Raw genomic sequence first — 144,179 nt, 5'->3', positions numbered from 1 at the left:
CAGCAGGCACGTGAATTCACGGAAGGGGAATGATGCCTGACTTGCGGCGCTGTTTAGTGCAATAAGGGCGCCGCTATCGACGAAGCTGGCGCTACGTTGTATTGCGGCGGCTCCTGCAGATTACAACTCATGTGTGATGAAACGTGACACATTCCTCTAAACCAACGAAGATGTATCTGATGTACTCCATTCCCCTGTCGCATCTTGGGTGTAAAATCGATACTTACGTTTCATAACTAAGTTGACGATAGGTGTTTGTGAGACACTGCGATCCCCTTTGTATACATGTGGTTGACAGATGTGCTGTTTACAGAGTTAGTGGCGGCATGACTTGTAATTTCACATGTCGGGCGCTGCTGCTATACGTTTATGTTTCCTTGTAAGATCATTTTATATAGGACTGATGTCTCCTGAATATGGGCTCAAAAAAAAAATGGTTCAAATGGTTCTGAGCACTGTGGGACTCAACTGCTGAGGTCATTAGTCCCCTAGAACTTAGAACTAGTTAAACCTAACTAACCTAAGGACATCACACACATCCATGCCCGAGGCAGGATTCGAACCTGCGACCGTAGCGGTCTCGCGGTTCCAGACTGCAGCGCCAGAACCGCGCGGCCACTTCGGCCGGCAATATGGGCTCCATGACACATTTTTTGATTTGACAATTTGCTCTCCTGCTCTCGTAGACTCTGTCGACTGGGAAGTGACAGACGACCTCGACTCAAATGACCACATTTCTATTACTGTCCGCCTTTTACAATGAGTCTATTCTGAGGGAACACCATCCAAGTGGCTGTTATTCAAGGTGAACTTGACGCTTTATAACCAGCTTGCTGTGCTTGAGCACAGCGACAGAGTCCACGGCGGAGGTTCGAGTCCTCCCTCGGGCATCGGTATGTGTGTTTGTCCTTAGGATAATTTAGGTTAAGTAGTGTGTAAGCTTAGGGACTGATGACCTTAGCAGTTAAGTCCCATAAGATTTATTTAAAAAAAAAGAAAAGAAAAGAGTCCACGACTGATGTAATCCACGCTGCCGCTGATGCATCTATACCTAAATTGTCAGTCCGTCACAACCTGTTGTGGTGGAATGATCAGAGTCGTTGCGCTGTACGCGACAGGCGGGCAGCGCTGCACAGGTTCTGGCATAGTCCAACTGCAGAGAACCTTCGAGCCTTTTTCTTAGTGAGAACCAAAGCCCGACACACGCTGATGGAGAGCAAGAAGCAATCATAGCGCGAGTTTCTGAAGTCCATAAATCGGTCAACTTCCGCCACTGCAGTATGGGAATCTGTAAGGAAGATATTTGGGAAAAGGATGTCCTGTCCATTAATCAATTAATCAAAATGACAGTCACAGTCCCATTATTTATTTTGTTGCCAACCGGTTTCAACCCACGATGGGGTCATCTTCAGGGCAATTTACACCATTTGGTCGCTCGCTGGAGTCGTCACCCTGCCTGTGCACGGTTGGTAACTATGGTATAGTGTAAACTGCCCTGAAGATGACCCCATCGTGGGTTGAAACCGGTTGACAACAAAATAAATAATGCGATTTTGACTGTCATTTTGATTAATTGATTATAAGTAAACCAATCGCTGCTATCTCCACGCAACTATGTTGTCTAAAAATTCCTGTCCATTAGTTGTCATAAAGGACAATGGAGTCATGAAAGAAATGCCTGCCGATATCACTAACACCATGGCGCGGTACTTTCACGATGTAATATCGTCCATTAGTCCAGTTTTAGGTTTCCACGCCTGTCGCGAAGTTGGGGAGAGGAGACGTCTTGCTTTCACCTGCAAGAATGATGAGGCCTATAACCTCTCGTTCTCCATGTGAGAATTGGGCACAGCATTAGCTGCAGCCCGCGAGGCAGCTTCCGGGCCAGACTTTGTAAATTATGGTATGTTATGGCACCTTAACGCTGCATCCAAAGATATCTTACTTGCTTTCTTTAATAAGTTATGGAGAGATGGAGAATATCCTTACCCCTTGGAGGGAATCAGTAATGGTCCCCATTCTTAAACCAGGGAAGGATTGCACACTCCCAGACAGCTATTGGAATGTCGCTCTTGCAAGCTGTGTAGGAATGAAATAAGAGTGGGTGATCAACTCCCGCCTAGTCTGGACTCTGGAATTTCGAAATCTCCTCAGTCGTTTCCAGTGTGAATTTAGAAGATATCATTTCATTCTTAATAACCTCACCCTACTAGAGGCGGCTATACAGGAGGCGTTCCTACGGAAACAGCATTTAATGTCCATATTTTTGACACTGAAAAGACATACGACGCTACATGGAGACACAATATACTTTATTAGCAACATGAATGGGGCTTTCGTGGCGGCCTTCCCATTCTGCTGCCCCCTGAAGGTCTGGGAGTTAGAATAGGCCTGAGGTACTCCTGCCTGTCGTACGAGGCGACTAGAAGGAGTGTCACATGTTTCGGCCTTTATGTGATGGTCCCTCCTGGGTACGTTTTCCTCCATCCTCTGTGCAGTATCGCTTTCTGCGCTGTCGACGATAATGGACTTACTGGGTCGTTTGCGCCTGATATCCAGCACGGTAGCCAGTTCGCTGTGGCGCGGCCACCATGTAGCCGGTTCGTTGTAGCCCCCTAACGCACAGGGATCGCTCTGCTGATGCCTACGTATGCAGAGAGCATCATTCGCCTTGCTTGCCAGTTTGCAGGATTCTCCAGAAGGAGAGAAAAATAATGGAATACAAGACCGTGGAACGACTGACCTACACTGAGGCTAAGAGAAAATATATGAGGCTACATCCTGTGCACATGACGTCAGCCTACGCCGCCGCTACGACAGCGGTTCTACCATCTTGTGTTCCGCCACGTACAGTTGGCTCTCAGAGCCGTCAGACTCCACCTGCCCCCTTGATGGTGGGGGGCACTTCCCTCCCTCCTCCTGCAAATTCTACTACATGAGCAACAACCCCCTCCCCACCCAACCATCGGGGTCGTCAGTCCCCACTTCTCAGCTGGAGAAGCGTAAGTCTTCTTCGGCTCCTCTCGCCAGGAAGGGATCTCTTGTGTCATTCCCTTCCCAGGTTCCTACCAGTGGCAAAGCTGACACCTTCCAGTGGCTGAAGCATCCATAGGTAGCTGGTCGTAGGGCTTCACGTTCTTCTTAGTCCCTGAGACTGAATCACTGAAGCCCTCCCAGCTGGAGAAACCCAAGGAGCAAGGAGAGAAACCTAAAAAGAAAAAGATCCCCTAGAATAAAGGCACTGCGGTGACACCCACGCCACCACTACCTACAAGCTCTGTGTCTGAGGATGAGGTGGAGATTCTGGCGTCCACTGAGGACCTAGATGTCGTTGGGCCCTCAGACACAATGGATGTAGATCGCATAGGTACCCATCTGGTAGCAGTAGATGACCCTGAGGCGTAGACTGCCTCATTGTTTCATACCTTCTCAATCTCACGATCACGTAACGCTCCAATGGAATTGCGGCAGTTTTTTCCACCACCTGGCTGAGCTACAGCAACTGTTAAGCTTTACACCTGCTTTCAGCACTGCCCTCAGGAAATCTGGATCCCAGCAATGTGGGCCCCTGCCCTCCACGGCTATAAGGGATATTGCAGGAACCGTAGAGACTATAATACAGTGTCAGGTGCAGTTTGTGTTTATGTCCTGAACTCTGTATTTAATGAATCTGTGCACCTTCAAACCCCTCTTGAGGCTGTGGCTGTCAGGGTAAGGACAACGCAGGACATAACTGTCTGCGATGTATATCTTCCTTCAGATGGTGCAGTACCCCTGAAGATATTGGCTGCACATTGATCAACTCCCTGAACCTTTCCCACTTTTGGGAGATTTTAACGCGCATAACCACTTGTGGGATGGCGTCAAGCATACTGGCTGAGGTAGGCATGTCGAATTTTACTGTCACAACTCGACCTCTGCCTCTTAAATACAGGTGCCCCCACACATTTCAGTGTCGCACATGGCACATATTCGGCCATTGATATCTCGGTTTGCAGTCCTGGCCTTCTCCCATCTATCTGCTGGAGAGCACATGACGACCTGTGTGGTAGTGACCACTTCCCCATCTTCCTGTCACTGCCCCGGCGTCATGCCCACGGACGCCTACCCAGATGGGCTTTAAACAAGGCAGACTGGGAAACCTTCACCTCTACTGTCACCGCTGAATCTGCCCCACATCGTGCCATAGTCATTGTCGTTGAGCAAGTCACTACAAATATCGTTTCTTTGGCGGAAAACGCGATCCCTCGTTCTTTCGGGGGCCCCCGGCGAAAGACAGTCCCTTCGCGGTCGCCGGAGGTAGCTGAGGTAATTAAAGAGCGTCACAATCTCTACAGCGACCCTTCGCTAGAGCATCTAATAGCCTTTAAGTAGCTCCATGCCCGCGTTCGCCAGCTTATAAAACGACAGAAACAGGAGTGTTGGGAGAGGTACGTGTCGACCTTTGGGTGTCATACATCAGCTTCCAAAGTCTAGACGAATATCAGGTGTCTGTTTGGGTAACAGACCCAAACAGATGTCCCTGGCATTAACATCAATGGAGTCTTATCTACCGATGCACTATGCTCGAGCCTCTGTGTTGGAGAACTACCCCCCAACCTTTCGTCCCCTCAAACAGCGGATGGAAAGGAAAGTCCTCTCGTTCACTACATACCACAGTCAACCCTATAACGTCCCATTTACAGAGTAAGAGCTCCTCAACAGCCTTGCACATTGCCGCAACACAGTTCCTGGGCCAGATCGGATCCACAGTCAGATGATTAAACATCTCTTGTCTGACTGCAAGCGACATCTCCTTGTCACCTTCTACCAGATCTGGTGCGATGATGTCTTTCCATTGCAATGGCGGGAGAGCACCACAATTTTGGTTCTCAGACACAGTCAAAAACCGCTTGATGTTGATAGCTACTGGCCCATCAGCCTCACCAATTTTCTTTGCGAGCTGCTGGAATGTATGGTGTGTCAGCGGTTGGGTTGGGTCCTGGAGCCACGTGGCCTACTGGCTCCATATCAGGGCAGCCCCCGCCACGGTCGTTCTACCACTGATAAGCTTGTGTCCCTCGACTCTGCCATCCAAACAGCCTTTTCCAGATGCCAACATCTGATTGCCGTCTTTTTCGATTTACGAAAAGCATATGATACGACCTGGCGGCATCATATCCTTGCCATATTTTATGATTGGAGTCTTCGAGGCCCACTCCATGTTTTTATCCAAAATTTCCTGCCACTTCGTGCTTCCTGTGTCCAAGTTGGTGCCTCCAGTAGTTCGCCCATATACAGGAGAATGGGGTCCCGCAGGGCTCTGTACTGAGTTTATCTCTATTTTTAGTGGCCATTGATGGTCTAGCAACAGCTGTAGGGCCGTCCATCTCACCTTCTCCGCATGCAGACGCCTTCTGCATTTCGTACTGCTGCAGCAGTTATGGTGTTGCTGAGCAGCGCCTACAGGGAGCCGTCCACAAGGCGCAATGTGGGCTCTAGCCCACGGTTCCAGTTTTCGGTCGCAAAGTCGTGTATTATGCACATCTGCCGGCGTCGTACCATTCATCCAGAACCAGAACTTTACTTTAATGATGACCCACTCACTGTAGTGGAGACATATCTATTCTTAGGACTGGTTTTCGATGCCCGATTGGTTTGCCTAGTTTACCTTCGTTAGCTTAAGCGGAAGTGCTGGCAGCACCTCAGTGGCCTCAGCTGCCTGAGCAACACAAACTGGGGTGCAGATTGCTCTACGCTGCTGCAGCTCTACAGAGCCCTTGTTCAATTCCGCCTTGACTATGGGAGTCTGATTTATGGTTCGGCGGCACCCTCAATGTTGAATTTACTCAACCCAGTGCACCACTGTGGTGTTGCCTAGCAAGGGGAGCTCTTAGAACGAGTCTGGTGACCAGTGTCCTGGTGGATGCCAGAGTACCTACATTAAACGTTAGGCGTGCACAACTGCTCGCCAGTTATGTTGCACACCTTCATAGTTCTCCTGCACATCCGAATTACCATCTCCTTTTCCTAACCAAGGCGGTTTACCTCCCTCATTGGCGGCCCAGGTCAGGGCTTACGATTGCAGTTCGCGTCCGGTACCTTCTGTCTTAACTGGAGTCCTTCTCATTACCAGCTCTTCTCGAAGTCCATTCAAGTACACCTCCATGGTGTACACCTGGGCCGCAGATTCGTCTGGACCTTTTAGATGGCCCTAAGGACTCAGTTATCCCTGCAGCTCTCCACTATCACTTCCTCTCGATTCTCATGTACTGGGGCCATGAACTGGTCACGTACGCTTTGTGTATGTTCATGGAGGACATATTGGACAGCACTCCTTGCCAGATGGCTGCATTGTTTTCACTGCAGAGCTGGCGGCCATATCTCTTGTTTCGCCGGCCGAAGTGGCCGTGCGGTTAAAGGCGCTGCAGTCTGGAACCGCGAGACCGCTACGGTCGCAGGTTCGAATCCTGCCTCGGGCATGGATGTTTGTGATGTCCTTAGGTTAGTTAGGTTTAACTAGTTCTAAGTTCTAGGGGACTAATGACCTCAGCAGTTGAGTCCCATAGTGCTCAGAGCCATTTGAACCATTTTTTATCTCTTGTTTTGAGCACATCCGCTCATGCCCTGTGTGTCATTTCTCCTGTGTACTGACTCCTTGAGCAGCCTACAAGCTATCGACAAGTGCTACCCTCGCCATCTCTTGGTAGCGTCCATTCAGGAGTCCATCTATGCCCTGGAACAGCCCCGTCGTTCCGTGGTGTTTGTGGGGAGCCCAGTACACATCTGAATCCCAGGCAACGAACTTAGTGACAGGCTGGCCAAACAGGCTTCTTGGTATCCGCTTCTGGAGATGGGCATCTCGAAACTGACCTGCGTTCTGTCTTACGCCACAGGGTTCTTCAGCTTTGGGAGATGGAATGGTATAACAGTACGCACAACAAACTGCGTGTCGTTAAGGAGACTAGGAATGTGTTGAAGTCTTCCACGCGGTCCTCTCGCAGGAATCAGTTGTCGTCTGCCGGCTCCGCATTGGCCATACGTGGCTAACGGATGGTTACCTCCTCCATCGCGAAGACCCACCTAGGTGTCGCCGTGGCTCACAACTGACGGTCGTCCATCTCCCGCTGGACTGCCCACTTTTAGCCGCTCTGTGGCGGACTTTAAACTTTTCCAGCACCCTACCTTCGGTGTTGGGTGACAATACCTCAACAGCAGCTTTAGTTTTGCGTTTTATTCGTGAGGATGGGTTTTATCATTTGATCTAAGTTTTAGCGTGTGTTCTTTGTCCCTCTGTGTCCTCCACCCTAGTGCTTTTAGGGTGGAGGTTTTAATGTGTTGCAGAGTGGCTGGTTTCTCCCTTTTATTCTCATGGTCAGCCCGCCATGGTAATCTGATCTCTTGCTTTGATCTCTTCTACATGTTTCTTGCGTTTCTCTGTGGTTTTCTTGTCCGATTTTGTCCATTTTAGTGTTTGTTGCCCTTCTGTCATTCTTGTGGTTTTCTCCTTTCTTCCAGCTGTGTTTTGTATGTCTTGATTATTATACAACAACCCTTGTGGAATTATTTTAATAGGAACGATGGACCGATGACCTAGCAGTTTGGTCCCTCCCTCCATATTTTAAACCAACCAACCAACCAACCAACCTGTGCAGTTCTCATTATTTGTGGATGATTTTTCTATTTTCTGTTCCACTTCTAGTCCCACATCTTCCTCTCGTAAGTTACAGTTAACAATTAAGCGACTAGAAGAATGGTCTGCTCGAACAGGCTTTAATTTTTCACCAGAGAAAACAGTATTTATTGATTTTAATCGTGATCGCTCTCTTTTTACTCCTCCGTAACTATTGCTGTGGGATAATGTTTTACATTTTAAGGAAACAGTATGGCGAACAGTGGGAAGAATAGGAGGGGGGGGGGGTGAGTATAAAAATATAATATATAATGGAAACTGATCAATAATTGCTGATTCAATAATAAAAATAATCAGAAAGAAATCGGAAGGTACACACATCATGAGTGAACTGTAGCTGGCACTAATATCAACAGACCTTTGAAGTAAATACATATCTGGATTAACATTCGTAAATTTACACACTTCTTTTTCCTGTTACCGCTATTGTGCATAGAGATTGGTACGACAGTACTGGTTCCGGGTCGCCCCTCCTCTGCTCTCGCAAATTCCTCTTGTCAGCTTCGATCCTCTTGGTGCAGTATTCTAAGCGCGGGCGAAATGACGAACAGATGTGTTTATTAATAGATTCCGTCTCCCTAATAACTTTTATAACACTTCTTTAATGTGCGGTTAGAATACACAGTTTCTGAACAATGTTAATGCGGCAGAAGTCTTCATACGTCTGCCCGCTACCACTTACGGAGACAAACAAGTGAAGATACAGATATTAATGAATTGAAGGGCGTATCTCTACTGGTTTTGTTCGTATGGCAAGATTATCGCTGGAACAAAAAACTGATTATTTATATATACATATATTATATGTATAAAAAGAAAGGAACGAGAGGAATAATAATAATAATAATGATATGATCCATTTCAATTACCCTCCACTGTGCACTGACGTCATACGGAGGTGCCCAGTGTCTGGGCTTATTCCCCTTTTTGAGGGTTGATAACCCTGGCAGGTATGGGCATAGCCTTTATTTTTCGGCCATTGGAGTTATTCTATATGTTTATCGGTTTGTATGGGCATGTCAGCTTCCCTTAACACATACATACATAAGTTTTCTTTCGTAACAAAGTGCTTGTTGTAACCGCATAGTTTCGTTACTGTCAGTCAATATGGTGTTTAGCTTGCGAAGCATGCGTGCGCAGCTCGACGTCTGTTACTGTCCCAACTCGCATTTACATGTTTAATACAAATTCAGACTGTCTGTGTTGAGCTTTCATAGTAGCCTTCACTGCACAAATACGTGAAGCTCCTGACCAGTGGCGTGATTCTTTGTGAAATCTTCGATGCGGTGACAACTGGTTTCCATATCAACTGCCCGAGGAATTTATTTCATCTCCCTTATTCAGTGGGGACACCAGCCGAGCATCCGACGTCTGTCGACAAATTGCCGCTTTTACGACGTAGTCGAGCACAGAAAATTCACGTTTTTACAACTTTGTTGAGCACAGAAAATTCATATTACACAACATATTGTCATCTTTAGTTTATCACGCGCACACCCAAGTATCTCACACGCACACTTAACACTTTGCAGGCAGGTTTCGTATGTTTTTGCGCTTTGTTTTTGAGCGTCTTTCATCCCGTTGCATTACACAAAGTTTCTGTAGTGTCCTTTCCACATACTATATATATATATATATATATATATATATATATATATATATATAAAATGTAATTACAAAAATAAACATATCCTCTTCATTTGCTGACATGCCATTATTCGTTGCTTATATACATTATAGTCTGACTGTCATTTGGTTTTAGTACATTTTGTTAAATTATAATTTCGTTACGTTGTTCAGTTCCATTTATATGAGTACACTTTTTATTCTCATTTGATTTCACATTGTTTACATAACATTCATACAATAATAGATTCTGTTTTCCTTTATGACATAAACTGACTTACATTTTATTCCAATTGTGAGAAACTTCTTGTCGGAGAATATTTATCAATTTCAAAGAATTAAAGAAGTAAACAATAGTCGCTACAATAGATTCTACGCGCTGCTCAATTAACTACGCGTGGCCTCGCCTCTCTAGTATTCTCCAGAAAGGATCTACACACTACAGGGTTGAGGAAATTTCACGGAAAGGCACTTATGTGCTCAGTTATGTCTCGTTACTGGTCTCAGCTGTGATCCAAAGAACAAAATATTTTGTTGTTTATAAACAAAACTTAAATCCGACGATACCAATCGTATCAAATACTTATTCAGTGTTCAAAGTGCAGCTCAGTATTTACTTATTATGTTCATTGTATGAAGGATAACCATTTCATGAGCTGAGGTATACAGAGTTGTATCATCAGTACTATATGTTATGTACAAGAACCCTAAAACAGTGTCTACGTAAGTAATAAACCTGCAATAAAAGTTCGACGTAAACCAGGTGTTTGACGCTTTCATGGGTAGTCGAAGTTCACAGTAGTTATCATTTACACATTTGACACATAAGAAAAAACACAAACAAAAATTTTCCTTATCAACTAACAACATAAATTATGGAATATGATTTTCCAGCATCCTAAATCTAATATTATTATACATGTATACAATTTAGAGGGTATACAGGTCTTCTTCAATATATAAACGTTCTCGAGTCTTTGTGTGGGTAAAGGCCTTATGTCTTTACCTGTGTTCGTGTGAACCAATCTGTATGCTCCTGGGTAGGGGATTTTAGTAATTATGTATGGTCCGGTGTACAGTAGTTGCTACTTACGGTTCAGTTTTCCAACTTTTGTGGATTTGGGATGCGTTCTAGGTAACACCTTTTATCCTATACAAAATTGTGTTGTACATTTCAGTTTTCTGTCGTAAATTCCTTTCCTGTATTTAGCCCAGGTTTCAGGTTGATTAATGCTTGTCATATTTTATCATCTAGTGATAATTCCGGTATCGGTATCTTGGGCAGAGGTTTTTCCCACTCATCTACTTGTTTGCAATGAAACATCAACTCATTTAGTGTAAATCCAGTTGATGTATGGGGAAGGTTGTTAACAACTTGTAAGAAAAGTGACATATTCAATCCACTTGGATGTTTACGAGATATATAGGTCCTCATAAACCTGTTGAATTCCTTAAACACCCTTACTATGGGGGAAGGTTCAGGATTAAATTTTGATACTAAAATGCATTTGATTTGGTTGGAATCTACAAATTCTTTCCATTTACAACCAACAAAATATAAGGCATTATCTGTTAATATGACTTCTGGTTTTCCTACTCTTGCAAAATAATCATCTTTAATTCGTCTTATAGTTGAACTGGCTGTAACGTTCTGCGCAGCATACAGTTTTACGTATTTTATGAAAATATCATACAGGCCTACTGTATGTTTAACTCCTCCGTTACCTCTGAGGTAGGGTCCAGCCACATCTAACGATACATTTTCTAGAGGTTTCTTAGCCCCAATGGGAAGTAGTTCTACACGTTTGGAGATGTTAGAATGTTTTGCTTTCTGGCAAACAATACAATTTACTACCACCTGTAGTACTCTTCGTCCAAAGTTGGGGAAATAACAATATTTACCTATTTTATCAGTGCATTTTGCAGTGCCATAATGGCCCCAAGTACTGTGACTGTATGAGATAAAATCATCCACATATTCCTCTGGAAAACACAGGCGCCATTGTTCTAGTTCGGCATGATTCCTATGGAACAGAACACCTTTGTGAATAGTGTAAAACCTTTTTAATATTTAATCACCGTTATGAGTAAGTTTTGCTCTTACCTCACTCCAGCGTGTGTCTTCCTGCTGTAATTGTTCCATGTTGTCATAGTACGATCGGAGTGTTTTGTCCTCCATTAACATAGCTCTTATTTCACCTTCCTGCTCTAAAAGATCGCTGAATTCCTCTAAGCCTTGTGATAGTCGAGAAAGAGCATCAGCTATTGTTTTTTGATTTCCTTTTATGTATACTATTTAAAAATCGAATTCTTGAAGACACATACACCATCTGGTTATCCGTCAGCGTAGCAATTTGCAAGTTAACAAAAACGATAGGGACTGATGGTCACAGTATACTTTTGTGAGTTTATCGCAAAGGAAATATTTAATGTTTTTAAAGGACCAAATTACAGCCAAACCCTCCAACTCCGTAACTAAATATGAACGTTCAGCTTCGGATAAGGTGCGACTGGCGAAGCTAATTACTTTAGGGATGAGATTTCCCTATTATTCTATTATTTGAAAAAAGCATTCACTCAGACCCTGAGAAGACGCATCGGTGCATAATCAAAAATCTTTCTTCATGTCTGGTTGAGATAAAATATTAGCATTTAATAAGGCTTGTTCGATGTTCTCGAAATCGGCTTGACATTGCTTGTCCTATAACCGAGGTCTGTTTTTCCGGAGAAAATTGAGTAAAGCATCACTGTTAATAAGTTGATTGGGGATGAATTTCCTGAAAATTGACACTAGGCCTAAGTATGTCTTTAATTGTCTCTTGTTCTGAGGAACAGAGCAGTTCCTAATGGCATCAAGCTTTTTTTAGGATCAGGCAGTATGCTTTCCGAAGAGATTATGTGTCCTAAAAATTTTACCCTTTCTTGTCAGAAATTAGATTTCTTGAGATTTGTTATTACTCCATATTCGGAAAAGCGGCTCAATTCTTGTTCATTTAATCTTAAATGCTCTACCCAAGTGGGTGTAGCGACTAAAAGGTCGTCCACGTATACTGTTACTGTTGTGGATTGGCAGGAGAGCCAACCCAGGAATACTAGAGGAAGCCGAAAGGCACGTGTTTTAGCTCACGCAGGCTGGCGTGAGGTCTGGAACAGGACAAAGAAATTAGAACTTAGAAAAAAGGGACGTAGCTGGTGGAATACTTAACTTTAATCCATTAATGGTGAACGTCGCTCTTGACGATACATTAATCACAAGATCAATAGCAACTGATAATGGCGCCTTGCTAGGTCGTAGCTGAAGGCTATGCTAACTATCGTCTCGGCAAATGACAGCGTATTTTGTCAGTGAACCATCGCTAGCAAGGTCGGCTGTACAACCGGGGCGAGTGCTAGGAAGTCTCTCTAGACCTGCCGTGTGGCGGCGCTCGGTCTGCAATCACTGATAGTGGCGACACGCGGGTCCGACGTATACTACCGGACCGCGGCCGATTTAAAGGCTACCACCTAGCAAGTGTGGTGTCTGGCGGTGACACCACAGTTACCTTACTCAAAAGTGCCGGAGCACTCTGTCAAGTGGAGAGATCAATACATCTGCACTAACGTTCAATTCAAAAGGTAATCGCAGTGGTTAGGACACTGGAGGGAGGACGACAGTTCAATCCCGCGTCCGGCCATCCTGATTTAGGATTTTTGTAATTTCCCTAAATCGCTTTCGGGAAATGGCGGAATGGTTCCTTTGACAGGACACGGCCGACTTCCTTCCCCATCCTTCCCTAATCCGATGAGACCGATGACCTTGCTGTTTGGTCTCTTCCCCCAAAGCAACACAACCCCAAACGGTAATACTTGAAATTCGAAGCTTCTGCCCACACATACGAAGGCGGTATACTTCCGACTTTCTTCATGTAGATTTATTTGCCAATATGAAGACCGGAGGTTGATTATAGTAAGAAATTTAGCATTATGGATTTCCATAAGCTGTTCCTCTAAACTGTCTGGACGTGTTCGGAGTGGTACAATAATCTTGTTAATGTTACGTGTGTCGAGGACTAAGAGCGCCTTGCCATCTGGCTTACTCACGCTCAAAACAGGACTACAATAAGCGGAAAATGATGGTTGTATTATGCACCATTCAAGCATCCTGTTAATCTCTTTCCTTACTGCTTCCGTCTTTGTCCATGATATAGGGTATGAGGTAGAACAAGAAGAGGTAGAACAAGAAGTTTCGTGAGGATACACTTCCATTTTGTACATAAATTCCTTAATGATTTCTGGTCTTTTTTCAAATACTTGTATATAAGCAAGAATAAGTTCCCTAAGTTCCGCTTTCTGTTCTTGAGACAAGCACTTTGAGTCACTTAGCTTTGTGCTTATTGTGCCGACGTTTACTGCTTCTGCTGACGACTGCTCGTTATTGTATGTGTGACAAACATAACTATGGGATTTACCAATTGAACTTCAAAGTCGTGAGTAACTTCAGTTTTACATCTGCTAGTACTTCCCCTGATTAGGTCTATTACAAATAATTGGTTATTTACAGTGAAATGATATTGGCCTTTTCCTATATCAGTTTGTACTTCATATGTCCTAAATGTATCCATTCCGATTAAACGTCCGCAGCTCGTGGTCGTGCGGTAGCGCTCTCGCTCCCCACGCCCGGGTTCCCGGGTTCGATTCCCGGCGGGGTCAGAGATTTTCTCTGCCTCGTGATGACTGGGTGTTGTGTGCTGTCCTTAGGTTAGTTAGGTTTAAGTAGTTCTAAGTTCTAGGGGACTGATGACCATAGATGTTAAGTCCCATACTGCTCAGAGCCATTTGAACCATTCTGATTAAATAATCAACTATTAATTTCTCTACTGTCGAAAATTGCATTATACAGAAAACTACCCTAATTGTATGGGAATTAAGGCTTGTGTCTTGACTCCTTTCGATTTCTGACTAGTGGCAGATTGTACCTTGCAATGTTGCACCAGCAGTGTTGGTATACTCCCACGTTTCTTCAACTCTTGAAAGAGTCCCTGTGACATCAAATTAGTCATATCACCTGTGTCAAGCACAATGGGTACAGCAAGGTCAAATATTTTGGATTTAATATTAGTTTGTACCTTGTCCTCTGTCAAGTTTTTCTGCGTAACCTCATTACCTTGATACGTCATCTGGCACATCACTACCACGATCGTTTTGTATAAAGCAAGTGTCGATGAAGCTCGTGCTCCCACTCTCCTCCAAGGTCACAGAACGGGGGCCTACCGTGACCGGTTCAAGTTTTCCGACGTCGCGGTGGCATCGGTCTCTGAGTTATGCTAACTTCCATTATGTGGACTGTTGGTGTTTATTACGCCAGTTAGTATTCTGTGAGGCACTCGACTGAAATTCTCTTTGCCTCTGCGCGTTATTCGGCATATGTGTGTTGCTTTGCTGCTCGAACTCGTTGTCTGTGGATTATTCGGTTGTCTGTTGTTGTATCTGCGTTTCCCAAGCATCGCCTGATTATTGCCGGTAGCTTGTGTTGTACATATTGTACTGGCTGGCCACACGCTACTCGCCCATTATAGTTGTTTTTGACAAATTATTGCCTATTTGTTTTATATTCGCCTTTGAATTTGTGGAGCCGGCCGGTGTGGCCAAGCGGTTCTAGGCGCTTCAGTCTGGAACCGCGTGACCGCTACGGTCGCAGGTTCGAATCCTGCCTCGGGCATGGATGTGTGTGATGTCCTTCGGTTAGTTAGGTTTAAGTAGTTCTAAGCTCTAGGGGACTGATGGCCTCAGATGTTAAGTCCAATAGTGGTCAGAGCCATTTGCACCATTTTTTGAATTTGAGGCTTTCTCCATTGCCATTGTGATTATCGTTACCATTTCTATAGGTCTGTGTGGGGTAAGGTTGCCATTAATGTTGTACTACGAATCCATTGTTTACTTGTTGGTCTGTAAATCTTCGTGGCGCTATCGGCGTATATAATAAACATGAGATGTACTGGTCTCTCTTCGTATATCAGATCTATTGAGTCCAGTACAGTTATAAAGTATTCGGTGCCGTGTTCCAGGATGATGATGAGTTTCTCCCTAATTTTGGCCGGAAGACGGCGCTTTAAAATTTTCAGCATGTCTACTTGAGATACTGGGTTTGTCCAGTATCTGGTTTTATTCAAATATTTTTCAAAATAGCACCTTAAGCTTCCATACTCGCTACTGAACGGAGCTGGGTTGAATACTTCGCGTCTTAGCCTCTCTTGTACGGCCTCAGATCAATACTTGTCCAGAAGTGCTCTCTAAAACTGTTCATAATAGTGGTAAGTTCCGCCATGTCCGTAGCCCACAGCAGAACGTCACCCTGTGCGTATCCAACAACAAATCTAATTTTTCTGGGCTTCGGTCCAGGCACGACGTAAAACATTCCGAAATGCTCTTATAAAGAAAACAGGGCTGTTCCTTTTCCCGTCAGAGGTAAATATCGGAAATTGCCGATGCCTAAGTAATCCATCTGCAAGTAATGTTGACAAACACGCCGCGCTGTCAGCGACAGGCGTGTTTATGTTATAGTCCGTGAGACGAGTGATTGGTACTGACAGTTCCGGCGGGCAGACGGCGCTGTTGCCGAACGTGGCTCGCAGCACGCGGCGCCCTGTCTGCTACACGCATTCTCTAGCAGCAGAAATGAAAGCGAGACAAAATACAAGTCGTATTGGTACGCGTGAATTTATTTAAAGTTGATGCTTGAAATATACTAACTCGAAAACTGATAAGAGCTATTTAGTACAAGTATCTAAGATGCTGAAACATAATAAAGTTATTTGTTAAACTTCACAACTGAAATGAAAACTATTTTCGCAAGTTGTTGAACATTAGCAGTTTTGGTTTCCATTGTTAAGTATTAGCATTATTAATTTGTTCTACTACAAGCTACAGAATAATTGGTCAGTGTATTAAGAGTTATAATCTGAAGAAAGTACAATATGATGATCTGGTTGTAGATCGATAGCAAACTCCCTCCTTACATTCCTGAATACGTTGTAGTTATTGTAATGGAAAACAACCACTCACATCACTGTCAGAATCTGATTTGACATTGTCTTCCTCAGCACTACTCGAACTATCACTGCTCTCTCCCAGATGTATAATTAAATTTTCGATGCATTCTTCCACAACCCCTTCGGTTTTGGCCGCCTCTCTGATGGCACTTGCAGTGCTGTTTACAATTTTAGCCCACGTCTCGCTTGTCACTTTATTGATAGCTGCTGGAAGGAGAGTTTCCACTTCAGAGATCGTGAATTTTTTATTGTTTGCAGCAATGTAATTTTTTATCTGCGCCCACACTCCTTCAATTGCATTGAAGTGACAGTAATATGGAGGAAGCCGAACGATTTCATGCCCGTGCCTTTTAGCAATCTCGTCAATTAACGAGCAGTTCCGCCTTCCTTAAATCTTCTCTGAAATCTACTTTTCGACGTTTCAACCACTGAATATCGTCTTCTTTTGTTGCCAAGGTTGGTGCCTTATCGTGAACAACGGAATGATAAGGCGCATTGTCCATAACAATCACTGATGGACTTGTCAGACTCGTCATAAGCGATGTCTCGAACCATTCTTGAAATACTACACTGTTCATTTCTTCATGGTAATCTCCCGTCTTTTTTGACCGAAACATTTTCAAGCAGTTTGGCACAAAACCTTTCGATGTTCCTGCATGTAAGATAATAATACGCCCTCCTTTGCCAACAGGCACTGCCATTGTCCCCTCGGGCGTTCCATCATTCCAGCCTCTACGTAAAGAATGGCTGGCATTGACCCAAGTTTCATCTAACCACACTATACTTTCGAATTCCACACCCATGATCCTGCGCAGAAATCTGCACCGCCATGCAACTACATCTGTCCTTTCCATTAATATTTTGCGTCCGTTAAACAGTGAATAGCTGAAGCCTATGTCTTTCAACACTGTACGCAATGAAAATTTGCTCCCTTTAAAAGGATCGTCTTTCTGAAGCGACACCAGTAATTTAGATAGAGTGGGATGTTCCCTTCTCTTATAATAGCTGTATATATGACGACGAATAGCGTCTTTCTGAAAATCGTCCAAAGCTGTCACCTGCTTATTTCTCGGTCGCTTCTTTCCTGGTGTGTGCAGCTTTGTTGTGCCACTCCCGTCACAATCTACACTATACTGTTCTTTCCCTATCTTTACAACAGTGTTCTTACTTATTTTCAATGCTGCTGCAGTTCTCTTCACAACCTGAACAACAGGAATTAAGGGCCCACCTTTGTCCTTTTCTTTCTCAAAGTAATCCCTCACAGAGCACACGAATTCATGGGCCTGGGTGTGTAGCACACTTTTCTTCCTCCGTTTCACTTCTTGTGTTGGGCTGGTACTACCCGCCGCACTAGACATTGTTTACAACGAAAACGAAATAAACTGCGAATTCAACTTCAGACAAACGACGAAGGACCGCACCGCCTGCACGCGAGACACTGGTAAGTTTCATAAGCGCGCGCGACCGGGTTTCAGAGCGGCAACGTGGCCCTTGCTACCCGCTCAAAGTCAGGCCGTCATTGGCTGCCTGCCTGCGGTCGCTAGGCAACGGAAAGACGCTACCGAGCTGTCAATACCAAAGACTCGTCTCCCAGACTATAGATTGTGGCGTAGCGTATGGCAACTGCGCTTGCTCGACAGGTGCAACTGCCGGCAAGTGTAGACTGTGCAAACTCCGCTATTTTCCTTCAACGGGCTAGCCCCGTATTGTGGGTAACCAGTGAAAGTATCTAACTTCTCTAAAAACATGGGTTTGTTTTCTATCGTATGTTGTTTTGAAATGTCAGTAGTCTTACCAACATTGCCTCGTAACCTTTCCTCTACTTCCTTTAAACCCGAATCTATTTTCGATAGAAGTTGGCTTTCTTTCTCTTTTAGAGCTTCTTCTACAGTATCTACACAAATTTTGCACTCTGAAGCTACCTTTTCAGCAAGGGTACTACCCTTATCAAACATCCCGGCTTCAGCTTTTTCTGTTATTTCCTTTACATCTGCTCGTAATTTATCTCTTTGTTTTCTGGCAAATTCTGACTCTAATCTTAACTGGTCTACTCCTAGACTCAACTTGTGTATTTCTGTAGTTAGATATTTGCGTACGTCTTGCAGCTCGCTGAGTGCGTTCGTCACATTTTTTACCGATGCAGCCACTTGGGACTACGTCTCCTTAATTTGGGAATATGCTTCACTAAGGTTTTGTAACTCACCTGCAAGTTGTTCCTGTTTATAGTCTCCGGATGTTACTTTTTCCGTTAGCGTATTTATGCTGCGGACATTTCGGTAATTATTTCTTGTTTTAGTTGTTTACCGAGCTCTGTCAACTTCTCGGATAATTCGTCAGATAATTCAGTGCGTATAGTTTTGCTCACCTTACTGAACTGTGACTAATACTATTCTTGAAATCGTTAAATGCCTGATTTTTCTGTGTTAACTGTTGTGTTTTTAGTTGCATCAGTTGTGTCAAATTGTGTGTCTCGCTAGTATTTGCATTGCTTTAATGAACTGTTTCCTGTTCTTGCGTTCACGACGTCGTGAGCAAATAATCAAAGGAACTTTCGCTGTCGTGCGCTTCAGTTTCATTATTTGAAAAAATGTTTCCCGGTGAGAACTGAGGAACTGTCTCATCGATCGTCATAAAAGTGATATCATGATTAGTTATATTGCCAGTGTCACAATTTTTTAATAGTTAGACGCCGACCTGGTTGTTTTGGTAGCCATCAGCCAGTTCACGAGTTGTCGCGTTACTTTCAACTGTTGCCAAGTTCGGACATGCGAAATCTTGGCATATTGCGTTCTGTAATGAGTTTTCAACAATGGCCATTTCCTTTGACTCCGTTGTGAACAGTGTTTAACAGAACTATGAAAAAAAATTTTCAAACACGAAATTTTGTTTGTATCGGTACTTTTCAATTAAAGCAGTTTTATGTGCGCATTCATTAATGAACCTGGTTATTCTCTGACATAGTCTTAGTGACACAGTCTTAGTGAATTTGAATGAATTATTTTGCACTTTAATGTTGACTTTACACAAATTTTCGTGTTTCCTAAAGAAATGGACTTTCCGTGAAGGATATTAATTGGAAGGAAGGAAAAGATATTATTTAATGCGAGAGAGACGGATCCAAGCTGGCCGTATAAGCATACAGTGTAGCAGCTTCCTACCTTAACCGCTGAAATCAGCATTACCGGCGCGTCTCGCTTATAGGCAGAATTTGATTTTAGTTTGCTCCTTCAAGATTTTATTGGACCCAATCTCACGGACATGCAACAAATGTCTAATTAGTTTATTGTAACGATAAAATGGATCATTAATTTCAAAAAAAAATTTATCTCTACAATTGAAAGGTCAGTTTATATTCCGCTCGGCGCAGTCCTTTAAACAGTCGCCATTGAATAGTGGCAAGAATAGGGGGACGAGGATAAAAATATAATATGTAATGGAAACTGATTAATAATTGCTACTTGAATAATTAAAATAATCAGAAAGAAATTGGAAGGTACACATATCCTGAGTGAACTTTAATATCAACAGACCTTTGAAGTCAATACATTTCTAGATTAACAATCGTAAATTTACGTCCTTCTTTTTCCTGTTATCGCTACTGTGCATAGAGAGTGGTACGAGAATACTGGTTCCGGATAGCCCCTCCTCTGCTCTCCCAAATTCCTCTTGTCTGCTTCGATGCTCTTGATGCAGGATTCCAAGCGTGGGCGAAATGATGACCAGATGTGTTTATTAATAAATTTCGTCTCCCTAATAACTTTTATAACACTTCTTTAATGTGCAGTTAAAATACACATTTTTTTAACAATGTTAATGCGGCGGAACTCATTATACGTCCGCCCGCTACCACTTATAGAGACAAAGACGTGAAGATACACAAGTTAATCAATTGAAGAGCAGATCTCTAATTGTTTTGTTTGTATGGCAAGATTATCGCTGATACAAAATAACTTATTATATAGATATATATAGCCGAGCGGTCTGACGCGCTGCAGTCATGGACTGTGCGGCTGGTCCCGGCGGAGGTTCGAGTCAGCCTCGGGCATGGGCGTGTGTGTTTGTCCTTAGGATAATTTAGCTTAAGTAGTGTGTAAGTTTAGGGACTGATGACCTTAGCAGTTAAGTCCCATAAGATTTCGCATACATTTGAACACACACACACACACACACACACACATATATATATATATATATATATATATATATATATATATATATATATATATATATATATATATGGCTGTGTGCGCCGCCTTAGAGGCGGGTGTCCTTGAACGGGACTTAGCCGCTGAGCGAGGCTGCTGGGAGCCGCGGGCCCTAGTATTACTAGGCCCGCGGCGGGATAAAATCAAACTTGTGTGAATGAGTTGCGCAACATCCGGCCGGTGATAAGCAGCGGTGGGGACTGGGCGCGCTTCCTGTTTCTGCGTCAGTGGACTGCAGGCAGCAGCACGCAGCACACAGCCATGCCGTACCGCCGTAGGAGATACTCTAGGAGGAGCAGAATGCCTGTTTACAAGACTGTTTTAAGTTTTGACGAGACACCAAACCCAACGTCTCAACAGGAGATATTAGCTGGGCCAATAACATTTGTTGGCTGTAAGATTACGTTTTCTTGTACTACAAATGAAGTAGTCACAGGCAATTCATGGATGTCTATTGCTTTGGTGAGAGGTAGTGACAAGCCTTTACAAGGATTGGAGGCTTACTATGACAGAGACATTATCTGTTATAAAACATTTGCAATTGGTGTTGTTGGAGACAGAAATTATCGTTTTGACGAGACACCAAACCCAACGTCTCAACAGGAGATATTGGCTGGGCCAATAACATTTGTTGGCTGTAAGATTACGTTTTCTTGTACTATATATATATATATATAGATAAAGAAAAGAACGAGAGGAAAAAATTATAATAATATCTAGAATGAAATTTTCACTCTACAGCGGAGTGTGCGCTGATATGAAACTTCCTGGCAGGTTAAAACTGTGTGCCGGACCGAGACTCGAACTCGGGACCTTTGCCTTTCGCGGGCAAGTACTCTACCAACTGAGCTACCCGGGTAGCTCAGTTGGTAGAGCACTTGCCCGTGAAAGGCAAAGGTCCCGAGTTCGAGCCTCGGTCCGGCACACAGTTTTAACCTGCCAGGAAGTTTTGTAATAATATGATCCATTTCAGTGGTTTTTAAGTATCTTATTTGATAGCTAATTCACTTGGCTGCCACATCTCAAGGAGCTCAAAACACCAGCCCTTAAAGTGCTGGATGTCATGAATTGCTTGACTGGGAAGAACTGCGGTGCAGATAGCTCCTGCTTTCTCCAGTTCTGTAAGTGTTTTGTGCGATTGCGTCTTGATTATGGTTGTATTATGGTTGTACAGTCTATGGCTCGGTACGACCAACATACACAAAGACGCTGGACTCCTTACACTACGAGGGCATCAGATTGGCCACAGCAGCGTACAGGACGAGCCCTATACCGATCTTGTGTGCAGAGGCAGGGGAGCCACCATTAACTACTCGGCGGCGGTTCCTTGTGGCTAAACAGGTGCCTAAGATCCGGTCGTTTCCGACCTCGCTGGCTTTCCCTGCAGCTATTAACATCTGCGAATCCTTAGAACGATTCTATCGCACTTGTCTACGAGGGACGAAACCATTCGGTATACGGGCAAAGCAGCTTTTGTTGGACGTGGGAATATCTCCGCCAAACATACAGAGGGAGGGTTGGTGCGAAGCTCCGCCCTGGTTGTTATTGAAACCTAGAATGATTTTAAATTTGACAGAGCGCAACAAATTGCTCACTCCAGACTATGTTTTTAAAGATAAATTTCTTAGCATTTTAATTGATTACCAGGACTCTAACGTGGTATACACAGATCTGTCCAAAGAAGGAGATGCTGTCGGATGTTCTGTCATTTTTCCTGCCTCTGTCTTCAGATTCCGTCTGCCTTGTGCATTTACTATCTTTGACACCGAACTTTATGCGATTTTTAAAGCTGTGGGTCAGACGAAACGTGAATTCCTCATGTTCTCTGACTCGCTTAGTGCGTTGTAGACAATCCAGTCTATGCACCAAGCCGATAGAACTGTCCAAAACATACACGACGCCATTCCTCCACTTGCACAGACAAAGAAAGGAGGTCTCATTCTGCTGGGTACCAGGACGCGTGGGTATCCATGGGAATGAGTTGATCGATGCCGCAACCAAGGAGGCACGTAACTGACTGCCCGATCCTTCTGCACGCTGCGCTGTCATTGCTGCGAAGGTCTGTCATGTGTCGTTGGGAGGAAGAGTGGCTGGGCATAACAGAAAATAGGTTGCGATCAATAAAAGCGACTGTGAGGTCATTGCGCACCTCCTTCCGGACTCTTAGGATTGATGAAGTCTGTTTAACACGACTCTGGATAGGACACAGCCCCCTGACCCATGGTTTCCTTTTCAGATGTGAAGAACCGCCAGTTAGCGATGCATGTCGTGTGCTGATTACGGTTCGCCTCATTTTAATCGACTATATTTTCTATAATGCCAAGAGGGTTCCAGCTGGTCTTCCGGCAGGCCTTCCCTCAATATTAGGTGATAATGAGCTGAATGTGGCATGTGTTACGAGCCTGTGTTCTGTCTTCACCTCTACCTAAGCTCTTAGGTCGACGCTTTTAGTATGTTAGAGAACGACTATTTTTATGATCCGCTGATCTTATTTTCTGGACTTCTCTGTTAGTGGCTGTCCAGATCAAATACCATTGTTTGTAATGGTCTGCCTTGACTCGCTTGCTCCACTGTACCGTTCAGAGGAGTCGTGTGTGTTCATGTAAAAAAAGAGTACAAGGGAGCATATGTGGTACTATGTTGTATATTAAGTTACCCTCGTTTCGTGTGCTATAGCCCCATTCGCCTCACGCAGTCAGTGCTAATGATCACGATATTGAGCGATCTCCAAATGCAGCAGCAGAAACAACATGTCTCTTATTTAGTGATGAAGCCACATTTACCAACCATGGCCAGGTAAACAACGAAAACATGCGCTACTGGTCTGTTGATGGTCCCCATTGGCTTTCTCAGGTGGAATGTCAGTGCCCATGGAGTGTAAACGTGTGGTGCGGGGTAGTAAACCATCAGTTCATAGTTTCATTTTTTATAGACAGAACACTGATCGTGCACAGGTACCACAGCCTCCTAACCCTTTCCCTGTACTTTATGCCTGTAGACTTGTTTCTGTGGGAAAAGCTGAAAGACGCTGTCTAAAAGACAATACCAACGACACCCAGTGATTTGCAACAATGAATTACTGCAACCTGCTCAAACCTCTCCGCTGAAATGCGCCATGTGCACCAGTCGTCCATACCATACTGGAAGGACATATTGCCACTGCCAGTGGCCATTTTGAACACAACATGTGATGATCAGTTGTCTAGTTGCTGGTCAGTTCTTTAGTGTGTACTACCACAGGTATTGGACAAGTGGTAGTATGGGGACTTTTCAGAATATATCTCATGAAACAATCATACTAGAATCCTGCAACAAACACTACTGACATTCTTATTTATCCTAATTTTAGTCTGCTAATGCCAATAGACATTGTTCCATTTAAAAATGTGAATGTTTGCACAAAAAATGGACTTCCTAAGTAGTATTACAATCTGTTTAATGGCTAACAATATGGGGTACCTGACTACCAATTCTTTCTGTGAAAACCACACATCAATAGCACTTTCCACTTCCAAAATATTTGCAGTGAAAGTGTTTTTGATTCACCCTGGATAAATATGTATAGAAAGACGATCACTGGGAACTATGTTAAATGATATGTTAATATATATTTTTATGTAAAATTATATCAATTCCGTTTCTGAATATTTGTATTTATTGTGCTCCAATTTTTTCATTTCATCCATTAACTTGTGGTGCCATGTAAAGTCTATACACAGCATGTTCAACACTTTCCTTAAGTATATATATATTTATTTATATCTGTGCCACTACAACAGTGTTAATTGTTAATGTTGTTTTACATGTATCAATTTATGGTTTGTAATACACGTCTCTTATTTAACTTTTAACTGGCTGGGTGGCCATTAGCTCCCCGAGGGCGAATAAATAAATAAATGATCTCAGACAGAATAAAAAACAGGTAATATAATTTTTTTTTCCTACCTACCTGGCAGGAGGGACTAGACTTTTGGTCAGGTGAATACAGGGTTATAAATACAAAATCAAGTAGGGGTAATGCAGGAGTAGGTTTAATAATTAATAAAAAATAGGAGTGTTGGCAAGCTACAACAAACAGCATAGTGAACGCATTATTGTGGCCAAGATAGACATGAAGCCAACGCCTACTACAGTAGTACAAGTTTATATGCCAACTAGCTCTGCAGATGATGAAGAAATTCATGAAATGTATGATGAGATAAAAGAAATTATTCAGGTAGTGAAGGGAGACGAAAATTTAATAGTCATGGGTGACTGGAATTCGACAGTAGGAAAAGGAAGAGAAGGAAACGTAGTAGGTGAATATGGATTCGGGCTTAAAAATGAAAGAGGAAGCCGCCTGGTAGAATTTTTTTACAGAGCATAACTTAATCATAGCTAATACTTGGTTCAAGAATCATGAAAGAAGGTTGTATACATGGAAGAACCCTGGAGATACTAGAAGGTATCAGATAGATTATATAATGGTAAGACAGAGATTTAGGAACCAGGTATTAAATTGTAAGACATTTCCAGGGGCAGATGTGGACTCTGACCACAATCTATTGGTTATGTACTGTAGATTAAAACTGAAGAAACTGCAAAAAGGTGGGAATTTAAGGAGATGGGACCTGGATAAACTGACTAAACCAGAGGTTGTACAGAGTTTCAGGGAGAGCATAAGGGAACAATTGACAGGAATGGGGGAAAGAAATACAGTAGAAGAAGAATGGGTAGCTTTGAGGGATGAAGTAGTGAAGGCAGCAGAGGATCAAGTAGGTAAAAAGACGAGGGCTAGTAGAAATCCTTGGGTAACAGAAGAAATACTGAATTTAATTGATGAAAGGAGAAAATATAAAAAATGCAGTAAATGAAGCAGGCAAAAAGGAATACAAACGTCTCAAAAATGATATCGACAGGAAGTGCAAAATAGCCAATCAGGGATGGCTAGAGGACAAATGTAAGGATGTAGAGGCTGATTTCACTGGGGGTAAGATAGATACTGCCTACAGGAAAATTAAAGAGACCTTTGGAGAAAAGAGAACCACTTGCATGAATATCAAGAGCTCAGATGGAAACCTAGTTCTAAGCAAAGAAGGGAAAGCAGAAAGGTGGAAGAAGTATATAGAGGGTCTAACAAAGTGTGATTTACTTGAGGGCAGTATTATGTAAATGGAAGAGGATGTAGATGAATATGAAATGGGAGATATGATACTGCGTGAAGAGTTTGACAGAGCACTGAAAGACCTGAGTCGAAACAAGGCCCCGGGAGTAGACAACATTCCATTAGAACTACTGACAGCCTTGGGAGAGCCAGTCCTGACAAAACTCTACCATCTGGTGAGCAAGATGTATGAGACCGACGACTAACCGTCAGATTTCAAGAAGAATATAATAATTCCAATCACAAAGAAAGCAGGCATTGACAGATGTGAAAATTACGGAACTATCAATTTAATAAGTCACAGCTGCAAAGTACTAACGCGAATTCTTTACAGACGAATGGAAAAACTGGTAGATGCCGACCTCAGGGAAGATCAGTTTGGATGCCTTAGAAATGTTGGAACACGTGAGGCAATACTGACCCTACAATTTATCTTAGAAGAAAGATTAAGGAAAGGCAAACCTATGTTTCTAGCATTTGTAGACTAAGAGAAAGCTTTTGACAATGTTGACTGGAATAGTCTCTTTCAAATTCTGAAGGTGACAGGGGTAAAATACAGGGAGCGAAAGGCCATTTACAATTTGTACAGAAAGCAGATGGCAGGCATAAGAGTTGAGGGGCATGAAAGGGAAGCAGTGGTTGGGAAGGGAGTGAGACAGGGTTGTAGCCTATCCCCGATGTTATTGAATCTGTATATTGAGCAAGCAGTATAGGAAACAAAAGAAAAATTCTGAGTAGGTATTAAAATCCATGGAGAAGAAATAGAAACTTTGAGGTTCGCCGATGACATTGTAATTCTGTCAGAGACAGCAAAGGACTTGGAAGAGCAGTTGAACGGAATGGACAGTGTCTTTAAGGGAGGAAATAGATGAACATCAACAAAAGCAAAACGAGGATAATGGAATGTAGTCGAATTAAGTCGGGTGATTCTGAGGGAATTAGATTAGGAGACACTTAAAGTAGTAAAGGAGTTTTGCTATTTGGGGAGCAAAATAACTGATGATGGTCGAAGTAGAGAGGATATAAAATGTAGACTGGCAATGGCAAGGAAAGCGTTTCTGAAGAAGAGAAATTTGTTAACATCGAGTATTGATTTTACGTGTATGGAAGTGAAACATGGACGATAAATAGTTTAGACAAGAAGAGAATAGAAGCTTTCGAAATGTGATGCTACAGAAGAATGCTGAAGATTAGATGGGTAGATCACATAACTAATGAGGAGGTATTGAATAGAATTGGTGAGAAGACGAGTTTGTGGCACAACTTGACTAGAAGAAGGGATCGGTTGGTAGGACATGTTCTGAGACATCGAGGGATCACCAATTTAGTATTGCAGGGCAGCGTGGAGGATAAAAATCGTAGAGGGTGACCAAGAGATGAATACACCAAGCAGATTCAGAAGGATGTAGGCTGCAGCACATACTGGGAGGTGACGAAGCTTGCACAGGATAGAGAAGCATGGAGAGCTGCATCAAACCAGTCTCAGGACTGAAGACTACAACAACAACAACAACATAGATTCTTTGATCTGTCAGTTCCATGTTTACATTATATGATACTTATCTTACATGTGATCAGAAATTACCACTGTACGATTTGACTGCATTAGCATACATGATAATCTGTGTACTATGAGGTAGGATGAAATTCATAACCTATCATATTAACATTTATATTGTTGTAACTGGGTTCTAGGTATAAATACGGTTCTTAGCTTTCTAGATGCACATCAAGCTGAATATCCTAAAATTTATAACTGGCACGTATGCCACTGCTATACAGATACATGATGTAAGTAGACTTGCGTTTCTGCTATTATGTGTACAGTTGTCAGGCTGTAGAAATTAATGTACATAGAGTTGTCTGTCACTCTGTATCAGACTCCACTGATGATGGGTATACACCCAAATACTGATTTGGCATGTAAATATTTCAAATGCAGCTCATGATGTTCAGAACAAATCGTTTAATAAACAGTAAGAGCCGCCTTTCATTATCTAATGAAGTCTAATTCAGAGAACAGTATTTCAGATGGTAGTTTAATAGTTGCATCAATTTATTTCGTTAAAGCACATAAAGTGTAAACCAGAGTATATGACTTTAAAATAATGCACATTCTGTGGTTGTGCATTAGCCAAAGATAAGTGAAATGCAAACTAATAACAAGCATAGGCACTGACAGACGTTGGCTTATACTGGTTACCTCTTTTTCCGAACTCCCGACAGCAGGATGAAGGTAAATTCAGCAGGATATAAAGACAGTGCAGAACCTAACTTTGATTCAGAATAAAAATCATTTGTATATTGTTTTATTTTGACATTGCCAATTAGAACATTTATAATAAATCATTGCAAATTCATACATTGAAGGTGCATTGGGTTGAACAATTTCGTCAAACACTGATACTGATATACATATTCCAGCTACAAGCGAGTGACATACTGCGTACATTCGCTCAGCTGCTGATGCAAATTGACACATTACATGAATTTAGTGCATGAAAGATGAGCATTCACGAAGATATCATGTAGTACATGTAAAAGAATACTGTTAGATACACAAAAAATACATAAATGCAAAGACCAAAATACATGAAGAAACAATAACATATGGAAGAAGACCGTTAGCCAGCATTCCAAGAAAAAAATTGCACTTTTTCTTGTCTTACAACATTACTTTCACAGTGATTAGATCAAACATCTATCGATAATCTATGACAATAAAAGCAAAATAGTTTGCTGAGGTTATGAAAAGCCACAGGTACCACGACAGCTAAAGATAAACTTCCTGAAATAAGTGTACAGTCACCTGGAGCTTCCACACCATTATCATACTCACTTTCTTGGACTGGTACTTCGGCAAGAATTACATGATTTCATACAAATCACATTATAGCTACAAAGTAAAGTGAAAATAATCTAATTATGAGAAAAATACTGCCAGTGTCATGCTTCAGAAATATTGTGTCGTAACTAGTTCATGTTGCTGTTGAACGAAAGGGTCAAAATTTCGCTATATTGATGACTCCAGACAACTTTCTTTCTTCAAAAGAATTGAAACACATTGGTCATTAAAATAATTGTATAACTACAGCTAATTTTCTCACAAAAAAATTAATATTTCAGAGTGGACCACAGCAGGATCAAAGCGCATTTTTTTTAGTTTCATACAAGGAATTAAACTTCCTAATTTCATAATTATCATGTCTGGTCTAGTTCCTTCGAAATGGTAATATCTGACAAGCTACTAGGAAACTTGGAATTATTACATATGGTGATGACAGAAAGGATTGTTCTTTCTTTGAGACTGATCGCAGTAGACAGTAGACGCACATCCCTGTGCAAAGACAAAGCACAAAAACGCCAGACGAAAACTGAAACAGACTAATTGTTCTGTCAGTTATGAGCCTCCAGCAGCTTTAATGTCATACAAAATTTAACGTTCCCACCAACAGATTTACCAGCATGTGAACAGTGCACAGACTGATGTATACCATCGACTGTTAACACTGATGATCTGCGCTTAAATGAACTTTTTTTTGTTCTGAATGAAGCCAAGTGACAAACTACAGTAAGGACAGAAAACTTTGACAGCGTAGATTACCACTAAAAGCTAGCATGAAATATGGCTTACTTCATAAGTTCCACAAATCACTGTACACATTTTTGTTGGTTACAGCATAAATGAACACAGCACTTACCCTTACGAAGAAACAGAAATATAGACTATGACTGTAGCAGGTTACTTGGCAGCCACTCAGCTAACTTTGCAATCACAGACACAAATCTTAATCAGTACAGGCACAGAGCAAGTCTTAACAGAATGAGGAAGTCAGTCTGAGCTGACCAAGGATGGTGATTAGTGCCTGGTCTGCAGCAAGTTAAACTACTTGCTTGTAGAAAGTGACATTGCTATTGAAGAAGTCTAATAGCTGAATGGATGGATTAAGTGATTCTGAATACAAAACAACTCATTTCTATTAATCTGGTGACCACCAGCTCTTCTTTATTAAAATAATTTGGTCCTTTGTTTTTGGTGTAGTTAATTTGAATTCCCAAGCCTAGACAAATGCTACGCATGTTCTATGTTAATTCGACCGTCCACAGACGAAATATTTGTATAAAATTGTTCTGCCTCCCTAATCGGAGACGAAAGTTTATAAACGGACATATTCCATGTCTCGATGTGGCAAAATCAAAACTCCCAAGAACAGGAGTTGGTTAGCGCTGATGACATCCTTCGGCGCTGCTGACCAGTGGGGTTGAGACTGCTGCTGCTGCTGCTACAACAGGTTGCAGCAGTCACCGCCTCCCCCTCCCCTACGATTATCACGCTTGCGTTGGCTGCTGTCATCGTTGTAGTTGGTGGTGCTCGACCAGTTCGCGTTGTCAGCAGTTCCTGACAACAGAAGAACAGATGTTGAAGTGCTGCTACTTAGATGTGCACTGGAGCCACTCATTAAAACTGGAAACTTTTCACTACAACAAGCTTCAAACGTCTAATTATGCATAGAATGGATACAGGGTGGTTATAATTAGACTGTCGCCTCCTGAGAGGGCTGCTGAGCCATGGCACTTGAATCGATATATTGCTCGCGGGCTGGTTCGCGATCTTGGGTAGAATTCAGCTGGCCATGATTTGGGAGTAGTTCGAGAGAGGGCGCGAGGTAGTACAGTCAACAAGAGTAAAAAAGGGCGAATATGGGTCAAAATCGTGTACTCGCAATTTTTGTACAGTGGTAGGACGAGTGTCATGAACAACATACTGAAAATCTCACTTTGGGGGCAAGGGGGGTGGCGTTTCAAGATCACTTCATGTTTTTCTTTAATATTTCGAAAACAGCAACTTCTATCGAAAATATTTCCTAGTACAAAATTAAACTACATTAAATTATCTACAAGAAAGGCCTTACCCATTTTTTCCTAGGACTAATAGGACTAATAGTTTCTACATTGCAGGGAATGGAAAAATCGCATAATATTGAAATTTGTCATTTAATGGTACAAATTAATGTTTACAGTTAAATGAAGTATTAAGACTAAATATTAACCATCCAGTAGTCACGTGAATTTCTGCTACATTATTGGTTGTGTGGGTGTCACCCACCACTGTTTACAACGTTATTTTAACAACTAAGAAAACAAAATTGAATATATAAATCCATAATTCAATTTATTACTCAAATCGACACATGAATATGCTATATGTATCATAATATCCACAAATAACCTATTTTAATGAAAACAGACAATAATGAACTTACATTGCAGTAAAAATGAATAAGAAGTGTAGTTACTGAACCTTTATACGAGCTCAGTAATACAACAATTAAATCAGTATTCCGAAAATTACTTTTTGACACATATATTATATCAGTCCACAATGTCCAAACATTTGAAACAAACACCCTTCAACTGATCAGGGCATGTCCATTTATCACACCTAACATACCATTTCCTGATTTATTTACCCCATGCCCGACCAAACTCGTAACACCTTCCTCTTTTGCCCTTTCTTTCCTCTTGTGGCTTTTGTTTTTGGTTTTTCTTTTACTTTAGGGCGCAAAAAACCACTGGAGTCATACACGCCCAAGTCAAGACTATAGAATATGAAGACAGTGAGTAGTTGAAAAATGACTGTACGTCGGTCCCACTGACATAAATAGAAGACAGCTAAAAATAGGCTTGTGGAAAAGGGCTAACAAAAGACACCATACGGAAACGGAGGATCAAGACTAAAAATTAAATGGCCCTCGCCATATTTCTGTGGCGGATAAAAAGTAAAACGTGGTTGACAGCCCGCGCGAAATTTGCTAAAACGGCTGATAACTCAGACGGCAAACCCAAGCGGGAACGTAAACGGTTAAAAAATGGGTAGTCCACCAGGAAGTGGCGGACGGTTAAAACTTGGGCGCTATGTGTACAAAGTTGCGCTGTAGCGCCACTTATCAAATGACAATGGCTAAAAAGGCAGCGGCCAATATGCAGCCTACTTAAAATGACTTCCTCATGGCGGGAGGGCCGAGAGGAGGTCGTAGTAGCCACTGGGAGAGGCTTAATAAGCCAGAGTTTATTCCCGTGAAGCGAGGACCATTGGCAATGCCAAAGGGACACCACCTCCTGACAGATGGCAACACAGAGATCGTTAGAGGGAATATAGGAACTCGTGGGCTGAGGTAAGTGGACTACAGACTTGGCAGCAACGTCAGCAGCGTCGTTTCCTGGCAGACTGACATGACCACCCACAGAAAAATCACACAGGCTCCACCAAGAGTGAGCAAGTGCAATTTTCCTGGACCCGCTGCACTAAGGGATGGGCGATGTACAGCGCACATAGTCTATGAAGGGCACTGAATGAGTCTGAGCAGAGGACACAATGGAAAAGTCTGTGTCGCCAGATGTACTCCGTGGCCTGATACAGGGCGAAGAACTCACTGTAGATAATGAGCAGCGTGCTGGAAGCCAATATAGAAAGACACGGGTGCCAACGACGAAGGCACACCCGAACCCATGTCAGTATGAGAGCCATCAGTGTATGCAAAGGTACTGTCGCGAAGTTCCATGTGAAGGTCATGAAACTGAAGGCGATAGACTGAGGCTGGAGTGGTGTCCTTGGGAAGCGAATGAAGGCCAAGGTTAACATGGGCCGCTCCACGAAGCCAAGGTGATGAAGGGTTCACACCCACCAGGAAAGGTGCAGGTAGTGTGAAGTTAAGCTGCTGTAACAAGTGTCGAAAACGGGCTCCAAGAGGTAACAGAGAAGCGGGACGCACCCGATACTGGCTATCAAAGGAATCATCAAAGAAGGAGGCATAGGATGGGTGGCCATGCATGGCAGACAAACAGCATGTATACCTGCTGAGAAGAAAGCCACAGCAGTAGGAGAGTGGTTGTTCAGTAGCTTCAGCAAACAGACTATCAACCGGGCTAGTGTAAAAGGTGCCCATGGCCAAACAGATGCCATGATGGTGGTAGTGTTGATGGATGGATGGATGGATATGGTGTTATGGGCGCTCAACAGTGTAGTCTTTAGCGCCCGAACGGAAACAACAACGGACGAGTGCCACTAAAATGCAGCAAGTGCAAAAATAAGACTAAAATTAAAGGTGACAGTCTACATAGGCAAAATGAAACACATAGCACATGTTTGGAACAGGCCTATTACAAGAATAAAAAGGAGTGGTCAGCCACTCGGCAACACACTAAAAATTCCAACCTAAAATTTTAGGCTGAAGCCCAGAAACATCACAGTACCTTAAAACTTTCTTGACACTCGCCTCGTCATCGGCTAAAATCGAGGGCAGATCCCCACTAATATTAACTTCCGCCCTGACAGAACGATATAAATCACACTCAACTAAAATGTGGCGTACAGTGATTCGTACGCCACAGGCATCACACAGCGGAGGTTCCTCTCGCCGTAGTAAAAACTTATGCGCAAGAGGACAGTGCCCTATGCGAAGACGTATAAGGGTCACTTCGTCACGCCTAGGTGACCGGCAGGAGGAACACCAAGGCTGGATGGTGGGTTTCACCAACCGCAGCTTATTTTCCCTCACCGCCAGCCATTCCTCCTCCCACAATTGCATATACTTCCGCCGCAGCACAGAAACGACGCCTTGCAAAGGAATGGAACATTGTGTCACCTCCGGTAATCTGCAGGCGTCCTTGGCAGCTCTATCAGCTTGTTCATTTCCCCGTATGCCCACATGCCCTGGCACCCAGCAAAAGGACACTTGCTTGCGCTGTCGTTGGAGGATGTACAGTTGGTCGTAAATCAGCTGTTCCAACTTCTCCGCTGGGTACAGGTTCTGCAGTGACTGTAATGCGCTCAGTGAGTCAGAGCAAAGTAGGAAGTGTTTGCCCTGAGTAAACCGTATCTGCTCCAATGCCTTCAGGACCGCGTGAAGTTCTGCGGAAAAAACAGTGTATTCCTGGGGAAGGCGAATCCTGATGACACGGTCGGGGAACACGACTGAGCAGCCAAGAAAATCCCCCTGTTGGGATCCATCAGTGTAGACCACTGTAAAATCATGATGCCTATCTAAAATGTTAAAAAACTAAGATTTGAAAGTAAAATCTGATGTACTGTCTTTCTTAAAATTTGCCAAATCTAAAATCAGTGTGGGCCTCTGGAGGAGCCAAGATGGATATCTGTTCCAACCTCGACGTGAAACATTAAAACCGGCCACAACCATCTCTAAAATGCAATCCTTTGCACGAATCCCATAGGGCCTTGTTGCTCGTTGCCGGTTGCGAAAAAGCCTTTCCAGTGGAGGCCGAGCAACAGTGTGGTATGCAGATGTGTACGGTGTGGATAATGTTTGATAGGCCTGGCGCACCATTAGTAGACGCCGCCGGAGGTGAAGTGGCGGTTCACCTGCCTCTGCACAGAGGCTCGGTATGGGGCTCGTTCTGAACGCCCCAGTGGCCAACCGAATCCCCTCATGGTGCACCACATCCAGTGGTTGTTCAGCAGCTTCAGCAAACAGACTCTCAACCAGGCTAGTGTAAAAGGTGCCCATGGCCAAACAGATGCCATGATGGTGGTAGTGTTGAGACAGTGTAAGATGGATGGACGTGCAGACACATAAACAAAGCACCCATAGTCGAGTTTCGAATTGACAAGGGACCGGTACAAACGGAGGAAGGTGGTTCGATCGGCACCCAATGAAGTACCATTGAGGACACGTAGGACATTGAGGAACTGCGTACAGTGGGCTGCCAGGTAAGACACATGGGAGCACCAAGAGAGTTTCCTGTCGAGTATGAACCCCAGGAATTTTTTAGTTTCAACGAGTGGAAGGGCAACGGCACAAGATGTAAAGATGGTGCGAGAAACCAATTACGTCGCCAGAAATTCATACAGACGGTTTTGTCAGTGGAAAAGCGAAAGCCATTGTCGGTGCCCCAGGAGTGAAGACGATCAATACATCGCTGAAGACGCCGCTCAGTGAGACAGGTCCGTGGAGAACTGCAATAGATGGCAAAATTGTCAACAAAAAGGGAGCTGGAGATGCCCAGCGGGAGATAGGTTGTTATAGGGTTTATGGTGATAGCAAAGAGGACGACGCTCAGGACGGAACCCTGACGTTCACCGTTTTCCTGGATAAAGGTGTCCGACAAGGCAGAACCCACGCGCACCTTGAAAACTCGGTCTTTTAAAAATGCCTGAAGGAAACACGGCAGGCGCCCACAGAAGCCCCCCGTGTAAAGAGTATGGAGGATACCAGTTCTCCAGCAGGTGTTGTAGGCTTTCTCCAAATCGAAAACATGGCTACAGTCTGGGATTTCCGCAGGAAACCATTCATGACATGGGTGGAAAAAGTAACGAGATGGCCAACTGCAGAACGCTGCACGCGACATCCACACTGTGCATTCGTCAGTAAATTGCGAGACTCGAGCCACCATACCAGCTGGGCATGAATCATACGTTCCATCATCTTGCAAACGCAGCTGGTAAAAGAGATGGGGCGGTAGCTAGAAGGAACGTTTTAATCCTTACCGGGCTTAGGTATGGGTATGACAGTGGATTGTCCGGGAAATGTGACCTCTGTCCAGATGTGGTTGTATTTATTAAACAGAAAGTGCTTGCCCACAAGAGAAAGATGCTGCAACATTTGAATGTGGATGGCGTCTGGCCCTGGGGCGGAGGATTGGGATGGACTGAGAGCATGATCTAGCTCCCTCATAGTAAAGGCGGCATTGTAGCACTCACGATTCAGAGAAGAGAAGGGTATAGCCTGAGCCTCCTCCACTCGTTTCCGATGGAGGAAGACAGGGCGATAGTGGGAAGAGCTCGAAACTTCCGCAAAATGTCGGCCCAATGTGTTGGAGATAGCAGTAGGGTACACGACGACTCTGCTACTGTCAGGCCGGAAATTGGCGAACGGATCTTGGTCCCATAGAGCTGTCAGAGGTTGATCCATACGACAGAGGAAGGGGTGGAACTGTTAAAAAAACTAGTGAATGAAATCCAGCTAGCTTTTTTGCTGTCCCGTGGAACGTGACGACGCTTTGCAAGCATCTGTTTATAATGAATGCACTTCGCCATCGTAGGATGACGGTTAAAAACGTGGAGAGCATGTCTCCGTGAGCGAACTGTGTCGTGGCATGCGTCAGTCCACCAAGGGACTGGGACACGACGTGGTAAAGAGGAAGTGTGAGGAATGGAACGTTCTGCAGCAGTAAGAATAAGGTTTGTGAGATATTCCACCTGGTCATCACAAGTGGGGAAATCTTGTTCGTCAAAGGTAGCCAGGGAAGAGTAAAGCTGCCAGTGAGCCTTAGTAAGCTGCCATTTGGGCGTGCACACAGATGGGGTAGGAGTCAGCAAACTGTTAGCACATGGGAAATCGTGGCTCGAGTATGTGTCAGAAAGAACGGACCACTCAAGACGATGGGCAAGCTGGGCAGTGCAGAAGGATAAGTCCAAATGGGAATAGATGTGCAAGGAGTCGGAAAGGGAAGTAGGGTCTCCAGTGTTAAGGCAGAAGATGTTAGGTTGGTTAAGAAGGTTAACCAAGAGGGCACCTCTCTGTCAGGTCCTGGGAAACTGCAAAGGGGATGATGCATATTAAAGTCACCGAGCAGTAAAATTGGGGGGGGGGGGGGGGGTAGCTACCCAATAAGCTGAAAGAAGTCCGCCCTGGTGACACTGAATGATGGACATAGATGGTACACAGGGAAAAAGTCAGGTGGGGAAGGAAAAGGCGAATTGAAACAGCTAGAAAACGGGTAGTCAGGGAGATGGGTTGACTATGATTGTCATCCCGTATGAGCAGCATGATGCCCCCCAGAGACGGAAAGCCGACCTCAGGGGGACGGTCAAAACGAATCAGTAGGAAATGTGAAAGTGCAAAGTGGTCGTGAGGGCGCAATTTCGTTTTCTGAAGGCAGAGTACAAGGGGATGGCAGTGCGGGGTAGACGTGCGGTCTCAGACATCTCCCATCAGAGATTTGAGTCCACCCTCGAGCATGGGTGAGTGTGTTGTCCTTAGCATAAGTTAGTTTAAGTTAGTTTAAGTTAGATTAAGTAGTGCATAAGCCTACGGACCAACGACCTCAAATTTCCTGTTTACAAGGGGACGCTGCAATGCTAAAAGCAGCCATAAACCCCCTTTGTGGGACCGCAGGCCATGAAAGTTCCATTGGAAGAGAGTTATGATGTGGAAGAGGTGTAGGGGTATCACATCAGCGGCTGCTGAGTGACAGCCGGTGAAGAGTCGCTACTACAGGGCACAGAAGCAGGAAGATCCTGCTCCATGGGGTGCACGGACACATTGGCTTGCTTGTGCTGTTGTTCTGTGGAATCCAACGCTGAAAAACGGTTGGTGGTGCGAACAGCCGACATGGAGGCCGGCCGGGCTAAGGTATAATGTGGCGACACTGTCAAAGGGGATCTTCGAGTTGGCGAATGAGAAGACCGTTTGCCTTTGGTGGACTTCTTCGAGCCTTACCGGTTAGGGGATGACTCGAGTGTTGTTTGGCTGGAGGGACACAGGAAGTCTTCAAGGGAGTACTCCTTCTGTCCTTACCGGCCTACTGGTTGTGTAGCTGGTGGTTTCGGCCCTTGAGGCCAGAGTTTGACGGCTTGTTGCACAGCTGGACGGGGGATGAAGATGCTACCTTGACACTGGGCGACTTCACGACCTCAGAGATGAATTTGAGGTGGCATGTCTGTGTGGCCATGTCCTTCATGGAGAGAGAGATAACAAGAAAAGAACTATATGTGCCAGGTGGGAGAATGCATGGTTTGCAACTAGCCAGTAACTTACGAGCTACTGGGTAGGACACTTTTTCCTTTATCCGGATTTCTTGTACAGCTCGCTCATTTGGCTGGGTGACGATACTAGTAGCAGTGCATTAGGTTCAGAATACACAGCCGGACTGTGATAATTTCATATCCTGCTTTGATCTTGGACGGAAGCACTATTATATCAAACTCTTGTGTCATGTTTACAGTCTTCTCCGTTCCATGCAATGCAAGGCCATGCCTCCTGATCTTAGGTACCTGTGGTGCTCGATATCTCCTTTATATCAGGGGCTTTGTAAGTTCCTATGCATTATTGGTTAGGAAAGTAGTTATTTTCATGGCTTTATCTCCATTTTTACTGAATAAAAATCTGAAAAATATATAACTTAGCTATTGACATAGAAGCGGAAGTGGTAACACCAATTGTTGTGTTAGTGATAATTGACAACAATAGCACACAATGTGGATAAACGTATTTTTACACTCCCTAACAATAGCCACGTTCAAACATCAATAGCGAAATACTGACCTTTAAAGTGGAACTCGAAGCTTTACAAATTCACATCTGTGGAAAATCCGTACAGGCAACAACATAACAGAAAGAAAATCGCTGGGTGACACCCGCACGACAATTCAAGAGTTAAGTGTCTGTACAATACCCCTCCCACTGAGCTATAAATTGTGTTCTTGGGCTGTGACTGCTAGTGTTGGAAAGGAGTGGCGGTGGAGGGTAGAAATGTGAGGGAAGGGAGATCGCCAGAATGAGGTGACTAACTTCTTTCATTTGTGTGTCTGCAAAATGAAGAGTGAGAAACTATGTCCCTACTCTCTCTACATCACTATCACAGGAAACTACTACACGCTATTTCAAAATCATAACGACTCTTCCGCAGCACGCCTTGCAAATCATTAGTGTTTCACTGTGCAGACACACATCGAGAGTGTTTATTTTCCACAACATGCGTTGTACACAGACGCATCTAGGAAGTATTTATTTTCCACAAAATGTGTTTGTTGTGGACTGACAAGAGCAGCCAGTCCACAATGAAGTAGCCGATAGGGCACGCGTCAACTCACGCCGTCTTGCGTTAAATCTGAAACAGGATATGTGGTAAAAGCTATAAAGAAAAGAACGGAGCTTCTCATATACTTATCTTTAATTTCTTCTTGTACATCTCTATGGTGAATACAAGTGAGACTCTCTCCAGATATGGATAACTGCGCCTTGCTAGGTCGTAGCCATGGACTTAGCTGAAGGCTATTCTGTCTCTCGGCAAATGAGAGGAAGGCTTCGTACGTCTAGTCGCTAGCTATGTCGTCCGTACAACTGGGGCGAGTTCTAGTAAGTCTCTCGAGACCTGCCTTGTGGTGGCGCTCGGTCTGCGATCACACAGTGGCGACACGCGGGTCCGACATGTACTAAGGGACCGCGGCCGATTTAAGCTATCACCTAGCAAGTGTGGTGTCTGTCTGTGACACCACAGTGTTAACCCTAACTGGAATACAGAAATTAGTTACTAATGAGACTACACATATGTATGAAGAGAGTCTACGTAAATCTCCGCACACTGCCTTGCTCTGCTAGTCATCCTGTATGACTGTTTTGACTTTCTCCTGGGTAAAGGTCAGTTACCCCACCTCCAGAACTGCTCGCTCGTCAGTTTACATACACAATAATCGGCGAATCTCTCCCCAGCAGCTGGCAGCTGTGGCCGAGCGGTTCTAGGTGCTTCAGTCCGGAACCGCGCTGTTGCTCCTTAGGTTAGTTAGGTTTAAGTAGTTCTAAGTCTAGGGGATTGATGACCTCAGATGTTAAGTCCCATAGTGCTTAGAGTCATCTGAGCCAATGGGAACGCTAGACGGTAGAATTCGATTCTGTCCTGTCATGCTATTCTGCTCGTCGTCCGGTGCAGCACGCTGTAGCGAGTAGTTTCGCAGACATTTATCTAGAGAGCAAATGAAGACTTTCGACCACCAAGGATCGGTATTATGGTGAGATTACAGCCAGCCGCAAGCATTGTGATTGCCTTCATATGACTAGAAATTACGGTAGGCATCACGTTAGGTAAAGACACCGGTTCGCGTGTTTTTGCAAAATATTTTGTCTGCGTTCGCATTTTACTCCATTCAGAACAAACGGTGACCGGATTCCCTCGCCGTTTTAGGACTCTGTAAACTCAAGTGACTTAATAGTATTTTTCCACTCATTGCCAAGGTTCCACACGCTTTGTGACATTATGTCTTTGGTGATCAGAGTTGTTGTTAGAAAAGATGTTAACTATTCTTAGTCGATAATTATTCGTCGCCACCATGACGAAGTTGAATTATTGATCTACTGGTATATTATACTGTTTATTTATTGCAATTAGATTTCACAAATTTATTAATTCATGCCTTTTCCTCGTATTACCAATTTCAGACCAATTTCAGCCACATATAGTTGGCTCCATGTTAGGATTCTCATATACTTTCAAGAGGTGGTGTGCTTTAGTTGGCTGTAAGTTAGGATTCTCATACACTTTGAAGGAGTGGTGTGCTTATTGCCTTTGCTTGGAGCTGAACTGAAGATTACAATGTACATGCGTTTCCCGTTAGAGAGTTTCTCGTTTTATAAAATTTTGTAAAGTTAAAGAGGATGCAGTTATTCAGAGATTTCTTGCTGCTGAGACTACGTGGACCATTGGGTTCACCACACAGGCTAAATATTTATGGTTTATTAGGCAAATTATTTTACAGATGGCAAAGGCTTTTCTCTCTGAAGAAATCTGACTTATAAGGTGCGATTTATAACACTCGGAGCTCCGATTTATAGCACTTGGTGGTCGTGTTGTGTATAGTTAACTGTGTCACGAACGTGTTCAAATTTAATTGTGTCACTTTCAAGTAATTCTCCCCTTTTGTTGCGCCTTGAGTAAGTTTGCCATCTCCTATCGTTAGTGAAATCGTCAGTTTCTGTTATACTTGGCTCACATTCACTTTCTGGTGGCAAATTTCAGGGCATGAAGTGTATTCGTCACTTTCTATGTACACTCACATTTAGTCACAATAGGATAGTGTGTGTCGTGTTACGTTGCGAAATAACTCATTTCATGTTATTATATGGGCTTGGATGTAGTCGTAACACCCTTTCTGACCATATTTTTTTACGGGTATGTGAATGGTAATTCTTATTTGGAAATGCAAACGTGGTTAATGCCTTAGCTCAAAGACAAGGAAGTCACGGATCACATATGATTACAACAAGACTGAGCTTCAGTAAACTTCACAAAACATGTGCGTGAGTTCCTTAATGGACAATTTTTAGGCTGCGGGATGGAGCGTGTTCATAAGAGCCTCTACACCCACTGAGACGACCAACACGATGTTCAGACCTTACCTCACCAGACAGCTCAATATGGGGAATGATTTAGTTCCATGTGACTTAACCTCGGTACACGACTAATGAAGAATTGTACAAAAGATCTATAATTCTTCGCGACCAGGTGCTCAAAATAAGAGAGGACGCTTCACCTGCAACCTGTATGTGAAACTTAACAGATTTAAGTGTTCAGAAAAGGCTATCCAGTCTAAAGTCTAACAGATAGCAAGAGGGCCACTTTTTTGCGGTCCAATCACCGGCGTTTTTCTTGCAGCTCGGTTTTCAAACCGTCCAATAACAATGAATAATTTGCACCTGTAACAGTTTTACCCTTTTCCAGATAGTAATGAAGATTATCCCTAGCGAATCCCAAAAGACAGTCGCCATAACCTTTCCGGCCGAAGGACTGGTCTTCGCCTTTTTTGGTGCAGATTCTCCCTTGGTAACCCATTATTTAGATTGTTGTTTGGTCTGAGGAGTATAGAAATGTATCCATGTTCCATCCACAGTGACGAAACGACGCTTAAAGTCCTGCGGATTCTTCCTGAACAGCTACGAACCATCCTTGCAACACTTCACACGATTCCGTTTTTGGTCAAGCGCGAGCAATCGCGGAACCCATCTTGCGGACAGCTTTCTCATGTCCAAATGTTTATGCTAAATATTATGTACCCGTTGAATCGAGATGCCCACAGCACTAGCAACCTCATACACCTTAACTCTTTCGTTATCCATCACCATGTCATGGATTTTATCATTGACTTCTGGAGTCGTAATCTCCACAGGGCGTCCAGAACGTTCAGCATCACTTGTGCCCATATGGCCACTCCGAAAATTTTGAAACCACTTATAAACTGTTCTAATCGAAGGTGCAGAGTCATCGTAATGTTTATCAAGCTTCTCTTTAGTCTCCTGAGGCGTTTTGCCTTTCATAATGTTTAATCACCACACAAAATTCTTCTTCGTCCATTTTTTGACAATCACTCGACTTCCTTGATTCACACGAATGCCAAACACAAAGAAATAGACCAATATGGATGAAACTTGGTGTGCGTTCTTTCCAAAGATGCTATACCAGGTAGTGAAGGGGGAGTTTCCAAGTTACACGTCAGCCGCTGCAAGTTCGTAAATTTTCACCCTGTACGAAGGCTGGGAGGCGTGATTACACAACGTGATTGGGTGGGGTAACAAATTGAGCTCGCTAATTGAAAGATGAAATGACGGGAATTTCAGCGCCCTGGAGGATAGTGTAAGGTACAGTTTAACTTCCATGTCGAATAGACCTTCCTCGCGGTCCGATGCTCGAATATTTAAGCACCCTCTGCACTTCTCTTTCCGATCGCCACATAGTAAACAGACCGCACCTCTGCAAGACAATTAGCACAGGCAACAGGCGCCGAGCGCAGGAAAATAGACTACATCAGGCACCGAGTCTGATGAGGATTAGGTTGAGAGCATAGAAGGAGAGCCTCATTTTCAGTCATTCGTATATTTCAGATTCCTATATTTTGGGGCCAGTATGAGACGACACCATTTGCGTATCAAATTTCTGAAGCATCGAAAAAGCCTTTGGAATCGTAAATCCTCAGATGGTCCGCAAAATGTCATGGAGGACACGGAGATGAATAGGTCTGCGAGAAACGCACGTTGGTGAACACACAGGTATGCTGGATCTGTAATTTTTACATGTAAATACTCCAATACACAATACACTGTTTTGAATTATGCATTGTTCATTATAAGAATCAACATAACATAAACGAACACAAACGTGATGATTGATCAGCAGCCGTAGTACAGGTACACTGGTATTGTTACGCGGTTAAAGGCGCTACAGTCTGGAACCGTGTGGCCGCTACGGTCGCAGGTTCGAATCCTGCCTCGGGCATGGATGTGTGTGATGTCCTTAGGTTAGTTAGGTTTAAGTAGTTCTAAGTTCTAGGGGACTGATGACCTTAGAAGTTAAGTCCCATAGTGCTCAGAGCCACTTGAACCATTAGCCATATTGTTACGCTGTTGTAAGTAGGTCCAACTTATGTATTAGACATCTTATTACTGAGTAAAGCTAAATGAAACTTAAGATATTATAATGTATTAACAGCCATTAAAGTTTTTCTAGATCATGCGTTAGCTACGTGGTTTTTATTTCAAGAATCGTTTACAGTCACAGTCTCTGTTCTGTTGTGTTCTGAGTGTCGCGCTGTATGAAAATGGTTGACGCTGCTTCGTGCTCCCGTGGAAGTTCTCATTGTTTTTCTCAAGTTTACAGAAGATATCGGCTTTGAAGCTTCCCAAGCAACTGCATTTACTACAGTTAAGGATTCGTAGCTGAACCAGTAGCGTTATGATACATTCTGTGGATCGATGGTTCAAATCTCACTTCGATCGTTCTTTTTTTCGTTCCCTTTGGAACAGCTTCATCTTTTAAATGTAAAATTCATCAAATTTATGCTAACTGTCACATATCTAAGCATCATTGTTATGAAAAATTCACGTGTTCTTGTTTCTAATTACGTACCGTACGCAGAATTCCAGTATTCATTGCAAATATAAATTCTTAATAATCGACTGAAAATAAATGTTGTTAAGAAAACATAACGAATTAAATTATTAGGACAAAAATGAGTTTCAAATACCCTTTATTTGGACTGTTTCCATTATTTTATACCACAGATGTGGTCTCACATCAGCGAGAGTGATAAACGTCATAGAAACATGGAAACCAATAATTTTCATAGCGTCCAGCACACCATATGAATGGTTCTTTTTTACACATTCCAAGGCACCTCATCAATATGAACACAATTCATCTGGCCAAGGATTTGTCGCATCTACATCTACATTTGCATCTGCCACGTAGTCTGCAAACCACCGTGAGGTGCATGGCAGAGGATACGTCCCATTGTACGAGTTATTAGGGTTTCTTCCTGGTCCATTCATGTATGGAGCGCGGGAAGAATGATTGTTTGAATACCTCTGTGCGTGCAATAATTATTCTGATCTTATCCTCATGATCTCTGTGTGAGCGATACATAGGGGGTTGTAGTATATCCACTGAGCGTGGAGTGTGCAGGAACTTTTAACTATACAGGTAATACAGAGGGGTCCACAAAAATGTATCCACTGTTTAAAAGTCCATAACTTGCAAACTAATTGACTCATTTTTGGTGAAAGGGTAACTTAAAGATATCACTGTATGTGTTCGAAATGGTCACCATTAACATCCACACACAAACATTGCCGCTGAACTGCAGCACGAACTACTGACTGCAACATGTTCAGTTGGATATTTGCACATGAATATACGATGGCTTCTCGAAATTCATCCAATGTGCGTGGCTTTTGTCGACAAACAACGTCCTTTAGTGGTCCCCACAGGTAAAAGTCCAGAGGAGTTAGGTCTGGGGAACGTGGTGGATACTCCACAGCACCTCTACAGCCTATCCATCTTCCTGGAAGATTTTCGTTCAGATACGCCCTAACACGCTTTTGGTAGTGGGCTGGGGCACCATCTTGTGTAAAGTAAACTCTTCCGTCTCCATAAAGTCTCGGATGGCAGGTAAAATGGATGTCTGAAGCTTCTGAAGGTACACCCCACCGGTAACTGTGTCGTCAAAGAAGAATGCCCCAATCAAACCCCGGTAAGACAACCCACACCACACATTTACTCCTGGCAAATTCACGGCTTTGTCTACATGGACGTTCGGATTTTCGGCGGCCCAGTAGAGGCATTTGTGGCGATTTACTGTACCACTGAGTTTGAACTGTGCCTCATCAGACCACACAATCATAAACTCTTCATCCTTGCGCACCATGTTAGTAAACCACTCGCAGTACTCCATTCTACGATCTGGGTCGTCCTCGTTCATTGCGTGTAGCAATCGTGGGATGTGGCACTTCCACTTTGCTGTCTTCAAAATTCGCCGAACACTTGAGCAACTCACCCCAATTTCACGGGCACACTGTCTCACAGACTTCTGTCGTGAGCGAGTGAATTGTTGTAACACACGACGGGAGTTAGCTGGACTTGTTACCGTTACAGGTCGTCCAGATCGTTGTTTGTGTAAATCTTTAATACAGCCTTCGGCTTCATATTTGTCTCGAATGCGACGAATAGTTAAACGTATCGGTGGCTCTGTTTGATACTCATTTCACCATTGCCGTTCAATCTCATTAATGTTTTCGTACTTAAAATACCACTTCAAAACTGACTTCCTTTCATCGAATGTAAGCCTTGCGCCAGCCATGTTTACTCGAGTAACTAGGTGCAAAAAAATGGTTCAACTGGCTCTGAGCACTATGGGACTTCTAAGTCTAGGGGACTGATGACCTCAGATGTGAACTACTTAAACCTAACTAACTTAAGGACAACACACACTTCCATACCCGAGGCAGGATTCGAACCTGCGACCGTAGTGGTCGCGCGGTTCCAGACTGAAGCGCCTAGAACCGCTCGGCCGCACCGGCCGGCCGGCTAGGTACAACTAAGAACAAAACACTGACTCTCTGGCGTGTGTCATCTGACAAAACAAAACAACGCAATACAACGCTTGTGTGGCGATTGCAGGAACTACAGACTATTACACTACCAAAGATGAGACAACTTCGTCAATTAGTTTGCCAGTTATGGACTTTCAAACAGTGGATACATTTTTTTGGACCCCTCTGTATTTAGCAGCCGCAGTCTAGTGGAGCAGCGACCACAGGTCACGTGGGATGCGGTCGCTTTCCACGTGGCTCCCACTCCGCCCTGCCCGTGGTCGCATTAGACAGCTCAGTTCACCTGTGTCAGCTCCGGCTCCAGCCCCATACGACTTCCACCAATCGTTGTTGTCAGTGCTGGACTCGGTCTTGTTGTCGCTGCCCCAGTGGCTGGACGTGTGGTTGCCACTGTCCCAGTGGCTGGATGAGTGGTGGTGGCTGTCGCTGCTGCCATGGTCTCCACCGCCGCCCCCACCGCTCCAGGAGGAGTCTCCGCCTCCGGAGAAGCCACCCCCACTGTCGCAACCTCCGCCGGTGTCCCCACCGCCACTGTCACAACCGTCACTCATCGAGCTGCTGACTGCAAAGTGATCTCAGCAATAACCTGAAAAAGGCAGAAAACATAGTCTAAGAGACCAAGAGATGAACATACTAAGCAGATTCAGAAGGATGTAGGCTGCAGTAAGTACTGGGAGATGAAGAAGCTTGCACAGGATATAGAAGCATGGAGAGCTGCACCAAACGAGTCTCAGGACTGAAGGCAACAACAACAACAACAAAAAAGGTGGTTTTTTTGTGTGGAAAGGATCCACAACGCCATAAAATGATTCTACGACTACATTCAGAAGCAAAGAAAAGTGTGCTGTCGATGGCACTTCGTGTGCGAGTACAATTTACCTTCCCATTCAAAATTCGCAAACAGAATACAGAAAAAGCAAACTTTGTTTTTAAGTCTCTGATTCCCGATACATGAGAGCTGGCCGGGACGTTGTAGAACTATGTTTCAGTCAAGCCTGGAAGTGGGGTTCCCGAGTGGAGGTATTTGTGAGGGTATTTCCAGTTCCAGAGTCACCTGATAAACAGAAAACCCTCCTGAAGATCTTCGTCGAATCCGTAGAACTATATCTATTGGTTCAAATGGCTCTGAAGACTATGTCACTTAACATCTGAGGTCATCAGTCCGCTAGAACTTAGAACTGCTTAAACCTAACTGACCTAAGGACACCACACATATCCATGGCCGAGCCAGAATTCGAACCTGCGACCGTAGCGGTCGCGCGGTTCCAGACTGAAGCCCCTACAACCGCACCACTATACCGGCCGGCACTATACTTATTTTAATACATTTCTGCGGCAACGCTGTCCATTATACCAGAAAAAAAATTAAACTTTCGTTTGTCTGTATGTACGTACATTGATGGAAAACAGAGCAGCACCAAGGAGGGATTGTGCAACACAAACGAAAATTGGTAGGCATGTTTCTACATCGGGAAGATGATGTATGTTCAAATTTCTCACCAGTCGCATAAGAGTAGTAGCGCCACCTTCAGTCTTCTGACTGGCTTGGTGCGGCCCACCATGAATTTCTCTCCTGTATCAACCTCTTGATATCAAGAGTAGTGCCGGCCGTGTGACCGAGCGGTTCTAGGCGCTTCAGTCCGGAACCGCGCTGCTGCTATGGTCGCAGGTTCGAATCCTGCCTCAGGCATGGATGTGTGTGATGTCCTATGGTTAGTTAGGCTTAAGTAGTTCTAAGTCTAGGGGACTGATGACCTCAGATGTTAAGTTCCATAGTGCTTAGAGCCATTTGAACCATCAAGAGTAGCACTTGCAACATACGCCCTCAATGAGGACACAAATGAGGTCTGCTTTAAATACCTTTGAGATTGGACAGGATGAGTCGATGTTAGTCAAGAATGCCTTTGAGGGGCTCCGGAAAGGCTCAAAATCATGAAAAGTTCAATTTTTACTCTTTTGCGTTTTCTGAATCTGCAGACTATTACCTTTTAATAGATATATAATTTATTCAATTCCGAAGACTACAACTATTTTTAATTTTTTTTGAAATGTGTTCTACATGGGCGTGACCCACTGTGGCGCTGTTAAACTGCTGTCAAATGATGGTATTATTAACGTCCGTGTTCATCAGGTACATTTTAGTGATGTGAGATAAAGTATGTGTTGTGGCTAACCTGTGATGGTTCAATATATATCGCTGGTGTGATTGTCGATTGTTTCATGTTTATTTACTCTGTCGTTATCTCGAAAATATTCGTAATTAATTCTGTTTCTTGAGTCTCTGTTTTGTTGAAGTATAATAATGAGTAAAAGTAAAGTTATTAGAAATCCTCTGAAGGCTTTTAAGAAAAGGAGAAATGTTGGAAAGCCAAAGGTATGTGTTATTACTGTAAACAATAAAGACGATGAAAATCCCCAACATAGCTTGTGTCCCAAAGAAGAAGACAGTTGGTGTAAATATAACAAAGGTTTGCTAACTGGTGAAGTGTACACTCATAAGCATAGTCTGCCTCATGCAATAATGGAGGTGATAAAACCTATTTTCAGAGACTTAGCAGCACCTGAACTGTTGAAAAAGTGTATTCAGGGAAAAACTCAAAACCCCAATGAAAGTGTAAATAGTGTTATATGGTCGAGAATCCTCAAGACTGTATTTGTTGGAATAGAAACACTTCACTTTGGTGTGTATGATGCTGTTGCGACTTTCAATGATGGCAACATTGTAAGGTGCAAGGTATTTAGAAATATGGGAATGAAGATAGGTTCTAACACGGTATGAGCGATGACTGCTTTAGACAAGGAACGCCTTCGGGCTGCAGACAGGGCTGTAAAGAGTCTAGAAATACAAGCAAGAGTAAACAGGAGGAGGAACAAGAGGAAGCTGGAGGAGGAGTTTGAAGAGGATGAAGATAATCCATCCTATGGACCTGGAATGCACTAAAAAGTTAATCCAATCTTTGTCGCTCGATTCCCAAAACTTTTATTTTCTCATACTAATTACATGTTTTCTAAGGATCTTCCAAACATACTTGTTTCAGACTTTCAGTAAATGTTACACAGTACCTTCTGCATAATGTAACACAGCCTTTTTCCAAAAAACTGTATATTTTTGAATATATAAATAAAAAATTGCAAAAAAATGTTGTGAATTTTCATTACAATTGAAAAAAAATCATCTTTAATAACTGAACTAAAATTTTGTAAAATCCCTGTGTTAAGTTGTAGCCCATATTCCAATAATTAATCTGTAAAAAGTTCAACTTCCTACCTCAAATACTTTGTGAGGAAAGATGTAATTTATAAGCGTTATTTTAACATTGCAAGTATAGGGCGTTCCGGAGCCCCTTAAGGCGACAAAGACGCAATTATCAAGATCTGAGTTTGAACCAGGTCGTGTAATAGGGCTTCTGCGATATTGCACAAAGAACTGGCTTGAATGTAGAAGTGTACATGATTACTTGCAGCGGTGGTCCCGGAATTGTACGGTCGCAGTAACACTGGGCCCAAACGGTGACGTGGCACTACCGAGAGAGAAGATCATCGTGTTCGGCGTATGGCTCTGGCACATCGTACTGCATCTGGAGCAACAATCTGAGCAGCTGTTGACACCACAGTCACACAAGGAACTGTTAAAAATCGGTTACTTCAAGGACAGCTCGGAGTCATACGCCCCGTAGCGTGCATTCCACTGATCCCAATGCGCCGCCATTTGTGGATACAGTGGTGCCAAACAGGGGCTCACTGGAGGGCAGGCTGGAGAGCTGTTGTCTTTTCTGATGAAGGCTAGTTCTGCCTCGGTGCCAGTGATGGCCGTGTGTTGGTTAGGAGAGAGCCTACAACCAACCTGTCTGGGTGTTACTCGCACTGGGCCTACCCATGGAATCGCTGTGACTTTGTATGACAGCAGCAGCACTTCGGGGTTATCCCACGCACCCTGACTGCAAATTCGTACAGCAATTTGGTGATTCGACCTGTTGTGCTGGCATTCATGAGCAGCATTCCAGGGGGTATTTCCCAACAAGATTAACCTCGCCCACATATCGCTGTTGTGAGCCAAAATGTTGCCTTGGCCTGTTCGATCACCGGAAATGTCTACAGTCCAGCGTGTGTGCGACATCATCGGAACACATACCCTGCGTCATTCAAAGAAAGTATTAACCGTGCCTGTATTGACCGACCAAGAGCAACAGGCATCGAACTTAGTCCCACAAAATGGCAAACGGCGCCTGAAAACACAATGCTTGCACGTTTGCATGTCTTCAGTCAACGTTCTGGCGGTTACACCGGTTATTAATGTACCAGCATTGCACATTTACAATGGCTTGTCGCCAGCGAACTTTAACTTGTAATCTTGCATGACTTAAATAAGTGCATTCCAGAAATTTCATTACTCTAAATTAATTTTTTTTTTTTGGTGTTGCGATATTTTTTCCGTCGTCGAATATACAGGGAGGTCCACTGATAGTGAGTGGCCCAAATATCTCATGAAATAAGCTTCAAACGAAATAACTACAAAGAACGAAACTCGTCTAGCTTGAAGGGGGAAACCAGATGGCGCTATGGTTGGCCCGCTAGATGGCGCTGCCATAGGTCAAACGGATATAAACTGCGTTTTTTAAAAATAGGAACCCCCATTTTATTACATATTCGTGTAGTACGTAAAGAAATATCAATGTTTTAGTTGGACCACTTTTTTCGCTTTGTGGTAGATGGCGCTGTAATAGTCACAAACGTGTAAGTACGTGGTATCACGTAACATTCCGCCAGTGCGGACAGTATTTGCTTCGTGATACATTACCCGTGTTAAAATGAACCGTTTACCAATTGTGGAAAAGGTCGATATCGTGTTGATGTATGGCTATTATGGTCAAAATGCCCAACAGGCGTGTGCTATGTATGCTGCTCGGTATCCTGGACGACATCATCCAAGTGTCCGGACTCTTCGCCGGATAGTTACGTTATTTAAGGAAACAGGAAGTGTTTAGCCACATGTGAAACGTCATCAGTAGCAGACAAATTGCGCGAGAATCGGGAATCTCAAAAACGTCGGTGTTGAGAATGCTACATCAACATCGATTGCAACCGTAGCATATTTCTATGCACCAGGAATTGCATGGCGACGACTTTGAACGTCGTGTACAGTTCTTCCACTGGGCATAAGAGAAATTAGGGAACAATGACAGAGTTTTTGCACGCGGTCTATTTTACGACGAAGCGTCATTCACCAACAGCGGTAACGTAAACCGGCATAATATGCACTATTGGGCAACAAGAAATCCACGATGGCTGCGACAAGTGGAACATCAGCTACCTTGGCGGGTTAATGTATGGTGCGGCATTATGGGAGGAAGGATAATTGGCCCCCATTTTATCGATGACAATCTAAATGGTGCAATGTATGCTGATTTTCTACGTAAAGTTGTACCGATGTTACTACAAGATGTTTCGTTTCACTGCATGACAGAATGGCGATGTACTTCCAACATAATGGATGTCCAGCACATAGCTCGCGTGCGGTTGAAGCGGTATTGAATAGCATATTTCATGACAGGTGGATTTGTCGTCGAAGCACCATACCATGGCCCGCACGTTCACCGGATCTGACGTCCGCGGATGTCTTTCTGTGGGGAAAGTTGAAGGATATTTGCTATCGTGATCCATCGTCAACGCCTGACAACATGCGTCAGTGCATTGTCAATGCACGTGCGAACATTACGGAAGGCGAACTACTCGCTGTTGAGAGGAATGTCGTTACACGTATTGCCAAATGCATTGAGGTTGACGGACATCATTTTGAGCATTTATTGCATTAATGTGGTATTTAGAGGTAATCACGCTGTAACAGCATGCGTTCTCAGAAATGATAAGTTCACAAAGGTACATGTATCACATTGGAACAACCGAAATAAAATGTTCAAACGTACCTACGTTCTGTATTTTAATTTAAGAAACCTACCTGTTACCAACTGTTCGTCTAAAATTGTGACCCATGTGTTTGTGACTATTACAGCGCCATCTATCACAAAGCGAAAAAAGTGGTCCAACTAAAACATTCATATTTCTTCACGTACTGCACGAATATGTAACAAAAAATGGGGGTTCCTATTTAAAAAAACGCAGTTAATATCCGATTGACCTATGGCAGCGCCATCTAGCGGGCCAACCATAGCGTCATCTGGTTTCCCCCTTCAAGCTAGACAAGTTTCGTTCTTGGTATTTTTTTTCGTTTGACGCTTATTTCATGAGATATTTGGTCCGGTAATGATCAACGGAGCACCCTGTATGTATGTATGTGTGTATGAGTGTTGATGTGTCTGTGTGTGTCACTGTATTTCGTGTGAACTTCTGTTAAGCATTCGAAATAGCTCAATTGATCTCATTTATCTTCATGATCATTCTGCAGGGCGTATGTTTGAGGACGTAATTTACTGTGTGACCTCGGAACTTATGCTGTAGGAATTTTAACAGCAGATATTCTCGAAATATAAAGTTCCTCTTTTCTTGTCCCTTTGAGCTGGATGGATATCTCCGTGATGCTCTGATGACGAACCAGATCCCAGAGTGACGACCAAGGCTCAAGAATCCGTCGAACGGTGGATTTGTTTGCTAAGTACTTCGTAGGTGAAATAAATTTCTTTAATAAACTATTAATCAATCACGGACTGGAAACTACCTTTACTGCACCTAGATTTACGTCGTCGGACAACTTCAGGCCGTTCCTGTTGGAAGCTCCTAGATATTTAACGAATGCGATTTCCAGTGATTTATCACTAATTGAGTACTCAAACAGTAATCGACCTTACTGCTATGTATGCAGGACACGTTATATTCGTTTTTGTTGAGGAACAACTGCCAGTTCCTCCAAGTGTCCTTCCTCTGCAGGTATGCTACGTTTCACTACAATTTTTCGGCGTTATGACAGCATTTTATGCAAGAGCATCATTCGCGAATAGTATCACAAAACGTCATACGTCACGCGAATCAGCACCAACGATTCAGAACTAGAATTACAGATACTGACTGCTGTGAAGAAAGGAAGTAACTGTCGGAAATGAATATTTAGGTTTCTATCCACATAAACAACTTAAATCTGCAACAAGAATTTATGCTTATAGCTGTTCAAAGTAACTGCTACCACCACAATGTCTGCGTGACAGTAAATGAAATTTATCCATAGCTACAAAGCCACTTTAAGAAATGCGCAAGTGAACACGAGTCTGCATAGGCGAATACGCGCTGCTGTAGTAAGTTATGTTTCCTCAATCGTCAGTGATCCATATTCCCTGTACTCATCACATTTTCTTCGTCACTGAGCTTCGTATCTATGAATGGAAGGTTTCGATACTGTAGTCTTAACTGGCGTTGAGTTTTTGGATCACATGTCGGATTACCGTTTGGAAGAGAAACATTCAGATATTATTTTTGATCTGCCATCAAGTACGTGTGGCATTGTTAATGAAGTAACAATAACAACAACTGAAGTCACAAGTACCTATCAACAAAGAAACATCTCGAAGTTCTTACAAACAGAAACTGCAGCGTAGACTTGGTAGGTCGTCCAAAAAGACAGGTGTAGAGCTCGTACTCAAAATGTTACTGGTGCAACACTGAGAAATCTTAATGTTAAGTTACATGAGAATAAAGTATTTGGTATTAACGCTGAGGACGGCAACCCATTGTGTTGATATACGATTGAGTTAATATTAGTAAAACCTTAGATTTTGTGAAATCCGATCGCATTTGTGAAGTAACAAATAATCCATTGCATAAGTTTAATAATAACCTTAATAAGTATGTAAACGAGTCTAATTTCTTATTTGAATCAGAGTTCAGTAAGAAAAGGCTTAAGGGGAATACGTATGGCGGAATTGATCAAAAAGTGACATTTTCGGATTATTATCTCTTCTTAATATTTGATCTCTCCTGAATAATTTGATGCATTATTTGTCGAAAAATTCCAATTGGAAGTGTAGTTTTTATCATTTCAAAGTTAATAGTGCGTGTGTAAAATTATCCGGTCGTTCTGCACTGACTTGCCTAAGTATCTCTATCTCTTGAACTATTCAATCTAGAAGGCTGTGGTTTTCAGCTATTTATTCCTTGAAATCATGTTACTGTTCGTGTTAAGAGGTTGGATGCACTGTGTAAACATAGATGGCGGTATAGCACATGCATTTTGTTTATTTATTTTGTGGTTGTCGTGTTTCATAAGTTTTGAACTGAAAACATAGTGGTTTGGTGTGTTATTATACGCTCTTACACCTCATTTCAACATGACGAAAAGAAAGGGTTGTTTTAAGAAGCGACGTTTCCATAGAAATCGGCATATCAAGTTGATCCTGAAATAAATTTTTCACAGACCCGTGATAAGGACACGCCTGCTAGTGCATCGAAGAGGAAACTTGGAGACCATGAGGATTTATTTATTGGCAAAGATCAAAATAGTTTAGGTTATGTTGTTTTAGATTTGAGTGTGTTAGGACAAGTTTTGCAAGATGCTGTGTCATGTAAGGTTTGTGGTGGGCAAATTAGCATCTCTGAGGACTCATCTGCGAGTACTGGACTGGCTAACAAACTTGGTAGTCAGTGCGAAGTTTGCACGCTCTCGACATCATTTTGGGCTTCTGAAAAGTGCAAGAATGACTTGTTTGAGAGCAATGTTAGATTCCTGTATGGAATAAGGTTCATTGGGAAAGGATTGACTGCAGCTGAAGTATTATGTGCAACGCTGAACTTGCCAAACCCACCAACCAGATCAAGTAAGTACACAGAAGTAATTGGTGAATGTGTCGAATCTGTTGCTGTTGCTTCTATGAAAGCTGCTGCTAAAGAAACAGTAGAATTAAATAACACAACAGACTTACCTGTGGCAGTTGATGGCACGTGGCAGAAGAGAGGTCACACATAAAAAAATGCAGTTGCAACTGTCACTAGTGTTGACACAGGTAAAGTTTTAGACACTGAAGTGCTAACTAAATACTGTCATCAGTGTAAATCAGTTGATGAAACAAGTGAAAGCCATAAAACAAATTGTGCTAAGAAGTATGAGGGAACTAGTGCGGGTATGGAGGCTACTGCAGTTGTTTCTATGTTCAGACGTTTACAACAGGAGAGAGGTGTGTGTTACACTGAGTACTTGGGGGATGGTGATTCAAAAGCTTACAAATCAGTAGTGGAAAGCCAACCTTATGGTAATCAGCAGATTGTTAAGACTGAATGTGTGGGCCACGTTCAAAAACGGATGGGAACACGTGTCCGATAATTGAAGCAGACAAAAGGAAAAGAGAAGTTATCAGATGGAAAGACTCTAAATGGTAAAGGAAGACTTACAGACAAAAACATTGATGAACTCCCAACATTATTATGGAATGGCAATAAGAAACAATACATATGACCTACAAGGGATGAAACGAGCAGTGTGGGAGTACATTCTTCCACAAATCTTGCACTGATGATACACCTATACATGGTCTTTGTTCACTTGCTGCTGATTCATGGTGCAAGTACCGCAAAGCTCAGGCAGCGGGTAGCGAGGAATAATTTAGGCACAAAAATAGCATACCATCTGCAGTGATGGCAGCTATTAAACCAATATATAGAGAATTAGCTCATCTTGACCTTCTTTCCAAATGTCTCCATGGTCGAACACAAAACCCGAATGAGTCTTTCAATGATGTAATTTGGACCCGCATACCAAAGAATGTCTTTGTAGGAAGGAAAACTCTATGCTTGGGTGTTTGTGATGCTGTGATAACGTTTAATGTTGGTATAAATGGAAGAATTGGGGTACTAGAGGAACTTGGTATCACTCCAGGTGCCAACACACTGCAAGCCTTTCAGCGAATGGATCGACTTGGGATCATGAAAGCCCAGCGTGCAGCAGAGGAAATGACTAAAGAAGCAAGAGGCAGGAAAAGAAGGAAGCTTCTAGGTTTGCAGGATAGTCAAGAACAGGATCCAGATAATGCTGATTATGGGCCTGGCTGTTTCTAGAAGCTGGCATGCCTCCATGTGTAAGTTAATATCAAATAAAATGTTTGAACTTGATTTGCCGGAAATGACATTTTTAAAATTATTTGACCCATTATCTCAGGAACTATTACAGATACATTTCTCTAATTTTACACTGTTACCACTTAGTATACTGCAGGTACTGAACCTCCCAAAACACCTCTACCTCTAACGGTTTTTTACTTACGAACTTTTAAAAGAAAATATTGAACAACATTTAAAAAAAATCATAACTTGCTAATTATTTATCTGTACAATTTGATTCTGGTTCAGTAATCAGAAAATGAGGGATACTATACATTCCAAACATTTCAGACTTCTATCTGTCACAGGTTCTGAGATAATGGGTCATCAATATTGCAAATTTAACATTTTGGGTATAGGACTTACGTACTCCCCTTAATGTGACGAATCCAAATAGGTCTACGCAACACTCCCAAATTAAATTTCGTAAAGTTAATTAGCCCATTAGACCCACCAACTGTAAGTGGTTTTTAGAATCCTAATTACAAAGTCGGTAGTTTCTGCTGTGCTAAACTGTTGATGGAGGAACTACTGTTGCGCTTATTATACTTTCCTTGCAAAATGTCTTCAGTATCTGGTGAAGTACAGTAAAAACCAACTGTTAGTTAAAATAGAGTACCGACAATACGTTGGTTGGTCTGTGGGGGGTTGAAGGGACCAGACTACTAAGGACATCGGTCCCTTGTTCCACGACCATAAAATACTACAAGGAATAAAAAACAAGCAACGGAGATGACAAAGGACGACACAGAACAAGAAAGACACAAAGACCAGACATAAGGAAATAAAAGCACACAGTGTGTGGCAGTAGTTGGCCGACCATGGAAACAAAAAAGGAAAAGCCAACCACCAAGAAACACACTAAAAACCACAATCTAAAACCGTAGGCCAAAGGCCAGACTCAACACAAAAAAAGAGACGAACCCTAAGATTGTGCGATAAAGGCCCCCTGCACGAATAAAACTCAAAACTAAGTCTGCCATTGCAGCGTCATCCGAAAAAGTGCGTACCGACCATGTACGTATATGTTTAGAAATTTACGTAAACTATCAACTATTATGGAACATACTTTATTATGATTATGACAACAAGGTGAAGTGGGAGAGTTCTGTGATGAATTTAAAGAGTAACTCTGTGGGACTAGGAGCCGCAGTTCCCAATATGTGCTTTTTTGGAGCTCCTATAAAAGGTATAAGCTCAACGTACACTGGTGACCCCTTGAATGTGAGTTTCGTAACTGCCTCCACTGACTAAAAATCGTAAGGCACCGTATTATTTTGAACGACCAGGAATTGATTTTCTCATCCGCGTATCTGGTTTTGATATTTTGTGTTCAGGTAAGTTATACAGTTCGTTGAATTGCCACACAACTCATTCTCATATAGATTCTCTAGAGGGTCCTCCTCGACAAGTTCCCCAAGTACTGCAGACAAAGCTCCTGGAGAACTCTAACACACACCTAGTCTTTAACGCAGCACGTCCAATTTTTGCTTAATATTTCCTGAAGCTCTTAACTTAACCGATGTACAATTCCACTCACAGCCTCAATAACAGATTCTTCATCAATCTCCTAAACGATCTCACACATCGTCGAACAATGTTGCACTCACCACGTCCTCACACACGCTAGCTACTGGCTACCACTGGAACAATTTCACTGGGAGCCATCACTATCTTCGTGTGTAAGCCTACTGCCCCAGCCCCTGCAGTGGCTACCGGCACGGGCCGTCACTACTGTTCTTGTGTCCAGGGAACTGATGCATGTCTTTCAACCCTACGTCTCCGTTCCAGTACTCGCGCCTAACGGCAAGTTATGACATTAAAATACCCTACTGGCCATTAAAATTGTTACATCACGAAGATGACGTGCTACAGACGCGAAATTTAACCGACAGGAAGAAGATGCTGTGATATGCAAATGATTCGCTTTTAAGAGCATTTTCACACAAGGTTGGCGCCTGTGGCGACACCTACAGCGTGGCCGGCCGGAGTGGCCGAGCGGTTAAAGGCGCTACAGTCTGGAACCGCACGACCGCTACGGTCGCAGGTTCGAATCCTGCCTCGGGCATGGATGTGTGTGATGTCCTTAGGTTAGTTCGGTTTAAGTAGTTCTAAGTTCTAGGGGACTTATGACCACAGCAGTTGAGTCCCATAGTGCTCAGAGCCATTTGAACCATTTTTGAACACCTACACCGTGCTGACATGAGGAAAGTTTCCAACCGATTTCTCATACACAAACAGCAGTTGACCGGCGTTGCCTGGTGAAACGTTGTTGTGGTGCCTCGTGTAAGAGGAGAAATGCGTACCATCACGTTTCCGACTTTGATAATGGTCGGATTGTAGCCTATCACGATTGCGGTTTATCGTATCGCGACATTGCTGCTCGCGTTGGTCGAGATACGATGACTGTTAGCAGAACATGGAATCGGTGGGTTCAGGAGGGTAATACGGAACGCCGTGCTGGATCCCAATGGCCTCGTATCACTAGCAGTCGAGATGACAGGCACCTTATCCGCATGGCTGTAACGGATCGTGCAGCCACGTCTCTATCCCTGAATCAACAGATGGGGACATTTGCAAGACAACAACCATCTGCACGAACAGTTCGACGACGTTTGCAGCAGCATGGACAATCAGCTCGGAGACCATGGCTGCGGTTACCCTTGACGCTGCATGACAGACAGGAGCGCCTGCCATAGTGTACTCAACGACGAACCTGGGTGCACGAATGGCAAAACGTCATTTTTTCGGGTCAATCCAGGTTCTGTTTACATCATCATGATGGTCGCATCCGTGTTTGGCGACATCCCGGTGAACGCACATTGGAAGCGTGTAATTCGTCATCGCCATACTGGCGTATTACCCAGCGTGATGGTATGGGGTGCCATTGGTTACACGTCTCTGTCACCTCTTGTTCGCATTGACGGCACTTTGAACAGTGGTCGTTACATTTCAGATGTGTTACGACCCGTGGCTCTACCCTTCATTCGATCCCTGCGAAACCCTACATTTCAGCAGGATAATGCACGACCGCATGTTGCAGGTCCTGTACGGGCCTTTCTGGATACAGAAAATGTTCGACTGCTGCCCTGGCCAGCACATTCTCAAGATCTCTCACCAAATGAAAACGTCTGGTCAACGGTGGCCGAGCAACTGGCTCGTCAGAATACGCCAGTTTCTACCCTTGATGAACTGTGGTATCGTGTTGAAGCTGCATGGGCAGCTGTACCTGTACACGCCATCCAAGCTGTGTTTGAATCAATGCCCAGGCGTATCAAGGCCGTTATTACGGCCAGAGATGGTTGTTCTGAGTACTGATTTCTCAGGATCTATGCACCCAAATTGCGTGAAAATGTAATCACATGTCAGTTCTAGTATAATATATTTGTCTAATGAATACCCGTTTATCATCTGCATTTCTTCTTGTTATAGCAATTTTAATGCCCAGTTGTGTACTAACGACGCAAATCCTGCATCGCACAGTCTGAAGACCATCCCTATAAAGTTGGATAACCATTCTATTACATTTTATTTTTTTGTATTTTTCTTAGACATTTGCATTATGTAAACTATATTCTCATTAACTAGACAGAAACAAAGTATATAGAACCATTTTAACAGTTGTTGAGCATTCAATTCGCTGTAACCTTAGAGAAATATTTATATATTATGTTGTTTATTTTATTTTTAAAAACGCATTAACAACTGTATACCATTAAGCTTGTAACAGTGAGATGTCTTTGCTGTTAGATTTACAAGCATCCGACACACCTTACATTTCAAGGCGGTGGGTTACTCTGTACTGTTAATGAAATAAATAAATAAATATCCATGCGGTAAATAGTTTCCCGTCTACACTGGCTCAAGTGTCAACAATTTAATTATAACCACCTTGTTGCTTACATTCGGAGAAATAAGTCTTATAGCAGGTCAGACAAAAAGAATCTCAGTGGAATAAAGATACCGTCATACTGATAAGAACTTCGCTGGAAAGGGCGTGACTTCAAGAGTGTTAATAATTTATCACATTCGGGAAGTACCCTACAAAGAGGGACTGATGTCTGCATCGATGAGTTGAAAATGGCTTCCCGTCACAGGATTGAATGGAATTTCGGAAGTGATGAAAGTAATTCAAGACAGTACATCAGGCACGTCACCCGGAATCTTGTTATCCCAGCACCACGCGCAGGCTGTGGCAGTCGTGTGTGGTCGCTGATCTGGAAACCGTTCGTGGTCCCGCGTGTGACGGCTTACGACAGTCAAGCAGCCGAGTTGGGTTGCGGGAGATGGAATTGGTGGCGGGTGGGGAGGGGGGAAAAGGGGGGGGGGCTGCTGCAACACAGTGGGGTCCATACAGCAGACGGCGCTGTGTTACAAGAGGTGAGGAGAGGTGTCGGAAACTGGCAGCTGCTGCGCTACACGGAAACCCACTCCCTAGTCCGCAGCCGATCCTGTCCTCCTCTCCACAGAGCTTATCGACCGCCTCCCGTCGCCTTTGAGGTCTGCCTCCAGACCCTTCACGTGTCTCAGACGCCCATCGGCTGGGCACAAAGCGCTCAGTGAGAGATCTGCAGCAGGGATTGCTTACCGTGCTGGAAGAAAAAAAAAACTCTTCCGCTTTTGATGTTAACTCTGTCTTCTCTGATATGTTATCTGCCTTACTCTTCAGCTACTTTCTGTTCCCCCATAAAAGAGAGATAGCGTGGTAATTATTGAACAAGATAGTTCAGGACATCTATCTCTAAACTCTTAAATGAAAACCAAAGAGACTAATACTCCGCTAGTATACGAAAGCTTCAGAAACGTCTCGGTAATGCGCTGTAATCTGAAGTTATGTTCGGTAGACAGTAGACACAATAACCACTCATTTAATTTGGAACAATACAGAAAAAATTGATCAACCATTCCTCAATTTCTTTAATTACTTTATGCAGATGAATCACAATGACGGATGGCTAACAATGAAAACACTGAGATTACGGAAAAAGTGACAGATGAGGGTAGAAAACTACTATACGGATGAAGAAAATGCGCCTATAGATGAAGGGTGTTTCAGTACAAATAATTACTAGAGGCGTTCAATAAGTAATGCAAAACATTTTTTCTCGGCCAGTGTCGGTTGAAAAAATACTGAATTTGTTGTGGCACATCGTGGAAATTTTCCGCTTCATCCTCTATAGCAAGGGTCTCCATACTTTTTAGTCCGCGGGCCACATTGACTCCTCCACGAAGTCATAAGGGCCAACATCTACCTAGTGGGACTAAAGCACCCAAGCACTCCATGATCACCGTAATGTAAGGCTAAAGGAAAGATGAAATCGCAAAAATCTAAGGTTGTGGGAATAGCTAGCGCTGAAACGAACTACGATTTTTATTTAATTACATAATTTTGATTGGTGGACGTACCTGACAGAAATCCTGGCGTATTTTATTCTGGCGAATTTCACCGACAGAAAAGTATGTCACTGCACTTTCTGTATGTATTTTACAACGTAATCAAAAGAAAGTGAAACCTCGCTTAAGAAGCATCTTCCATAATGATTGATTAATAAGGCTAGTCGCCGAAGTGGCGTCCATTTGAAAGACTGCACCAGACTCGTGAATAGAATAAAATGCAAAGCTTTTTTTACTTAAAATGTTTTCGCCAAACTAGTCTGTTAACCGTTCCTTTTTTTCACTATCGCACGGAGAATGGCCTGTCTGTTTATTGTGGATAGCCACAAGTTTAACCATGACCTTCCGCTTTGTCAAGATAGAGCTCCGACAACGTCGCGGTGTATTGGTCGCGATAGGCCTCGAAAACTCAATTGTTGCCAAATATTTGGCGGGCCGGATACCGGGGTTGACCGGCCAGCTAACGCAGGACGGTTTGCCGGCCCTCGCGGGCCGGTTTCGGCCCGTGGGCCGCAGTTTGGAGACCCCTGCTCTATAGTTTCATAAATTTCCGACAGGTGCCGGCGCAATACGTAGTCTTCAAAATGCGTCTGTAACGGAGGTGCATTCCAAGCAGAGAGTTGCCACTGAGTTTCTTTTGTCGAAAGACCAGAGCACGGCAGACATTCATGGCCGCTTGCAGAACGTTTACGGAGACCTAGCAGGGAACAAAAGTACGGTGAGTCGTTGGGCGAGGCGTCTGTCATCATAGCAAGTAGGTCACGAAAACCTATCCGAAATCCCACGTGCCGGATGGCCGCCCACAGCTGTGACTACTACAATATTGGAACGGGTGGACGCTGACGTTTTAGGTGATCGTCGGATCAAAATTAATACTTCGCTGCTCAACTGGACGTCTCTCTTGGTAGTTGTGACACTCTCGTAGCAAAGGTGGAATTGCTTGCGTGTTACGCGGCTGATCGAGACAATTTTTGGTCGAACATCGTCACAGGCGAAGAAACAAGCGTTCATCACTTCGTACTGGAAACAAAATCATTCGTGGAGTGGCGCTACACCACCTCTCCTCCGAAGGAAAAGTTCAAAGCCGCACCTTCAGCCGGTGGAGTCACGGCGACGGTCTCCTGGGACTCTGGAGGGGTTATTCTGTTTGATATGCTCCCATTTGGTGCAACGATCAACTGTAAAGTGTATTGCGCTACCCTCGGAAACTGAAGCCACGAAATGCAAACTTCTACTCCATGACAACGCAACGCCTCACACAAGGCTGCGCACCCGAGAGGAACTCACAAAACTTCATTGGACTATCCTTCCTGATCCATTCTACAGGCACCGACCTCGCACTTTCCGATTCCATCTCTTTGCCTCAATGAACTCCGGGAGAAGCAGTAGGTCGATGAAGGGGAGGTTATTGATGGCTCTGGCATCGACCAGTAGATTTGTACCATGAGGAAATATAGGCCCTCCCAGTAAGGTGGCGTTAGATCGTTGCAGTGAAAGGAGATTATGTTGAAAAATAGGGTTTTGTAGCCAAAACAGTGGGGCATAATAAGGTTATTGGAATCTTGAATAAAACCAACATTCTTTCAGACGAAAATATGCGTTGCATTACTTATTGAACACTCCTCTCCCCCTGCAGGCCCTGGGGTTAGAATAGACCTGAGATATTCCTGCCTGTCGTAAGAGGCGACTTTCACACGTTTTGGCCATTATGTGATGGTCCCCTGTAGGGTCTGACCTCCACACTTCCAAATTTTTCCAAAGAGCGAGCCAACTGGGGAAGGGTGCCTTACATGGTGCATCGTGTCCATCTCGCATCCTTCGTCGACGTGGCTCTGCATTTTCGCTCATTCTCCAGCTGTTGAGTGAGGTCACCCTCCTGAGAGCGTTTTCTTCTTTCCAGTGAGCAGTATCACTTTCTGCACTTACGACGATATTGGACTTCTTACCTCGTTTGCACCTGATATCCAGCGCAGTAGCCAGTCTGTTGTGGTGGAGCCGCCATGTACCCTGTTGGTTCTAGCCCCCTGACCACACAAGGATCGCTCTACTGATGACTGCACTGTTAACTCCCTGACTATGCCAAGGAGTAGATCCCCCCGCCCCCTGCGAGTTCGGGGTTGGAACTGACCTGCGGTATTCCTGCCTGTCATAAGAGGTGACTAAAAGGAGTCTCCAACATTTTGGATTTTCAGTGATGGTCCCCTCTCTGGTTTGACCTCCACCTTTTCCAAATTTCTGTTTATAGTTCGTGCCATTTGGGGAAGGATGCCTTATGTGGTGGTTTTTGTTTGTCCATCGTGCACCAAGATCTTGCATGCTACTTATTATTGTGTAGCGGGCAGTGCACACAACGTCTTATGGGTTGCCATTTCCTGTGATCCACCGACAAAACTTTTGGCACCAGTTTGGCACACACTTTTCGCATCATCAAATTCTCCGACACAATCTTCCACACCGTACTCTGACTGAGTCCTAGTTCATCGCAATTAATCTAGTACTAAGGCGACGGTCATTGTTTAAAAGTTCCCGCACTCTCTCCACAGTTTGATCCGATCGGCTTGATGATGGCCTCACAGAGCGGTCGTCGTCTTCAACATTCCCGCGGCCATCTTTGAAACGTTTGTGCCACATGAAAACCATTGCACGGGACATGGATTCTTCCTTAAAAGCCCCTTGAATCATACCGAGAGTCTCCGTGGCGGTTTTGTTCAGTCACACGCAAAACTTAATCGCATAACGCTGCTGCATTTTCGCCTCTCCCACTTTTCGACCGAGGTCAATGACACGCACTCACGCTGCAAGCGATGCGCGCCCTCCACGGTTCCGGAGGCAACTGGTGCAGCGTCAGTTCGTTCCCTGGGACCCCCCACTATTTCCCCCACCTGGCGGAACCGGTCCGCGCGTGCTCCCCTACTCAGAAATGAATCAGTCTTGAAACTTCTGAATCACACCTTGTATACAATTTGTACAGAAACGGAACGGCAATTACGCTGAACATTAGATGGGTAGATTGCACAACTAATGAGAAAGTAGTGAATAGAATTGGGTGAAAACAGATTTGTGCTATAGCTTGACTAAAAGAAGAATTCACATTCTGAAACATTTTTCATCAACCTAATATTGGAGGGAAGTGTGCATAGTAAAAATTGTAGTGGGAGCTGTGTAGCACTTGTCAGAAATTCAGTCGATCAACATTCATCCAGGGGAGCAATTTACTGTTTGTAGTTTGTAACTGGTATCTATTTGAAGAAGGTTGTCAAGCGATGGAAACAAAAACATTAGAAAACTGGCGCAATTTCAAATTAAACTCTAAAATAAAATTTTTAATTCGCAAACCGACTACGAAATTATGGATAATCTGGTGTTAGTAGAACGAATAACTGATCACTGGTGAATATGAATGTGAAGGGTCTGTTTAATCTTGACATTGACGGTGCTGAGTTTGGAGAAAATGTGGTACGGAAAGAAGTGTTGTTTCATCGAGGAGGGAGAGAGAAATGATGTTACGTGCCGAATTGCACGTACGTCCACTGCGAGAAAGCGGAGAAGGCGTATAAGTGGAAAAACAGAGTGCTCCACGTGAGTGGTTCCACGGGGACACAGCCGAGCACGTCCGGCACGATTACACCTGTGACGTCACCGCCTCGCCTACTTCTGTGTGAGCCGGCAAAGGCCAACGAGGCTGGGGCCACACGGGCGCTGCGTTCTTGCAGACAGAGTTTCTGCAGCCACGCGAGTAGCTGCGGAATGGAATGCGGATGGCTAAACTTCGAGTCATATGCTGTGCCTCTCAAAAAATTGTCTTATGTAAAATATCAACGCTGTATCAGACTGTGTAGTCAGTTGCTCATTAAAACCTTTATTTTACGCGTAAAAAATTGTAAGGCAAGGTTCTTGGACTTGCGCGTGTTCTGCGCTATGCAGTCATCCTCGTTCCATTGTGAGGAAACTATGTTTCTATGAATCTTATAGTCTTACGTCGCAACTTGATAATGAACTGGCTTTCTATTCGTTATTACCCACACTTACTGTGATTCGTCGAAGAAAATAAGACACAGCGCTTATTTTGAAATTGTTGTCGCTGGCCAATTTACGTTTGGTGCTTTTTAGACTATATAATGCGGCGTACCAACGGTTTTTGGCAGCAACGGACTACGACGCACCACACTTGAGTCTATCGCCACTTACCGTGTGGTGTTGTGTCTCTTCTGAAACAAGTGCCAAGAACCCAGTTAGTAGCATACACCTACTTCAATCTTGTCACTGCTTCTGAAAAATATATCTTCACTTTCTTTGTGTATTTGCACCAACAGTCCCTAATGTTTCGTCACTTTTGTTGAACCTCCTGGCCTACAGGATAAAAAAACGAAACGGAAAATCAACATCAATGTGGTGTCACCGCCAGACACCACACTTGCTAGGTGGTAGCCTTTAAATCCGCCGCGGTCCGTTAGTATACGTCGACCCGCGTGTCGCCACTATCAGTGATTGCAGACCGAGCGCCGCCACACGGCAGGTCTAGAGAGACTTACTAGCACTCGCCCCAGTTGTACAACCGACTTTGCTAGCGATGGTTCACTGACAAAATACGCTCTCATTTGCCGAGACGATAGTTTAGCATAGCCTTAAGCTACGTCATTTGCTACGACCTAGCAAGGCGCCATATTCAGTTACTATTGATATTGAGAATCATGTACCGTCAAGACCGACGTTCATCATTAATGGATTAAAGTTAAGTATTCCACCAGCTACGTCCGTTTGTCTAAATTCTAATTTCCTTGTCCTGTTCCAGACTTCACGCTAGCCTGCGTGAGCTAAAACGCGTGCCTTTCGGCCTCCTCTAGTAACACGGTGTTGGCTCACCTGCCAACTAAAACAATCAACGTCAAAATCTGTAACATCATTAAATAATGATAAATGTTGACCACAAGTTTTACATATCTCTTTGGTTTAAGGTTATTTGGTTACTTGTTGTTACTTTGTTGAGCTGTACTGTACGTAAAGAATTGGCGAGTCAACAGCCAGTGATGGTTCAAATGGCTCTGAGAAGTATGGGACTTAACAGCTGAGGCCATCAGTCCACTAGACATCACACACATCCATGCCTGAGGCAGGATTCGAACCTGCGACCGTAGCGGTCGCGCGGTTCCAGACTGAAGCGCCTAGAACCGCTCGGTCACTAACCCCGGCCACAGCCAGTGACATAGTGAGAAGCGAGTAATGTTCGCTTTTGGGCTGCGTGAGTGAAAAGTGTCTGCCTCAGCCGACAGAGGACGACTGGAAGAGCATTGCAAACGGATTCTAAAACCTGCGAATGTCCCGAGCTGCGTAGGGGCAATCGATGGTAACACATACGACTGGTGAAACCAAATACGAGTGGGTTATTGTTTTACAATTAAACGTCTTCTTTTCCATTTTTTTCTAATAGTGACCAAGTTTACAGATTCGTTTTTGTCAACAATGGTTCGTTTGAAAAAGATTCAGACGGAACAGTGTTTAAAAAATGACTGTTTGTGGAAAACGTCTGAACGTAAATACACTTTACATACTGAGACCTCTGACTTACGAAATACTAGTGAGATAATTACGCCGAATGTGTTTGTTGGTGAGGAAGCATTTTAGCTCTCAGAACACCTACTACTGTCACATGTAGGTAGAATGTTGCGCGTGACAAAAGAATTTTCACTACCGTTTGTCAGTGGCTAGTAGGTACGCTGAATGTTCCTTCGGAATATTGTCAAATAAACGCGAAATTCCATTTTGCTGTTGGCATGACAAAACCATGTCGTGTTCTGTATAACTGTGTATATTTAAGAGATGGGCATCAAATTCAGGACATATTTACTGTTAAAGGATATGAGTCTGCCGGCCGCTGGTGCCGAGCGGTTCTAGCCGCCTCAGTCCGGAGCCGCGCTGTTGTTCCGGTCGCAGGTTCGAATCCTGCCTCGGGCTTGGATGTGTGTGATGTCCTTAGGTTAGTTAGGTTTAATTAGTTCTAAGTCTAGGGGACTGATGACCTCAGATGCTAAGTCCCATACTGCTTACAGCCATTTGAACCATTTTTGATGCGAGTCTGCCACAAACTTAGATGTTTAAGAACAACAAATGTGTCAACAATAATAAACAGAGATGTAATTGCTAATTCTTTAGTAAGTGCTGGTAAAGCACTTGGCAAAACAGCAAAATTTGATGTTTTACATGAAACAGAATAAGAACATTCGTAATCATTTTCCTTTATACGTACAGTTTTATTAATTTGATTGCTATTTGTAGTGTTAGCAGTTAGCCAACACTACGCACACTACTTGGTTGAGGAGGCCGAATGCACGCGTTAAAAGGCTAGAGATAGGTCTGAAACAGGATACGTAATGAATGCTATAAAGAAAAGTACGTAGCTGCTGGAATACTTAACTTTAATCCATCATTGTTGTACATCGCTCTTGACGATACAAGTGAGACTCTGTAGATACATGCAATGTAATGCTAATGGCGCCTTGCTAGGTCGTAGCCATTGACTTAGCTGAAGGCTATTCTAACTATCTGCTCTGCAAATGAGCGAGGCTTCGTCAGTGTGCATCGCTAGCTAAGTCGTCCGTACAACTGGGGCGAGTGCTAGTCCGTCTCTCGAGACCTGCCGTGTGGTGGCGCTCGGTCTGCGATCACTGACAGTGGCGACACGCGGGTCCGACATGTACTAATGGACCGCGGCCGATTTAAAGCTACCACCTAGCAAGTGTGGTGTCTGGCGGTGACACCACACTGTTGTCCGTAGCTGTACCTGTAAATTTACCTGAGAGATAATAAAAAAACTAATCTGTTACTGTTGGCTCTTTATTACTCTCTCCAGAAATCCGTTTTGGAGCATTGTATACTAAAAGTTGAATGTTTCATGTTCTATTTTTAGTCATGTATCACTCTGTCCAATAACGTAATTTTCCAAGACAATCATGTGACTTAGTTCATAAGAGGCAAAGGAATCGATACCATTACTGCTGACCGAACCAAGAGTGGGAACAGTAGTCTTTGCCACACCTTCTAAGAAACTCTAATGCATACTGCCATCCATGCTTGATTATTAACGTTCATTCATTGCATTTATTGTGCATTTTTACTATAAAATAATTAACAAATTAGACTTGTATCTTCACGCTAACAATATGTATATTAGTCATGTTTCCCAGTATCCAGCCACCGATCAGTGCGTCAGAAATAACACTAATGCGAATTTTCTTGAATATTTTATCTGCATTGCCCTTAGTTTTCCATTTCTTTGCTTTTAAATCTCGTTACAGGATTCCATCATAACTGGTGCTGATTAGTATTTCTGCTAGATGGTGTCGGAAGCAGTAAGATGTAACATGCTAGCATCAAGAAAAATTTAGTTTCTCAAAACCTGTCACTTTAACGAATTTCTAAATGTAAATGGGTAACACGTTTCGGGATACTATAACGCTAATTCTTTTGTGATTCCGGCTGATATTATAACCCAGAGTAACAATCAATAACTTCACTGCGCGACAACAACGGTGGCAGTGCCACTAAAGCAGAGTTATTAAACACGGTTTTCCGAAACTCCTTCACCAAAGAAGACGAAGTAAATATTCCTGAATTCCAATCAAGAACAACTGCGAAGATGAGAAACATAGTAGATATCCTCGGTGTAACAAAGCAGCTTAAATCACTTAATAAAGGCAAGGCCTCCGTTCCAGATTGTATACCAGTCAGGTTCCTCTCAGAGTGAGCTGATAAAATAGCTCTATATTTAGCAATTATATACAAACACTCGCTCACAGAAAGATCCGTACCTAAAGACCGGAAAATTGCTCAAGTCACACCAACGCCCAAAAAGGGAAGTAGGAGTAATCCGCTTAATTGCAGGCCTATATCACTAACGTCGATTTGCAGTAGGGTTTTGGAACATATACTGTATTCGAACATTATGAAGTACCTCGAAGAAAACGATTTATTGATACATAGTCAGCACGGATTCAGAAAATATCGTTCGTGTGAAACACAACTAGCTCTTTATACTCATGAAGTAATAAGTGCTATCGACAGGGGCTGTCAAATTGATGCCATATATCTAGATTTCTAGACGGCTTTCGACACCGTTCCTCACAAGCGTCTTCTAACCAAACTGCCTGCTTACGGAGTATCGCTTCAGTTGTGCGACTGGATTCGTGATTTCCTGTCAGAAAGGTCATAGTTCGTAGTAATAGACGGAAAGTCCTCGAATAAAATAGAAGTAATATCCGGCGTTCCCCAAGGAAGTGTTATAGACCCTCTATTGTTCCTTACCTATATTAACAACATAGGAGGCAATCTGAGTAGCCGTGCCGGCCGGAGTGGCCGAGCGGTTCTAGGCGCTACAGTCTGGAACCGCGCAACCGCTACGGTCGCAGGTTCGAATCCTGCCTCGGGCATGGATGTGTGTGATGTCCTTACGTTAGTTAGGTTTAAGTACTTCTAAGTTGTAGGGGACTGATGACCTCAGATGTTAAGTCCCATAGTGCACAGAGCCATTTTTTTTTGTTCTGTCAATCAGCGGTCGCGCTGTTCCAGACTGTAGCGCCTAGAACCGCTCGTCCACACCGGCCGGCCATTGGCAGAACACTTAGAAGGTGCAACAGGTCTACTACAGAGACTACTTACACCACGCTTGTCCGCCCTATTCTGGAGTATTGCTGTGCGGTGTGGGTTCCGCATCAGGTGGGACTGACGGTTGACATCGAAAAAGTACAAAGAAGGGCAGCTCGTTTTGTATTATCGCGAAATAAAGGAGATAGTCTCACAGAAATGATACGTGGCAATCATTAAAACAAAGGCGTTTTTCGTTGCGACGGGATCTTCTCATGAAATTTCAGTCACCAGTTTTCTCCTCCGATTGCGAAAACATTCTGTTGACACCCACCCACATGGGGAGAAATTATCATCACGATAAAATAAAAGAAATCAGGGCTCGCATAGGAAAATTTAAGTGCTCATTTTCCCCGCGTGCCGTTCGAGAGTGGAACGGTAGAGAGAGAGCTTGAAGGTGGTTCATTGAACCCTCTGCCAGGCACTTTATTGTGAATAGCAGAGTAATCACGTAGATGTAGATGAACAGGACACATTGTGGAAAACGCTTTGTAGCCCCGCCCCCCCCCCCCCCCCACACACCACACACATACAGAAGCCACGGAGAACACAGCACTGCCCATTGTCTGGCAGCCGGCCACTCCGATCCGGTCCCAGCATTGACTGACTGTTGTTCGCTGACCACTCTTCGCACACTTGCCGCACCGCCTGTTTGAACTGGCCAACTGATCCTCGTGGTCCACTGCACTGCGGCTGCCGCTGTGCGATTTCCGCCTCGCAACGGGCCATGGCGCTGGCAAACGGCGGAATTCCGCAGCCGCAGACGTTCGGCCCTGTGTGGACTACCGCATCCTCCCCTTGCGCCATAGGAGTGCGTTCATTTACCACGCAGCTCACGTTCTGAATATATTCCACTCGCTTCACCCCGGTGGATTTCCGCATGAGCTCTACGATCACGACTCAGAAGTTGAAGTTGACACACACACACACACACACACACACACACACACACACACACACACACACACAGACACACAGACCGTGCGCAGTGTAGATAAATACTGACAAGTTAAAAAAAATTAAGAGCGGAATCGGCACGTGGAGACTATAGGATTTAAATTTGACAGTGAGAAAACCGAAACAGAAGGGAATCGAAGCGTTTGAAATATGATGCTACCGAAAAACGTTGAAAACAAAGTAGTCTGATAAGATCGGGAATGAGGAGGTTCTCTGCAGAATCGGTGAAGTCATACGAAAGACACTGACAAGAAGAAGGGACAAGATGATAGGACATTTGTTACGACATCAATGAATAACGTTCTAATTACGAGAGGGGGTTGTGGTAGCTAAAACTAATAGAGAAAGATAGAAATTGAGGACGTAAGGTGTAAATGCTACTCTGAGCTAAATTTCATGGCAGTCCGCATCAAATCAGTCACAAGACTGATGACTAAAAACAAAAAAAAAGAGGAATAAAAGAAAGATTATAAAACAGCACGAACATCGACACGAATGCGTTTCACTCGGGAAAGAAAATATGGAAGGAGCGATTAAGGGGGAAGGGGAAAATGACACCACACACCGTTTTTCTTTTCCTGAAATTAAGATTAATCTTAATTTGACCACGCGAGGATATTGAAAGTAAAATGTACCTAATTTTTACCTGCGTGTGTCTAATTCCAAAACAAAATTTTTATCCATCCAAGTAGCTTAGCACTCGCCATAGCACCACTTGATTAAACACGCCAAAAAGAATACATTTAAATTCGATTGACCATTACATCCTTTCCTTCAACGGTGTTTTATGGACAAGTGCATTGACACTCATACGGAAAGGGAAAGCGCCTGAAATAGTGTTGAAGCTGTAGCATCATTTTTCAGCAAGACGGGATCAAATATCTTGAAGAACATAGTTAAATCGGATGTGAAAATACGGTCACAAGAGCATCATATTAGTCGAAAACTTGATGGTTAATGAAGCATAACCGAACGGGTGTTTTAACGTTGTGAGGCGTAGGTCTGGTGTTGGCATTTTACTCAAATTTTTTAATCAACGTAGAACGACATCACGTGTAAATATTTCAATCTTGCATTTCCTCATGGGAACAGTTTTCGTGCTCCGTGTGGGGACCTCTGAACTTGGTGTTCTGATAGGTTCTGACACAGGTGGACCTTCATAACATCCTTTCGCAGGTGATCTCCGGGACAGACAAGAGTCTGGCGCTCACCGGATCAAGGTCAAGCCACTTAAAAGCGGAAACAAAGTGGACCTTTGATCCCAGTTTCGGTGAAATGCGGTCCGCACAATAGCGAGGCCAGGCGAAACGAGCGATCCCGATTAATCAGAGCAAAAGTGGAGTAAGAGACAGCTGACCTGAAGAGCAAACAAACACTCTGCTGGAAGGCAGCTGTACACCACTTTCTAGTCAAAATACTGTAGCCTCGACAATACTCCGCTATATTCCGATTGAGAGCGTTCCATGTAAACGAAGACCGTTAAAATTTTCCGTTTCTCTTTCCAGAAATCTTACGAGCAGGCCGAACCACCGTCGCACCGTGGAAGTCGGACCACCCGGCTGCTGCTTTGTTCAGAAGTTGCTGGTTGGTTGGTTCAGAGGCACCATTCTGGTGAGAGGCAAAAGTTCACTGTAATTCGCTGTAATTGGAAGAGCGTTTCGGGGCTGCCCTACGACTGATCGCGAGGGACGAACGTGAGCACAGCCCCAAGTTGAGATGGGAAGCCAGAGGGGCCAAGACGGCAAGTGATTTGGCCATTCGTGTTCTGAGTCTACAAGTTTTTCTTTTTGAATAGCTCCTGCCACGATGGAGGGCGGAGCTTGCAAGCACCGCCGCTATACAGGCAATCCTGCGCACACCTAAGGTTGCGATCACAGTGGCTCCGATGTCGGCGGATTCCGCCGACGACCGACATCGTCCGGAGACGGCCGATCTTTTCAAACTGTACGCCGGTACGTGCGCGGCCACACTATAGCCGATCCTGTCTCCAGAATGTACAGACTTCGGACGACAATCTGTGAAATCCAAATCACTTTGTAAGTCTGTGGTATCCTGAGAATGAAAATATCACAATCGGATATAGTTCGGAATCTATGGATTGAAATCTGAAATAGACAAAATCTTTATTGGAAATTTTAGGCATATATTATAATCTCAGAAAATAATTTGTTCAAGTGAATATTTTATATGCTTATAACTACTGTAATTGATCTTTTTTGTGGTAGGTTGTCATTGGTTGTCTACAAATTATTATTACTACTTACTGGCGTTTTATGCCAGTAAAGTAGTGATTCACTTAACATGAAGTGGTTTCCAAGTGTGGTGTACTATATATATTTCCACTTTTAAGTGCTGCAGGTTATCGGTATATCTTAAGGTTAATTAACATATTCATTCAGAGCATAGAGCACCCAGGTGAATTCATTCTTTCTTACTCTTCACCTGCTTGTTCTTAATAAATTCAATTCTTATGATATTAAACGTGTTCCCCAAAGACCAAAGAAACTTCAGTCTTAAGTTGTTTCCCTATTAGAAAGTCGGTTTGGACAAAATATAAAATAAATACTATTGTTGAACATTAATAATGTTTGATGACTTTTTAAAACTTTGAAGACACAGAAAATCCAAACGTCATTGCTCTGCATGTATTTGAATCTCTCTCGCAGTATCGATTCATGGTCGTGTCACTATGACTGATAGCTGCACTGGGTATAAAATCAGAACCAATAGATCAGTCGCAGCACTCATTGTTTTGTCCATCTGAAACTGAAGCTGCTTCTTGTGATAGGCGAACTTTCCACACGAAAACTAGTCTCTGACACGGCGCGCCGTGTGTCTGTGGTTTACACTGGACGTCACACAAGTAAGGAGATAGCAATATACACATGCAGGGTGCTTCCGTAACAGTGAGCAAAAATTTAACAAGACATAAAGCATGCTGTAACGCCCCAAGGACAGAAAACCCCAATTCACAAACTTTGTGGAAACTTAAAGTAGGGATGTGAGTCATCTTGACAGTGACGGCAACTACTGACGATAAAATCTGCACTGCTAATATTTTGATTAACACCTATATCATTCAAATACTGAGAATAGCATACAAAAAGGGGAGATAAAAGGAAAGGAATATCATAGATTCTATATCAAACATCTACAGAATAAATTCAAAATCATATGAACTAAGGTTAAATCCAAGAAAGTAATTCAGTCAAAGATAACATTTACTATGGAAAAGAGTTGTAGCCGCATGGAAAAGGAATTTCAATCCGACTGCAATGCAATTCGGATATGGAAATGTTCAGTTAGTTGCTCTTGAGTCGCCGTTGAGTACTTTTGCGATAGTTGTCTGTATGCAAACGCTATTAGATTGTTTCAGTTTTGGAAGTTTGATAATTCGTGAGGTAGAGACTGAAGTATTTCTGTCATTCGACTGACGAAAGTTAGTCTTTTACCGCTCTCAACGTGACGGTATAGTAAGACGAGAGTTAGACTTCAATTGAGTGATATTGGTTTATCGGACTTAGCCTTCGTACTGATGAACAGTTACAAACCTTGAGAGCAATGGATCAACGACAGAAAAACAATTGTGGTCTTGAGCAGGACACAATAAAATGAATTCACGAAGAAGGACAAGTACTCCGATTAGTCAAAAGTTGTCGTCAGCGTCACGATTACCGAACTGAACAGAGGTTTATCTTGGATGATATATCGATGTGCGTGTGTTGTAGGAACAGAAAGAACAATAAAATCTGAGTCAAAAGATAAATCTTAGTTTCGGCTCCGAGCGGTCTAAGGCGCTGCAGTCACGGACTGTGCGGCTGATCCCGGCGGAGGTTCGAGTCCTTCCTCGGGCATGGGTGTGTGTGTTTGTCCTTAGGATAATTTAGGTTAAGTAGTGTGTAAGCTTAGGGACTGATGACCTTAGCAGTTAAGTCCCATAAGATTTCACACACATTTGAACATTTAGTGTCGGCTATCTCATTAAACGGACAATAGGAGGTGCATTCAAGTTCTAAGGCCTCCGATTTTTTTTCTAATTAACTACTCACCCGAAATCGATGAAACTGGCGTTACTTCTCGACGTAATCGCTCTGCAGACGTACACATTTTTCACAACGCTGACGCCATGATTCCATGGCAGCGGCGAAGGCTTCTTTAGGAGTCTGTTTTGACCACTGGAAAATCGCTGAGGCAATAGCAGCACGGCTGGTGAATGTGCGGCCACGGAGAGTGTCTTTCATTATTGGAAAAAGCCAAAAGTCACTAGGAGCCAGGTCAGGTGAGTAGGGAGCATGAGGAATCACTTCAAAGTTGTTATCACGAAGAAACTGTTGCGTAACGTTAGCTCTAAGTGCGGGTGCGTTGTCTTGGTGAAACAGCACACGCGCAGCCCTTCCCGCACGTTTTTGTTGCAGTGCAGGAAGGAATTTGTTCTTCAAAACATTTTCGTAGGATGCACCTGTTACCGTAGTGCCCTTTGGAACGCAATGGGTAAGGATTACGCCCTCGCTGTCCCAGAACATGGACACCATCATTTTTTTTTGTGGCGGTGAATCTGTGTGCTTCCATTTAGCTGACTGGCGCTTTGTTTCTGGATTGAAAAATGTCATCCACGTCTCATCCATTGCCACAACCGACGAAAAGAAAGTCCCATTCATGCTGTCGTTGCGCGTCAACATTGCTTGGCAACATGCCACACGGGCAGCCATGTGGTCGTCCGTCAGCATTCGTGGCACCCACCTGGATGACACTTTTCGCATTTTCAGGTCATCATGCAGGATTGTGTGCACAGAACCCACAGAAATGCCAACTCTGGAGGCGATCTGTTCAACAGTCATTCGGTGATCCCCCAAAACAATTCTCTCCACTTTCTTGATCATGTCGTCAGACCGGCTTGTGCGAGCCCGAGGTTGTTTCGGTTTGTTGTCACACGATGTTCTGCCTTCATTAAACTGTCGCACCCACGAATGCACTTTCGACACATCCATAACTCTATCACCACATGTCTCCTTCAACTGTCGATGAATTTCAATTGGTTTCACACCACGCAAATTCAGAAAACGAATGATTGCACGCTGTTCAAGTAAGGAAAACGTCGCCATTTTAAGTATTTAAAACAGTTCTCATTCTCGCCGCTGGCGGTAAAATTCCATCTGCCGTACGGTGCTGCCATTTCTGGGACGTATTGACAATGAACGCGGCCTCATTTTAAAACAATGCGCATGTTTCTATCTCTTTCCAGTCCAGAGAAAAAAAATCGGAGGCCTTAGAACTTGAATGCACCTCGTACAATGCGTATTAATGCAAGTTGGTTAACTCTTTAAAACATTTTAAGTGACTAAGTGAGTACATGAATAATAGACAGTGAAAAGTGATTAGTTTAAACCAGTATTACGGCGTATTAGAAAAAAATACATTTACTCCAACATGTTACCTCTGGAGTTACGTCGGACCGTTGTTAATAACTTGACGTAGTAACGGCATAGCAACGGAATAGTAGACAGCAAAATTTCACCCTCGCTATGTATGATGTGAGAAACGACGGTAATGGTGAATTCAAGAATCAAGATTTTACTTCAACACTGAAGTAACTGGGTATAAAAATAAAAATAAACGATTGTAGTTTACAAGTTCGCACAAGCTGAGAAGACTGTTGCAGACAGATAGAATATTTCTAAACCACGCGAGGAGTTGTGTTCTTACGAGAGTTACAGGTGCTGTTCCACGTCATACCGACGGGGACGAACATCGTTATGAGTCGCGTCTCCTCCCGGCGAGTGAAGAAGGAGGGAAGGGACGTCACAATGCTCCACTGAACAATTTAAGGTAGGGAATCTACGGTAGGAGAAAGCATCTCAAGGAGATGATGTGAATAAAATCACATTACTGCGTACTTTTTTATATTCACATTAGTTACAGTTAACTGGAAATACCATCACTGACACAATGATCGAGAGAAACAAACATAAGTCGTGACGGATGATGTCCGTTAGGAAATCTTTCCCTGTACAGCATTTCAGCAGCGAGACCGTTGCAACGTACTTCCTCATACACAAGGTGCATGTCACCTAGTTCTGCGAAACTGCACCGGTACTGCCCCATCGTTTTGAACTGCTTAATGAATGGCTCTGTGGTTGATTCATAGCACGTTCTGTCATGGTACAATGTAAATGCGATACAACAGAGCCACCTTACGGGCAAGTAAAGTAAACAAAACCTGCATCATGATTTCCTAGTAATCAGGCTCGTCCTTCTTGTTTCCTTGCGGGAGATAAAGAATAACAATGCAAATAAACAGCACAGTACACGTAAACTTGTACGCATGTTTGTTGCATTTAAGCTGGAAAACAGTAACGTTACACAAAGCGGTAGACGAGTTTACTTCCATATCTCCTGAAGCTGCCTTCTCTGGTCAAGGTTCCCTATCTCAAATTGTTCAGTGAAGCATTCTCTAAGTGCTGTTACATTTTTGCACGCACTTGCGGAAACACTCTGCGTACAGATGACTGTAGTATCGCGTACACAAGGTGTAAAAGGGTAGGGCATTGCCGTATCTGTCGTTTATTCTCACGTGATTCTTGCGAAAAGGTTTCCAACGTGATTATAGCCGCACGTCAGGAATTAACAGAAAGGGGAATGGTACTTGGAGCTTGACGCATTCAGTTTCGGAAATCGTTTGGAAATTCAATATTCCGAGATCCACAGTGTCAAGAGAGTGCCGAGCATACAGAATTTCAGGCGCTATGTTTCACTACGAGCAACGCAGTGGCCGATGGCCTTCACTTAACGACGGAGAGCAGCGGCATTTGCGTAGAGTTTTCGGTGCTGACACAAAGCAACACTGTGTGGAATAACCGTAGAAATCAATGTGGGCCATATGACGAACTTTTCGTTAGGGAACTTCCCGTTAGGCCGGTATTACACTATCAAATTTCTTTGTCAAAGATTTGATCAAAGATGTGATCAAATATTCGTCAAATATATTTGACAAAGATCTTTGACGTGGCGCTAAAAAGGGGTATTACACTGTCATCATATTTTTCGTCAAAGTTCAAGATGGCTGACACAACAACTTGTTATTAACCGCAGCAGTTGCATGTACCACAATTGCACTGTGTGCACATGTGGAAGAGAAGCGGGGAAAAAAGGAAACGCAGCTGGGTGAAGCTGTGGGTTTTACGACGAGACGATAAAAGCATTCAACAAAACTTGTTATGTGAGCTTGTAGTGGAGGGCATTAAGTCGTACATAAATTACTTAAGAATGGATGAGCATACATTTCTGTATGTGCTCAGTGAAGTGTATCCTCATATCACAAAGCACAATACTCACTTAAGAACTGCTATATCTGCAGAAGACAGGCACACTGTAACACTCCGATTCCTTGTTACAGGAGAGAGTTACGTTTGACTAGATTAGGTCAGGTCTCCAATCTTCTTAATCTATTTTTGCATTCAGGGTGCCTCACGTTGCAAAGCGCCTCATCAGCTTCATACATCTCTATTAATTTTGTAGTTGTCAGTGTACACCAACTGTATTTACCAGCAGTTTTTATGAAAACACTACAGATGACAGAACGCTGCAGCGATGCTAGCGCTCCGCGTGGTAACATGTCACACTGCAGTGAACAGAAGACAACTGACTTCTTTGATCAAATCTACAGCGAGGCCCTAGATTTGATCAAATACGAGGGGCGTTCAGAAAGTAAGCTCCGATCGGTCGCGAAATGGAAACGACTATGAAAATCCGATAAAGCTTTGCACAGATGTGTTGGGTAGTGTCTCTAGTATAACCCCAGTTAGCATCACGTCGCTCTTCTCATTTCTGAGCTCGCAGTGAGTGCGTAAAGATGTCTAGAAAATAGTGTCTGCCGCCAAGTACGAGGGCCTGGTGAGAAATTTCGCCTGAAGCTATGCAGCTAACATTACATAACTGTCGTGCTGTTTCTTCTTCAAGACAATTCTCAGCCGCATTCTGCAGGGGCAATGAAGATGCTCCTGCATCGTTTTCAAATGGAAATGTGAGATTACCCACAATACAGTCCGCAATTGTCTCCCCCTGAGTTTCATCTCTGGTCACATGAACCGCTGTCTTTGAAGACAACATTTTGACACAGACAACGAGGTGTAGGCCAGCGTGGAGAATTGGCGGAAAGCACTGGCGGCTGCCTTCTATGATGAGGCTATTGAAAAGATGGTACAACGCTATGACAAAAGTCTAAGTCAGAACGGCGACCACGTAGAGAAGTAGCTGAAAGGTGTAGCTAATTGTTACAAGTAAAACATTTCTGATGTTCACTGTGGTTTCAATTTGGCAATCAATCGGAGCTTACTTTCTGAACAGGCCTCGTATTTGACGAAATTTGAAAAAGTTCCCCATTACACCATCAAATTTCTTTGACAAAGATATTTGACGAAGATATTGGACAACGAAATTTGGTAGTGTAATACCGGCCTTAGGAAAGTGCGGTGAAATTTGACATTAATGGGCTTTGTCAACTGACGACCGACGAGAGTGCCTTTGCTACTAGCACAACATCGCCTCTCCTGGGCTCGTGACCATATCGATTGGATCCTAGACGACTGGCAAACCGTGGCCTGATCAGATGAGTCCCGATTTCAGTTGGGAAAGTCCAATAGTAGGGTTGAGTGTGGTGCAGGCCCCACGAAGCCAAGAACCAAGTTGTCACCAAGGCACTGTGCATGCTGAGGTTGGCTACATAATGGTGTGGGCTGTTACATGAAATGCAATGGGTCCTCTCGTCCACCTGGACCAATAATTGATTGGAAACGGTTATGTTCGGCTACCTGGAGACCGTCTGCTGCCCTCTATGGACTTCACGTTCCCAAAAAAACTATGGAGTTTTTATAGATGACAGTGCACCATGTCACTGGGCCACAATTGTGCGCGAGTGGTTCGAAGAAAATTCTGAACAATTCGAGTAAGCGATTTGGCCATCCAGATCGCCCGCCATGAATCCGATCAAACATTTAGGAGACGTAATTGAGAGGCCAGTTCGTACACCAAATCCTGCACCGGCAATACTCCCGCAATTACGGACGGCTATAGAGGGTAGCACGGCTCAGTACTTCTGTAGGGGACTTCCAACGATATTTTGAGTCCGGCGCGATGTTGAGGTATCCCACAACTTTTGTCACTTCATTGTATATTAGGACCCAGAGAGGCGATGTCATTCGGCGAAGATTGACAGTGATGGGGGGTTGTAAAGGTTGAAGGACTTCCAAAGTTTGTAAATCTGGTTCGAAGTCTCAAGTATAGAATCAACGCGACAAACTCGCGAGCAGAATTATGGCTGCAGTCTATGCACGAAATGGAAAAGTTGCATGACACTGATAAAGGCATTGGACTGCCTTGGAAGAGTCCCGAAGTGCGTTATGTTCTCAAAGAGAATGAAAACACTGTTCCCGATCGGTGGCAGCAGAGCAGTACCTGCAGTTCTGATTAATATTTGTACGCCACCTTAGCAAAGACGATCTGGTAGAAAGCCGTAAATAAGAAGTCAACAGCTCGCAGTTGTAGTCGGGATTACGATTAAGTTTATGAGACAACTCGAACCAAACGTATTGATCCCGTAATAAACGCAAGCTTAAGCACATAAGCTGCTCAGTATCTCTTGCTTCAACGACGAACGATAAGAAGTTGTTGTTAGTTACATAGTGACATTTATTCAGAAAATAATTAACGCTAGAAGCACATACGTGCATCATGGAGGAGGTAGAAGGCAGACAGTGATTTATCATTACTGTATAATCCGAAGGCAGTGAAACATAATTCATCAACAAGGGATGTTACCTACTTAAAGTTTACTCGTTCTACCTATTGTTGAGTACTGTTCTCCGGTCTCGTCCTTCACAAAGCTGTATTAACGTAAATGATTAAGGAGACTGTCCGTAACCGGTAGCTCAGTGGTCAGTGCGACAGAATGTCAATCCCAAGGGCCCGGGTTCAATTCCCGGCTGGGTCGGAGATTTTCTCCGCTCAGGAACTGGGTGTTGTGTTGTGTTGTCCTAATCATCATCATTTCATCCCCATCGACGCGCAAGTCGCCGAAGTGGCGTCAACTTGAAAGACTTGCACCAGGCGAACGGTCTACCCTACGGGGGGCCCTAGCCACACGGCATTTACATTAAGGAGACTGAAATAAGAATTGTGCACTTCGCTACGGGATTATTTGGTTAATGTGGAAGTATCACTGAAAAGCTTCGTGAACTCCAATAGGAGACACTGCAAGAGCGACGTTTTACTTTTCTGACACAGCTGATTTCAATATAGGAGACTCCACGTTCCAGTGCGAATCAAGCAACAAAAGTTCTTCATCCAAAAATGCATCTCGTGCAGTGAGCATGAAAGTACAAATGGTGAAATTCTGGTGTCATTGAGAGTAACTGCAATATCTCTTCTCACTTAACATCAGTAAATGGAGCAGCCACAGTGCGAAATGACTCTGGTGCACTGTTTACGGTGGTTTGCACGGAAGGGGATTTTCTTGTCGTTCTCACGAGAGTGAAGTAATTTGAGGCGTACACTTTTAAAGAATGTTTTGCTTAACTTAATCGAGTGGCACTATCGACCCGCGCGCGTCAGCACGTCGCTTCCTGGATTCGGAAGGCGTACTGGCCGGATCGAATCCGTCCTGCGGATCAACGACGAGGGCCGGCTTTCTGGTTTTTAGGTGGTTTCCCACGTCCCGCTAGGCGAGTAAAGTGCTATTATCTACGTCCCGCCTCAGTTACACCATTCGCAAACATTTCGATAACGTTTCACACGTCTACATGGGATGAGGACGCAGGCAGACGGGGTACACAAAGGTTGAGAGGAAAGGTTGGTGACAAGATGGGAATCCGGCCACTCTCTGCTACAAACATGGACAACAGATTAACATGCTGACTCCACGAAGATACGGGATAAGGCCAGCAAAAAAAGAAAAATAAAGGCTTGAGTGCCGCTTTCGTACTCCTTGCTCTGCTACCGAAACTTGTTCTAGACAAGCTAGTGTTCCTGGAGGGGTATTTGAACAGTACTCCCCCAGAGTGCTAGTACAGTGCCTTAACTACTGTACTATAGTACCTCATTTGGTAATAACCTGCAGCGTAAAATTTATACAATTGTCGAAATCTCTGCGAAAGTCCGAAACCAGAGACTTAATTATAACAGCTAATACCTACAGATTTTAATTATGATGCCGGCCGGAGCGGCCGAGCGGTTCTCGGTGCTACATTCTGGAACCGCGCGACCGGTACAGTCGCAGGTTCGAATCCTGCCTTGGGCATGGATGTCTGTGGTGTCGTTAGGTTAGTTAGGTTTAAGTAGTTCTAAGTTCTAGGGGACTGATGACCTCAGCAGTTAAGTCCCATAGTGCTCAGAGCCATTTGAATCATTTTTTTAAATTGTGATTTTTGTGACTGTACTTCAGACCTCAAGTGGAATTATTGGCGGGACGGAACGAGCGAGATGGTGAGAGATAGAGCTGAACTGGTATTCAGGACGACGACGAACCAATTAACCCTCTGGCCTGTGAGAGGGAACACCTATTAGGTCATTTAACTATTCGTAATTAAAGTGAGTGGGGAGCAGACGATGAGGTAGAGTGGAGAGGATAAGTTGCAAAACGCTCCATCGGTCTACTAGAGGCACGAGGGTTCTGAGTGCCCAAATTATTTCATAATTGCACCGCAGGAGTAAGGTTCCGCTCTGCTACGCGAACAGGTGCAAAACTTTGAAACACAATGGGCTGGCCGGAAATGGCCATTCTGCATTCGGTGCCCAAACCAACTCCCCCTACACACGCTGCGTTAGCAGGATTGGTGCGAGGCACTACGGTATCGACCTTGGAGCATAATGTTCAATCACCTCCCCCCCCCCCCCACCATCCCACCCCCATGGTGACACCATCCCTGATGTGTTAAGTAGCGCATACGCAGTGATGCCGCAGGGGACACAGGCCAGACGTGTTAGACATGGCCCTCATCAAGGGCATAACAACGACACTCAACGTTGCCGTTGAAAACGATCTGCCCTCAAATCACCAACCAGTTATACTGTACATTGAAGAAACACTGAGGCACATGGAACAACGAAGGATGTTAAACTACAGGCGCGCGAATTGGACGCTGTTCAAGGAAACGCTTGACAGTCGCATCCCGCCCACCCACACGATTAACGAGACAGGTCAAATTGATGAGGCAGTTGAAACCGTCACCAGCGCCGTCCAAGACGCAATAATCGACACCATGCCGATCCGCACACCACAACAACACAGTGCTGCCCTGCCCCAGGCGATTCTGGGCCTTATCTCAATGAGGAACCGCCTCAGGAGATATTGGTAGCGTACCAGGCGCCAGCACTTCAAACAGCACATGAACAGGCTCCAGGGTGTAATCCGGGACAAAACACAAACATTTAAGACACAACAGTGGGACCAGAAACTCGAAGAGCTGGACACCACGCGGCCTGGCGTGTGGCAGATGGCCTGACACTTCACCAGGGAGAAACTGTACACCCCCGCGCTACAAGGGCCCGACGGACCAGCATATTCCGCGGAAGAAAAAGCGAACTGATGGCCCTCACACTCGCAGCGTCATTCACACCGAACCTGGATCCCTCAGACCCAGCGTTCACACTTGCTACCGACCAGGAGATCACACGCATCTTGGCGCATCCAGCGCGCAACATCATCCGACAAGCCAGTACAGCTGAAGTCAAATGGGCCATCATGCATACCACCGCTAGGAAGGCCCCTGGTCACGCTGGCATCCAAAACCGTGTCCTCCAGGAGTTCACAGACAAAGCTGTAGACTACCTAGCACACATTACGAATGCCATACTCAAGCACCAACACTTCCCCGCCTTTTGGAAGACGGCCAAGGTCCTGATGTTCAGGAAGCCGTGGAAAGACCACTCCCTCCCACAAAATTACCGACCCATCAGTCTGCTTAGCGCGCTCAGCAAGATCTTTGAGAAGGTAGTACTAAAACGACTCACCAGGCACTATATCACAAACGACACTCTGAGACTGGAGCAATTCGGTTTCAGGAATCACCACTCAACAACACAACTCTTCCGCATCGTTGAATACATAACACACGGATACAACACAAACAAAGCAACTGGAGCGGTGTTCCTGGACATCGAAAAGGCTTTCGATCGTCTATGGCACAACGGCCTACTACGCAAACACAGCGACGCAGGGTTCCCCGACGGGCTCGTACGTCTCATACACTCATACCTCACGGACAGACTCAGCGACGCAGGGTTCCCCGACGGGCTAGTACGTCTCATAGACTCATATCTCACGGACAGGAGTTTCAACACCGACGTGCAGGGCAAACAATCGACACGAAATGGTATCCAGGCAGGAGTACCCCAAGGAAGCATCCTAGGGCCCTTACTGTTTAACCTCTACATTAACGACCACCCAACTACACACAACAAGACGGTGGCAATCTACGCGGATGACACTGCCATCCTTGCGCAAGATTGGAAGCCGTCTAACGTTAACTCGACTACAGACTGCACTCAGAGCGGCAGAGCCTTGGCTGGTGAAATGGCGTGTTAGAGTAAACGTCGACAAATGCGAAGCCGTTCTGTTCACTAGAAGACCGAAGCTACTGCGCAAACATCAGCACTGCAACCCAATAACACTACAAGCACGCCCAATACGTTTCCGCGAGAAGGTCAAATACCTCGGTGTCTGGCTGGACCGGAAACCACTCTGGGGGGACCACATTCAACACGTGACCAACAAAGCAAACGCGAGGCTCAAACAACTCTACCCTATGCTTAACAGGCGTAGCGCACTGAATAGGAGAGTGTCTAGGTCCACGTACACTCTTTGACATAAAACTCGACCGGCGGCCGGCCGCTGCAGAGGCTAAGTCCGCGCCGATCGCGACATGGGAAAAATAAACTGGCCAACTCGCTAATTTTCTAAGTCCGGCTATCTGCACAATCTGGCAACACTGTAGACTGCGGCACTTCCTGGAGGAAGTCTTGTCCCATGTTAGTCAAAAGGTAGCATATATACGATCGTGGTCTAGCGGTAGCATCCGTTGTGTCTGTCTACAATGTCTGTGGATCGAGACCTCTTGACGCACAAATTTTTTATAGCCTCTTCTCTCTGAATGCTTAAGACGTGAATGTAATGGTAGCGCAGATTCAATCTATTTCACTTTCTGACACACCGATACCAAAATTTTATCTAGTAACAACTTTGCGGCATATTTCTTGCAGACTGTTCTCCTCTGGTCGCCGTATGCGGCAAAGCTCCGGGATCCATTTGCTGGCTACAGGCAGCGGCCGTGGCGACCCGTTCTGTATCGAAAGCGCCTGCTACCGCTCATCGCTTTTGATAATTTAAAACGCTTTATTATTAAATGTTGCTCCACAGAAAATTTCTACGATTTCCATTGTCGCTCGAAAGCAACGGATACAGACGCCCTGATTAGTAGTTGGGTACTATGTTACATTAATCGGCAAGAGCTGAGTATGGCCCGAAATTAATTTTATAGACTGGGACGAAATCAAACCACCTCACTACATTCTATGAATTTATAAATGCTTCCTACCTCGCTTCTTTTCCTTTCAAAGTCAATTATTTGTGCAACTTTTGGCCAATATTCGGATGCTTTCGTCAAGTCAGAGTGAGCGTCTGTGGTGTAAAGTGTATTACAGTTTTTGTTTCATTCCTTATGGTAAGTCTATGCGATAAACTGTGTGAATACCTTGCAATGCATGCTCTGTAGCAGTGCAGGAACACTGAACCTTTGGAGTTCCATGTATGGATTCAAAAGGTATTTAACGTTGATCAGAAGTGACAGTTAAGGCCATCATATTTAAACCAGAAAAATTTATCGTTTTTGAGGTTTCACAAAACGGAAAGGAATTGCTAACGCCGGCGTCATAAAACGTCTACAGTTAAATGCTATTGCAAAAATTTAGAAGAGAGGAACTATATTACTCAATATGTTCACTTAATAAACAACCTCCTCACATGTTAGACCTATATGACGAACAAAGCACCTTGGCATTTATAAAGCAGACATCCATGATATTACCATAATTCGAAATTGTATGAAGATTTATGTGTAAAGGCATTCTTGAGATTTCTTATAAGGAATTTTTACTAGCAGTTTGCAACTCCATTAATTAAAATGGAAAATAAAAGGTTACGTTCAGCAGCTTTCACCGAGGTTGGAATTGCCATCTGATATAGCACTAACATCGCAACTCATAAGGGAACCACTGAGTTAACGACACACTGGCGGTAACAGGTGGACTATAGTCATTGCGATATTGCCTGAGCCTCAAAACGCAACATTAAACACACAAATAGGTGTTCCTTATGTGAAGAAAGCTGTTCTTAGTGTCTCATCTTCCAGTGGATTATATCGTATGAGTCTTCGATGTCAAAAACTAATGCCAAGTGAATTTAGCGACGTAATGCCGGGCTACACCCGGAAGTAAATGCACTCTCACAGTGTTGACAAATACTTGCTACGACGCTGCCAATTCTCAGCTCTCTTACGAGACAGATCTTTAGCGAAGTGCTTGTCGTGATTGTCCGATACGGTTCTTCAGAGGGGAGACGCGCGCGCACGTTTGGTTTCTTTGCGGCGTTCTCCCCTGATAGTTTCTGACGTCGCCTTGTCGGCTATGTATACATCTGAGGCATTCAATTATCATTAATCCAGAATGATCCAAGTTTCAGCTTCTGGCGTGGAAGAAGGCTGTGACGCCGACATTTTATCATTTCAACGTAGGGAAAGCAAAACGGATGATTCACTGTTTCTCATTCAGCATAAAGCACGTGAGATAATTTTCCGTAACGTTCATAATCATCTAAAAATACAAAGGAAGTAAAAATACATCGAAAGCTTATTCGAATTGAATATAATGTAAGATATCAAACGCTTTGCACATTGATGTCGAATGTGTCCACGTGCAATCCTTTGCATCATACATATAGAATGTCATGATTACCACGAGAATGATGAAATATGTTGGTAGGGATGGAAACAAGAAGAGATGAAATCAACAAATATTCGATTCCTCATGGCATTCATTTCATTTGAGATTTAAGAAGAGATAAAGCGAGATATTACTTTCGTTAACACGAAAGATATTCCGCGCATATGGATAATGAAGAAGTCTGCGTCTTCACACGTTTCCTCCTTGGAAACTGTATGCTCTATTATATACTAAGTAGCCTGATCATTGTTCCCGTAATGTTACCATCTTGTTTGGCCCCTTAAACGATGAACAGATTCCAAATGCATGTCTCTGCATGAAAGTAGTTGTTCGAACACTTCCTGCGTTGTTTTTTGTGTTTTTTTGCTTGGAATTCATGAAGCAGACCGCTGTGCCTCCCCCCCCCCCCCTCCTCGAGGGTTAGGTCTCAAAACTAAACCGTTTTTTATCCACTGGCATAATTTATTCAGTCAGCATCAGCACAAGACTATCAAACAAAGCCTTGCATTTACAGTTGCAACACTCTAATAAGCAGCTAACCCAAGAGTAATCCGCTGCCATGGTCCGAAATTAGCAGCTCTCTGCTGCTGTGGCAAAGTCCGTACTACATTTTCGATTCCGGAGCATCAGTTTATCTGGTAACACCGTGTTAAATCAACAGGAGTAGTTGCACAGTTGTGCCACCATATCTGTCCTCCCATTGTCAACTTTATATATCTCACTTCTCCTGTAGCGTTGATCACTAGGTGCCGAAGTAAATGAGTGTATTCTGCATGACGTAACATTCAGTATTCCCTTCTTTCATAGGAACTCTTCATGTGCATCGATATGAAATAGGGATGTGAAAACTCTTGCGAGTGAGAGGATGACCATTATAATCGCAACGGGAACAAGCAATGAATGAAGTTTATTTGCAATGCAGAACGAGAATGGCTGTGAAAATAAAAACCTATAAAAATAGGTTGATCGTTGAGTTAGCACAATGCAAATATCTTCTTAGCATTTTGCTGCTGATTTTAGTTCTGGAAGTTTGCAGAGAAAAAGGAAAATTCGGTACTTCTCGCTAGTGTAATATAATGTTAACCAGCAACTACCCTTTCCTCAGATCATGACTCAAGGAGGTCCCCAAGTAGCTACCAAGGCAATGCTGCAATCTGTTCCCTGACATTGTTCTGATGACCGTTAATGCAGATAGTTCCGATTATGAAACACAAAACGTATTGTATTGCAGGGTAGTTCCTAGGACCGTAATATTAAATATGCGATGTAGATGGCACATGAACGTGACGACTATCCACATTACTCGTCAATGTGAAAAGTTAATGTTATGGGAATTGAGCATGGTCCCTCGGCACCAATACTGAAAGAGAGTGAATGAGCACAGGTATGCCAAACACTTTCAAAACGTCTTCCAAGTACCAAAAACAGTAGCAATATGAAGAAAAAACTGGACAGATCAGAAAGGCCTCTGTGGTGTCACTGCCAGACACCACACTTGCTAGGTGGTAGCTTAAATCGGCCGCGGTCCATTAGTACATGTCGGACCCGCGTGTCGCCACTGTGTGATCGCAGACCGAGCGCCACCACACGGCAGGTCTCGAGAGACGTACGAGAACTCGCCCCAGTTGTACGACGACGTTGCTAGCGACTATACTGACGAAGCCTTTGCTCTCATTTGCCGAGAGACAGACAGAATAGCCTTCAGCTAAGTTAATGGCTACGACTTACCAAGGCGCCAATTGTCACAGTGCATGTATCTTACGAGTCTCATTTGTATAGTCAAGAGAGATGTATCACAAGGATTGATTAAAAGTTAAGTATATTCCAAAGCTACGTATTTTCTTTATAGTATTCAATACGTATCCTGTTCCAGACTTCAAGCCATCCTGCTGTAGCTTAGCGCGTGCCTTTCGGCTTCCTTCTAAGTGTGGCGTAGCTAGCTTGTTACGCCACAACAGCCTCACTGCTATCCACAGCCTGTTTGTGTCAGCCGTAGTGGAGCTGCGCTGCCAGACGCCAACCCTAGCAGTTTGGTCCCTTAGACATTAGAACTTAAAAAAGAGCAGTTGCGGAAGGAATTGATAATATAAAGCTTTAGCAGAGAAACTGGAACTAATGAAGAAAACATCTGTAGTTATATAAACTGAGCACTTTACTGCAGCAGTGCCTTGTTCGCACAGGAGTAAACACTGCCCTTACCATAATCGTAGCTGACGTATATGGCCACATTTTACATGAAGCGACCATTTTGAACTGAAATACGTTTCCTAACTCAAAACCACTCCTTCTGTGGTGATTACTCTCAATATGTGATCGATATGACAAGAAAATATTAAATGGATGTAGGTCTGTATCACCTAATCGCAGGTCGTTCGCGCTCGTTTCTGCCAGCTACTTTGACGTGGGAAGTGCGTGATGACGGGGCAAGGAATCAGAGAATGAACGTACTGGTGACGTAGTTTGAGGTTCCCGGTGTCTCAACCTAAAGCCGTTCACCCTGGTGTGGTTTCTGTCAGGAAATATCGTCCTCGGAAAGTGGACAGGATGGCTTTCTCATCCTTTGAAATTGTGAGATAGCCGCATCAGCACGTTGCCAGGATAGTACACGGTTGTTCATGGGTTCGAGATTTGTTTCTCGTATATCTTTTTCTCTATTCCTCCTTCACATAAAATTTTGATATCATCTGACAACTGCCTGCATTGCCTTGATTAAAAATTATATGACAAAGAAACAAATTGTTTTTGTGGTGTCACCGCCAGACACCACACTTGCTAGGTGGTAGCCTTTAAATCGGCCGCGGTCCGGTAGTATACGTCGGACCTGCGTGTCGCCACTATCAGTGATTGCAGACCGAGCGCCGCCACACGGCAGGTCTAGAGAGACTTCCTAGCACTCGGCCCAGTTGTACAGCCGACTTTGCTAGCGATGGTTCACTGACAAATTACGCTCTCATTTGCCGAGACGATAGTTAGCATAGCCTTCAGATACGTCATTTGCTACGACCTAGCAAGGCGCCATTATCATTTGCTATTTATCTTGTGATGCATGTACCGTCAGACCGATGTTTACCAATTATGGATTAAAGTTAAGTATTCCAGAAGCTACGTACTTTTTTTTACTAGACTCAACTCCTTTAACTGTTCCAGACCTCACGCCAGCCTGCGTGAGCTTAAACGCGTGCCTTTCGGCTATCTCATAGTGGCTTGGCTGTCTTGCCAAGTCACAACAGTTTTCATGATTAATATTCTATAGAAGCATGCAAATATATGAACTGGGTTAAGATTTACAGATTTTATGATCTTAGCCATAACAGCAACGTTGCATACACGAATTGTTCTTGATCAATGAGCATTACATGAAGATACGTTCTCGTAGTGGTATTTAGTTCTCACTAATGCGAAGGGAAGACTTATTTCATTACATTCCTGAAATCAGCTATTTATCTCAACTGTAGGCGTTTACGCCAAGCGCGGGGCCGCGTAGACACGAGGTGTGATCAGACAACGTCAGCGGCCACGGTCGCCTTCGGTAAATGCAACACATTGAGCGAACGAGCACGTGTAAAGTCCGTAGAGAATATCTCGCTACAAAACAGACTTGTTTCTTCTATATATCTTTGTCAGTGGAAAGACAGAAAAAAGAAATCTATAGTGAAGACTAGAAATCGTTTTGAATATGCGAAGCAAATTAGCTTTACAACCATGCAACAGAGTATAACAGTTCAACAGACTGCTGCACTGTATTGATCAACTTACACCCCACCTCATCATTACCAAAGCATAGGAGGACGGTATATTCTGAAATAAGGCCTACCTGCGTGTTATAACTGGCGCCTTAAACTATATTACCATTCACTCTGTATTCTGATCTCCGTCCCAGCACCCTTCCCTTGTCAATGTAGGTTCTTGTCAACAGCTGTTAGCAAAGTATTTTGGAATGTTGAATTCTCCGAATAATTTATAAACCTGTAGCTTAGACTATAGAGCCATTGCAGTTGTCGAATTTTTTCACAGTATGGAAATTATGTTTTCATAGTATTAGTCGGAAGTATTTAATTTCTGTGTTAATGGATGATCATTTCTTTACAGGACCATAGCCCGATTCATAATAGCAGATCCGTCCAGAACTGGCTCCAAGGTCAGCAGAGAATAAAACTTCTTCCTTCCGTGCCAAAATCACCGGACCTCAACCCCATTGAAAATGTGTGGGCGGCGGTTACGGGGTCGTTACCACCTGGGTCAAGGAATTCAGAAACTCTGTGGGAAAATATAGAGAATACATGGTGGGAGATAAACGATCATCACAATCTCTCGAGGAATTTAGCCTTATCACTTCGCCGACGCCTTCGAGCAATTATAGAAAACGAGGGAGGATGGGTAGAGTACAGAAAGAAAAATGAAGGCCAAACCAGTTGTGAGGGCCGAAAGTGTCCCGGAAACCTACTGAAGCTAAATGGTCCCTGTGTATTCTCATTAAATGTGTCACTGCGTGGTTGTTACACATAGTAACTAATAATTAAATTCTTTACTCAAAGAAATAAATGTATGCGCAACGGATAAATCTTTGATTTTGAAATGTTAACCCCAAATTTAGTACACTGCTAATCACCCGACTGTGTTTAAAGAAAATGCGTAAGTAACTGGAATTGTAATTGGGCCTGCATAATAACTCCTCCTCCGTTCTGTAAGCTATTTCTTCTCTTTTTTTTTCATTCTGTCTTACTTTCATCTCTCAAAACATACTAATGGTATTACCAGTAACATACAGGATAAAATTGCCTAACAGCTGATCTTGTAACAGCACATATAAAGATATTTCTACTTCCTATGGTCTCTTACGAAGATAAACTCACCCACGGGAAGGAATGAAGGATAGCCCACAATGCTTGATTCATTACGTCACAGCAACACACTATCACTCTTATTACCATTGGGCAAAGCAATGATGGTATTTCCACGCGGACCAGTAGTAGAAAAATTCTGTAACTTCTTCAATCACTGTCTGATCCTAAAAACACCTCTCATTTATTGACGTGCCTCGACGTTAACTAACTCTTGCGTGGTTGGAAAGTTCGCGCGGTCGCGATTCCGAAATTTACGTTCCCCTCATATTCGTGCGCGGCACGTTATTGCAATTGAAAAAAAAAACCTCCACGAGTTACCTATACTGATTTCATAATTATACCTCTGAACCATTAAATAATATACCATCCAGAACCACCAGTCCAAAAGATACTTAAATACACACACAGAACATTTCACAATACTTACAGTTCTTGTATAGCGTGCATAGTAGGGCTACACGAATTACTATTATGCTGTTTCCCCATTATTAAATTCAGGAAAGCGATCTCACTGATTCCCACGTATCTTTCAAATCCCGTTGTTCTAAGAATCAGCTTCACACGTAAATTTCTACTGACTCATTTCACAAAAGGCGACTTCTTAATCTTTCATATTAAATTAGCAACCTTGCCTTTATCCATGAATTTCAGAAACTCGTCAAATTACAAATTGAAATACACTAAAGCTACAAATGACTTCTTTGAAAACTAATTCTTTCAAATCAAAATTAAGAGCATTACTTTCTACCATGAATTTCTGTTAGCAGCTCGATGATGATGATGATGATGATTAGTGTTTTAGGGCGCACAACAGCGAGGTTATCAGCGCCCGTTCCCAAAAGTTCAATTCAGAGCCGAATGGTGAGAGAATTGGTATTGTTCAAATTGCAAGATGGGACACAGCACATCAAAACAGGGAGATAAAACTAAAATTAAAATAGTAGTACAAACAGGTAAAAAAGGAATTAACGGTGGCTGAGTGACCACTTACAAATAATGGGTGACCAAACCACTGGACAGCGCATTAAGACTTCAATCCCAATATTTTGGGAAGAAGGCCAGACATCACACAAAAACGTAAAACTCTAGCAACACTCGCCTCATTATGAGTTAAAAGAGAGGGTAGGTCTGGTGGGAAACTGAAATCGTCCCTCAAACCCGCATATAAAACACACTCAGTTAAAATATGTCGTATCGACAGCTGTGTCCCACATGTCTGACACGTTGGTGGCTCCTCACGACGTAACAGAAAACCATGTGTCAAAGGACAATGTCCTATTCGAAGCCGTGTAAGGGCTACCTCCTCAGCGCGTCGGTGGCGGAAGGAGGTGAGCCACGGTCGGACAGAATCCTTCACCGCTCGCAACTTATTATCCCTCACGTCCAGCCACTGAGCCTCCCACCAACGCATGACCTTCCGAGTCACGAAAGACGTAATGGCCTGCAGGGGGACGGAACAGCGAGCAGGTGGTGGGATGGAGCAAGCCTCCTTGGCAGCCGCATCTGCAAGTTCATTGCCAGGAATCCCTATGTGCCGTGGAACCCAGCAGAAAATTACGTCCTTACCCTGCTGTTGCAAGAGCAGGAGTGCGTCCTGCACCTCTTGCACCATCCGATCTGCTGGGTACATCTGTTCAAGAGCGTGTAGAGCACTTTGGGAATCGGAGCAGATGATGAATTTCGTGCCACGATGTCGGCGCATATGCTCTAATGCTTGCAGAATGGCAAACAGTTCTGCATAGTAAACTGAGAACTGCTCTGGGAGCCCTATCCGATGGACAGTATCGGGAAACACAGCAGAGCAGCCCATAAAATCACCCTGTTGAGACCCATCCGTGTAAACAGGAATAAAATCGGAATGGCGTTCTAAAATCTCAGTAAGTTTAATTTTAAAAAGGTGGGCTGGGGTACAATACTTCCTGTAAGCAGCCAGATCAAGAAGTAATCTTGGCCTTTGTAGTCGCCAAGGAGATCCCCTACTCCAGCCCTGGTGGAGTACCTTAATGCCCTCCAGATGTACTACCTCGAGACTCTCCTTCGCACGGATGCCAAACGGCTTTGTTGCCTTCGGAAAGTGGCGGAAGAGACGTTCCAGTGCCGACTGGGAAAAAGTGTTGGACGCCAATGAAAGAGGAGTGGACTTGGCCCTGTACGCGTGCCGTACCACGAGGAGAAGACGCCGAATGGACAGCGGAGGCTCTCCCGCCTCGACACACAGACTAGCAACCGGACTCGTGCGATAAGCCCCCGTTGAAAGCCTAATACCCTCATGGTGAATCACGTCCAACATTTGGAGGTAGGAAGGTCTGGCAGAGCCATAAGCTTGACATCCGTATTCCAGTCGAGGTCGCACAAAGGCCTTATAAAGTTGGAGCAGACGTGCCCTGTCAGCGCCCCAGGATCTATGACTGACGCATTTAAGGACGTTTAATGCCTTGAAACAGCGGACCTTTAGATCCTTTAAGTGTGGCAACCATGTGAGCTTCTCATCAAAAATAAGCCCGAGATATTTCACTTTTCCCATAAAGGGGAGAACAGTGTCTCCTAGTTTTAAAACTGGGAGATTAAAAAGAGAACGGGAACGGTTAAAATCTACACAAACGGTCTTCCCCAAAGAGAATTGAAAGCCCGTGGTCTTAGACCATTCCTCCAATCGCACGAGTGTCAGCTGTAATTGGCGTGTAGCAGCTGTGAGGGAGGAAGACGCACAGAAAATGGAGAAATCGTCCACAAACAAGGAGCACTGCACGGGCCGTCGTACTGTGGACGCAATACTATTGATGGCAATTGCGAAAGCTGTCACACTGAGGACACTTCCTTGAGGGACACCGTTCTCCTGCTTAAAACGGTCAGACAGGACATTCCCAACCCTATACTGAAAATATCTGTCCGACAGAAAGGATCGGATGAGTGTGGGTAGACGCCCACGGAAACCCCACTCATAAAGCTGCCGCAAAATGGTATGCCTCCAGGTAGTATCGTATGCCTTCTCCAGGTCGAAGAAAACCCCGATAAGGTGTTGCTTACGTAGGAAAGCATCTTGTATCGCTGTTTCGAGTAGGATCAGGTTATCGAGGGTGGAATGATACCTCCTGAACCCACACTGGCAGCGGGTAAGTAAGGATCTGGATTCGAGAACCCACACCAGGCGCTGATTGACCATACGCTCAAATGTCTTTCCTACGCAGCTCGTGAGACTAATGCTACGATAGCTACTGGGTTCGGTCCGATCCTTCCCTGGTTTTAAAAGGGGAATTAAAATCGATTCTTTCCACGAACTAGGAAAGTCGCCTGTCTTCCAAATTTCATTAAAAAGTTGGAGGAGGACTTCCTTCGACCGCAGATCCAACTGCTGCAGCATGCTATACGATATCAGGTCTGGACCAGGTGCGGTATCCCGAGATACGGACAGAGCAGAGTCCAACTCCCACAAAGAGAAAGGCTGGTTGTATTCCTCAGCGTTCTTTGAACGGAAATCAAAACCAGCCCTCTCCTGTGTACCCCGATAGCGCAGAAATTCCGGGTCCTGGCTAGAATTGGCCGTAATAGTTTGGAAAGATTCTGCCAACGCCCGGGCGATGTCTCTTGGAGATGTTAGGAGACACCCCCGCTCACGTATAGCCGCTATTGGCGGTCGAGAGTATCGCCTTGAGATCCTCCTAATGGCTTCCCATACTTTGCTTGAAGACGTGGACCTATTGATGGAGTTCAGGAACTCACGCCAAGACCTCCGTTTACTCTCCCTAACGATTTGTCTCGCCCGCGCCCGTGCTATCCGGAAAGTTGTCAGATGCGCAGCAGTGGGGCACCGACGGAATCTTCTCAAAGCCGCCCGTCTATCTCTGATGGCGGTACGACAGTCGTCATTCCACCAAGGGACAGGCTGCCTCACAGGTGTTCCCTGTGACTTTGGTATGGATACATCAGCGGCATGGTGCATCACCGCCGTAATGTGATCCACCCAATCCTGGACGCCTTCACACCGTTCAAAAACAGCCAACTGCCGGTAGAGCGTCCAGTTTCCTTTCCGGAACAACCATTTCGGCGGCTGTGCGACACGACCCATTTCAACTGGCAGATGAAGCCAGATAGGAAAATGGTCGCTGCCATGAAGGTCGTCGTCTACGACCCACTGAACAATGTCCGCAAGCACAGGCGAACAAATAGAGAGGTCTATGGCAGAAGACGAACCTGAAGCGGTGCTAAAATGCGTGGCCTGACCTGTGTTCAGCAGTATGACGTCGGAAGTCCTGAGCAACTGCTCAATCATCTGGCCTCTGGGGCAGGTTTTGTTGGAACCCCATAATGCATGATGAGCATTAAAGTCTCCTAAAATGAGAAAGGGTCGGGGTAGCTGAGCAATGAGCCGTGCGAGGGCTTCACTGTCAATGTGCTCAGCAGGTGGTAGATACAGGGAGCACACTGTGACATCAACCTGGGCCAGGATCCGAGCTGCAACCGCTTGTAGCGTTGTGGTTAAGGTCACAGGTGAGGAGTGGAACGTGTCCTTAATGAACACGGCCACCCCACCCTGAGCCCTATTACCAGTCAGGTCGTCTTTCCTGTACACGCGATATCCTGGAAGTACAGGCGTATCGGTCTCTTTAAAATGCGTCTCTTGCAAAGAGATGCAAAAGGGGTTTGCCTGTACTAACAGCCGCAATTCTGCAAAGTGAGGTCTGACTCCATTCAGATTCCACTGAAGTATGGGAGCCATATCAGCGTTTCGGTTTAGATTTCCCCCTGTCTTTGCGCCGTGCTGGTGAGGCACTTGTAGAGCGAGTGGCAGCAGAGGGGCTGCCAGGTTCTGGGGAAGAGGTATCAAAATCCATGACGATTTCCTCCTCATCAGTCAGGGATGCCATGACGACATCCGATGGCGCCTGCGGCAGGTTTGACGTCAAACGCCGTGCCCCTTTCCCTGGTCCCGTTTTCTTTGTGGAAGTCGGGGATGGGGGAAGTGGAGAGGCACTCTGTTTCTGGAGGGCCTTCGAAGGCTTCACTGGAGTTTTCTCAGCAATAGCAGTTGGTGCAGGTGGAGCAGCCTGAATAGCTATATCGTTAGTGGGAGTGCTCTGGCAGGTACAAACGCAGGTACAGGTATTGGTGGAAGATACTGCGACGCTGGACATGGTCTGCGTCGAAGCGTCCACTTTCGACGCACGGTTCTGCACCAAGGAGGCATAGGATGTGGCAAAGACAGGGGGTTTTGTAGCCCGATACTCTTTTTTGGCTTCCACATAAGGTAGCCTCTTTGTCACCTTGATCTCCTGAATTTTGCGTTCTTCCGCAAAGACGGGGCAGTCTCTGCTCCAGACGGGATGGCTCCCAGAGCAGTTGATACACAGCGCTGGAGATGTGCAGTTGGTCCCAGCTTCATGGGCTGCCTTGCCACATATACCGCAGGTCGGTTCACCCCCACAACTCATCGTCGTATGGCCAAATCGCTGACATTTGAAACAGCGCATAGGGTTAGGTATATAAGGCCGAACCCTAAGTCGGAGGAAACCAGCCAGAACGTGTTCAGGTAAGACAGGCGAATTGAAAGTCACAATGAAGGTGGCAGATTTCTCAAGAACTCCATTATTCCTACGCGTCCGTTGTTCCACGTCTACAATCCCCTGTGTTGCCCATTCTTGCTTCAGCTCGTCGACATCGATATCCATTAAATCACGGCAGGTGACAACGCCTTTACTGGAGTTGAGGGAATTGTGCAACTCGACAGTAATATCATACTCGCCTAACTTGGTTGACTTTCGAAGCAGCTCCACTTGCTTTGCCCTAGTAGTCTCAACTAACAGGGTACCATTCCTCAGGCGTTTGATAGATTTCAGTGTACCTGCGAGTCCTTCTAAACCTTTATGTATGTAGAAAGGAGACACTTTTTCAAATGAGCCCTCCTTCCTCTTAATCACGATGAAAACATTGTCATTAACGACTCCAAGAGCCCTGTTACTCTTATCCATCTGCATATCGGGAGGACTAGCCTCCCTCATGCGCTTGACTGATTGCGAAGTTGGTGAAGGAAAATACGTGGTTGCCATGTGCGTCCCACGAGCAGCTAGGGAACGAAACGTCAGCCCAGACAGAGCCCCGCATGCCTGGGTAAGCCTTATACAACTGAGGTGCGGCAGGTTCCTCAGAGGTCGCCCGCTAGCGGCTGTTGCACCTCAACAGCCATGCATCTTATCGGCGCGCAGCACACCTTAAGATTGAAGGGTTTTTTATAGAGGTATGCACCATCCTCGCGATCCAGGCAATCAAGCCAAGATCCCCGGTCCCTGCGACACACAACGTTCCACCGTTGCGCCACACGGTGGTCGCTGAAGCATGCCCAGAGCTTACGGTGTCAGAGGACTGGCGGCGCATACCAGTCCACAGCTCGGGGACCCCGTAGCAGCTCGATCAGTTAAAGCCACGAGATAGTATTTTCCTACACTTCCAGATCAGATTTTGAAGCAAACTAACCAAAATCATGAATGTAAATTGACCATTACTAAAAAGAATTATGGTAAATCAACACATTCCTACTTATGAAGTAATGGTTCCTAGCACTCAGTCATCCACTCTTCATCATTTTCTTCATCAGGCCTTTGTGGTCAGTGCCAGGTCTTTAGGCTATAATGGTTCGTCACAAGCATCCTATTTGCGTCGTACCTTCCTTACAATTGAATTCTAACACTTTACCGTTCGCCGGATTACTCAAACGAAATATCAAATTCCGTTAACTTTCAAGTTACTTTTCGCGGTCGCGACATAATATTCTCACATTCGACTACCATCGAATGTAGTGAGGCGATTTGATTTCGACCCAGTCTCTAAAATTAATTTCTGGCCTTACATATTTCAAGGAGGAAACGTGTGAAGACGCAGACTTCCTCATTGTCCTTATGTGCGGCATATCTTGAAGATTAATGTAATAGTACCCAACTACTAATCGGGGCGTCTGTATCCGTTGCTTTCGAGCGACAATGGAAATCGTAGAAATTTTCTGTGGAGCAACATTTAATAATGAAGCGTTTTAAATTATCAAAAGCGATGAGCGGTAGCAGGCGCTTTCGATACAGAACGGGTCGCCACGGCCGCTGCCTGTAGCCAGCAAATGGATCCCGGAGCTTTGCCGCATACGGCGACCAGAGGGAACAGTCTGCAAGAAATATGCCGCAAAATTGTTACTAGATAAAATTTTGCTATCGGTGTGTCAGAAAGTGAAATAGATTGAATCTGCGCTACCATTACGTTCACGTCTTCAGCATTCAGAGAGAAGAGGCCATAAAAATTTTGTGCGTTAGCTGGTCTCGATCCACAGACATTGTAGACAGACACAACGGATGCTACCGCTAGACCACTTTTTTTTCTTCCCCCTGCAACATTTTTTTTTTTAGGGCCTCCCATCTCCCCTTCTAGCCCTTCCATTCGCTCTCCTTCATGCGCCTTCTTCGGCGAGCTTCAATGCCCCACTTTTTTTTGTTTTGTTTTGTTTTGTTTTTAATGGGTTATGAAACTGAATTGCATCTTGAAGACAATGTTAGAAAATTGTAAATTGTAATCCGAATTGATTACGGTGAAAATAACTCTCTCTATAATACTATTGACTGCATTAACGGAACGCAAAATATTCTTCCATTAGAATTTAATTTCCTATCTTACTTTTTATTTTTGCTTCTCTCTCACTTTTGTTTAAACTTCTTCAGTGATGCACGTCTTTTGCATGAGAATAGTTTTTCCTTACTATTCTTGTGCTGTGGCATGGCTCCTGTTACTTCTTGGGAAAACATGCTTTTTCGGGGTTCTGTTGAGGCCTTTACGGCTACCGTATCGGTCCCGGGGCACACGAAGTCCCCACCGTACTTCACCCTCAACAGCAATCCCCTACTTTGGCAGTCTATCTTGTTCGGTCGATTTCATATTATTTAGGTATTATTAACCGATGCCTTGTTTCTGAAACAAAATTTGCATCATATTTCCGAACTTCTTTTTATGATCTTTGTTCCGGTATATTTTGAAGTATTCGTCTTTCATATATTCTCGATATTCTTGTAGATTATCATTGCCTTTGTTGTTAACAACATAATTGACAAAATTTTCGAATAGCCACAAGATGTCATTTTTTTTGTGGTGGAAAGGGAATTTCTTCTGGGAAGAGTATACCGTTTAATGTGATTTCTCTTCCATCGGTCCGTTTGAGAAAAGCGACTTGCAATACAATGTCATTCCAAATATTCTTGTATCCATTACAGATGAAGCGATGCTTTAAGGAGTCCAAATTGTGACATTTTTGGCACACATTGGTTGCTTGTAGTCCTATTGAATACAGTTTTTCCATTGGTTCCAATAATGTTGTTGACAACTCTGTACCATGACGCTTGCGCTTCCGTAGTCAGTGTTTTCTTATTTATATTAGTCCATATTTTTTCCCAGTTTTTGTTGGGATACTTCAGCTCCATTTTATTTTGGTTTTCGCGTGATCTTAACTTCTCTACTATATATTTACTTGTCCTCTTATTTTTGTCTGTTAAAATGCATGTCAAGTAGCTTAATTCTACATAAAAATCCTTAATATGCTTCAGGTTGTAATTTATGTTGTGAACATCTACTGGCGACTGCATGATTCCGGGTTTGAGAAGGTCAAATAGAGCGGCAGTTATGCTGTTCGGCTGTGTCTCTCTATAAGTTTTAGCGTTCTTTTAATGAAGAGGGCAGTGTTTTTCCTCCGAAGGTCTGTTAGCCCTATGCCTCCGTTTTCGGGTCTCGATGTAGTCGTTCCTACTGCTACTCTAAAAATATGGCCTTTCCATTCGTATCGACAGATTGTGCTCGTTATAGATTTCACTATGTCTGGAGGTGTTGGTAAAATCTGAGCGACATATGCAGCTTTCGAAAGAACTGCACAGTTTATTAGTTTAATTCTTTGCTTGATATTTAAGTCTCTCGTTTCATGCAGTATTAAGCTGCCTCTGATTTTTCCTAACACCTGTTTCCAATTAGCAGCCGTTGTTCTTAATGGGCAACTGGTGGTGGTGGTGGTGGTGGTGGTGGTGGTTGTTGGGATGTTTAAGGGGGACTAAACAGCTAAGGTCATCAGTCCCCCATTCCAAAAACAGGCGAGACATAGTCACCAAGCAGGTAAAACCCCAAGGGGAAGGAGACTCCCCCCAGGCACTAAAAGAACACAAATGCAGCAACGAACACTACAGACAAGAAGAGTACAGACAAACACCAGACAGAAAGAAACAGAAGAAAAGAAGATGGCCGGAAACTGGCTGACTGACCGCGAGACAAAAAAAAGGGAAAGAGGCAACCAGCAGACTATACACCAAAACAGCAACAAATTTGGAGAGACGCGAGGACAAAAGACACAGAATGGGAAAGGTGCAGGACCTCCCTAAATAGAACCATAAAAAGGACTACCACGAATAAAATTTAAAACATTGTCAGCCATGGAGGCATCGTCGCATAAAATCAAAGGCAAAGTGCCCGGGAGATTAAAAGACTGCCGGAGGGTGCGCAGTCGGGGACACTCCAATAAAATGTGGGCGACCGTCAGCCGGGACCCACACCGACACAGGGGGGGATCCTCCTGACGAAAAAGATGGCCGTGCGTCAGGTAGGTATGGCCGATGCGCAGCCGACACAGGACTACGGAGTCCCTGCGAGAAGCCCGCAGGGAGGAACGCCACACATCGGTCGTCTCCTTGACAGCCTGCAGTTTATTCGGGGCTGTCATGCCACGCCACTCAGCAGCCCACATCCCAAGCACCTTCCGGCGCAACACCAGCTGCTGGTCGCGAGCCGTAAGGCCGACCTCCAAAGCTGGAGCGTCGATCGCCCCTTTGGCCAGCCTGTCAACACGTTCGTTCCCCGGGATGCCAACGTGACCTGGCGTCCAAACAAAAACCACCGAACGACCAGAGCGGGTAATGGTGGAAACAGACTCCCAAATAGAGGACACCAGAGGAGAGGAGGGATAGCAGCGGTCGATGGCCTGGAGGCTGCTCAGGGAGTCACTGCAGATGACGATGGATGGACCTGAGCAGAAACGCATATGCTCAAGAGCGCGCAATATGGCCACCAGCTCTGCAGTAAAAACACTACAGCCAGCTGGCAAAGAGTGCTGTTCAACATGGGCATCGTGAACAAAAGCGTAGGCAGTGCGACCATCAACCAGGGAACCATCAGTGTAGACACTTTTTTTTTTTCACTAGCTGCTTATATTTTATGACCCACCGTCTAATTTCTTATGGTGGGTCGTATATTGCCACTTAGCCGCTGTGACTGGGTCCGGGGTCCGCAGTGACTGAAAGTAACACCACACCGGCTCCCGTCCCCACTCACACCGTTGCCCGTGTCCCGCCACGTGGAGGCGGGCTCTGTTTAGATCCATTTGATTTTTTTTTGTTTTTTTGTGCAGCATTAGAAAAACTTATAACTAATACAAAATCAAGTAAGTGTAGACAGTCGCACAGCCCGGAAATGAGGCGAGGAGCGCAAGAAAACGGCGACGGAGGGCCACAGGCGGAACCGAGTCCTTGGGTCCCTGTGCCAAGTCCAGACGGACGGCCGGCCGGGGCAAACACCAGGGAGGCGTAGGTGCATGGACCCGGAAGGAAGGCAGAAGAGGGAATGACCCCAGTTCGGACAGCAGGGACTGGACGCGGACAGCTATGGAAAGCCCAGGTTGGTTGGTTGGTTGGTTGAGGGATGAAAGGGACCAAACTGCAGAGGGCATCGGTCCCTTTTTCCAAAATACTAAAAATACCCACAGAGAATAAAATATGTTCAACAGAATAGGAGACAGACGGCACAGAACAAAAGAAACGTAGACAAGGACCAGACAAAACAAAATAAAAGCACATGGAGTGCGACGGTGGTTGGCCGACCATAGGGAAAAAAAAGGAAAAGACAACCACCGAAAACACATTAAAAACCGAGTTTAAAACCGTAGGCCAAAGGCCAGAATCAACACAAAACAATCAAATAAAACAGAAACACTCAGATTATATGATAAAAACCCCATGCCCGAATAAAACGTAAAACTAAGTCATCCATAGCAGAGTCATCTGTTAAAAGGGCAGGGAGCGAGTCAGGCAGTGGAAACGACTGCCTGAGCACAACTAAAAGCGGACAGTCTAATAAAATGTGGACCACTGTCAAAATGGAGCCGCAGCGACATAAAGGTGGGCCCTCACGTCGCAATAGGTGGCCGTGCGTCATCCATGTGTGCCCAATGCGCAGCCGGCACAGGACAACAGACTCCTTACGAGAGATCCACAAGGAGGACCGCCACACATCGGTCGTCTTCTTAACAGCCCGCAGCTTATTCGGGGATGTCAGGCCACGCCACTCATCAGCCCACATCCCAAGCACCTTACGGCGCAACACCAACTGCTGATCGCGAGCTGGGAGGCCGATTTCCAAAGCTGGGGCGTCGATCGCCCCTTTGGCCAGCCTGTCAACACGTTCGTTTCCCGGGATGCCAACGTGACCTGGCGTCCAAATAAAGACCACCGAACGACCAGAGCGGGTAATGGCGAAAACAGACTCCTGAATAGAGGACACCAGAGGAGAAGAGGCATAGCAGCGGTCGATGGCCTGGAGGCTGCTCAGGGAGTCACTGCAGATTACGATGGACGTACCTGAGCAGGAACGCATATGCTCAAGAGCGCGCAATATGGCCACCAGCTCTGCAGTAAAAATACTGCAGCCAGCCGGCAAGGAGCGCTGTTCAACATGGGCAGCATGAGCAAAAGCGTAGGCAGTGCGACCATCAACCAGGGAACCATCAGTGTAGACAGGCTCACAGCCCGGAAATGAGGCGAGGAGCGCAAGAAAACGGCGACGGAGGGCCACAGGCGGACCCGAGTCCTTGGGTCCCTGTGCCAAGTCCAGACGGACGGACGGCTGGGGCAAACACCAGGGAGGCGTAGGTGCACGGACCCGGAAGGGAGGCAAAAGAGGGAATGACCCCAGTTCGGACAGCAGGGACTGGATGCGGACAGCTATGGAAAGCCCAGACCGAGGTCGCCGTTCGGGCAGATGGAGGACTGTGACAGGGAAAAGCAGGCGACGATTGGGATGGCCCGGCGAGCAATGAATGTGGACAGCATAGTCGGCGAGCAGGCGATGGCGGCGAATCCGCAGCGGGGGAACCCCAGCCTCCACCAGTAGACTACCCACGGGGCTCGTACGAAATGCGCCAGTTGCAAGCCGAACCCCACAGTGATGTATGGGGTCTAACAACTTCAACACTGAGGGTGATGCAGACCCATAGGCCAGGCTCCCATAATCAAGCCTGGACTGCACAAGGGCTCTGTACAGTCACAACAGCGTGCAGCGATCCGCACCCCAAGATGTGTGGCTGAGGCAGCGGAGGGCGTTGAGGTGCCGCCAGCACTTTTGCTTCAGCTGAGTAATATGAGGAACCCATGTGAGCCGGGCATCAAACACGAGTCCTAAGAAGCGGCAAGTGTCCACCACTTCAAGCAGGTGGCCGTCGAGGTAAAGTTCAGGATGAGGGGGAACCGTCCGACGCCTGCAGAAGTGCATAACTCCAGTCTTGGCTGCAGAGAACTGAAAACCGTGAGTCAGAGCCCATGATGCTGCCTTGCGAACAGCTACTTGCAGCCTGCGTTCGGCGACTCCCGTAGTCGTGGAGCTAAATGAGATGCAGAAGTCGTCGGCATACAAAGAAGGAGACACCGACGATCCCACGGCTGCAGCCAGACCATTAATGGCCACTAGAAATAAGGAGACGCTCAACACCGAGCTCCAACACGCTCAACACCGAGCTCCTGTGTATAAGATGAACTAGAGGCGGCACCGACTTGCACCCGGAAAGAGCGGCGCAATAAAAAGGTTTGAAGAAAAGCCGGGAGCCGACCACGAAGACCCCACTCATGCAACGTAGCAAGGATGTGATGCCTCCATGTGGTGTCATACGCCTTCCGCAGATCGAAGAATACAGCAACGAGATGCTGACGTCGAGCAAAGGCCGTACGGATAGCAGATTCCTGCCGCACCAAATTGTCTGCTGCAGACCGGTCCCGACGGAAGCCACCCTGGGATGGAGCGAGGAGACCGCGCGACTCAAGGACCCAACACAAACGCCGCCCCACCATACGTTCAAGCAATTTGCACAAAACGTTGGTGAGAGTAATGGGACGATAGATGTCCACCGCCAGTGGGTCCGCACCGGGCTTCAAGATGGGGACAATAACACCCTCTCGCCATTGCGACGGGAACACGCCCTCGCTCCAAATGCGGTTAAAGATGGTGAGGATGTGTCTCTGGCAGTCCCTGGAGAGATGCTTCAGCATCTGTGCGTGGATGCAGTCCGGACCTGGTGCTGTATCAGGGCAATCGGCGAGGGCAGCGAGGAATTCCCTCTCGCTGAAAGGAGCATTGTATTTTTCAGAACGATGCGTGTGGAACGATAACGGCGTCTGCTCGGCTCGCTCCTTGAGAGAGCGAAAGGCGGGGGGATAAGTTGCAGTCGCAGAGCTCTTAGCAAAGTGCGCAGCAAGGTATTCAGCAATGGCGGCAGCGTCCGTGCAGACAGCGCCGTCCAAGGAGATCCCAGGGACACCCATAGGGGTCTGGTGTCCATAAATCCGCCATATTCGGGACCACACGAGCGAGGGGGAGACACGGGAGCCCAAGGATGAGACATACCGCTCCCAGCACTCCTGCTTACGCCGTGTAATAAGACGACGGGCGAAAGCACGGAGCCGCTTAAAGGCGATGAGGGTCTCGAGAGACGGGTGCCGCCTATGACGCTGGAGGGCCCGCCTACGGTCGCGAATAGCCTCAGCAATCTCCGGCGACCACCAGGGTACAGCCTGCCTCCGAGGGAGTCCAGAAGAACGGGGGATGGCAGCTTCAGCCGCCGAAATGATTGACGTGGTTAAGACACGGACCACCTCGTCAATGTCACCCTGTGGGGGAGACTCGATGGTCGCAGCGGAAGGAAAAGCCGGCCAGTCAGCCCTGTGGAGAGCCCAGCGGGGCAGGCGCCCAGAAGAATGACACTGGGGCAGTAACAAATAGATGGGAAAATGGTCACTACCACACAGGTCAGGATGCACTCTCCAGTGGAGGGATGGGACAAGTCCGGGGCTGCAAAGAGAGAGATCGATGGCCGAGAACAAGCCATGGGCCACACTGAAATGCGTGGGAGCACCAGTGTTCAAGAGGCTAAGGTCGAGCTGAGCCAACAAATGCTCCACGGCACGACCGCGGTCATCGGAGACAGTCCCACCCCATAGAGGGTTGTGGGCATTGAAATCGCCCAGCAACAAGAAGGGTGGCGGCAGTTGGGCTATCAGAGCAGCCAGGACATGCTGTGCGACAGCACCATCCGGTGGAAGGTAAATACTGCAGACGGTAACAGCCTGTGGCGTCCACACCCGAACAGCGACAGCCTCTAAAGCTGTTTGTAGAGGTACAAACTCGCTGTGAAGAGAGTTAAGGACATAGATGCAGACGCCACCAGACACCCTTTCATAAGCTGCCCGGTTCTTAAAATAACCCCGATAGCCACGGAGGGCGGGGGTTCGCATTGCTGGAAACCAAGTTTCCTGCAGAGCAATGCAAAGGAAAGGATGAAGGCTGATAAGTTGGCGGAGCTCAGCTAGATGGTGGAAGAAACCGCTGCAGTTCCACTGGACGATGGTATTGGCCATGGATGGGAAAGGCGTGAAGGGACTGGGGAGGCAGATTACGCCTCCGGGGCCCCTGCTGCTACTGAGTCACCACCTGCACAACAGCCATCTATTGCGTCCGAGGGACTGGCGAGATCCATGTCTTCAGCGGACGCCAGAATCTCCACCTCATCTTCGGACGCAGAGGGAGAAGGTTGTGGTGGGACAGGTGCCACCGCAATTTCAGGATGCTTGGGAGCCTTTTTCTTCGACTTCTTTGCGCGCTGTGCCTTAGGTGGGTCTGGCTGGGAGGGCCTCACTGGGTCAGTCTCAGGGACTGAAGACGACCGTGACGCCCTACGACCAGCGACCGGTGGTTGTTTGACAAACTTGCGGGTGTCCGCTTTGGCACTGGGCAAAGCCTGGGAGGAGAGGGCCCCAAGGGACCCCTTCCGGGGGAGAGGAGCCGAAGAAGGCTCACGCTTCTCCGGCTGTGAAGGGGGAACAGATGTCCCCGGTGGTTGGGGTGGTGTTGCTCCTGAAGTAGATGGAGCAGGAGCAACAGGGAGTGAAGTGCCCCCCCCCACAACCAAGGGGGCCGGTGAATTCTGGCAGAGCTGAGATCGAACTGGTGTTGCAGCAGCGGCATAGGTAGACGTCATGGGTACAGGATGTAGCCGCTCATATTTCCGTCTTGCCTCGGTGTAGGTCAGGCGGTCCAGGGTCTTATATTCCATTATCTTCCTTTCCTTCTGGAAGATCCGTCACTCCGGTGAGCAGGGGGAATGGTGTTCTCCACAGTTAACACAGATGGGAGGCGGAGCACATGGAGTATCAGGATGCGAAGGACGTCCACAATCCCGACACGTGATGCTGGAAGTACAGCGAGATGACATGTGCCAGAGCTTCCAGCATTTAAAACACCGCATCGGAGGAGGGATATATGGCTTCACATCACAACGGTAAACCATCACCTTAACCTTTTCGGGTAAGACATCACCCTCGAAGGCCAAGATGAAGGCACCGGTGGCTACCTGATTATCCCTTGGACCCCGATGGATGCGCCGGACGAAGTGAACACCTCGTCGTTTGAGGTTGGCGCGTAATTCATCGTCGGACTGCAGAAGAAGATCCCTGTGGAATATAATACCCTGGACCATGTTGAGACTCTTTGCGGCGTGATGCTAACTGAAACATCCCCCAACTTGTCACAATTGAGCAACCTCCGTGACTGGGCAGAGGATGCCGTTTTGATGAGCACAGAACCAGAGCGCATCTTGGACAAGCCCTCCACCTCCCCGAACTTGTCCTCTAAATGCTCCACAAACAACTGGGGCTTGGTTGACATAAACGATTCCCCATCAACTCACGTGCACACAAGGAACCGGGGTGAATATTCTCCACCGCCTTCTTTTGCCATACGTTTCTCCCATGGAGTGGCCAGGGAGGGAAATGATCGTGGTTCGTATTTCCTGCCGTTGAGGTTAGACCTCGATCGCTTAGAGACTGCTGGTGGAGGCCCATCAGCGAGAGCTGATGTACTACGCTTCATTGCGGGTCATCCGCCCTGATGCCACCTACTCCGACCAAGGGCCCTCCCCACGGGCGCCACCCAGCCGCAGCAATAGCCACCTGGCAGGATGGCCATTGCCGGGAGTCCCGATGCCCCAGGGAGATGGGCATCTACTCCTTAGCATACGGGGGGAGTGAACGGCGCAGGCATCAGTAGAGTGATCCCTGTGTTGTCAGGGGGCTACAACCAAGAGGGTACATGGCGGCCCCACCACAACGGACTGGCTACCGTGCTGGATCTTAGGTGCAAAATGTCCAAGGTCGTTGTCGCAGTTAAAAACAACACCGCAGAGTGCAGGGTGGTAATCGCCCAAGAGATGGAAAACGAGCGGGACACCATTGCAACGACGAAAATGCCGGCTAAAGGTCTCAATGCACGACGGATACAGTGCACCATGTAAGGCGCCCTTCCCCAATTGGCTCGCTCTTCGGAATAATTTAGAAAGATGGAGGTCAAACCCGAGAGGGGACCATTACATAAGGCCGAAACATTGCAGACTTCTTTTAGTCGCCTCTTACGACAGGCAGGAATACCGCGGGCCTATTCTTATCCCCGAACCCGCAGGGGGGAATGGGCAACTGTAAAAAGTTATGCCCAAAGCAGTGTGACGATCCACCCTGTTTGCCCACGGTAGCTGCACATTGTCAAAACCCTGTAAATTTAAAAAGGAACTTTTCGTTTCATTTATCCTCGCACTAGTGGCCGTGCTATAAAGCAATAACTTGTCTGTTAGCTGGGCACAGTCATCATCGCTCCTTACTAGAACTCCCACATCGTCAGCGTATGCATTTGTAACCGTCTTCAGCCCAGCTATTGTCATGCCTTCTAAGGTTGTGTTCAAAAGCCGTAAAACGGGTTCCAGAGAAACCACATAAAACAACATGGACAGGGGACTTCCCTGAGGAACTCCACTAGATATCAATACTTCATTAGTATATTGTCCATTGATCGAGATTTTGGTTCGTATGCCTCTGACGATGTTCATTAAAACCGATAAGTTGCCATCATTGAAACCTATGTGTTTCAAGATCCTGAACAGATATCCGTAGTTGACTTTGTCAAACGCTTTAGCAAAATCAATGAAGGCGATGCCTCCATTCGCTAACGATGATGAGAAAATAGAAATGATGTCTCGATATTCACATACAGTCTTAAAAATGGTACGTCGAGGGAGACACGTCTGGTGGCATCCAATAACTTTTTCTAAAATCAGTATCATTCGTTCTTTAATTACACGTGCAACTACCTTGTAATCTGAGTTCATTAGACTGATCGGCCTCATTTTAGTAGTATCTTTCGTGTCCGTACTCCTTCCCTTTGGAAATGGTACAGTTACACTTTCCTTGAAAGCAGCAGGAATTTCCTCTCCCCTCAAAACGTCTTTAACTACTTCCGTGAATTGGAAACCTATTAGGTGCCAAAAGGTCCTATAAAACTCCACAGGCAGGCCGTCTGGGCCTGGAGACTTACGTGAAGGTGAAGATTTGAGTATATCAAAAACCTCGTCATTCGTAATTTCTAACGTTAAATCTCTGTTCTCCTCCTCTGTAACAACTGCCTCTATTCCGGAGTTCTGTAAAAACTCTTGTACTGAGTTGTCGTCAGTAGCATTTCCAGAATATAATTGCTGAAAAAATCTATGTGCTTCAGTTAAGATATCCCTTTGTTCTGTCAGGACTCTGTTATCTTCCGTTCTGAGGCTGGCAATAAAATTTCTTCTTCTGTTTTTTGTGTGTTGTATCAAGTGGTAGATGGAGGTGTTTTCTGCCTCCACCGTCGTCCTAGTGTGTGATTTGACTTGTAATACCTCTAAATGTACCCTCTTGATACTTATCATTTTGGCTTTAACGTTTTTAATATTGATAAAGACGTCTTGAGACATTGGTTGATCGTAAAGGTCTCTTAAGCAAGAGTAGTAAAACTCCATTGTGTGTCTTGACCACATTGCCCTTTCTTTGGCGTAAGATATCAGCGCTGCTCTTATCTTTTTCTTAGCGGCCATAGTCCACCATTCAATAGTTGTTCTATATTTAGTACGCATCCTTACAACAGACTGCCAAGTTTCTTGCATCTTTAAAGCTAGAGCGTTTTCAGAGAGGGTATTGATATTTAATTTCCATAGTGGGCGAGCCCAATATGTCTTTTGCGTGGTTAATTTGATGCTGCACCTCAATCCGAGGTGGTCAGAGAAGGCAGACTGGTATCACCTCGATACTACAGACTTTAGTGTCTAAATTGGGGGTGACATATACTCTGTCGATTCTGCTCTGTGTAGCACCAGTGATATATGTGAAGCGAACCAGCGTCGGATATTTTATTTCCCACGCGTCAAACCACTTCATGTTGGTGACCAACGCCTGCAGTTCTTGCGAGAAGTTAAAATTTGGTCACTGATCCTTTTTATTTAAAACGCAATTAAAATCTCCACCAATGACAATTTCTGCAGGGTTGTCTTGGTGTAGAAATAAAATGTCACTTTTAAAAAAGGCTGCCCTCTCTCGTCTCGCATTGTTGCCTGAAGGTGCGTATAGGTTTATAAAAGTGGTGTTAAAAATTTTGCAGCTAATTCCTCTCCCCGACTCTAAAAGGCACACGTTTGTCATCTCGATCCCTTCTTTAGCAAGGATGGCTGTTCCACACGCGTTTTCTGGAGCCACATTCAACACCTCTTTGTACCCCGAAACATACAATTCTTTGACATTAACTTCCTGTAGGACGGCGATATCTGTATCTGACTGATACAGAAAGTCCTTCAGTGCAGCTACCTTTGCTTGACTCTGAATTTTGTTTATGTTTAAGGTGGTCACGTTATATGTATGTTCCACTGTGAGACGCTACGAGACAGTAAACAGAGGGCACGGTATTGGAGCCGCGTACAATAACTTCGGGTTAGATATATATAGTGTTATTTTATTTTACTTTTATTCCATTGACGGTTTTCCTTCTTTTTTCTTTTTTTTTCTTTCTTCTTAGAGTTCGCTGTGACAATTTTTAATAAAAAAATTCTTCCTCAAAAACCCCTTCCGCCCCCATTGCATCGGTCTGATCCTCCTTTTCGTCCGCCCAGTTAAATCGTGGCCCGGTGATGTTGTGTCCATGTCCTTGTCCAAGTCTGGTTTCATTGTCCATATCTGATGTCGTATTGTCATGCAAGGGTTCATATGTTCCGTGTGGCGTGTCAGCCCGTTCTTGTCCCTTGTTCCGATCCGAAGACTCGCCGACCGCTTCCTTTTGTATATCTTCGTCCTTCTTTTCGGTCTCCTGTATCTTCCTCAGCCGCTCTCTTAAAGGAGGGGCCAAATTCTCTGCAGCTTGATGTGCTCTGCGTCCCTTTTTATTTTTTGATGATTTCGGTGAAATCGTCGGTGAAACCTTTGGTGAACCTTCTGGCGACTCCATGGAAGGTCGAGGAGAAGTCACCTGTCCCGCCTTCGTGGCGGAAGATTTTTGAGCTCCATTAATTTCGGAGTCGGCCGTTGCTGCTGTTTCTACTACACGTGAGACGGGTGGTGTCATTGGTTCGTCTTGTTGTGCCCGTCCTTTTCCTTTGACGTTTCCTGAACCTGTCTGTGGTGTCCTGTCATCTGTGTGGTTGTCAGTTTTCTGTTGTATCACTTCCTCTTTATGTCCATCCACTGTAGTTCCCTCTGGGATGTTGGCCCTTTCGTGTGTAACTACCGCTTCGTACTCTGCCATGTCTACATCAGGTATCATTGATGAAGCTTGTCGCTCGTTGGAACAGTTGTCAGACTCAGAGGGCAAGCGCGGTGCGTCCTCAGTGACGTCATTACTGGCCAGATTCTGATTGTCATCGTTAGTCAACTCCGCGGTGCTTCCCGTTTCCGCGCGCGCGTCGGAAGGTCCCGTCTGCTCGGCCATATTCTGTTGATAGGGGGCCCGGCTAGCTGCCGCGGCAGCGTACGTCACTTGCATGCTAACAACTTGTCCTGGGACAGCCGCCTCGTTAGTCGATAACTGAGGAACACGCCTTCTACTGCACTCACTTCTGACGTGCCCTGTGGCGTTACATAACGCACAAGTCCGTGGCTGCCCATCATAAATTATGAGAGCGCGATGGCCACAAATATTCAAGTAAGATGGGATATGTCGTAAGAGCTCAATCTTAATCTGTCTAACTCAATTCAAAACCGGAAACATGTATTGCTCCGACCATTTTTCTGCAATATTAGATATAACCCTACCATAGGGCTGAAGAGCAGCACTGATTGCTCCGGCAGGGACCTCGAACGGCAGTTCGAAAACTCTCACTGTTCGAATGCCTAGCCCAGCATGGGAAACAAGAACGTCACAAACGGTTCCGTCTGCATGATTAAATTTCATTTTGCCACCACACTTGTCAACTATCGAGGAGCATAAGTCAGAGGAAATCAATTTCAAAAAGACAGAATTGGAAACAAAAGAAAGATGAACGCCAATAATTTCGTCTCCTGTGATCTTAACTGTTTGTGAAAGCCACCTTTTGATCTCAAAAGCCTTTGGTCTTTTACAGGTCCAATCAAAAGTGAATCTAACCGTATCTCTTCTTTCACAGTTAATTTCATTCATTTTGTCATTTTAAGTCACTGAAAGATGCAAAGTAAACAAAGCGCTCTACTGACCTTCGTAACAGCCACACAGCCGCTGTTTACGACAGCCCTCCTAGCGCTGCCGCCTCACGTCCGTCCGGCTCGGCGGCCGAGCAGCGAATGCTATACCACGAGCGTATATATGCTATCTTTTGACTAACATAGGACAAGACTTCCTCCAGGAAGTGCCGCAGTCTACTGTGTTGCCAGATTGTGCAGATAGCCGGACTTAGAGAATTAGCGAGTTGACCAGTTTATTTGGTTGGTTGGTTTGGGGGATGAAAGGGACCAGACTGCTACGGTCATCGGTCCCTTTTTCCAAAGACAAAGAACACCCACAGAGAATAAAAACGAGGAACAGAACAGATCACAGACGATACAGGACAAGAGAAACTGAGACAAAGACAAGACGAACTAAAACCACACAGAGTGTGACGGTCGTTGGCCGACCATAGAAATAAAAAAAGGAAAAGCCAACCACTTAGAAACACATTAAAAAAATAAGTTTAAAATCATAGGCCAAAGGCCAGAATCAACACAAAACAATAAAATAAAACAGAAACACTCAGATTAAATGATAAAATCCCCCTGCCCGAATAAAACGTAAAACTAAGTCAGCCATAGTGGAGTCATCTGTTAAAAGGGCAGGGAGCGTATCAGGCAGCGCAAATGTCTGCCGGACCACAGCTAAAAGGGGGCAGGCCATCAAAATGTGGGCCACTGTCAAAGCCGCCCCATGACCAGTTTATTTGTCCCACGTCGCGATCGGCGCGGACTTAGCCTCTGCAGCGGCCGGCCGCCGGTCGAGTTTTATGTCAAAGAGTGTACATGACACTTATTCGACCCCTGGTGACGTACGCAGCCCCTGTCTCGGGATACGCTGCGCCCATACGCCTGCGCCGTCTGCAGCTCGTACAGAACAAAGTACTCAAAATCATAAGCAACGCTCCGCGCTACACACGCATCGCAGACCTTCACCGGGAATATCGGCTAGATACCATCTTGCAGGTATTCCAAAAACTCTCCACACGACTGTACAATAACACGAGACACTCGCGCAACCCGTTTATCCTTTCTCTGGGTGACTACGACCACAACCATAGATGTAAGCATAACAGACCAAAGACACTATTGGCAAGGAACTAAACATCTATGGTCCATAGTACGCTAACACGACAGTACTGGCGAGCCCCTGCAACACAGCTACTACTAGTAACCCGAGATGCTCGACCCGCCGAAAAACAGGCAACCGCATGGAAACCGTACTGTACACAGCACGCAAACCAGCCACACACACCCCCTACACTGTCTGTGAGCCGATCTATGACCGATCGCCCACTAATGTATAACGACCTTGAACTGTTGCAGGGACGCAGCAACTGCAGCAAGCCCCGCGACGAGCTCCAGCAACGACAAAGGTAATGATGCACGATACCTCGCACTAACATAACCACACCTTGCATGCACTGTCGCAGATAGCAATCCGCTACTGCCCTTACTACCGGTCCTACTGTTGCAGAGGTTTTTTTTTTTTTTCCTTGGCGCTCGCCTTGGCACTTTTTTTTCCTCTGCCCTTACAACCGCTACCCTTCGATCGCTTTCGTCCACCTTCTATCTCCTGATGGACCATGTTAATGAGTAATCTTACCCAGACGCATGGATAACATCACAGCCCGCATCCTGTGACTCCTGATTAAAAAAAAACTCACATGTTATACGGAGGTGACAGTAGAACTTTTGGTTTGGTTACCACGTTGGTGTGGGCGTGGAGGGGCCCCGTCCTTTTGTTTAAAAAAAAAAAACACCGTGCCACACACTGTTACCTCTGATCTATTATGAAGTGTCAAGTGTGTGGACGATTGTGATGGGTGCTTGTAGAACGTGTAGCGTCAGGTCTGCAGCACCACAAGCATACTCACAAGGGAACCTCCCCATCGCACCCCCCTCAGATTTAGTTATAAGTTGGCACAGGGGATAGGCCTTGAAAAACTGAACACAGATCAATCGAGAAAACAGGAAGAAGTTGTGTGGAAATATGAAAAAAATAAGCAAAATATACACACTGAGTAGTCCTTGCGCAAGATAGGCAACATTAAGGATAGCGTGAGCTCTGGAGCGCCGTGGTCACGTGGTTAGCGTGAGCAGCTGCGCAACGAGAGGTCCTTGGTTCAAGTCTTCCCCCGAGTGAAAAGTTTAATTTTTTATTTTCAGACAATTATTATCTGTCCGTCCGTCCGATGTGAGGTAACTGCGCCGTAGTATGGGGACGCTACACCTAAACAAACATCGCAACACACGACGTCAGTCGACTACAGCGCACGGACGAGACAGTATTCCTGCTAACGACTGTGAAACTGTTGCATTCATTTGTTGCAGTTTATGTGACAAACTCTTATGTTTTCATGACTTTTTTGGGAGTGATTATCACATCCACAAGAATACATACGTCGGGCAAGGTAGAAGAATCTTTTTACCCATTCGCCAAGTTTACAAGTTAGGTGGGTCGACAACATATTCCTGTCATGTGGCGCACATGCCGTCACCAGTGTCGTATAGAATATATCAGACGTGTTTTCCTGTGGAGGAATCAAAAAAAAAAAAAATGGTTCAAATGGCTCTGAGCACTATGGGACTCAACTGCTGAGGTCATTAGTCCCCTAGAACTTAGAACTAGTTAAACCTAACTAACCTAAGGACATCACATACATCCATGCCCGAGGCAGGATTCGAACCTGCGACCGTAGCGGTCTTGCGGTTCCAGACTGCAGCGCCTTTAACCGCACGGCCACTTCGGCCGGCGTGGAGGAATCGGTTGACCTATGACCTTGCGATCAAATGTTTTCGGTTCCCATTGGAGAGGCACGTCCTTTCGTCCACTAATCGCACGGTTTTGGGATGCGGTCGCAAAACACAGAAATTAAAGTTATTACAGTGAACAGAGACGTCAATGAACGAACGGACAGATCATAACTTTACGAAAATAAAGAAAGTAAACTTTTCACTTGAGGGAGGACTTGAACCAAGGACCTCTCGCTCCGCAGCTGCTCACGCTAGCCACGAGACAACAGCGCTCCTGAGCTTACAGTTTCCTTGATGTTGGCTATCTTGCACATCAACTACTCAGTTTGTATATTTTGCTTATTTTTTTCATATTTCCACACAACTTCTTCCTGTTTTCTCGATTGATCTGTGTTCAGTTTTTCAAGGCCTATCCCCTGTGCCAGCTTATAACTAAATCTGAGTGGTGTGCGATGGGGAGGTTCCCTTGTCAGAAGTCGGGTGCGAGGTATTGACCTAGTAGCACAGCTCACCTTCAGCCCTACTCTGCTCTTGAACGATTGGAGCACGCGAATTCCGAGCCAATCGCAAATTTCCTGGCTTTAACTGTGATCGAACCATGGTCCTCTATGAAGCAGTGGGAAACGAATCCTGCGCAAAACGCTGGGCATGCTCCGCCCACAGTTTCCTCACAGCGGCGGCAGCGCCAACTGGCACACGACCTGCCGGCCCCGAGGACGCTCGCCCTACTTCCGTCGTGCTTACGTCATCCACCTACCATTAGTCGCAGTGCTCTCGCGTTCGGATAGGGCCGAGGTCGGCAACCTGCGGCTCGCGAGCCACATGCGGCTCTTTGGATGTGAAGCTGCGGCTCTTTAGTTCCATACGCATATTTTATAAGAAAAAAATTTAATCGTTCTGAATCGATTAACGAGGATTAGGCACCATTTCTGTCCCTCACAATCAGCGCATTGTTTTCTCTTTCCACCGCACCCCTCCTCCGTGACACTCGTCACTGTCGCACCGCGATAAGCACGTTCTGAGTTCTGACGTGTCCGTCCATGCCAGTCGGCGATCACCGCACACGGGAGGCGACCACAGATTGAGACAAACAGTGTTTCGTGTCTGAATTATTCACTTTAAAAATTCAGTTATTTATTCTATCAAGGTAAGTATTTTTAATTGGGAAGTATCGATCTAAAATGTTTTTTGATACATTACATTTTAAAGCCCAACTTTTCGTATGCATTTACGTAGGTATACGTTGACATAGTAAGTAATTGCAAAACTTCTCATCTGCTGTTTTGGATACCTGAATAATGATTTTAAAAATTCCTTATCGCAGGTTCACCGCAAGCATGGGACCGTAAAAAAAAAATAAATAAAAAAATAAAAAGAGAGAGAGAGAGAAAAAACTGAAGAAGAGCATCGAGAATTCAATCGGGACTGGATGGAGTCTTTCGCTTTCATATGCAACTCAGATGGCCTTCCGACTTGTCTCATTTGCCACGAAAAACTCGCACACAATAAGAAATCAAATTTAGAGAGACACTTCATTACAAAACATACACAGTTTGCTAGTAAGTATCCAGCCGGCGAAGAACGAAAAAAAGCTGTCGACGAGCTCCAGAAACAAGTACAGCAATCAAGTTCCATGTTAAGTAACTTGGCGCAATCTACAAGTAATGTTAATCTGGCAAGGTTCGTGGTATCACTAGACATTGCAAAAAAAGGAAAACCATTCACAGATGGCGAGAATGTCAAAGATTGCTTCGTACGTGCATCTGAAGAACTATTTCGTGATTTCAAAAACCAGAAATCTTGCAAAAAATCAAAGATGTGCCGCTATCCGCTAAAACAGTACACGATAGAATAAGTAAAATGTCTTCAAATGTAACACATTTGCATGTGGAAAACATTCAACTGGCTTCTGCCTTATCGCTTGCTATCGATGAGTCTTGCGATATAAAAGACGCGGCACAAGTTGCCCTTTTTGTGAGGTGTATGTCTTCCCAAGGTCCGAAAGAAGTACTTCTAGGATTGCTACCGCTCTTGGGACAAACTAGAGGGGAAGACATAGTGAGCGCCGTGCAGAAATGCCTCGACGATAATAAGATTGATTCAAATAAAATCATTTCAATAGCAACTGATGGAGCCAGAAGTATGGCAGAAAAAAATAAAGGGACAACAACGATTATTCAGTGCAAAATAAACCACCAAATTCTTACGTTTCACTGCATAATACACCAAGAAGCGCTTTGTGTGCAAACATGGTTCAAATGGCTCTGAGCACTATGGGACTCAACTGCTGAGGTCATTAGTCCCCTAGAACTTAGAGCTAGTTAAACCTAACTAACCTAAGGACATCACAAACATCCATGCCCGAGGCAGGATTCGAACCTGCGACCGTAGCGGTCTTGCGGTTCCAGACTGCAGCGCCTTTAACCGCACGGCCACTTCGGCCGGCTGTGCAAACATTTCCGGCCGAAATAGTTGTCATGAATTTGGTAATCAAGACTGTTAACAGCATCTTATCAAAAGCACTCTACCATCGTCAGTTTAAAGAATTCTTAAACGAAATGGAGACTCAGTATTCCGACCTCCTCCTTCACAATAAAGTGCGATAGCTTTCCAAGGGTAAGGTGTTGAAACGTTTTGCTTTGTGCTTGAATGCAGTAAATACATTCCTCAATGAAAAAGACATTAATCACCCTGAATTAGAGAACACCGAATGGCTGCAAAAATTTTACTTTATGGTGGATATGACGGCGAAATTAAATGAGCTGAATCTAAAACTGCAAGGAAAGGGAAACCGAGCCTATATTTATGTAGAAGAACTGGTTTGTTTCGAAGAAAAATTAATTGTTTTTGCAGGAGATATTCAGAGAGGTAAATTACTTAATTTTCAATTTCTAAAGCAATATCGCGATAAAACCAGTGCACCTGTTGACTCGAGTTACTTCAGCACAGTTATTAAAAAAATGAAAGATGAATTTGCTGTCAGATTTCAACAATTCAAAGCCAACAAATCCACTCTAGCAATCATAGTAAATCCTCTCAACACAAATAGTAACGAAATCCACATTGAGCCATTTGGAGTTGATAGTGGATCTCTAGAAATGCAATTGATCGATTTAAAAAGTAAAGCTTTGTGGAGTGGAAAATTCACAGAGTTCAAAAGCAAATAGGAAGAGTTAAAGTCCAGAAATGTATGTACGTAACGCAACAAAAGTGGACAGCTTCAAAATAAATGCCGCGAGTTGAGGCAGTTTTATTCGACGCGTGGAATAGTCTTCCAGATTGCTACAGTGAGCTGAAGAAGTTGGCATTTGGAGTGCTGACTATCTTCGGATCGACATATTCGTGCGAGCAAGCGTTCTCTTGCACGAATACAATTAAAAGTAAAGTAAGGAGCCAACTAACGAATGAAAATTTAGAGTCGTGTTTGATACTTAAAACAAGTTATGAGCCAAATTTATCCAAACTTTCTAAAACCATGCAAAGCCAACGCTCCCATTGAACCATTGAATTTGTTCGCTCGAATGTATGTTATCTTTTTTTTCATTTTTAAGTACATGTCACAGTGTTTACTAAAGTTCAAATTTTCTACTAAAATAACCATGCAAAGCCATCGCTCCCACTGAATTTGTTTGATCAATTGTTTGTTATTGAAGTACAAGTTAGTGTTGTAAGTGAATGTTTAATTGGTTTAATATTTATTTGAATAATAAGTGATTACGTAATAATACCATATATATATATATATATATATATATATATATAATCATTTGTTGTATATGAATAAATATATATTTTTCTTATGAATGAATAGATTCGTTTTTTTCGTCAAAAAACTTTATTAATGCAAGTACTATTTATTGTTGGCAAGAAAACTTTTTGTGGCTCTTTAAAAACTTTGAAATTTTATAAATTGTAGTTTCTGACTCGTCAGACTCAAAAGGTTGCCGACCCTGGGGAAGGGGAAGCGTCGCCAGTGACGAGAGCAGCCAGCCAGGAGGAGAATCGTAGTCCACCCAAGAGAAGTCATGAACAATGGATCGTCACATAACGCACCCGTTTAGTGAACAGTACGGCTACAAGCTACTGAAGTTTAACAATATCAATATTATAACGTACATGCAATCCCATAGTCAGGGAATGACTATAGGGTAGCAGCTGCAGGAATCTTGCATCAACATTCTGGTCGTGGTTCTAGTAGAAGTGGTTTGGCATTGCTTACCTCTGACCTGTTACGAAGTATGAAGTGTGCATCTGTATTTTGTGAATGACTGTGATGGGTGCTTGTAGACTGTAGTCAGGTCTGTATTGTTATGAACGAAGGTAAGGGAGAGGGTGAAACGCGATACCAGCACACTGAGTTCTCCTTCCAAATAGCACCAAGGGAGCCGCCGAGCTTAACGTACCCATTCGCGACAGACGATCATCATCAAACGTGTCTCTTGATCTCACTTCATGCAAAGATGTTTGGAATTTAATCCAGGACGTCGGCGCAAAGCCTGGTGGGCAGGAACTTCAGGCCACCACCTCTTTCCCGTTTGCTGGTCGAACACTGGCAGCGAGAAGATCGTACACCTCCAGGATTCGAGCCTGCGTGCGTCTGAGTCGAGCGCCACAGTACAGGCGTGCGTAAGCGATTTCGGCTACGGAGGCGGATTATTGATATGATACGCCTTGCAATACACGAGTGTGTGTGTGTGTGTGTGTGTGTGTGTGTGTGTGGTTTGGGAACTTATGGGTGCAGTACGTGAAACAATAACAGGCTGTTCGAAGACGCACTTACTGTAGTGCGAAAGTCCCATTTCTAAAGAGAATGTTGCTTCCCTTCTTGAAAGCACAACACAGAAAATTGTGGTGTCAACGTTAGACACCACGCTAGCTAGAGTTTGCGATAATCGATAGCGGTCGAGCACTTGCAACCTCTCTGGACTCGCTGACGCTTGCAACGCCGCCGTATGGCACGGACAGGGACTTGAAGATAGCACCGGCCGAATCAGCTACAGGTCGTGAGCGAAGCCCGATTAGAATAGCCTTCGGCTCGCTAGGTCCGCAGCCTCTATTTCGCGCATGTATTACGCACTTAATACCAGAATTGTGTTATCTTGCTTGTTGTATAGTCCAGTTAATGTCTGTTAATGAATCATTTGTATTCAAGAAAGGCCGCTCGGGATTAGCCGAGCGGTCTTGGGCGCTGGAGTCATGGACTGTGCGGCTGGTCCCGGTGGAGGTTCGAGTGCTCCCTCGGGCATGGGTGTGTGTGTTTGTCCTTAGGATAATAATAATAATTATTATTATTTATTTATTGTTTCATGGGACCACATTAAGGAGAAATCTCCATGGTCATGGAACGAGTCAATACATGAAATTATAACACGATATTAGCAACAGATAAAATGAAATATAGAAAAAAAACATATTCAGGTGACAAGTCATAAGTTTAAATGAAGACAATCAACAATGTAACACTGGAATTTGCTTAATTTTTTAGCTCTTCCAGGAGCTCCTCGACAGAATAGAAGGAGCGAGCCATTAGGAAACTCTTCAGTTTAGACTTAAAAGTGTTTGGGCTACTGCTAAGATTTTTGAGTTCTTGTGGTAGCTTATTGAAAATGGATGCAGCAGAATACTGCACTCCTTTCTGCACAAGAGTCAAGGAAGTGCATTCCACATGCAGATTTGGTTTCTGTCCAGTATTAACTGAGTGAAAGCTGCTAACTCTTGGGAATAAGCTAATATTGCTAACAACAAACGACATTAAAGAAAATATATACTGTGAGGGCAATGTCAAAATTCCCAGACTATTGAATAGGGGTCGACAAGAGGTTTTCGAACTTACACCACACATAGCTCGAACAGCCCGTTTTTGAGCCAAAAATGCCCTTTTTGAATCAGAAGAATTACCCCAAAAAATAATACCATATGACATAAGCGTATGAAAATATGCGAAGTAGACTACCTTTCGTGTTGAAATGTCACTTATTTCAGTTACTGTTCTAATAGTAAATAAAGCAGCATTTAGTTTCTGAACAAGATCCTGAACATGGGCTTTCCACAACAGCTTACTATCTATCCGAACGCCTAGGAACTTGAACTGTTCCGTCTCGCTTATAATATGCCCATTCTGTCTGATCAAAATATCGGTTCTTGTTGAATTGTGAGTAAGACACTGTAAAAACTGAGTCTTACTGTGATTTAGCATCAAATTATTTTCCACAAGCCACGAACTTATGTCTTAACTACATTATTTGATAATGTTTCAATATTACACACAAGATCCTTCACTACCAAGCTGGTGTCATCAGCAAACAGAAATATTTTTGAATCACCTGTAATACTAGAAGGCATATCATTTATATAAATAAGAAACAGCAGTGTCCCCAGTACCGACCCTTGGGGAACGCTCCACTTAACAGTGCCCCATTGGGACTGAACATCACTACCACTCTCAATATTGCGGAGAATTACCTTCTGCTTTCTGTCCTTAAAGTAAGAGGCGAACCAATTGTAAGCTACTCCCCTTACTCCATAATGGTCCAACTTCTGCAGCAATATTTTGTGGTCAACACAGTCAAAAGCCTTCGTTAAGTCAAAGAAAACACCTAACGTTCGCAACCTTTTATTTAATCCGTCCAAAACCTCAAAGCGAAAAGAGAATATAGCATTTTCAGTTGTTAAGCCATTTCTAAAACCAAACTGTACATTTGACATCAAATTATGTGAATTTAAATGCTCCAGTAACCTTGTATATACAACCCTCTCGATAACCTTAGCAAACACCGATGGCATAGAAATAGGTCTATAATTGTCAACATTATCCCTGTCTCCCTTTTTATAAAGTGGCTTCACTACCGAGTACTTTAATCGGTCAGGAAACCGACTACTCCTAAAGGAAAAGTTACAGATATGGCTAAGTACTGGGCTAACATACATAGAACAATACTTCAGTATTCTGCTAGATACCCCGTGATATCCATGAGCGTTCTTGGTCTTTAGTGATTTAATTATTAAATTTAATTATTAAATTTAGGTTAAGTAGTGTGTAAGCTTAGGGACTGATGACCTTAGCAGTTAAGTCCCATAAGATTTCACACACATTTGAACATTTTTGTATTCAAGAAAGATAGTTGTTATTGATTATGTTCCTGGAGCGCAATAGCAGGACAAAGTTAAGTAAAAGTAATTTACTAAAGCATTTCAGTACTAATTGTTATAGAATGTTCTACATTCCTACAACCACCCCACTCGTACTAGCCTCTATCATCCCACTGCAATTCCCAGGGGCACCTGCATTTGTGTGAGGTCATGACATGCTGTCATCGACATTCACATCACAAATGTCGCGAGAAACCTGTCGTGTAAGTATTAGTACGAATCCTCATATAACTTCTGATAGTCTCATTGACTATCTTCCATTCTCTCCAATACAACACGCGGACACAGCTACCAAATACTGGGCCGATGCGAAAGTTTGTAGCGTTTCTCTATAATTTTAATAAACACGACAGATACACATGACAGAGACTTTAGTCATCAATAATATGTTCTCCGTCACTGTTTAGAACAGTCTGCCAACCTGGAGTAGCTTTTCGATTCTGCGGCTGTAGAAATCATTTGGTTACGAGATGAAAAAACTCGTCGAGCCATGTTCGGAGCGCATTTTCATCAGGAATGGAAGTTCTTGAAGGTTTTTCAATAGAGAGCGGAAAAGATGGAAATGTGAGGGCGCAAGATTAGGTGAAATAAGTGGATGCAGAATGACTTGCGAACCCAATTCCTGTACAGCGTTTTCTGTCAGTCTAGCAGAACGTGGGCTGTCGTTATCGTGGAGTAGCATCACTTCACGCTGTCTTCCTGGTCGTTGTTCTCGGATAGCTTGCATACTTTGCCTACTTTCATTCCATAATGTCATATGGTATAATATTCTGGGGTAACTCTTCAAGTCAAACAAAAGTTTTCAGAGTTCAAAAGCGTGTGGAGTAAATTCACTGACGTCCTGTAGAAACCTCTTCAATGAACTGGGTATACTAACTACTGCCTCTCCGTGTATTTACTCCTTAATGAAATTTGTCCTAAATAATATATCTCTTTTTCCAGCAAACAGCTCAGTTCATACATACAATACCAGGAACAAAAATGATCTGCACAAGGACTTAAAAGCACTTACTTTAGTGCAAAAAGGGGTCCACTTCTCAGGAACACTCATCTTCAAAAATTTGCCAGCAAACGAAAAAAATTTAGTTATAAATAAAGATCAGTTTAAAAGGAGCCTGAAATACTTACTAGTGACCAACTCCTTCTACTCCATTGCCGATTTTTTTAAAAAGAAACAAATGATGTATATAATCATACTGTTAGTATTGTTATTTCAGCTTAGAAAAAAAAAATTGACATGTTCCACATCCACGAGGATCTCCTCAGCACGGATCTATGCAACGAAAAACTAATCTAATCTAATCTAATCTCAAAGCGTCTGCAAGACATCTCTGTTGTTGACAATACAAGTCAGCAGTGGTGGTTACACCTCGCGGAAGCAATTCGTTTTGCTCTACAGCGTCGCTGTTCCACCAGAGGCAAAATGTCATCTTTTGTGGACGTGCGTAGGTCTTTGTACGGAGAGTTGCTGCTTTGTTTGTGCTCGACCATTCATTTGTTTTCCTTGTGTTGGCATAAAGACACCATCTCTAGTCATCAGTAACGATACAGGATAGGAATGGTCGAAGTTGTTCACGAGCCAATTGGCAACTGATGACAAGCTAGCAGAGATCCACATATGTCCACCCAATGATTTTTGTGATTTTTGCTTAGAGCATGCCGTGGCCAAACACCCGACTTTTGAACCTTTCCCATTGCATGCAAATGTCGCACAATGATGCGGTAATCACAGTTAATCAAATTTGGCAGTCTCGAGTACACTGACGTGGATCGTTTGTGTATTAATGCGTTTCAACGATCTTTACCAAACTCCGAAGGCTCCCACTGACATAAAGACTCACAAATGTCAAAATGATACTCCTTAAAACGAAAAAACCATTTTCTTGTGGTGTCCTGTCCATTGTGTTATCCCCACACACGGTGCAAACGGTTCTGGCTGCCTCAGCTGCTGCCACCCCTCTACTGAACTCAAATGGAAGAATATGTCGGAAATGCTCCGATTTCTGCAATTGGTACTCCATTTTCTTGCTGCCATAGCTCTACTTACTCGAATATCTCTAAATGACAATATGTAAAATCAAATAGCAGCACAGAAACACAAATAAAAAATCACAATCGGTAAATAAACCCACGTGTTGTTGTTGTGGTCTTCAGTCCAGAGACTGGTTTGATGCAGCTCTCCATGCTACTCTATCCTGAGCAAGCTTCTTCATCTCCCAGTACCTACTGCAACCTACATCCTTCTGAATCTGTTTATTGTATTCATCTCTTGGTCTCCCTCTACGATTTTTACCCTCTACGCTGCCCTCCAATACTAAATTGGTGATCCCTTGATGTCTCAGAACATGTCCTACCAACCGATCCCTTCTTCTAGTCAAGTTGTGCCACAAATTTCTCTTCTCTCCAATTCTATTCAATACCTCCTCATTTGTTATGTGATCTACCCATCTAACCTTCAGCATTCGTCTGTAGCACCACATTTCGAAAGCTTCTATTCTCATATTGTCTAAACTATTTATCGTTCACGTTTCACTTCTATACATGGCTACACTCCATACAAATACTTTCAGAAACGACTTCCTGACACTTAAATCTAAACTCGATGTTAACAGACTTCTCTTCTTCAGAAGCGCTTTCTTTGCCATTGCCAGTCTACATTTTACATCCTCTCTACTTCGACCATCATCAGTTATTTTGTTCCCCAAATAGCAAAACTCATTTACTACTTTAAGCGTCTCATTTCCTAATCTAATTCCCTCAGCATCAATCGATTTAATTCGACTACGTTCCATTATCCTCGTTTTCAAGACACTGTCCATTCCGTCCAGCTGCTCTTCTAGGTCCTTTGCTGACTCTGACAGAATTGCAATGTCATCGGCGAACCTCAAAGCTTTTATTTCTTCTCCATGGATTTTAATTCTTACTCCGAATTTTTCTTTTGTTTCCTTTACCGCTTGCTCAATGTACAGATTGAATAACATCGGGGATAGGCTACAACCCTGTCTCACTCCCTTCCAAACCACTGCTTCCGTTTCATGCCCCTCGACTCTTATAACTGCTATCTGGTTTCTGTAAATAGCCTGTCGCTCCCTGTATTTGACCCTTGTCACTTGCAGAATTTGAAAGAGAGTATTCCAGTCAACATTGTCAAAAGGTTTCTCTAAGTCTGCAAATGCTAGAAATGTAGGTTTGCCTTTCCTTAATCTATTTTCTAAGTTAAGTCGTAGGGTCAGTATTGCCTCACGTGTTCCAACATTTCTATGGAATCCAAACTCATCTTCCCCGAGGTCGGCTTCTATCAGTGTTTCCATTCGTCTGTAAAGAATTCGTGTTAGTATTTTGCAGCCGTGGCTTATTAAACTGATAGCTCGGTAATTTTCACATCTTTCAACACCTGCTTTCTTTGGGATTGGTATTAATATATTCTTAATAAACCCAAAGCAGACGTATATTACCAACACGCAAAACAAAAAAACGCTACGAACTTATATAAATGAGCACAAGTTTCTCAGTTAAAATAATCCTTTACTCCACAGTTCTGCTCTGATACAAACTGTCGGCGATTGGAACATCCGTCGTTGTGTTGAAACTCGGGTTATCACCATATAATACCAAATTCCCAAGTCCACGTGTAACAGTACGAGCAACATACTTCGCTACCTCGTCAGAAGATTTTGGAATCCGTATGGCTAAATCGCCTCTCACCGGGCATACACACTTTTCTCCCTGTCTGCCGTTCACTCAACGGCCCTTCGTCATACATGCGGGCACCTGAGCAACCTCCACCTCCCTCACCATGAAAGCCATCCTTCCAACCGCCAACAGCATTCCATACACTTTCGAGACAAATATTAGACGCTGTCGTCTCACATTGCCTCAAGGAGTAATTAAAATCACAATTGCAAGCGAGGTTGCGCAGAATTTAGACTTTGGACTGATACTGAAGATGGAGGATACCTAAAACCACTTTCCACACGAAATCATTTGTGTTGTGTTCGGAATATCTCGATTGTTCCTTCAGAAATACAATAGCAAACTGTCCTGATGCAGAACACTTCTTCTAATGACTTTGGCGTCAACAGGGAGTTAAACACTAAGGAAAACACTATTATGCCGTAGCCTACCTAGCCTTGTTTTAACATGACTGACAAAATTCATGTCAGCGTCAACCACATTGCTGTCTTCATTCCTGTTTGAAATACATCACAATCGCTGCGCACAACGGTTCTATTGTAATCCAACCTTATAGATAACACACTGGCAAGCAACTGGCTTTGCTTGACAAATGCAGCCGTAAATGGTCGAACTTGTTTGTCAAATCGGCTGTCAACCAACATTTCTCTCGAACACGTCAATCAGAGTCTGCGGTTGAAAAATACATCACTACCAAATAATGTCAGACACGTGGTTTGACAAATTGTTTCATCGTCTACAGGGGCCTTAAGAAGCTAGACTGTTTTAAACTTCGAGACTATCACGTTCTATCACGAAATCTGTGTCTTGGTTACTATTGATCTGAGTCAAAAAGTATACTTTTTAACTTTCGCTCAACAGTGCCGAAAACTCCACTGAAATCCATATACTGATAATCCAGTGACTGGACGAGGTGCGAAAATGAAGTAATGAGACTGATGTAAAAAAAAAAAATATTGCTTACCGTTTTAGTCAAGTTTAGTGTTGTCTCCTTCAAAGTAGTTCCCTTTTGATTGCACTCACTTTTTCCAGCTCTTCTGCCATTGATGGTAACATTTCTGGAACTCATCTTCTGTAATATCCTCCAAGACCCTCGTCACAGCTTTTTGGGCATCTTGTGTTGTTTGAAAAGGGTGTCCCTTGACCGCCGTTTTGACTCTTGGAAATAGAAAAAAGTCACACGGAGCGATATCTGGTGAATAAGGTGGCTGTGGTGGTACTGAAATTTGTTTTGAGGTTAAAAATTGCTGTACTGATATAGCAGTATGGGATGGCGCATTATCGCGATGCAGAATCCAATTATCAGCAATGATGGCACGGACACGAAGAACTCTTTTACGAAGTCCTTCTAAAATTTCTTTGGAGTAATATTGGTTAACTGTTTGTCCAGGAGGCACCCACTCTTTATGAACAACTCCCTTGGAATCAAAGAAGCATTCAAGCATGCATTACACTTTTGACTTTGACATGCGAGTTTCGTTTGGTCTGGGTGATCCCTTTGAGCACCATTGCGAACTTTGGCGTTTTGTCTCTGGATCGTACTGAAAAAAAAACAACTTTTATCACCAGTGATAACACGGTTCAACAATTCTGAATTGATTTCCATTTGCTCAAACTGATCGGCTGCCACATTTTTCCGTGTTTCTCGCTGTTGTGGTGTGAGATTTTTGGGGACCATTTTTGCACAAATCTTTCTCATACCAAGATCTTCAGTTATTATTAGACGAACCGTTTCTCAATTGATATTCAGTTCTTCTGCAATCATTTGCACGGATAATATTCAATCAGATCGTATGAGTTCACGCACCCTGGCCAAGTTGATATCTGTCCGTGAGGTTGATGGTCGTCCAATGCGGTCTTCATCCTGCACATTCATTCTGCCTTCACTAAACATTTTATGCCAACGAAAAACTTGAGCTCTTGAAATAATCTCCTCTCCAAAAGCCTTCTGAACCTTACTGTAAGTTGCCGGCCGAAGTGGCCGTGCGGTTAAAGGCGCTGCAGTCTGGAACCGCAAGACCGCTACGGTCGCAGGTTCGAATCCTGCCTCGGGCATGGATGTTTGTGATGTCCTTAGGTTAGTTAGGTTTAACTAGTTCTAAGTTCTAGGGGACTAATGACCTTAGCAGTTGAGTCCCATAGTGCTCAGAGCCATTTGAACCATTTGAACCTTACTGTAAATTGTCGTCGCGTTTTCACCCAATTTAATGCGAAAAGAAATGGCATACTGTTGCGCAATATTATGTGGTCCCATTTCCGTGACAAGAGACACAAACATGTGCTAACTTATTACAGCACAACTCACGACTCAGCAGTTGCATCGATGTGCTGCTTGGACTAGAAGCAGCTTATAGACCAAGGTCAAAGAAATTGTGCCTACACAAGCCTGCAGGGTTGCCACATCTTGCAAAGACAATCAATCTCATTACTTTATTGTCGCACCTCGTATATACAAAAGAATCTGAGACGTGTTACATCTCTCCTGTTACACCTCTCACTGTCAACGAATATTTTTGAAAATGTAGAACAGTCTCAAATTCTTTGAATTAATAGCAATATATGCTTCTCAAAACGAAATACAACCCTTCGTTAGGTGAGAGACAATGGAAGATTAAGAGTTCATGTGGCCATGCATTGCGTTCAATGTATTTATTAAACAACGAATCTTACGTAAGAAATTGTCCGTCTCATGACTTTAGTTTCAATGAATTTTCTCTACAATGTTACTATTTGAAAGTAAACTACATGTCTGCATTCTGTGTCGTGCTAATGCATTGACCTGAAGAACCAAAGAAACTGGTACACCTGCCTAATATCGCGTACGGCTCCCGAGAGGAAGCAGAAGTTCTGCTACATGACGTGGCATGGACTCAAGTAATGTCTGAAGTAGTGCTGGAGGGAATTCACACCATGAAACCTGCAGGGCCTCCATGAATCCGTAAGGGTACGAGGGGGTGGAGATCTCTTCTGAATAGCACTTGCAAGGCACTCCAGATATACTCAATAATGTTCATGTCTGGGGAGTTAGTTGGCCAGTGGAAGTGTTTAAACTCAAAAGAGTGTTCCTGGAGCCACTCTGTAGCAATTCTCGACATGTGGGGTGTCGCATTGTCCTGCTGGAATTGCCCAAGTCGGTTGGAATGCACAATGGACATGAATGAATGCAGGTCATCAGACAGGATGCTTACGTATGTTTCACCTGTCAAAGTCGTATCTAGGCGTACCAGGGATCCCATATCGCTCCAACTGCACACGCCCCACACCATTACAGAGCTCCACCAGCTTGAACAGTCCCCTGAGGATATGCAGCGTCCATGGATTCATGAGGTTGTCTCCATACCCGTACACGTCTATCCGCCCGATACAATTTGAAACGAGACTCGTCCGACCAACAACATGTTTCCAATCATCAACAGTGCAATGTCCGTGTTGACGGGCCCAGGCGAGGCGTAAAGCCCTGTGTCATGTAATCATCAAGGATACAAGAATGGGCCTTCGGCTCTGAAAGCCCATATCGATGATGTTTCGTTGAACGGTTCACACGCTGACACTTGTTGATGGCCCAGAACTGAAATCTGCGGCAATTTGCGGAAGGATTGAACTTCTGTCACGTTGAAGGTTTCTCTTCAGTCGTCGTTGGTCCCGTTCTTGCAGGATCTTTTTCGGGCCGCAGCGGTGTCGGAGATTTGATCTTTTACCAGATTCCCGATATTCACGATACACTCGTGAAGTGGTTGTACGGGAAGATCCCCACTTCATCGCTACATGAGATGCCATGTCCCATCGCTCCTGCGCCGACTATAATACCACGTTCAAACTCATTTAAATCTTGATAACCTGCCATTGTACCAGCAGTAACCGATCTAACAACTGCGCCAGACACTTGTTGTCTTATATAGGGGTGCTGACCGCAGCGCCGTATTCTGCCTGTTTACATATCTCTGTATTTGAATAAGGATGCCTATTCCAGTTTCTTTGGCGCTTCAGTGTAGCTGAAAATAAACACTTCTTCGATGTGTCTGCGATCAGTGAGCCCCTGATTCTTGCAAAGTTCGATGTAACATTGTGAAACAGAGTTGTAAGCGTTCTTTGTGATGTAGCTTGGTAACGAGACTTGGGACTCAACACGTTTCCAGTCTACCGCTAAATGTCTCGTATAAAAAAAAAAAAAAAAACTCTGTTAACGCTTTAGCGCATGGAGAACGATATGGAAGGGTATAACTTAGCAATGCAAAAAATTCAGTGAGACTGGAGGCTTTAACTTTGAATAGTTGCTCTCTCTGATCTTACATTCTTCTCACAAGATCAGTTAAAAAACTAAACATTGACTTCCATCATTAGTTCCACACCTCAAAGTAGTCATCTTAAGATACTACATTACCGGTATAATTCTGTGACACCCTGTGTATAACAACGCTTTTAAGCATGCACTATCTTATATATATTGTGTCGAAACTCGGAAATTTTCTCAGAAGTAAATAAAAATTACAATTCGGCTTTCACAAGCTTGGTATAAATGACAAGAAAGAATCGGCATAGTGATCCCGATGGTCGTTCTACTAGGCCAACACGGCCTTGAAAGGCACCACCCAAAAATGGACTAGTGGCACACGAAACTACATTACAACACACTCGCCAGTTCTGAATTTGTGTGCTGTGCCATTGTCATGTGCAGACAACACGTATCACGTCTGTAAATCAAATCGATGGCGTATTACGCGGATTATTCTGTCTCAGACTAACGCAGCAGGTAACAAACATCAAACTGTACACGTAGGCACCCTGTTCCAAATAAAATTATATTCTAGCTCCATAAACTCGTGTAATCTTCTTAAAAACATTCTCATTATGCAAGTCAGTCTATGTCATAACTGTTCAAGGGGCTGTTATTTCGAGATAACATGATTTTTTCACATAGATTTTTCTCTGCTCTTAGTCCCCTGGCACCTCCCATGATATTTATACTATTATGTGTCAAACACAGTGTCTTTCCCGACTTCTTTAATAGTATGCCAACGCACGGAAAAGCTGCTCCGACTGTTTTCGAGTGTCTTTTCTGCCGCCGCCCGCCCTTGTGGGCGTGACCTCATTGCCCTTCGTTTACCACATCTCACGTGACGTCGTCTCGGGTCAGAGTTCCGCCAGCAGGAACTAAGCTCCCACGAATAAAAGAATTCGAGTTTCCTGCTGTTGCCAATAGCAACAATCACATTCAGTACACCATAAAAACTGGAGTCGCATTCGGGAGGACGACGGTTCAATCCCGTCTCCGGCCATCCTGATTTAGGTTTTCCGTGATTTCCCTAAATCGCTTCAGGCAAATGCCGGGATGGTTCCTTTGAAAGGGCACGGCCGATTTCCTTCCCCATCCTTCCCTCCCCCGAGCTTTCGCTCCGTCTCTAATGACCTCATTGTCGACGGGACGTTAAACACTAATCTCCTCCTCCACACCATAAAATATTCCACGATCTAATAACCAGATATATATTAATAGCAGTAATAGCACCTGGCTTAAGAGTATCCATGACCTTATTTCTTAATGTAACATATTCATTATAATTGAGAAAAATCATTTCATCTGTTTCTGCAGAGCTACGTAACATCTTCGATGCAGATGTGTCTTCTCATGACCTGATTAAAAACTTTGGTTTAACAATTAGTCGTGTTCACAGAATCTGTAGATGGTTCTGTGACTTATTGTACTCGCAAGCTCTATATTGGTCGGTAGTTGTAGATAAATCTGCCATTCACTAGCGGATTGCAAGTTTATTGCTACGGGGTCCATCCACAATATTCGGATATTTAAGCATCGCTAAGGTATAGTCTGTTAAGCCAGAAAAATTTATCTGGAACAAACAATCCTGGCACCAGCGACAGTTAAAATATCAAATCAAGAAGCGCCGTTTCACTTTCGCGTCTGCCTTGGTTAGGATTTTACACAGGCCTCCTGCAAAAAATTGAAGGAAGCAACGTAACTTGTATCTACTACTGGAACTCAAACATGTTACCCCCTGCGGGTGTGGGGGTTAGAATAGGCCCGAGGTATTCCTGCCTGTCGTAAGTTCAATGCAAGAAAATACAGCCCAAAATCGTTCCCCTCCCTGGCCACACCATGGGAGGAACGCATGGCTAAGGATGGCAGCAAAGATTATTCACCCCAGCACCTTGTCTGTACGAGAGTTGATGGGGAATCCTTCATGCCAACGAAGCCTCAGTTTTTTGTGAAGGATTTAGAGGACAAGTTTGGGGAGGTGGAAGGCTTGTCCAAAATGTGCTCTGGGTCAGTCTTAATAAAAACAGCATCCTCTGCCCAGTCACGTGCATTACTCGCCTGTGACAAGCTAGGGGATGTTTCTGTTTCCATCACGCCCCATAAGAGTTTAAATATGGTCCAGGGTATTATTTCTATACCGACCTTCTTTTACAGTCTAATGACGAGCTGCACACCAATTTAGAGCGGCTAGGTGTTCACTTAGTCCGATGCATCCATCGGGGTCCAAGGGATAATCAGATTGCCACCAGTACCTTCATCCTGGTCTTCGAGAAGGTCAAGGTGATGGTCTACCGCTGTGATGTGAAGCCATATATCCCTCCCACAATGCGGTGCTTTAAGTGCTGGAAATTCGGTCATATGTCTTCCCGCTGTACTTCCAGCACTGCCTGTCGAGATTGTGGGCATCCTTCCCATCCCAATATTTCATGTGCCCCACCTCACGTCTGTGTCGGCTACGGGGAGCATCATTCCCCTTGAGGCTAAGTGAAAATACGAGAGGCTCCATCCTGTGCGTATGAAATCAACCTATGCCGCTGCTACGACAGTGGTTCTACCATCTCCCGTTTTGCCACATACAGTTGGCCCTCAGAGCTGTCAGACTCAACCTGCCCCCTTGATAGTGGGGGGCACTTCCCTCGCTCCTGTTTCTCCTGCACCACCTACTTCAAGAGCAACACCCCCCTCCCCCTCCCCACCAACCATCAGCTGCAGAAGTGTAAGTCTTCTTCGGCTCCTCTCGCCAGGAAGCGGTCACATGGCTCACTCCCTTCCCAGGTTCTGACCAGTGGAAAACGGGACACCCACCAGTGGCTGAAGCAACCACAGGTAGCTGTTTGTAGGGCTTCACGGTCCTCCTCAGTCCCTGAAACTGACCTAGCTTTTAATTAAGCACAACATCGAGGCTAGATAAATGAAATTCTCTTTTGGAATACTTAACCAGGTTTGCGACTGAGCCAAAAATTGCGAGATCGCTAGGACGGAACACGTTGCCATGGAAAGACAGACATTACAGACACCCAAGTAATATGTGGTCTGTCTGAGGGGTTATTGTGTTACACATCGCCAGCCAACCGCTCAGCTAGCAAATGAATTCCAATGAAGACGGTGCCATACCGCATGGCGTTGGAAGTATCTAACTCGGTCTTACCTGCCAGTGTTAAGCAGGTAGTCACTTTGAACATTGCTTAATCGAAACTGAACACGGGGCTGTAGGTCAACAGGAAGGGCAGTACCACTGTCGTAACAGTCGGATTCGTTAATTGCTACATATTGTGCATTCAAGTTACACAAAGCAGCAGAAAACGAATTTTAAGAAATGAAATCGGGATAAAAGAGTACACTAGTGATCAATATCAACTTCACAAGTTATGAAAGAGCAGTTAAAATCAAAGTTACAAAAATGTAATCAATGAATCCCTTACGAGGTTAGTGGATCTAGAGCGAGAAATGCTAGAAATGAGGAAGCGCAATAGTGGAGTCATACACTATGTGGGAGTACAAATGTGTCGAAATATCAAGTGGAACTATCCCTTGGGCTCTGCTGCAGATAAGGCAAATCGAAGACTACGCTTCGAGAGTACTTCTTATATTGCTGCGGAAATGAACAGGTCAATCGTTCAACAAATTATATTTGACGCGTTTTGGGCGAAGTCTGTCTTCAGAATTTCATGCAAAATGTGTTTATACAAAGTACAGTTTTACATACGAATGTCCACACCATCGGTGGTTAACATTATTGGAAAAACTTCCCACATGTACTTTCTCATCGCGGTATTTTGGGTTCACTGCATTGTTGCCAGCATTCACACTCTGTTTCTGTTGTTCTCTTTATTTCTTCCGAAAACGCTTTAAAAATAATCATAGCTGTTGCCCCTCCAGTTAGATTGTTGTACCTCTCTCTGATTGCTGATACTGACGACGCAGCTTTAAGCTGTAGTATGATCGTTGTGCATCGCAGCGCACCTAACTCCAGCAGCGGCATTCGCACAACGCTGCATCACGTGGCCGTACCGGTCGTGACAATGGAGGCAGGAAGCACGTGACGATCCAACACTGCGCAACAGGTTGTAAGTTATCGGCGTAGCGGCGGGTTTCTCGTTTCAAGTAACCGCTCAAAGAAGAGGCGGTTTCGGAATTTCCTATTTTCTCTGTAGTTAGCCACGCACCAGACTGTTACGCTCGCCTGGGTTTCGCGGAAGCTGGGAACCCCCACTTCCTATCCTTCTCGTTTCTTTCCTCGTCACTCTAACAGAAAATATCGGCATCTAATCGACACAGATTACTACATCATTTCATTCATTTCACATGATTACAGGTATAAATAGCAGTTCAGTCCCTGAAGTGAAAAACAGTAGATGGAAAAAATATAATCTTCGTAGTACACACAGCAAATTGAATCTTTCATATTAAGTGAAGAATCTTATTACGAGTTTGCATCTATAACGAAGCTGTCCCTCTAGAAATGTCAGTCGCTACGGAAAATGTGATATACAGGGTGGTCCATTGATCGTGACCGGGCCAAATATCTCACGAAATAAGGGTCAAACGAAAAAACTACAAAGAACGAAACTCATGTAGCTTGAAGGGGGAACCAGATGGCGCTATGGTTGGCCCGCTAGATGGCGCTGCCATAGGTTAAAAAAATGGTTCAAATGGCTCTGAGCACTATGGAACTTAATTACTGAGGTCATCAGACCTCTAGAACTTAGAAATACTTAAACCTAACTTACCTAAGGACATCACACATCCATGCCCGAGGCAGGATTCAAACCTGCGACCGTAGCGGTCGCGAGGTTCCAGACTATAGCGCCTAGAACCGCTCGGCCACTCCGGCCGGCACTGCCATAGCTTAAACGGATATCAACTGCGTTTTTTTAAAAATAGGAATCCCCATTTTTTATTACATATTCGTGTAGTACGTTAAGAAATATGAATGTTTTAGTTGGACCTTTTTTTTCGCTTTGTGATAGATGGCGGTGTAACAGTCACAAACCACAATTTTAGACGAACAGTTGGTAACAGGTAGGTTTTTTAAATTAAAATACACAATGTAGGTACGTTTGAACATTTTATTTCGGTTGTTAAAATGTGATACATGTACCTTTGTGAACTTATCATTTCTGAGAACGCATGCTGTTACAGCGTGATTACCTGTAAATACCACACTAATGCAATAAATGCTCAAAATGATGTCCGTCAACCTCAATGCATTTGGCAATACGTGTAACGACATTCCTTTTAACAGCAAGTAGTTCGCCTTCCGTAATGTTCGCACGCACATGCATTGACAATGCGCTGATTCATATTGTCAGGCGTTGTCGGTGGATTACGATAGCAAATATCCTTCAACTTTCCCCACAGAAGGAAATCCGGAGACGTCAGATCCGGTGAACGTGCGGGCCATGGTATGGTGCTTCGACGACCAATCCACCTGTCATGAAATATGCTATTCAATAACGCTTCGACCGCACGCGAGCTATGTGCTGGACCAATCCATCATGTTGGAAGTACATCTTGTAGTAAAATCGGTAGAACATTACATAGGAAATCAGAATACATTGCACCATTTAGATTGCCATCGATAAAATGGGGGCTAATTATCCTTCCTCCCATAATGCCGCACCATACATTAACCCGCCAAGGTCGCTGGTGTTCCACTTGTCGCAGCCATCGTGGATTTTCCGTTGCCGATAAAATCTATCATCGTCCCGCAATTTCTCTTGTGCTCAGTGGCAGAACGACGTTCAAAGTCGTCGCCATGCAATTCCTGGTGCATAGATATATGGTACGGGTGCAATCTACGTTGATGTAGCATTCTCAACACCGACGTTTTGGAGATTCCCGATTCACGCGCAATTTGTCTGCTACTGATGTGCGGACTAGCCGTGACAGCAGCTAGAACACCTACTTGCGCATCGTCATTTGTTGCCGGTCGAGGCTGACGTTTCACATGTGGCTGAACACTTCCTGTTTCCTTAAATAACGTAACTACCCGGCGAACGGTCCGGACACTTGGATGATGTCGTCCAGGACACCGAGCAGCATACGTAGCACACATCCGTTGGGCATTTTGATCACAATAGTCATACATCAACACGATATCGATCTTTTCCGCAATTGGTAAACGGTCGATTTTAACACGGGTAATGTATCACGAAGCAGATACCGTCCGCACTGGCGGAATGTTACGTGATACCACGTACTTATACGTTTGTGACTATTACAGCGCTATCTATCACAAAGCGAGAAATGTGGTCAACTAAAACATTGCTATTTCTTTACGTACCACTCGAATATGTAATAAAAATGGGGGTTCTCATTTAAAAAAACGCAGTTGATATCCGTTTGACCTACGGCAGCGCCATCTAGCGGGCCAACCATAGCGCCATCTGGTTTCCCCCTTCAAGCTAGACGAGTTTCGTTCTTTGTAGTTTTTTCGTTTGATGCTTATTTCGAGAGTTATTTGGCCCGGTTACTATCAATGGACCGCCCTATATTTTCTGAAATTAAGCATCTTACAAGAGGCCGGGAAGGATTAAACCATTTGGTAACGACGTATGCATTCAGACCAAAGAGGTGGAGCTGCAGTGAAGCACAGCCTCTTTTTTGCGAGAAGAATGGTTCAAATCGACTTCTTGAGTCTCCTACCTTGTTGCGAACTTAGCACTTTATTTTTAATGCGAGTCATTGTGACCTTTCCTCCAGGGAGCCTCGCTACTGTCCTTGGTGACTGTCTGTCTCATTTCATAAAACGTTCAGACAGCAACAGAGATCGGACTCCTACCTTACGACAGTAACACCCCACTGAGCTGCAGGCTGACACAATCGGTCTGCAGCGACTGAAAGAATATATTTTTGTTTTCCTCTCGTTACTGCGCCGACTACACAGCTGCACGGTTGACCGGATTGCGCAAGATATGTCCGGCCGAGCAGGGATTTCGCCACTCTGGACGTGATGTGAGTCACTGCGTTAGAAAACATCCGGACTCACATAGTCGTCCATTCATATCGTCCTACACTTTGTTACCTTCGATTAATGATGGCAACTTTACGACGGTGCCTAAGAGAAACGTTTCCACTCGTATCTCTTTGATGTAAGCTATCCAGGCACCGCCGTCGTTAAAGTAAATAATGAAGCGTATAATAACTGCATCCAACCACGTCCGAGGTAAGTTTGTTTTGCGTAACAAAGAGTTTTTTACAGGATTGGGTTGTTAGCCCAATGCCCAACCCTCCTCCTTTATCCGGGCTTGGGACCGGCAGTGGCTGTTGCAAGGCAACTGACCGCAGGTGGTGACGTTCAAGAGAGTACACCAGTTCATATACTTGGGATCTTGGTTTACCACGGACAACAGCACAAAAATAGACTTCAAGGAAAGAATAGCAGTGGGAACGAAATGCATGCATTCCTTCAGAGAGACGCTTGGTTCTAAATCGATCTCAGTGAACACTAAGATGAAAATCTACAACACAGTGAAGAGCCCAGCAGTAATGTACGGTTCAGAAACATGGAGCATGACTAAGCGAGAAAGGGACAAACTATTAACATTTGAAAGAAGACTAATGAGGAAGATATGGGGACCAGTTTTAGATAACGGAGAATGGAGGAGGAGGAAAAACGAGGAAATCTACCTTCTGATGCGACAACCAACTACCCTACAGAAAATATAGAGCAAAAGAATACAATGGGTGGGCCATGTAGCCCGTATGCCAGATGGAAGACAGGCGAAGATGGCACTAGCGGGGAAACCAAACACCAAATGCCCCATTGGAAGACCAAGACAGCGCTGGATGGACGACCTCGCGAAGGACCTAGCAGCCCTGGGAATTGGAGACACCTGGAGGAACCGGGCACAAAACAGGAAGGAATGGAGACAGTTTGTGGAAGCAGCGCGTGGTCTGCAGGGCCTGTGATCGCTGAATATCGATCTATCATAATAACTGTAGTAATATCCAGAAGTGTCAGTACAAATTTCCAACCTTGTGCAAAGAGAGGCAATTCGTACTTTATTTACAGAAATGTGAGATTCTGTGTTTCACGAATCATTAACATCCTGACGAGTGAGTCACAAATTAGTTTAGTCATATCACATACACTACCAAGACTGAACAGTGTTCAGTGATATCAAGTAAAATGGAGATATCGTGTTGGCTGTAGCGAGAGAGAGAGAGAGGGGGGGGGGAGCGGGGGAGGGGGCGGAAGAGAACTAGCGACCGGCTTCGATATTAGCTAGTATTTGCCTCATACACGAAACTAATAATACTATACTCATTATAAAGTAGTTGCTTGTTGTAACCTATTAGTGTGTAATAGTTTTTCCGATCACGAAATGTATCCCTTCGCTGTGACGTATCATTACAATCCACGAGCTCACTGGCAGTGGATACACGGTTTACCGGAAGCTCATACTTGTCCTCCTCTGTAAGACGGAAACGACGGTGTTCCTGCACAACGTGACAGAAAAAGAGATGCGAAAATATTTTAAACAGCGAAGGAAACAATTGTAGACGAGTATGCAATTTAAGGATACCGTTTGTAATAAACTTCTCTTGCGCCGCCATTGTGTTGGCCGATTTAACGTCTACATCTAAATACCCACTCCGCTAACCGGTGTGAAATGCTTGATACATGGTACTTACGTCAACACAATACTACATGTTAGCTTTTCTTGCCGTTCCAGTCACGTATGGTGCAGGGGAAGAACCAATGATGAAATGCCTCTGGCCGTGCTGTTATTATACGGTAGTGACAGAAAGGGGGTTGAAGCAAATTTCTAGATTTTTTCACTCACTACTGATCGTTGAGACTTTGTGACTAGGCTTTTACCCGTAGTAGCTTGCATCTGTCATTTTCAAGCATTTGCCAAGTCAATTCCCTCAACCACAGTCGTGGCACTCACCCCTGAGTCAAATAAACCTGTGATCATCAGTACCGTGCTACTTTTTATACGTTCACTATCTCCTGTTAGTCCTATCTGGTACAAGTCCTACACACCTGAGCACTATTCTAAAATGACATAAACAAGTAATTTGAGCCGGCCGAGGTGGCCGTGCGGTTAAAGGCGCTGCAGTCTGGAACCGCAAGACCGCTACGGTCGCATGTTCGAATCCTGCCTCGGGCATGGATGTTTGTGATGTCCTTAGGTTAGTTAGGTTTAACTAGTTCTAAGTTCTAGGGGGCTAATGACCTCAGCAGTTGAGTCCCATAGTGCTCAGAGCCATTTGAACCAAACAAGTAATTTGCAACCCGTCTCCTTTGTGGACTGCATTTTCCGGATATTATGCCAATGAGCCGAAGACTGAGACCTACTTTACCTACGGCCAAGCCTATGTTATCATTCTATTTGATATCCCTACCCCACACTATGGAATTTATAATAGTCGAATAACTCCATCTACGACTCAAGGGGTGCTACTGACTGGAGCTGACTTGATATTCTTACAGCTTCTTTCAGCTATTTCTGCATTATATATAACTGTAACATCTGAAAAAAGTCGGAGGTTACTGTTAAGGGGACTAGTAAGTGACTAAGTGTCGAAAAATCGATTTTTAATTTTTGTCTTAAAATATTATCTGTAGCTTTCTGAACAAGAAAATGTTTACTTCGAGAAAACTGTACCGAATAAATACCCAAAATTACAGGAATTTAAAATTATCTGCGCATATGACGATGACCCCATGTCCAACAGACAACACTGTTCAAAAACAGAGTTTTGTTCTCATTTTTTATGAATTTTTAGTCTATAATGTCTTAGCGACACGTGATTATTAGAGAAGCAATTACACAGTAGGACTCAAAACCCAAATAACAGTTTTTTTTAACAACTTTATATGGAAGTTGATTCCAAAAACTGTTCTGGTAGTACTAAATACTTTGAAAATAGGTGTGCCAGAGGTTCTGCCATGTATCAATGATGGTGCGGTGTCAGGGTTTAAGATTATGGAACTAATGGGAGTGCCTGGTGGACTAAATACGCAAAGAACTATAATTACCATTGACCACAATCGATTCCGAAGCAGGGATATCAGTGATAGAAGCCACCAAAATATCGAGGGTAAAAAGTAGTCTGATAAACAAAAGGGAGGGAGAACAATACCAGAAACAAGATGAATATTGCCCTTGAATGCATTAGTGTTATGCAGGGCAGGCAGAGAAACAAACTTTAACTCGAATTTCCCAGAAGTTCACGTATTTAATATTCTGGTATACTTCAACTGAAAACTATTAAAGATAGAGGGCTGGAAGTTTTGTATAATGTCTTAAAACATTCGTAGCTAAAACATGGGCTATTCTTGTGACTTAAATTTGAAAATTAAAGAGTTTTTAAAGAAAAACTATGAATTAATTACTGATATTTTTGATAATCATTACTAAAAAACATTTTAACTATAATTTATGGCAGCTACGTCTTTTTAACATACTAGTGTAAAGAACTTCCAGAAAAAATGAAGCTTCTACTTTGATTTTATTTCGAGATATGTGTACCTACGCCGTACATAATAATTAACATGCTGCACTTCACTTGCAGCACAAAATGCAACTCAGAAAAAAGTGTGGGAGCAAAAGCTGTGGTTCATACTTCAAATTGTTCCCAAAAGATCTGCTGAAAAACGGTAAGCATTACATGGGCTTACAACTCCTATTCTTTGAGCTACACCATTTAGAAAACTGACAAATTTTTCTGGATTTCTCGTTGTGTTAATGAACCAATAGCCTTATTATACAACATGGACAACAAGGCTCCCAACCCATTTCTCTACGGCATGTCTGAAGTTACTTGCACTTCTGTCGACGACTCATCACCCGAGATAACATGCTGCACCCTCCCTATCGCGAAATCTTCAATCCGGCTAAAATTTTGCCTGAAACTCCATATGATCATACTTTTTTTAATTATCTTCTGCGCTTTTCTGAAATCAAGTAATACTGCATCTACACAATTACTTTGATCTGTGCCCTTCAAGACATATGTAAGAAAAGCGCAAGTCTCGTTTCATATAAATAATGTTCTCAGTATCCAGTGCTGGTTGGCATTGAGGAGGTCATTCTCAGGTCTCTCTTTCCCACTGGGCAGGGGCACGTGTCCAGAGCCCCGCGATCGATAGGGGCCCCGTAGTTCTTGCCGGATCAACAAACGATAACCGATATTTATTATCGAAAAGGAAATTTATTTCGAAAATCGCAGATTAATGACTGACTACAATACCTACTTGCTTATTAGCGTTGCACAGTGTACAGTTCTGCACGGAGCGAATAGCAACGTAAAATGAAACGTGACCGACCGATTTAAATAAACCGACGCGACAATCGGGAGTTCTACTGCATTTTTGCGGTGTTGTGACGTTTGTTTTGTTTGTAGTTATTACTGACTGTGCTCTGAGTTATTCTTTGATTAAATCGTCGTTTGCCTGATTTGTGTTAGCGACTATTTTCGGTGTAAAAATAAATACCGAATTACAATACTAAATGTCGAAACGGTCATATCCTAGTGGATCCGCAAAAAGGAAAAAAAGCTGTATCTCAGAAGGAAGTAACTGAAAAGTTACCAAAATTAACAGCATATTTTACTGCCACTGCTGGAGCAACTTCTGTAAGGAGCAATCGAATAATAAACCTTCCACAAGATGATCGCGGGAATTTCTGAATGTTCATATTCTGCACAAATTTCAGATTTCTACGGTCGCAGGTTCGATTCCTGCCTCGGGCATGGATGTGTGTGATGTCCATAGGTTAGTTAGGTTTAAGTAGATCTAAGTTCTAGGGGACTGATGACCATAGATGTTAAGTCCCATAGTGCTCAGAGCCATTTGAACCCATTTTTCTTACACACAGTTTCAAGAGCTGTCTTCGGAGTACCGGAACGAGCACGAGTTCCTGGCGCGACAACACACCATGAATTCTGATCGTGACGTTTCGAGTCTCTTTCCTCACCGCAGAACACAACAATCTACAGTGTGACGCGACACAAAGAGATAGCAGGCAGCTAGTAAGACAGAAGACAATTTATACACTTGCCTCGCTTGCACCCAAACACGGCGGCTCTCACTTTGCAGCACGACCCAGCAGCGCTGCAGTCCTGGTAGCTACTGCGTTGTGCCGTGCTGCTGCGCCAGCTGGCGACGGCGTAGCGGAATGTCACAGATAGCGACGAGTGTGACGTCATCCATCAAGGCCGGGCCGTGCTGAGGTGATGTGACGCGCCACGTCGCCTCCCTCAGGCGGGGTTTAGGAACCAGTATGAGGTAACCGTCGCATGCAGACCGCATCACAACGCCCACCTCATAACAACAACAACAACAACAACAACACCTCATACTGGTTCCTAAACCACGCCTGAGGGAGGCGACGTGACGCGTCAGATGACCTCAGCACGGCCCGGCCTTCGATGACACGCGTAAAGCTGAAATACTAAACACCTTTTTCCAAAGCTGTTTCACAGACGAAGACCGCACTGCAGTTCCTTCTCTAAATCCTCGCACGAACGAAAAGATGGCTGACATTGAAATAAGTGTCCAAGGAATAGAAAAGCAACTGAAATCACTCAACAGAGGAAAGTCCACTGGACCTGACGCAATACCAGTTCGATTCTACACAGAGTACGCGAAAGAACTTGCCCCCCTTTTAACAGCCGTGTACCGCGAGTCTCTAGAGGAACGGAAGGTTCCAAATGATTGGAAAAGAGCACAGGTAGTTCCAGTTTTCAAGAAGGGTCGTCGAGCAGATGTGCAAAACTATAGGCCTATATCTCTGACATCGATCTGTTGTAGAATTTTCGAACATGTTTTTTGCTCGAGTATCATGTCATTTCTGGAAACCCAGAATCTACTCTGAAGGAATGAAAATGGGTTCCGGAAACAGCGATCGTGTGAGACCCAACTCGCTTTATTTGTTCATGAGACCCAGAAAATATTAGATACAGGCTCCCAGGTAGATGCCAGTTTCGTTTACTTCCGTAAGGCGTTCGATACAGTTCCGCACTGTCGCCTGATAAACAAAGTAAGAGCCTACGGAATTTCAGACCAGCTGCCTGGCTGGATTGAACAGCTTTTAGCAAACATAACACAGCATGTTGTTCCCAATGAAGAGACGTCTACAGACGTTAAAGTAACCTCCGGCGTTCCACAGGTGAGTGTAAGTAACCTCTGGCGCTCCACAGGTGAGTGTTATGGGACCATTGCTTTTCACAATATATATAAATGACCTAGTAGATAGTGTCGGAAGTTCCAAGCGGCTTTTCGCGGATGATGCTGTAGTATACAGAGAAGTTGCAGCATTAGAAAATTGCAGCGAATTGCAGGAAGATATGCAGCGGATAGGCACTTGGTGCAGGGAGTGGAAACTGACCCTTAACATAGACAAATGTAATGTATTGCGAATACATAGAAAGAAGGATCCTTTATTGTATGATTATATGATAGCGTAAGAAACACCTGGTAGCAGTTACTTCTGTAAAATATCTGGGAGTATGCGTACGGAATGATTTCAAGTGGAATGATCATACAAAATTAATTGTTGGTAAGGCGGGTGCCAGGTTGAGATTCATTGGGAGAGTCCTTAGAAAATGTAGTCCATCAACAAAGGAGGTGGCTTACAAAACACTCGTTCGACCTATACTTGAGTATTGTTCATCAGTGTGGGATCAGTACCAGGTCGGGTTGACAGAGGAGATAGAGAAGATCCAAAGAAGGGTGGCGCGTTTCGTCACAGGGTTATTTGGTAAGCGTGATAGCGTTACGGAGAAGTTTAGCAAACTCAAGTGGCAGACTCTGCAAGAGAGGCGCTCTGCATCGCGGTGTAGCTTGCTGTTCGGGTTTCGAGAGGGTGCATTTCTGGATGAGGTATCGAACATATTGCTTCCTCCTACTTATAATTCCCGAGGAGATCACGAATGTAAAAATAGAGAGATTCGAGCGCGCACGGAGGCTTTCCGGCAGTCGTTCTTCCCGCGAACCATACGCGACTGGAACAGGAAAGAGAGGTAATGGCAGTGGCACGTAAAGTGCCCTCCGCCACACACCGTTGGGTGGCTTGCGGAGTATAAATGTAGATGTAGATGTAGAACAGCTGCGACCCTTATTGTTTAGTTGCTAGCTCTTAACATAGTTCAGGAGACTGTGTGACAAGCACGAGCGCTGTAAAAACAGAATTTCTAAACTATTGATCAAAAAAAAAAAAATGAACATAGATGCATGCGACACGTATTTTATCGTGAAAACATAAAAGTATTCCGACAAAAAAAAATACCGTAAGAAGTGTGAAACTGTTTTGCTTGTGTAACGAAAAATGTCCTCGCTGATGAATTTACGTTGGGCCTCGTGGAAATT

General features: G+C 44.4%; 1 protein-coding gene across 2 annotated transcripts; it reads right to left on the bottom strand.

The window, feature by feature from the left end:
* Positions 1-27,967: 27,967 nt before the first annotated feature.
* Positions 27,968-141,975, bottom strand: LOC126195159 (uncharacterized transmembrane protein DDB_G0289901-like). Of its 2 annotated transcripts, none has more exons than XM_049933666.1 (3): positions 141,871-141,975; positions 45,571-45,873; positions 27,968-30,073 (listed from the first exon to the last, which is right to left on the bottom strand). In XM_049933666.1, the coding sequence occupies exons 2-3, from the start codon at positions 45,836-45,838 to the stop codon at positions 29,958-29,960; spliced, it is 384 nt and encodes a 127-aa protein (XP_049789623.1). In that variant the 5' UTR covers positions 45,839-45,873; positions 141,871-141,975; the 3' UTR covers positions 27,968-29,957. The 2 variants fall into 2 exon arrangements, with proteins under 2 accessions (XP_049789623.1, XP_049789624.1); XM_049933667.1 differs by lacking the exon at positions 141,871-141,975 and adding an exon at positions 111,973-112,053.
* Positions 141,976-144,179: the final 2,204 nt, after the last annotated feature.

The sequence above is a fragment of the Schistocerca nitens genome, chromosome 7 (assembly GCF_023898315.1).
Source record: "Schistocerca nitens isolate TAMUIC-IGC-003100 chromosome 7, iqSchNite1.1, whole genome shotgun sequence".
Taxonomy (NCBI): Eukaryota; Metazoa; Arthropoda; class Insecta; order Orthoptera; family Acrididae; genus Schistocerca; species Schistocerca nitens.
The sequence above is the reverse complement of the archived record's forward strand: the minus strand, read 5'-3'. Positions and strand labels throughout refer to the sequence as shown.

Excerpts from the sequence above, each read along its gene's own strand:
- LOC126195159 (XM_049933666.1), bottom strand. The coding sequence starts at position 45,838 with ATGAGTGACGGTTGTGACAGTGGCGGTGGGGACACCGGCGGAGGTTGC. Across the intron at positions 30,074-45,570 it reads TGGAGCCGGAGCTGACACAG|GAACTGCTGACAACGCGAAC; the intron begins GTGAACTGAGCT and ends TTCTGTTGTCAG.